The 142993-nt window shown below is 35.5% G+C and overlaps 4 protein-coding genes across 4 annotated transcripts; 1 reads left to right on the top strand and 3 right to left on the bottom strand.

The window, feature by feature from the left end:
* Nucleotides 1-300: 300 nt before the first annotated feature.
* On the bottom strand, nucleotides 301-19584 carry LOC123527397 (uncharacterized). The gene is made up of 11 exons (XM_045306816.2): nucleotides 19094-19584; nucleotides 10245-10452; nucleotides 8651-8742; nucleotides 7793-7995; nucleotides 7359-7527; nucleotides 6784-6952; nucleotides 6125-6222; nucleotides 5163-5307; nucleotides 2705-2787; nucleotides 1687-1852; nucleotides 301-990 (listed from the first exon to the last, which is right to left on the bottom strand). The coding sequence occupies exons 1-11, from the start codon at nucleotides 19385-19387 to the stop codon at nucleotides 866-868; spliced, it is 1752 nt and encodes a 583-aa protein (XP_045162751.2). The 5' UTR covers nucleotides 19388-19584; the 3' UTR covers nucleotides 301-865.
* A 1986-nt stretch (nucleotides 19585-21570) lies between these two features.
* LOC123545326 (uncharacterized) lies at nucleotides 21571-34187 on the bottom strand. Its single transcript, XM_053527645.1, has 12 exons — nucleotides 33887-34187; nucleotides 33319-33526; nucleotides 33040-33131; nucleotides 30211-30421; nucleotides 29612-29778; nucleotides 29040-29208; nucleotides 28690-28781; nucleotides 24070-24214; nucleotides 23981-23999; nucleotides 23699-23771; nucleotides 22396-22561; nucleotides 21571-22011 (listed from the first exon to the last, which is right to left on the bottom strand). Exons 1-12 carry the CDS (start codon nucleotides 34139-34141, stop codon nucleotides 21893-21895), a joined length of 1716 nt encoding a protein of 571 aa, XP_053383620.1. The 5' UTR covers nucleotides 34142-34187; the 3' UTR covers nucleotides 21571-21892.
* A 6383-nt stretch (nucleotides 34188-40570) lies between these two features.
* LOC123527392 (uncharacterized) lies at nucleotides 40571-74342 on the bottom strand. Its single transcript, XM_045306804.2, has 11 exons — nucleotides 73985-74342; nucleotides 60132-60339; nucleotides 59319-59410; nucleotides 58690-58892; nucleotides 54309-54477; nucleotides 53656-53824; nucleotides 51228-51325; nucleotides 49477-49621; nucleotides 43710-43792; nucleotides 42249-42414; nucleotides 40571-41967 (listed from the first exon to the last, which is right to left on the bottom strand). Exons 1-11 carry the CDS (start codon nucleotides 74234-74236, stop codon nucleotides 41843-41845), a joined length of 1710 nt encoding a protein of 569 aa, XP_045162739.2. The 5' UTR covers nucleotides 74237-74342; the 3' UTR covers nucleotides 40571-41842.
* A 48264-nt stretch (nucleotides 74343-122606) lies between these two features.
* Nucleotides 122607-137952, top strand: LOC123563795 (uncharacterized). Its single transcript, XM_053520007.1, has 11 exons — nucleotides 122607-123036; nucleotides 128410-128617; nucleotides 129431-129522; nucleotides 130019-130221; nucleotides 131497-131665; nucleotides 132412-132580; nucleotides 133068-133165; nucleotides 135333-135477; nucleotides 135714-135796; nucleotides 136769-136934; nucleotides 137571-137952. The coding sequence occupies exons 1-11, from the start codon at nucleotides 122785-122787 to the stop codon at nucleotides 137678-137680; spliced, it is 1695 nt and encodes a 564-aa protein (XP_053375982.1). The 5' UTR covers nucleotides 122607-122784; the 3' UTR covers nucleotides 137681-137952.
* The last annotated feature ends 5041 nt before the right edge of the window (nucleotides 137953-142993 follow it).

Genomic DNA, 142993 nt, shown 5'->3' on the forward strand with positions numbered 1-142993 from the left:
TCCAGACAAAAAGGAGTGAAAGGGCCAATATGTGTCCTCATTAGTAGGGTATTAGGGTCATTTAGGGCGGAAACAGGTAGACGTATAAGGCATTGATGGGGGTGATATTATTATTGCGGACCTGAATTGAATTAGTGACGGCCAGCTATCGAGTCAAGGAAATATTTTCCGAATTACTCAATGAGACAGGAATTTGTTCCTGTTATCCATAATATCTATAACTGGTTTAGAGTTTATAGGCGTAGTTTAAAGTAGCCTTTAAGATCTTCCTGAAAGCAAATCAAAGATAGAAAAGAATGATAAGCAAGGCAGAGACGTTTATTTTCTATGATCATACACACTTCATATCGTTCCTCTTTAAAAAACGAAAGAGGTAGTATAATTTTTCCTTTGTAAGCTATACCATTATGATTTTTCAGAAGATAAAGAAATTGTCATGTAAATAATTGAAGTCTGTTTTGAATCATTATAAAATGGTCAAATCGTATAATTTCAAAGCCTTGTTTTGTTTCGTCGATGCTCTATGCAATGATAGTTGGTATCCTCATAGTCTACCATTCCTCAGAGTTTGACGGTTCCTTTTCATTTTAGCCAACGGAGAGAAAGCATTCAGCAATCACACAACATTAAATAATCAAGCACCTTCATAATTGTACTTTATCGCATGTAAGTCGCATTTATTTTTTTTTGCACGAAAACGGTACATGTAAATATAGTTTTATATGATCAATGAAAAGGAAACTAGTCACGGTATCCAAGCATTCAATAATTCTCGCAAACATCCGTGAACACACTTCGATTCCAACTCATTCTTGTATGTGTAAACGTGTCAGTTTGTAAAATAACTATCTGACGAATACGTATATTATATTTGAGAACTTGGTAGTTGGTCTTTTAGCACCCTTCTCAGAATTTTGCCACTCGGAGATTTTGGAATCTCTTTCAAGAATTCTACACCACCTCTCAGTCTTTTGTAGTCTGAAACGTGACCTGAAAAAAAAGATGCATGTATTTAAGAAATACATGTATGTTTAAAAATAATAAAATAAAAGCTACTATAAACATTGATCATGGTTTAAACAGGCGAGTCGTCAGCAGACAATACCACCAGAATCTTTCACTGGTTGAAGGTGCGGATGGAAATATCTGGCTCGAGAGTACAAGTAATTGTTTAGGCGGCAACGAGGCTGTCAAGATACCGAAAAAAAGTAACGCGAAAATCGCTCCTATATCAAGTGATAGAGTCTTTTTATTGCATACCGTTTTCTTAAATTAATAGAAGAAATTAAATAAAACGAATGTTTTTTTTAGGCACTATTTTATTATATTAGCAGTGAGTATCGCATTTTCTTGAGAATTTTTTTACCTTTTTTCGTGCGTGCAGTTTCAGTAAAATGTACCTACAGTTGTGGAACAAACGTGAATACCGAAACACATTGACATTTCCTTCTAATCACATAAGATGATAGATATTTGCTTAAACCAAAACTTCAAAACGACCAAAATTCAAACGACCAATGAACGTGGATTTCAACGAGGATTTTAAGTGCAGAAGAAAGAACCGAACAAAAAAAAGTTGCAGAACAGTCGTTTAAATACTGAAAAGCTATGATCTAAAAATCTTATCTAATTTAGCCCTATATTTTGGGGGTAATTGGAAGAAAAATATTGCGATTATAAATATACCTTCCACATATTTCATTAAATCATGTGCATGAAGGTTTGCATTAGGTTTGAGCACCACGTAAGCGCGTGGTAGCTCTCCAGCCCGGTCGTCCGGCATGCCTATCACAGCTACATCTTGTACCGCCGGGTGCTTGTGTAGTAAATCTTCTAATTCTGCAGGGGCCACCTAGAATGACAGAACGAAATATATATATGTGCGTAGCAGTTTCTAGGATTCATTTCTGTAGGAAATTCAAGTCCGTACAGTTAACAATACGGATGCAATCGCTCGTCTGCAAATGCTGGACAGTATGTAAGAAAAGAGTTACAGTTAAGATTTTCTAAGTACAAAAAAAGCCATAATTCTGACAAAATGCAAGCTAGAGGTATGGTTCTTGGTCTACACAGTCATTTAATGATGATAAGTGCGCAAAGTTTCAAAGCTGTAGCTCCTATTGGTTTTGAGAAAAGGCGGACCTAAACAAAAAATTTAACTAAGAAACTCAAATTTTCTAAGTACAAAAAGGGCCACAGTTCTAACAAAATGCAAATCAGAGTTATGGTTCTTGGCCTACACAGTAAACTAATGATGATAAACAAGTGTGCAAAATGTTTCAGAGCTGTAGCTCTTGTAGTTTTTGAGAAAAGATGAACCTAAACAAAAATTTTATTTAATTTAATTTGTTGGATTTAACGTCGTACCGACACAATTATAGGTCATATGGTGACTTTCCAGGAAGACCTCAGGTGCCCCTCCGTGCATTATTTCATCATGAGCGGGCACCTTGGTAGAACCACCGACCTTCCGTAAGCCAGCTGGATGGCTTCCTCACATGAAGAATTCAACGCCCCGAGTGAGGCTCGAACCCACATCGATGAGGGGCAAATGATTTGAAGTCAGCGACCTTGAGGCCCCCAAAAATTTTGACCGACGCCGACGCCGGCGCCGACGATCAAGTGACGACAATACGTCGTAGATTTTTTTTTCAAAAATCAGACGAGCTAATAAAACTACAATATGGTAAAAAAATAAATGTACCTGTAGTCCCTTGTACTTGATAAGTTCTTTAAGTCGGTCAGATATCACCATACAGTCATTGTCTCCCATGTGTCCAACATCACCTGAAACACGTCACAATGCCACTTTGTACCGACACTAGAATTATCATGCACACTGTGTTTTCTGAAGCCGGGTTAATGATATTTTAACATCGTTAAGTGTACAACCTCTATTGTGACATGCTTATGAAAAACATGAATAATAACATTAAAGTTCTAATTGAACAGGAAATTTAGATGTAGCACGCATGTTGCTTGTTGCAGAAACGAGCTTCCAATGGTTATGTCTTTCCAGAGTTACCGAATTTAGCGAAAATGTGTTGAGATGCACGGAGTTTGTCATTGTGGCAACGTTAAATATCGCAATGCCGCTAAATGTCGCAACCACCGTTAAATGTCGCAAGGTTGACGTTAAATGTCGCAACCACCGCTAAATGTCGCAAAATCGTCTGCCGCTAAATGTCGCACCTTTAACGTTAAATGTCGCAACACCAACGCTAAATGTTGCACAGCAAAATAAGGTAAGGTAAACAGTCTTCAGAACTTAGAGATAATACTGGGTAATGCATGCTTGGTTTGGGAAGGGCTGAATTGACCTTTCACTCTAATCTGCACGTTTGCTCTTCAGTGGTTCCGCACCATACATACGTTATATATTTCATATCTTAAGGTTTGAGCACTAACGTGGTACTCGCCACAGTACTATATTTATTTCAAGTCTGAACTATATAATTCTATGGAGTCATGTTTAGTTCATGAGACATTAAGCTCGCGCTCCGTATTGTCGCGCGTTGTATCGCATGTCTTTAGTCGACCTGAATTTCGTTACACAGCAGGCCGGGGGCAAGAAATTGTTGATGGAGGATGGGAGTGGGGACGGGGGGTTGGGGGGGTGGGGGGCCACCAGTTTAAAACAAAAGCGTCACCGGCGACGTGCGGTAGGTACGGGGTTCCTCTGTCCGTATTTGTGGGAAAGTTTTTTATATACAGGTATAAAATGTTTGCCTGTGGTGCATTTTTGTCTATTTTTAGGTACGTACTAGAGGGGCACTCCCCCTTTTTTAGGTGGTTAGGGTCTTTTCCCATTTACAATTTTGAAATACAAGTATGGAATGCTGGACTTTATTGCATTTTTTTGTTCAAAATTTCGGTGTATGGGAGGGGTTATCCCTGTCATTTTCGAGGGTTCAGGGTCTCTCCCCGGAAATGTTTGAAAAACAGGTATAAAATGGTTGCCTCTGGTGCATATTTTTCTTAATTTTAAGGTACGCCCCCCCCCCCCCCCCACACCAACACACCCCCATTTTAAGGGGTCAGCGGTTCTTCCCCCTGGGAAATTTTGAAATATAACTATGAAATGTTCGCCTCTGGGGCGTTTTGGGTCATATTATTTCCAAAATAGTTGGGTGCAACTTTGATGAGTATAAGTCACTAGTAAGCCAACAAGGGTGGGGTCTGGGGTGGGGGAAATCGGCTCGGGCAACAATCCAGGCCTGTTACACAACAGGATGTTCAACTACGCGACACGAATGTTTTTTACCAGCTGTAGAAAACGAAGGTTTTCTATTAATCAGCCATGGCTTCTATTTCTTTGTTTGGAGGTTTACATTTAAAGTCATAAGGTAACTATCAAGCTTCAATAGCGGAGAAAGATCCTATGTGGCCATCTGTACATTCTTTCAGGTAAACCGGGACTTCCGATATTATTTTACTTTTAGTCTCTTAAAATTGTTTGGTTTAGTCTCATTCCCCTACTTCCACCCCCACCCCTCCCCCCCAACCGCACACACACACTTCAAAAATGTAAATATTTATATTTTCTATTAATTGTCTCGGTGCTGTGTGTTTGTGTCTTATATTTCTGTGTCGTTATTCACCCCGTTCCCCACCCATACCTAACCCCCACAAACATACAACACTATTACCAAATCGTATTTAGTTAGAAGAAACCTCAGAATATTTCTGTCCTAAAACACTGGCCCTATTACAAAATAATTTCACAAATATATTTCTTGCGTGACTGTTCAAGCAAGGTGTGGAACTCAGGTGAGCGATCTAGGGCCAACAAGGCCCTCTTGTTGCTATACGTAACATCACTTAAGATAATTATTTGTATAAGATAAACCTGTTCATTTTTCTTCCCTCAAAAAAGTAAATATACACAAGGAACTGATAATCATAGTGTCAAATAGGAAGTGCGACATTTAGTGTTGGTGTTGCGACATATAACGGTGGGCAAATTTTTGCGACATTTAACGTTAAAGGTGCGACATTTAGCGGCAGACGATTTTGCGACATTTAGCGGTGGTTGCGACATTTAACGTCAACCTTGCGACATTTAACGGTGGTTGCGACATTTAGCGGCGTTGCGACATTTAACGTTGCCACAGTCATATTACTATAGCTGTGTTCCAGATGAACCACGCGTGCATGCGTACCTGTGTGGAGCCAGCCATCTTCATCTATCATTTCTTTCGTGGCTTTTTCATTGTTTAGATAACCTTTCATATTCTGAGGCCCTCTTACACACAGTTCTCCCGTCTCGTTACGTCCTAGGCTCTTCCCGGTCTCTGGATCTATGAACTAAAGTCACAAACATATTTGCAATACGAAGAAATAGCCAATTCCAAAATAAAGAACAGCTTAAATGTGGCAAATTAAACAACATGACTTGCCTTGAATTTCACTTGCCCACTTAACTGAGACAAAACAGAAAGAAAACAGGAAGGCTTCATTAAAGGTAGTTCTGCACGTTTGGATAAGTTTTTCCTTGACTTTTCAGAAAATGAGGAAAATAAAAAAGATAGGGTCGTGTGCTAATTTTTTGCTAGATTGGTTTGAAAAAGTTGGACCCCACATTAGTTTTCATATGGGAATCTATGTAAAATTAACACTTTAGAAAAAAATTTTTTTCTACATTGTTGATTTTAATGAAACTTCTCACGATTTTAAACTAACATATGGGCTATGATGTGGTTAATTAAATAAAATGTATAGGCCCGTAAGCTTGTTTTTAAGATATTTGACATCATTAATGAGATCTGATTTTGAAACATTATTTGGAACTATTTTACGTGTCAAACATTTTAATATCATGTTTTATCTCTTGAAAGGTAGTAACGTTGCCGATTTTATAATTTTACTCACAGGTTGTCATTTATTCACAAACTGATTTCGGTTTCCGTCTTCATCCTACTTTATCCGGATGACGCTAAGCCATTACTTCCAGTAAATCAAACGTGCAGAACTAGCTTGACATACCCACAGATGCAGAAATGAAAGCAAGTTGATATCAACCACAAATTAAATAAACCCAAGCTGCAAATCTGACATTGCCTACTGACTGTTTTATTTTACGAAAAGCCACAACGTCTGTTCTCGACAAGACGTGGTGTCTAACCTTCGCTTCTGTGTTTGGACAAAGTTTTCCAATTGAACCAACAGTGACGTCTTCATCATCAAGCGCCACAACCGGTGACGTTTCTGTCAAACCATATCCTGCAATAACATTAGACCCTCAGTGTTATATCATTCATTCTAACATCCTATTAGGCCTAAACACAGAAGACTGAAACTATATTAGTATGATTAATTCACAATTATTGCGTCAAAGCGTCAAACGTCATAAAGGCAAAACGCAGGCCAATATCTTCAAAGATGTAGATAATAATCCTTGATATCGTGTTAGAATCGAAATAATAAATCTCAGTGGTTTGTCCTCGAATAAAGTCATTGCTTTGTTGTTCAGATGCGTATTATATCACTCAATCTGCGCCATAGTGATATAAGTCCTTCCTATCTGAACTCCAAACAATGATTTTATTCAACGAAAAAGAACTGTTTTGGTTGTATTATTTCTTAACTACACACAAATAAACTTGTACGAATGTTACTTGACCTCCACAGAGAAACTACGCTGACGATACATTAATCTTACTATTAGTTAGTATTGACTTTTCTCTCAAAGAAACATGCCACATTCAAGATAGGGAAACGGCAATACTAATGAATTTTATTTTTGAATAGGCGCCATGATAAAACGATTTGGGGTTGACCAACCTTGTCTGATATTTTTTTTCCTCCTGTCTATGAATTCATTTGTGAGGGCCTCTCCCAGCGGGGCAGCTGCGCAGATAATGTTACGTACACTGGAAAAATCAAACTTGTCAACAACCGGATGTCGCGCTAGAAACAACACTATAGGAGGCACAATATGAAGTTGACTTATCTGAAAATATAATACATTATTTTTAGGAAAAAGATGTAAAACATAATGGGAAGCCTTTAAATAATGTGTTTACACAACGATCGGCAGAAACACACACAAGCATGCTTGGTCGCACACACACGCAAAAGCGACGAATAGGGCTGGTATTGACGTCGTAATGCTTGACTGTGCATGGTCCTAGTCTTGAAACCAGAACCACTAAGTAAATAACTATAGGCATTTTGTGAGGATGAGAAAACATATATTATAGTTAGTAAAGTGTCTACGTAAATTCCTTGAAATAAATGTTGGCTACCATCCGAGCATGCGTTCTTTTAACAGCGCTTCAACATCCTGTACGATAGTTCACACAAATGGAACACTCGCCTGGTGCGTAGTAGAAAACACCGATGTTCTTATTTATTACCTTGTGTTTCACGATGGCTTTCAAGAACCCTTCAGGATCAAATCCAGGTGTTGTCACGAGTGTTCCGCCATCCTGCAAGGTACCCAGTAGAATTGGAGCCATACCATATATGTGGTAGAATGGCAGCACGGCAAAATTATTGTCATCTGGCGTTGTTATAGTGGAATACCTACAGAATAAAAATATAAGCAAAAATAGGCCTTATAGAAAACCTCTGCCAGTTCTATAAGCTATTTGATCAAAATCCAGATCAGCATAACAGGGAAACATTTTTGGTTCGAGTTCGATTCCCCTCTCGGACCTATTTAACCAAACTTCTTCCTCATTAAAGCAATTCATAAAATATCAAATAAATTGTAACGAGTATATAAAAACCTTTGTCAGACAATGCCGATTTTGATGAAGATGGAATTATCAAATGGGTCAACACTCACTTAAACTGTCTCAGATTGGCAACCACACTGAAGTGGTTCAGCATGACGCCTTTAGGAAGCCCTGTGGTACCACTGCTGTACGGCATGATGACGACATCTTCGTGCGGGTCGATTGTGATATCCGTCGGAAAATACTTGCCGTCATCGGCTAACATGTCGGAAAATGGCTGATAACCATCAACAGAGCCTATGACTGTAATATCCTGAAACAAAATGCTCATACGCTGCAGAAAACGTTTGTAAAGTCAAATCTTTGTAAAAGATCCACAAGTTATAATGGCATTTAAAAATATGTGCCTCGTTTCGGAGATTGTCGATAATAGATGACAATAAACACTTGCAAATTTTATTTTATCATGGAGTTTGAGAAAATATTTAATAATTCTATTATGATTATCTTACTGTATACAAAGGATGTCTACCAGTTCCCTGTATGGGACTGAAAACCTCAAATAGAAGCAACATACGAAACAAAAAGACTCGACATAGTTTCAACAGGCATTTCTCAATGCTTAGTACGTGAAAACTGTATGGGACCTCGACTTTAAATCATGACCGGAAGGCTGTTTGTCCAGCCTCCGCGGGAAGGAGTCGGGGTGGGTGTTGAACCTACGACATGCCGCTTAAGAAACATGTAACTAACCACTAATCGAGCTATAGAGGACTCTCTGTCTTATGAATATATTATACAATCATTATGTTTTTGGAAACAAAACTTTGAATGATTATATGCACGTATCTTGACTTAAATTTTAACATTTTGCATAATCTTATCCCAGTCTTTATATGTCCTAATATTAGGTTAAATACTAGTGATAGCAAACTGAGATATATTAAAGAAAATAAGGCTATACATACTTTAATTTCCGCTTCCTGTGCTTTAGGTATCAGCGGCGGCACAGTAACCAGCATCTTGGCCCCAGAATGTTCCATGTGTCTCTCCAACTCACCTGTAGTATGTATATGCATTTTTCGAGAAAGAAAAAAAAACATTTCTTAATAAACTCTAATTAACTGTATGGTACTTTACAATTGTAATCATTTTGATTAACATGCGATGTGAGACCCTATGAATAGCACTTGCCGGTGCTTACCTCACAGATTTATGCATACCTATCTTTCGCATAAGTTTCTCGGAGACATGTAAGACATGTACACTTTGGTTTTAGCTTACGCTTACGAAAAGCGTGATCAATATCATTTTAGGAAACTCATGCAAAGTGTCATCATCATGGTCGTCTTCGTCTCATCATCTTCTGATCACATTTTCTTCAACGTTTTCAACATCATCATTAATGCTATCAAACATAATGGTCACCTCATCTGGCTTGGCACTACTGAAAATGACCCACAAGGGATTATTGTTTACCTGAGTCAAATGCCTTGAAAATTAAACTAGCGTAAAGGTGAGCTTTATTTAAAGTCGCATATGATCAGCTATAAAGCTCCAGTGAGATAACCTAATTATCCAGTAATAGATACTTACATGCGCTTATTTTACATTCGTACACCCTTTAAATACAGAGTGCCAAGCAAGGGAGCTTACAGTACCATTTTTCACGCCTTTGGTATGACGTAAAGGTAAAAAAGGGTTAAGTTCCTTGTTTAACGTGGGTAGTCGACGAAATACATATTTACCTCCCCAGCATCCAGTCTAGGCCAATTCAGCTGGAAACAGTACCAATGTAAGTAAACCACCCAACACTGAACACTAGTCGGGATATCAGCCGCGGCCGGGAATCGAACCCGGACCGCTCGCGTTGTAGTCCAACCTGCTTACCACTGCGCCACTGACTCCCTGACGTGGCCAGAGATCGTACCCGACCTCCCGCACTCAAAGCGAACACTCTACCATTGAACTGTTGAGGCGTTCCACGGTGTCTATATTGAACTTGGGGCTAAATTTTCACTGGACACTTGACTCCTACACAGGTTCGAACCCATCCGGACATATCTTTAAATATTTCACTTACCGTTTTTGACCTGGTTCGCGCCTGTGTGACCGTTACATATAACCATACTGTATATTGACGTGTAGGTACAGATGATGAAGAAGTAGACGAAGTTTATTTTGATGATAATGACGATGATGATGATGATTTATATCTTGTTCTTATTCAAGCTGCGATTTAAGCTTGATCTTAAGCGACTTATTTTTTTGTCTTTTTCCCACTCTATATAAAGTTCCAGTGAAGCGTTTTCGGACGGGAGCGTTATGCGATGCAACGATCTACGTATACCTCGTGAAGCTTATTGGAAAGCGTTATTCGGACGGAGTTCTGAACGGTACCAATGCTGTCTGGAACATAAACTTTATAAAATAGTTGAAAAAGTTTCGTCCACAGCAGAAAAAACAAAACAAATGGACATAATGATTAGATCTATATAACAAAAAATCTCATAAATTATTAAGATTCACTTGTCTTTAAGAAAATGCGGTTAGAAAGATTACCAGACGTGTATGCAGGATTAGCTGTCGTCAGCACAACACCAACAGAAGCGCATCCAAGTAGCAGTAGACCAAATTCTGGGTTGTTGGTTCCATAGTAACATATGACGTCATTCTTTCGGAGCCCTGTCCTATACAAGTAACTTCCGATCCGTTTAGAAAGTTCCTCTAACTGAGAGTAAGTGTACACAGAGCCAGTTGCATCGTCAACCTGTAAGAAGGGACATTAAATTCTTTATTTTAGTACTATGAACTAGCATATCTAAACCTGCCTCATGATCATACCAACACGACACTATCAAGGAGTTCATTGAATACGCATACTATACGCGGGACAGGTATTTCAAAATCAAAAACCTTTTCTGGATGTTGTTGCTTGTACTTTCCTACGTTGTGTGCTCTTTTAGATATTTTAAACATCTATACCAGCCCATGATCTATCTAATTATTATTTCAAGAGAGTCATCACTTGTCGATATATTGGTATACGCATTACTTTCCGGGGCTTAAAATTTTCTCACTAGCGTATTCTTGTTGTTTAACCTAATAATGTGAGTTATGTTTTTATATTTATATACATTATTTACATTATTGTGGTGAAATTTCATGTTGTTTGTTGTTTTATTTACATGTTCCTTAGTTTTATTCTTATTGATGAATTTAAAGACGCGCCACAAAATAACTGTATTTTTTTTATTTCCATGATGGTTACTTAAACAACAGCACCGCCATGCGGATACAGACGCTCATCTGATTTTTTGTCTCTGTATAACAGAAATATTGTCCTACCCATGATTTTCTAAGTCGAAAAGGGGCCATAATTCTTGCAAAAAGTAATGTAGAGTTACGGTACTCCAAGTTTTAAAGCAATAGCTTTGACTGTTTAGGAGAAAAGTTGACCTAAACATAAAACTTAACCAAGAAATCTGATATTTTCTAAGTAAAAAAGGGGGCATAATTCTTGCAAAAAGCAGGATGGAGTTATGTTTCTTGCTGTACAGAGTCAGCTATTGATGGTGAACAAGTGTTGCAAGTTTTAAAGCAATAGCTTTGATAGTTTAGGAGAAAACCTGACCTAAACATAAAACTTAACCAGGCAACGCCGACGCCACGCCGACGCAGACGCCGACGCCGATCAAGTGATGACAATAACTCATCTTTTTTTTCTCAAAAAATCAGATGAGCTAAACAAGAGCTGTCAGTGGACAGCGCGCTCGACTATTCTCAGCGCTTGATAGTATAATATAAGCAATGAGTAAAACTTTAACATTACAATAAGCATATTCTAAGTCGAAAAGGGGCCATAATTCAGTCAAAATGCTTGATAGAGTTGCCTCCTCCTTTTACTGACTGGGGTCATGATGGTAAACAATTATGCAAAATATGAAAGCAATATCTCAATGGACTTTGAAAATATTTGGGGTGGTACGCAAACTTTAACATTTATTCTAAGTCCAAAAGGGGCCATAATTCAATCAAAATTCTTGATAGAGTTGCCTCCTCCTTTTTACAGATTGGGGTCATGATGGTAAACAAGTGTGCAAAATATGAAAGCAATATCGCAATGGACTTTGAAAATATTTGGGGTGGTACGCAAACTTTAACATTTATTCTAAGTCGAAAAGGGGCCATAATTCAGTCAAAATTCTTGATAGAGTTGCCTCCTCCTTTTTACAGACTTGGGTCATGATGGTAAACAAGTATGCAAAATATGAAAGCAATATCTCAATGGACTTTGAAAATATTTGGGGTGGTACGCAAACTTTAACATTTATTCTAAGTCGAAAAGGGGCCATAATTCAGTCAAAATTCTTAATAGAGTTGCCTCCTCCTTTTTACAGACTGGGGTCATGATGGTAAACAAGTATGCAAAATATGAAAGCAATATCTCAATGGACTTTGAAAATATTTGGGGTGGTACGCAAACTTTAACATTTGTGTGACGCTCACGCTCACGCTCACGCTCACGCCGTTGCCGGGGCGAGTAGGATAGCTCCCCTATTCGAAGTAGTCGAGCTAAAAATGAGAAATAGTTACAAATTGACAGTGACATATATAAGACCAAGACAATGTGTTTAATGTCTAAACATTTTATTAAATCAATATATAGCAGCATATACATGTAGTAATTGATATATTAATTGAATTCAGCTTAATGGTATACAGCAAGTAGTGAAAACACTATAAAATATGACATATCAACAAGGGCCAACAGCTCTGCTGAAAATTACTGAACCGGAACGTGCCAATGATATGTATAACTAGGATTGGCACTGATCACTCTTGTAAGGTTTGGTGAAAATCTACCCAATGATGTAAGAGACAACCCTGCTGAAAATCATTGAACCAGAACATACTGATAATATGCAATTAAGACTTGGCACTGATCACTTCTGTAAGCTTTGGAGAAAATCCGCCGACTAATACTAGAGGAATAGCTAACACATCATAAAAATTGATAAATCAAGGACCATAATGAATGGCCAACACATCATAAATTTTGATGAATCAAGGAGCGTAACTCCGCTGAAAATCACCGAACCAGAAAATGCTGACGATTTACACTGATAACTCTCTGAAGTTTGGTGTCATTCCACCAAAAGGTGTAGGAGAAGTTGCAGAACAAACTTTGTGACACGCAGACAGACAAACAGACAGACAGACAACACTAAATGAATATGTCTTCCCTATGTATGTCTCCCTCACTACATATTGGAGACAAAATGACCCAGATGGCAGATATGTTTGTTTTAAGGACCGTATAGAGAAAATGTTTGTCGCCGTAAATAACTGTAAGTTGAAAAAATATGTTTCACCATGTTAAATAAATATAATACCTTTAATTTATGCTAACTAATGAAATACTGTATTCTATCAGTTAAATATATAGAGGATAATTGTTGGTTTCGGTGTAATATCACGTTAAAATTTCACCGAGTGGGCACCAAAAGTGATATTTTCACGAGTGGCGCAGCCACGAGTGAAAATAACAACTTTTGGTGTTCACGAGTGAAATTACCGTGATATTATATCGATTCTAACAATTTTTCTGTTTATTTTATGTCTAAAACTCTACTTTTGTTGTGTTTATTTCAATAAAATGTCGAAATTTGCGGGAAATTTTATCAGGAAGCATCGCAAAGATGACGTCATTTTAACGACGTCATCGTCATATTGTTTCCGGCTTTCAGTACGCTCGGTAAACTTTTTGACGTTAATCCGGATATCAGATTTGATAATTTTCACTGAGTGGTCAGTGAGTTTATCAGGATATAATTCACCGTTACATTTCGATAAACCACCGAAAAACATAAAATAAATTCATATTTCATCACTCACACTGTGAAAATATGAAATCTATATTTTCACACTGTGAGAGATATAGCTCCGCCCCCTCATTACATTGTGTATGAATTTTAAATTATTTGCTCGTCTCAGGATGAAAATTGTAGCCGCACTTTGTTCTTTAGAGTATATTTCTCGATTCAAATTATTTTACTTAAAGAGAAATTCATACCGTTATGCAGCAAAAAAATAAAACAAAATGGAACTTTATGTTGCATGCGTACGCGTCTTTATAACGTCACAGCACGTCTGACGTCATGTCTGTTTACGCGCGTCTGTCTCCCGCGCTGAGATTAAAATAGTTGCAAAATGCACATCTCAACGTAATTGAGCATAAAATAAAAAGAAAATTTGTTTGTTTTTCGTGAATATATAATATATCTCACCTCGAAGTGAGAAAAATTTTCACATTTTCACTCGCGCTACGCGCTCGTGAAAATATTTGAAATTTTCTCACTTCAAAACAAACAAATATCCTCTATATATTTTGGTTGTTTCAATAAAATTTGTTTTAAAATATTTTGTAAGAGTAAAGTAACAACATATAAACATTGGTTTTGCTGGCAGTATAAAGGTATAATGATATCGATTTGGATCAATTACTCAATTCTGGAGTGGCATTCATAAACATGTAATGTCTGAAACTTTGGCAACCATTTCTGTTAGTTGATTTTATACTTTTTCCATTTAAGCTCGATGGCGATGAAAGTTTCAAGCTTGTTTTAACAACTCTCGAGTCCCCCACCCTGGGGAGAACAGGAATTCGGTGTTATATGAGAAGGTGCGGACGTGACCCCAGTGGGTCTCTAACTCACGACCTCTGGATTAAGAGTATTATATGCAGTCAAAGACCTCTAACAAGGTCTAAAATTCAAGTACGTACATTCATTGTACAAGAAGCACAAAAGCTAGACTGGTTACAGTCCTTACTCTTGTCAGTCATAGTCTTTTACTGATGTTAAATTACTTTCCTTCATAGTTATAAATGGTTAACCCCCTCTTACTGTCCAATGTAAACATTCAATTGCATGAAAGGTCGTTGACTGAACTTAAAATCACAACAGTAGCTAGTCTACACTATTAGTTTTAAGATTCGTTATTTTCATATCTAAAATGCATGTTACTCGATTGTGAAATTGCAGTATAAATGTGTGAAAACTGTCTTTCCTAGCCTCAAGCATTGTGCAGTTGCAGTTACACCATCCTTTTTAGGTGTACAATTAGATATCTTTAAATCTGAACACACATTAAAGCAACAGCTCCCGTATTCATTAGCTACAAGCAGGGTTAAAGTCCACCCAAGTTGTGCAGTGATAACATATTTACCGATATATGATATCATACGCTTAAGGCCAAAGTTAATTGGTGCTCATGTCATTTGTTCAATTCTAAAGGAAGTAACATGTATTTCTATTCGACTGTAATATTTCCTATGTTGTTGGATGGTCAAGATATAAGGGAGCCCCACACTCTCCCTCTTCACCATTTAGTGCAAATTTCTCGATATTTGTTATGACGTAAGTGCTGAAATTACATTGAAATAAGAGTCAAATCGTACCAAAACGGACTAACCATGATCACAAATGTTCATGTAAGTATAGGTTATAGATCATTTATTGACTTTCTAATGCAATTAAGTTTGCTGAAACGGAGCGCAGCAGTGACGGCAAAACTTAATGCATTGGAATGTCAATAAGCGTATCTATAACCGAGTTATAGTTAAAACGCCCCTTTTCATAAATCAACATCTCCGTCTCAAATAAACTAAATCACACAGGGAACCCTTCTTTGAAATTACATTAATTCAGTAGAAAGATTTTTTTTTGATTTGCACAAATGTGCAAATGTACATAGTGACTTTTTACAATATCTTATAGTTCAAACATTTTTTCATCCAATGACAAGCGAAGGATTTTCAAAAAAGTAACCATCTTATTTTCATATTATTTCTTAACTGAAAAAATTGGTCCACTTAATCACGAAGTAGTACAAAATTAATAAGCCTACTATGGATTTCACACATTCAGGGAGGCGGAGCAACTGCCGAAACAGGGACTGCATACAAGAAATAATGTGACCAAGTATATAAAAATCATAATGTGTTTTTTCTTCTTTTTAATGCAAGCTGTACTTTCATAGTTCAAGTTTTACCTTTCTACACCTTTCACTCTTTGTATTTTCTCCACGATTTTAATACAGCATTGACCGGGGAAGTGCACTAATTGTTGCTATTTATATATATCCAAATTTTCCTATTGTTTATTAAATTCAAATGTAAACCGGAGGTCAATTACCTCTTCTGGTCTAAAAATAAACCAGACTGTGCTTACTGTTTAGAATAGAACTATTAGATTATTAGAGTTAAACCTGCATATTAAATTTTCATTGAAATAAGAATGTAATATTGTGTTCTACAAACTACTCGATAAGTGAGTCGTCTACTAATATTAGGTTATTTAACATTGTTCTGTACAATACGGAGATATATTTGGACGAGTACCCAGCTGAGAAAACCATATTGGACGAGCGGCTCGTCCAATATTGTTTTCTCAGCTGGATACGAGTCCAAATATATCTCGTATTGTACAGTACAATGTTAAATAACGTTTTTATTCTATATCTATTTTATCTTACTATAATAATAGTTTAAATTAAAAATGTTTCACTGAATATTGTATTCCTGCCTTTTCTAGATTTTTCCCAGCTTGGTATGAGGGCAAATATATATTATACAGAACAATGTTAGGCCTTAAATAACCTTTTTATTCTATATTTATTTCACTTCATACGTAATATACGTAATTCATTGAATGTTTTTTTTTCTGCGTATCATTATTAAAAAAAGTATATGGTGCAACCTCCCTACAACAGCCATTTGGTGATTTGGGTGGTAATAACACTTGGCTGAGATATTATGCCCACAAACATTGTCAGCAAGTTTGGTGAAGATCGGATGAAAACTGTTCGACTTAAAAGAGCGGACAAGGCTAAATTCCCCGTTTTTCGAGTAATTCAAGAACTATAATCAAAAAGTGTCTGGTACAATTTCGCTGGTTATCGAAACTGGCCAAGATGTAATGCCCACAAACATTGTCAGCAAGTTTGGTGAAGATCCGACGAAAACTGAATTAGAGAGCAGACATGTTTTGGATAATGACCGCCCGTCTGCTGCCATTCATAATTATCTTCTCCATTTTTTTCTTAACCGTTAAAAAACTGCTGAGGTAGCTATTCAGACCGTCAAGGCTGATACCAATTTCTTTCGCGATTGGGTAGATAAAATAGATATAGAATAAGTATTTATAATTACATCTACAAACAATGTTGGCCACACTTCCCAGGGAAATTCAAATTCAAATCTTAAAAACATTTTTCTCAAAATCACCTTTGCAAAATAAAACAGAAACAGATTTTTAATAACATATTGTAAAAAGTCACTATGTACAAATGTGCAAATTAAAAATAAAATATCTTTCTAATGATTTAAGGTAATTTCAAAGAAGGGGTCCCTGTGTGGTTTAGTTTACTTGAAACGGAGATGGTGTTGATTGATGAAAAGGGGTATTTTAACTATAAGTCGGTTATAGATACACTTATTGACATTCTAATGTATAAAGTTTTGCCTTCACTACGCTGCGCTCCGTTTCGGCATACTTAATTGCATTAGAAAGGCAATAAATGATCTATAACCTATACTTATTAAAAAATCTGTTTCTGTTTTATTTTGCAAAGGTGACTTTGGGAGGTGTGGCCAACATTGTTTGTACACAAAATCATGTGGATGTAATTATAAATACATAGTAGACGGTTATAGACGACTCACTTATAGAGTAGTTTGTAGAACACAATATTACATTCTTTTTCAATGGAAATTATGAAAAGTAAGCGCACTCTGGTTTATTTTTAGACCAGTAGAGGTAACTGACCTCCGGTTTACATCTGAATTTTATGAACAATAGGAAAATTTTGATATATATAAACAACAACAATTAGTGCACTTCGATCCCGGTCAATTTTGTATTAAAATCAGTCAATGCTGTATTAAGATCGTGGAGATAATACAAAGAGTGAAAGGTGCAGAAAGGTAAAACTTGAACTATGAAAGTACAGCTTGCATTAAAAAGAAGAAAAACACAACTGATATTTATATACTTGGTCCGTATATTATATAGAAACATTATTTCTTGTATGCAGTCCCTGTTTTGGCAGTTGCTCCGCCTTCCTGAATGTGGAAAATCCATTGTAGGCGGAACAATGAATACTAATTAATTTTGTACTACTTCATGATTAAGTGGACCAATTTTTCAGTTATATAATAATATGAAAATAAGTTGGTTACTTTTTGAAAATCTTTCGCTTGTCATTGGATAAAAAAGATGTTTGAACTATAAAATGGCATATTACAACTTTAGAATAAGAAGTACTGTTTGTTTCACCTATTCCGTTAACAATCATGCTGAATAAAATCACAGGTCATGGCAAACCCTTTTACGGAAAATGTGACTCCCAACAGTCATGCAACTTTAATAGTGTGCTTGTCGGAGCGCTGCCTGTTCTGAGGAAGCACGTGCTTATCTCGGCGAGGAAGGAGAGGAGTTTTATTTTACTGCATCTAAGCAACTGTATTCCATTTGTGTTTAAATGATTAGATGTGTCCTCGAGGAATTTAAGTATCGCCATTAACTATGAATCAAAAACTGCCATTTACCCACCTCTGCTATGAAACGTATGATATATTTTAATAGACCGGACTGTGCGCGGACACCTCAACATTACATGCACTGCAGCCTAACATAAATACAGTACACCACCGCATTATCTATATAGAAAGTCGGTCGGGAACATTGAACGTCTGTGCAAAAAAAAAAAAAAAAAAGAGATTGTAAATTTGCGGGGAATTATTTAAAGAAGCGCGCCTCTCAATTTTTTTTTTTTTTTGGAAATTTAGAAAGTAGTTCCATAAATAAAATGTATAAAAAGATGATCATGTAAGTTCTAGACAGTTTTTACTTAAAACACACATTTTTCCTTGGTATAGAAGCTTTAATAACCTTTAAATTAAAATTAAATGAACTTTAACAGATACATGACTTAAATGATCGAATAAAATATTTTATCACATGTTTGACGTCGTGGGATTGAAATAAAGCCATTACACAAATATGTGTAGGAGACGTTGGTCAATTTACTTGGTCTATAAAAGGTAAAGAAAGGAGACATTTTAATGTTTCAGCAGGAAAAGCTTACATGTAATAAAAAGAATATTACATTTGTGTCTTTCCACATTGCAGAGCCTCGCATTGTATTATTTTATTCAACTCGTTTAATAAATTCAGTATAAAAAGACACTCATGTAATATCCTCTATAAAACTGGGGTCAACTGAAACCAGTAACAAAAGTTAACACTCTGAAACTGGTTAAAAAAACTTTTCGGACGTTCACCTTGCATGCATTTTGTTAATCAGTGTTAATATACGCGTGCATGGTTACATATTTTTATACTTACTAGAGCGTTTTTGCTGCCGAATTTTCCAAAACGAGAAAACATATAGTCACTTAAAGACATCATCGGCAGCTCCTCCGTCGGTCTCGGACTTTTAAACACCGTTTCTCCTGTTGCCGACGACGACATACAGCGCCGATTTTCTGAAACATTTTTGAGTTTGTGATGGTGTAAATTCCTTTGACTTCCTTCTGTCTGGCTACACTGTGCTGGTCCTTGAGCCGATAAGGAAACATAGCCTCTTGATAAACAACGACAATTTTCCGTTTTCAATAGACGTCGAAAAATATGACGCATTATTGCAGCGTGTTTTTTTTCCACACAAACAATTCACAGTGAAAAATGATAGTTTTTACTTCCACACAGTAAATATGCACTGATCTCTAGCTCAATAACCTATTGATCTACTTTTGATATTTTGTCTAGGTGTAGATAAATCATCACAACGTACTCAAACAACCGCAACGTTATAGAATCTAACCGTTCTATATCAAACACATGTTTATCCTTGACATAAATGATTTAAGTACAGATATACAACGGTAAAATGTTTAACCTGGGGCCAAGGAGAGTAAAATCTATTGCGATAAGACTGGTATATTGTTAACAATTGAGCCAATTACCTTAATACCCTAGCTTTTGTAATTTCGTTATGCATAATATTATACAAATGTCAAATTATCACCCTGTTGCTTGAGATGAATTCAGTTACGTGTCAATTTATATTCAAATTCGTAACAAAAGAAACGTCTCACAATGCACAAGTAATAATAAAAAGGCAAATTCGTTTTTGCTTGTATTTTGCAAAAAGTGCTCCACCTAGACTAGCTCCTAGACTGTGATATATCATTTTTTATTTTTTTCTATCAATATTGTAAATATAGCCAGTCTATATTCTAATTACAATCAGTATCTCTAGAATAGACTGGCATTTGTCACTATAAAGAAAAAATACAAAAGTTGAAATTTTGTGACCATTCCTTTATTATCAATCTAGTGTTCAGATATACGCCAAAGGGTGTGTGTGTGTGGGGGGGGGGGGGGGGGGGGGGCAAGGCGAAGCAGGGTGTGTGTGCGCGGGGCAAGGCGAAGCAGGGTGTGTGTGCGCGCGGTGGTGGTGTCCAAGAAACAAAGGTAATGTAGATTGTTGCAGTCTTCACATTGTGTCATCACCAAACGTCTATATTCCAAGTTACTAGTCAATAACTTTAATATTTGTAAAGTTATGTTCTGGACACGAAATATGATGGGCAGATTTGACCTTGACCTTAGACCTACCACCCTTGTGTATGTATCTGGACATCGTCTCATCACTACCTACCTACATGCAAAGTTTGAAGTCAATACATTGAATTGTTAATAAGTTATGTTCCGGACACGAAATAAAACGGACAAATTTGACGTTTGAGCTCAATTTTTGTCCTTGACCTTTGGCCTACAGACCCGGTTCATGTCTCGTCTCATCGCTACCTACCTATGTCAGTACATTGCATGGTTATTTAGTTAAGCACCGAACACAAAATATGATGGATAGTTATGACCTTTTAGCGCAATTTGTGACCTTGACCTTTGACAAACAGCCAGTTCAATCGCTCTGCACTACGTCTCATCGCCATCTACTTATATGCCAAGGTTTAAATCAATATCTTTAATGGTTATAAAGTTATGTTCCGGACACGAATTATGACAGACGGCAAACAGACGCACGCACCATCACATGATACGTCAGTTGTTTCAAAACTGGCGTATAAAAAGGCTTACGGAATATTTCCGAGAACTTGTAAAAACATGCATTGCACTATTTACACAGCGGGGAAACATACACCGGATATAATCAAATGCTGTCACGTTAGATTTCGATAATTCTTTTGTGTTTTATAATCATAAATTCATACAAATTCGAAGGGTAATAAAAAGCTTGATTATAAACAGTTGTATTATATCCATTCTGCAATACAGTAACCCCCCGTTTGGGGTGAAAGTTTCATGGTCGCTCAAGAATGGTCAGTACGGTGATATTTTTCCAACATTAAACAGATTTGATAGAAGGTAAAAAAGCATATTGCTTCAAGATACAATGTCAAACGTGAGTCTGGAATTATGTTTAAAATATCGTGACGTGTAGCTATACCATTTATGTAGTGAAAGATGTGTGACAATGTTGCTTTGCTTTGCTTGCACAGAAAATGTTCCCCGGTTCAGTGATTTTCAGCAGAATTGTGGCCCTTGTTGATATGTCATATATTACGGTGCTTACACTACTTGCTGTATATTATTAGGTTGGGTTTCAATAAACGTATATCAATAAAAAAAATGAAATGTCAAAGAAAATCTATACATATTTTTATAGAATAGGGATATATGACATGTTTACACAATCAAATGCTATTAGATCTGCAAAGAAATGTGTAGAAGGTTTTGTTTTACCCAAGGATTCATTAATTCAAACATGTTGGGGAAAAAATATAATGTGGCTGATCTGTGCCATTTCGTTAATTCATCCCATCGCAGCGACAGAACGACAAATGTCTGCAGAAGCCCTTGGGACATCTTTGTCATCTCGACCTTCAATCTCAGTCACAAACATTCTCGTGGGCTTCTACAGACGTACTTACACTGAAAACACGTATTTTATCTCTCCAAAATTTCAATTAGTTTGCATTTTCAAAAACAACACAATTAAAACAATTTGTAAAAAAATCACATCTTATTTTTATGATAGAAAAGAGAAGATAAATGTGCTCTTTATTTTTCATTCAACTATTGTCAGAACCGAATCTCTCTGATGCCACCACATGTCCGTCACAGTTGTGAACTTGACAAAAAGTCTTTGAGCAACCTTCGTAAAATTTTGCCACTCGGAGATTTTGGAATTTCTTTCACGACACCACCTCTCAGGCGCTTGTAATCTGAAACATTTTCTGAAACAAACGAAGTATTTTATTCAAAGTCTTTCACTTGTCTGTCAGCATGCTATTTTTGGCACTAAATGTAGGAAAAGGTCAGCCAGATCAACTAAATTCATTTATATCTAATCACATGTTTGTAACTATAGTAACGGGATCTTACAATGGTTCTTCCTTTTTCTTCTATGGGTAGATAGTTTACCGCAGTAGGTCTCTGATCATCAAACCAGATACTGTTAGATTTTTATTTAGAACTTCAGATCTTCTGTAAGACCTTTTGACAGCTTAAACCATGACGAGGCTCGGAGCTGAACTTCGATTCGAAATATGAGGTATAATCAACGAGCAGCTGTTGTATTAATGTGAGTTTGTGAAATTGAAAAAAAAAGATCAACCTACGTTCTACATATTTCACAACGTCATGTGCATGGAGTGAAGTACTGGGTATTAGCACCACATAAGCTCGCGGTAGCTCTCCAGCTCGATCATCTGGCATGCCAATCACTGCTACATCTTGCACTGCCGGGTGTTTATGTATCAAATCTTCTAATTCTGCAGGGGCAACCTGAAATTAATGTATATGATGTATCGAACTGGCTCCGAGATTATATAACTGAGAAGACCATGTATGAGTACACACTCGCCACTGGCTAATTGTAAGATCAGTCTCAGATGCAGACTGGCTATTGATCAATTTCAAGTTAGGTCTCAGAATCCAGACTCGCCATTGGGTAATTTCAAGATCATTCTCAGAATACAGACTCGGCATTGGCTAATTTCAAGGTCAGTCTCAGAATGCAGACTCGCCATTGGGTAATTTCAATATCAGGGTAATTTCAATATTGTTTTCGGTTAACTAGACGTCATTTAATAACTGTTCACTGGTCAAAAGTAAATGGAAAGAAACAATTGAAATGTACAAAAACCATCAAAAGTTACATGGTAAAAGTTTTGCAGTTTATAATAGATATATGGCTGTAGAAGCCTATATACTAGATCTAAGTATTGGTGGCTTTATTGTGTTTTCTTCGTACTCTTTAAACAGATATGACTTAAAAGAAGAATAGGAAAATTGGGTACAATGTTTTGGCAAGCAGAAGAAAGTAAGGACGGACGGTCGAAATGATAACAAGGCTTTCTGCTAAAATGTGAAGCTTTAAAGGGAAAGGCAATGATGTTCTTATGTTAAATCCATCTGCTAGGATTTCTTTAATCATTTAAAGAAGTGAAAGAATTTTCAAAATCGGCTTAAAAATGAAAAAGTTATGAGTCTTAAAATATTTGACCAAAATGGCGGCCATTTTGTTTCCATGATAACAAAAAACAAAATGCGGATTTATTACATTTCTAGATACATATTTAAACTGCATTTACTTATTTCTGTAAAATCATTTCTCTAATTTTTCCAGCTATAATGAAAGAAAAAACCATGTTTTACATCTTACACCCAAGAAACATATAAAAGTAATATATTTAAAAGGTTATTTGCTAAATAAAGAATTCACCAGTGTGTAAATGACGTCATAACCACACTAAAATGGCTGCCTCCATAATCAGCCATTTTCTTGAATTTCAAACTGTATATCTTTTTCAATAGTGGTCCGATTTTTAAAATTATGAGTTATGAACTGCATGAGGATGTCTTTCATATGAAATTAACGTACTGTCAGGCATTCCTTGCCCTTTAAGAATATACCAATACCTGAAATCCTTTATACTTGATCAGCTCTTTCAAACGATCCGTTATCACAATACAGTCGTTGTCTCCCATATGTCTATGTCACCTGAGAAATGTTAAATAAACTCTTAATTCACCTTGTATATCATAACACAATGTGATACCTTTTCATGACAGAATCCTTCTTAGATACAGGAATTCATAACGATATCGACTGATTTCATAATGATCGTAAAATATTAGCCCATTCAATGTCTTTTTGTTTTTAAATTGGACGATTCATATCGAATTCAATGATTCGCATGCCGCTTAAAATTGTGCTTAACTAAGACATGACAATCATTATGAACAATCTTCTAAGTTAGGTTCATTGTCAGAGGTCTTACACTACCAACCTGTGTGCAGCCAACCGTCCTCGTCTGTCATTTCTTTCGTGGCCTTTACATTGTTGAAGTAACCTTTCATATTCTGAGGCCCTCTAATACACAGTTCCCCCACCTCATTGTGTTCTAGAATCTTCCCAGTTGTTGGATCTACAAACTAAGTCAAATGTGAATAAAATAACGATTCGAAGTTATTGATATAACAAATGTGTGCCTTAAAAATCTTCCAACGCAACACTTTAACATTTTTTTTTGCTTCTGAACATACGTATTTAAGAATTAAATGTGTTGTCCGTAATAAAAACAAGAGGGCCCTGAAGGCCCTGTATCGCTCACCTGACCTAATTCTAACCCCTGATAAGTTAGAATCTAAGTTGGCCTTGATTTCATAGAGACAATCATTTTGACAGAGTCTTATAAAGATCAAGTAGAAAATGTGACATCTAGAGTTTTAGATGAGTGTTATTCTAGCGCTCAAACATTCTGACCAAGTTTCATTAAGATATGATCATAAATGTGGTCTCTAGAGTTTCCTTTGATTTGACCTAGTGACCTAGTTTTTGACCCCACATGACTCAGATTCCAACTTGACTTATAGATCATCAAGATTAACATTCTGACCAAGTTTCATGAAGATACAGTCATAAAAGTGACCTCTTTGGTAGGTCTCTAGAGTGTTAAGAAGCTTTACCTTTGATTTGACCTGGTGACCTAGTTTTTGACCCCACCTAAACCAGATTGGAACTTGACCTAAAGATTTTCAAGTTTAATATTCCGACCAAGTTTCATTTAAATATAGTTATAAATGTGGTCTCTAGAGTGTTTACTAGCTTTTCCTTTGATTTGACCTAGGTTTTGACCCTATCTGACCCAGATTTGAACTTGACCTAAAACGATCATCAATATTAAGATTCTGACCAAGTTTCATTAAGATACGGTCATGTGGCTTCTAGAGTGTTAACTAGCTTTTCCTTTGATTTGACCTAGTGACCTAGTCTTTGACCCCATAGACCCAGATTTGAACTTGCCCTAAAGATCATCAAGATTAACATTCTGACCAAGTTTCATAGAGATAATATAGAGTTTGAGATTTCAACATTCGCCTTCCCCTTCAATGTCTCTTGCGAAGTTAAAGAATGAAGTTGAAGTTCGATTAAAATTCCTTGAGATTTCAAACTTTAGAATGAACATTAATTCTTTTAATCCGCCCATTCAATTTATCCGTAATTATGATCGTTTTTTTCGTGCATTTTGATATCAATTGTCCGAATGGGCTGGACTTTTACAAGAGGTTTTAAAAAAGAAAATTAGATAAAAACATTTTAATTAATATAATCATCGCATGGATATTAGTGCGATTACGATAAAAAAAAGAAACAATGTGAACAATGTAAATACCCGTTGGTGTTGCTCCGAACATTTAGGTTTTATGTAAAATGATGTCAGTATACAATGCACGTTTGTAAAGCATACATGCGAGGAAATAAAAATGACAAGAGCTGTCTGTAAGACAACGCGCTCGATTTTTCTCAGTGCTTGACTGAATTAGAGCTTTGCCAATGAAAAAATCCAAGTTAGAAAGGGACATAACTCTGTCAAAATTCAAATCAGAGTTATGGGAATTGTGTCTCCTGGTGTAGACTTTGATAGTAAATAACTATTTTGAGTTTCAAGTCAAAAGCTTTCATAGAAACAGAGATATTTGACTTTATCAAAAAAAAAATAACAAAATATTCTAAGTTAAAAAGGGGCATAATTCTGTCAAAATTCAAATCAGAGTTATAGGGATTGTTTCTCCGGTGTAGACTTCGATAGTAAGTAACCATGTTAAGTTTCAAGTCAATAGCTTTGATAGTAACAGAGATATTTGACTTTATCAAAAACTTTAACCAACGCCGACGCCGACGCCGACGCCAACACCAAGGCGAGTGCAATAGCTCTACTTTTTCTTTGAAAAGTCGAGCTAATAATAATATCAACGTATTCTATTGTTGATGGTGTTCTTGATAGATAATACAGTTAATATTTTTTAAACAAAAACATGAGACACCAACTATTACAAATGCATTTCTCGATATACTTTGAAGTTAAGTTAATAATGAAGTTTTGTATGGCTAATGATTTTAACTAAATACATTGAATTGAACATGGAAGTATGAAGTTATCAACTGATTTTGAGAAACTTTGAGATTTTGTTCAAACTTTAACTTCTACGGCATATTTGTGTCCTCAGGCGGTATCGATTATACTAGATGGGCCTTTTTGACGTATGAAATGAAGTTTTGAACGTCCGAAGATGTGATATCACGAAAGTCAAAACTTCACTGTCTTCAGTCTTTTTACATCTACTCTGTCAACATACTCGGCATCAAAGACTGAAATCTGGATGGAGGCACATGGCATGACAGTCATTTTACTTGAAAGATGAATAATAACGCGCGATTATCATTTGGTGGAATATTTTATTTTCACTTCCAAATAAAATCAATCCGTTTCTGTCGGACACTTAATACGACAATTGCGTTTTAATTATAAACATAAAATGGTACTAGTAAGACGGAAAATTCTTCTGAAGTATCAGACAATTTCAGATCTATGATATCATGATGCGAGACGTTTCCTGTTAGCCGTATGGGATAACTCCACTCTTTACATGCACGGACCCAGAGCCTGGCAGCGGGGCACTGTGGGTCAAATCCCCCCTTTGATTCTTACATTTTACAAAAAAAAAATCGGTCTTGAAACTCGGTGTGACCCCCCCCCCCCCCCCCCCCCTCCACCACCACCACCTTTAAATGGGTGACCCCCTCTTTAAGTGTGGTGTCCCTCTAACCAAAATTCCTGGATCTGCACATGCTTTACTTATGAAATAGTATATTCAAACAAATACGTGTATATGCCCACATGTTTTTTGTGCAACCATTTTCGTCTCCGCCTGGGTATAGAAATTTATATCATTGCTCCAGTCTCCACCTAACATTTCTTGACTGTTTCGTTATACAATTGGTGACTTGGCACGATTATATTGTGCTGTCTGAGAGTTTGGCATCATACAGAGTCATAGAGTGTCATGATGCCAAAATGATATCACGAGCGTATCTTACATTTGTTTCAAATCGCTTGTTAAATGTATTCATAAATTGTGTATATTGGCTCATGTTATCAACATACTCTATTAAAAGGTTAGATTTTCATCAGGTACATTGTTTATGAAAGACTACAAGTAAAACGCGTCTTTTAAGGAATTCGATGTACAAAGTACCAATTCAAAGTGAAAAAAAAACCTTTAAGAAAAACTGTGAAGTACTAGTCACCAGCATGACGGATGAATCTGTCCTATATTTTATGGGAATGCCTTTTGTGTTTGCTTTATTGTATATATTCTTATACTTATTGACAGTGTTTCGCATCAAATTTAGTCTAATTACACATATGGATAATCGAATAACATAATAAGCAGAACTCCTGAAAGTAAGCTTTTTATTTCACATAGTAATAAAGAGAAGTCTTAGGCTTACTTGATATTACATGGAAAACTTAAGTAGCAACGTCTGATATAAATAAAATACACGCATATCGGTGACGTTTTACCCCAAATATATATGAGAGACGTTGAAGGCGAATCTCAAACTCTCTAATGTCATAAATGTGACATCTAGAGTGTTAACAAGATTTCCCTTTGATTTGACTTGGTAACCTAGTTTTTGACCCCAAATGATCCAATATCGAACTCGCCCAAGATCATATCGAGGGTAACATTCTGACAAAGTTTCATTATAACTGGACCAAAATTGTGACCTCTAGAGTGTTAACAGTCAAATTGTTGACGACAGACGAAGACGGACGACGGACACAGGGCGATCACAAAAGATCAAGAAATTGGGATAAAGTCAATACATGATTTTATACATTTTTTCGTCCATAACTCATTTTAAGTCACAAAAATACAAAAAAAAAAAAAAAAAAAAAAAAAAAAAAAAAAACATTGCGATTTCATTATTAATTAAGACAGAAACCCGCTTTACAAATTTTGCCATCATCCGGTCATAACTAATATAAATTATTGTTATATGAACAAGTGAAGCCTTTAAATAATTCTTTGATTCGATATAATAAATGCACTTAGGTAATAGATACAACGCATTTTTATATTTTTTTCGAAAGCTGGGTTGGAGTTGTTAAACGGATTGAAATACATGGTGAGATGATTCGATAATACTGAAATTTCATTAGTTATTATTCTAGACGAAAGTCAAATTATAATACTGTTCTGTAATTTAAATAAATTTGACAAAACTACGAAGTGTTTCTTAGAAAGTTTGCTAACAGTATAAGGTTTTCATCTTGTAATGTATATGCTTGAATGACTGCATTAAAAGTGTTGAAGAAATTATCAAATCATGCTATACTTATAGACCGAAAACAATTTTAAATATCGGGCGTTGAGTGGTGGGGGCGGGGCGAGTGGGGGGGGGGGGGGGTAGGGGGGGGGGTGTGAATCATTTCTACGCGAGTCAAATCAGGGCGATGTTTTCATGTTGAAAAGCAGAATGTTGCTGGATGGATTAAAAAAAACAGACAGTAAAGCAACAGACATTCTAAGGAATGTATAATTTAGAATACATATAATACCTTTACTTCAGTATTAGCTGTCAGTGGACCAACAGTCCCTGCTGTAACTGATTCTACAGACACCACAGGGGAAGTCTCTGTCAAACCGTAACCTTCAAAACAAAGTAAAATCTTAAATTTAGCATGACTTTTGCTGAGTATGCTTCGTCTTGGCTTTCATATAAAACTAGTCTGAAATGTTTGAGCTATACAGTTTATAACAGCTACAAAACGCCAATAGATAGTCTGTTTTGGCACATTTATAATGATTAAAGATGTCTCTCGCGGCTGCATACTTCAAGCCACAAACCGATCCGTATCTGAAATGTAAAACAGGACATATTTACATAAACAACTTGATATAAACTAACCTTGTCTCACAGTCTTATTCCGCTTTTTCATGAACTCTTCTGTAATGGTCATTCCGAGCGGAGCAGCACCGCAGAAAATGTTACGTATCCGTGAGAGATTAACCTCGTCAACAGTTGGATGGCGGGTGAGAAATAACAATAAGGGTGGCACAACGTGAAGCTGTGTTACCTGAAAAGGAACAAATGCGCATGAAACACATGCTTAGCTTGTTAAAAACGTTTGAATTGATGGATGAAATGATAAAACATTTGACAATAAAACGGTGGACTAAAACACCCTTAAGATATAATTAAGGCACCATAATAGTTAATTCTTACACTACGAGTTTGGTCTATATCATACGGAAATATGACCAAATAATGCCCTTTTGGGCTTAACTAACGCCACGTTTGGATATCTGGGAAGAACCACCGACCTTCTTCAAGGCAGCGCAATGATTTCCAAAGCTGGCAAGATTGGAAACTTCGCCCTATCACGACGTGAGATAAGTCAAAATACTGTACAGGTTCTGTTGGGATGTAACCTTATTGAGGGAAGACAAATGACTGTAATTTGTTTCTATTTCTAGCACCTTGTGTTTCACAATGGCTTTTAAAAATGCTTCGGGTTCGACTCCAGTAGTTGTAACCAGCAAACCTCCACACTGTAATGTGTCGCATAAAACAATAACCATTCCATAGATGTGATAAAATGGGAGAACAGCAAGGTTGATGTCATCTGTGCTCGAATCAGTAACAGCTCTGAAATATCCGAGAAGCAAATGGAAATGTTGTTTATGATAGAACTAGCAATGTCTGCTGATTTGTCGTAGAAATAGGTATCTACCATTAGTACGTTACAATTATTCAGTTAAATTTTATAATAGGCAGAAAAGCTGCAGTAATATTTACTTACTAAATAGTCCATGAATTCATGTAAGACGCTAACAACTAAAATGTTTCGATGCACTGGCTGTTTTTAAAATTTGAGTGAAAACAATGGTAGCCTGGTTAAATAAATGGTGATGGGGGGATGGTGTACTTTTTGAATGTCTATGAAAAAGACAATCTCTGCTTTTGTTACAAAAATGAAATTATTTTCGGGACACCTTTTTACATTTCTTAAACCTTAAAACTATAAATATCGCAGATTTGACTTATTTTTTTTTTCTGTTAAGAAAGGGGCACTAACTTGTATTGTACGAGATTGGATAAATATTATAATGACTAAGCATGGCGCCTTTAGGAAGTCCTGTAGTACCGCTGCTATACGGCATTATGACAACATCATTGTGTGGGTCAATATTTATATCCGTCGGAAAAGAATTACCGTCGCCATCTAATCTGTCTAATATGTCAAAAAACGATCGACATCTATCTGCGTTGCCATTAACTATAATGTCCTAAAATAGCAAAAAGTAGAAAGTATTAGTATAGTCATTATGATAGTAGATCTTCATGTTGACATAAAAACAATGAGGAACATTCACATATATAAAGACTTTGATTGCTTATATCCGTTTTTTGGTCGACTTCGGATCTATTCTACTCACCCTAGCGTCGGCGTCTGCGTCGGCGTCACACTTTGCTCAAAGTTTCGCATGCAAGTACGTATAGCTGTCATTTAAAGGCATATAGTTATGAAAATTATTATTTTCTTTTTCTAGGTCAATTACCAACCTCCCTGTGTCATGTTCCATAACTTTGATATGTATTTTGGCTAAGTTATGCCATCTTTTGGACTTAAAAAATCCTAGTTAAAGTTTTGCATGTAAGTTACTATCACCAAAAACTAATGCAGAAACTGATCTGAAACTTCACATGTGTCTTTGGGGATATAAAACTAGGTGATAGCATCAAGATTTATAACTCATGTTATTTATTTTGGCCAAATTATATCCCCAAATTATAGTCAGAGCTATTCTACTCACCCTAGCGCCGGCGTCGGCGTCACACCTTGGTTAAAGTTTCGCATGCAAGTACGTATAGCTATCATTTAAAGGCATATAGTTATGAAACGTATTTTTCTTTTACTAGGTCAATTACCAACCTCACCTCACTGAGTCATGTCCCATAACTCTTACATGTATTTTGGCTAAATTATATCCCCTTTGAAAATCCTGGTTAAAGTTCTGCATGCAAGTTCCTATCTAAATACTAATGCAAACATTGAATTAAACCTCACATGTTTCTTCGGGTTTATTAAACTCGGTCATAGCATTAAGTCCCATAACTGACATGTATTTCACAAAATCATGTCCCCTTTTAAACTAATAAACTTCTGGTTAAAGTTTTGCATGCAAGTTACTATCTCAAAAACTAATGCAAGTACTGGATTGAAACTCTATAGATATTTTAACATTTAGGGTAATATTCCTGCTTCTGGGACAACAATTTGAATAGTCGAGCATTGGCTGTCTTACGGACAGCTCTTGTTGATAACATCTGTGGCAGTTTATAGACATTTTGTCTAAATGTATTAATTGTTGATCAAAAAGTAAAGCGGCTTCAATCATTCTCCACTGATGCAGTGGTCAAATGGTAGTATACTGTCTGACTACGAAACAGGGGTAATTAGTTCGAGTCCCTACTCCTCTATCTAAAATTACCAATAATAGAATAAGAGTCCCGTGTATGAGTGCTTTACATCTCATAAGCAGTTTCTGGAATTAGAGCATCTTCTGTATCTTGCACTAACTGGAAGAGTCGCCCATATGGGTTATTCGTACTGACTATTAATAAACTTACAAACAAACAAAAATCCACCGTTGATAAGACTTGGAAAGATATAAAATTAACATACTGTATTTTGGCCGTTATATTGCACTACCTACAAAACTTTACCACTTCAGTAGGAGCCTCCGTGGCCGAGTGGTTAAGGTCGCTGTCTTCAAATCACTTGCCCCTCATCGATGTGGGTTCGAGCCTCACTCGGGGCATTGAATTCTTCATGTGAGGAAGCCATCCAGCTGGCTTACGGAATGTCGGTGGTTCTACCCAGGTGCCCGTTCGTGATGAAATAATGCACGGAGGGGCACCCGGGGTCTTCCTCCACCACCAAAGCTGGAAAGTCGCCATATATATGTGTACATACCTATAATTGTGTCGGTGCGACGTTAAACCCACAAAATAAATTACTACTTCAGTCATTTTCACCTGTTTATCAGTATATCGTTATGAACGTCGTACTTGATATATAGAAAGGAATGAACATTTAAATCATTATCATAATCGGTGGCGTAAAAACCAGCATATCATGCACGAACATACACAATTTACAACGCGCAGGTATTATTCAGTTCATTCAAGAGAACAGAAAATGTATTTCAACTTTCGATTAAAATTTAATATATTTATGGACATATCCGTCTTTGCAAGACCACAACTGTGTCGTGATTTTCTTTGGTGGTGTCTTAGACTGGCATCAGTCGTTAGAGACCTTTAAGATAAATATCTCTGCCACTAAATCCTCTCAAATAGCACTTTCTAAAAAAATTACAATATCTCTTATCTCTGACTCTAACTCTGTTGAGATGAGCCTAATGGGAAATTGGTTTCCTTAGAAATTATCAGGGTCGAAATCAATTTTATTACAGATTACTTGATCTCAACAGACGTTGCAAGTCTACATATGTCAGTGTACATTTTGCACGGTCCAAAAATAAACAAATTTGACAAATCGGTCGAACTACGTATCTATAAAGACCTTATTAGCAGGTCTATTCCACAACTTTACTTCATAGAATTAATGTTAATTATTTAATGATTCATTCTGCGCATGATCTGACTGGTTTTTGACTTTCATACAATAGGCCCCCTAATGCTTGCGCGATTTAGATTCTTTATAAAAGAGAATCCGTCATAGCGGTATCATACGTATCCGCCATCTTGGAGAAAGCTTGTGAGACATAGCAACAATATCCAAGTGTGAGTGGGGGGGGGGGGGGGGGGGAGTGTGTGGGGAAGGGTGCGTTCCTAATCGGAAAAATCGGATCTATGCATTAAGATCTGCTTTACTTACCTTGATTTCTGCTTCCTGTGCCTTTGATACAAGAGAAGGTACAGTGGCTAGTGTCATTGCCCCAGAATGCTCTATCTGTCTTTTCAGCTCTCCTGTATAATACGAATTTTAAGGTAAATTTTATCCTACTGAAAGCACTGGTTACATTGCATTGAAACACTGATTTCTGGAAATCTACATGATGTATGAAGATGTATGGAATTTCAAGGTATCGTGTTAGTATTGTTAAATAGTTTTGAAATATTTATGTTGGTAAAGAAATGACAAGTACTTGATTACCAGACGTGTACGCAGGGTTAGCCGTCGTCAAGACAACGCCAATAGAAGCGCATCCTAGCAACAGTAAAGCAAACTCTGGGTTATTGGTGCCATAGTAACATATGACATCATTCTTTCGGAAGCCTTTCCTATAAAAGAAACTGTCAACCTTTCTTGAGAGATTCTCCAGCTGTGAGTAAGTATACACAGTTCCCGTCTCATTGTCCACCTACAGGGCAAAAATTTGAACTATTGCCTTACCTTTGTACATGATTGTAAGAGGTCACTTATATGATCAGAACACTTGATTTTGCTGTTTCTTTGTGATTATTCCAAAACATATAAACAACACGTTATAAAGCATTAAACGCTGTGAAACCCGCAACTTAAACATTATTTTGAAATTTATTTTGCTAATGCCTAATACATGATGTAGATGGGAGAAATCCCCGAAGTTGTTTTTCTGAATGTGGGGTAATCGTTATTTTCTAAAACGTTCTTAAGCCGCCTCAGCGTGTTGTGTCTTATTTTACACAAATAGTTTAAACTAAATTCACTAACGTTAATGCGGATAAAAAGATATACTCACGAGAGCTTTTCTATTTCTAAACTCTGAAAATCGAGAAAACATATAGTCACTCAGAGAAATCTCAGGTATTTCCACGGATCGTCTTGGACTTTTAAACTCATTCTGCTGAGAAGCCGATGTTTGCAGGAAACGTCGATATGTCGTGTTGTGGCGCACAGTGTTATTCCTTTCTTTGCATTTGTTGTTATTTCTGATCCTTTGAATTGCGCAGTTGCCGTAACTCCTTGTCAGCAAACCACGAAACAAAAGTCGCATAGCTCTTCAATATCCAAACTTTCTCACTCTAAGGCTTTAAATACGACTCAGCTACCGACAATATATGCTTTTTACACTCATCATAGTTATGACTGCTAATATATTTATTATAATTTATCGGCTGCATGGTTGAATTCGCTTAACTTTCATTATGCGCAGTGAAGCATACACTATATTGGTTTGGAAACTAAAATTTAAGGTGTATCTACACTTGAAGAGATATGGTAATGACTAAACTGGGATCTGAACCCGAAAATTCCAGAAAACAGTACTAGTTTTGGTAATGGTATACACACCGCCTGCATTTATTATAAGAATGCCCTCCAGCCGTCGTCCTGCAATTACTCAAAAAGTATTCAAGATAGGTTCATAACACGAGGGCAATATGTAAATTATGCATGTAGGTTATAGTTCAAGGTACTGAAGGTCGAATAAAAAGATCTGCTCCATAATTTTGTATGCATTGATGTGTGTGTATATCAGTGCTACACACAAACATTCCACGTGATGAGAAATGTGTCAGCACATGATCTATGCTTGTCGGTTAAAGGTCCAGGTCACTTTTTAAGGTCAAGTAAAAATTTGTTTCCACTCCGTATCTTTTATATGCTTTGAAGGATTTTCATACCACTACAAGTTCAGTACAAGCAAATGTTCTTCACGGCCATAAGTCAATGTCACAATTGAAATTAAGGTAAAATTAGTTTTTGTTCTTTAACTTCTAAATGCCTTGAAACATTTTTGTATACACTCACACAGGTTTCACATAATCAGATGATGTGTTGCTTGTGTTGCTTGCATGACCCATGTCTATCAATCAGAGGTCAAAGTTACCATTGAATGTCAAGTACAACGCTTTCTGTTCCATAATTAATTGCTTTGAAGGAATTTTACTACAATACAGAAATGTTTCCCTCCCTATTTGACTCAGTTTGTTAACTATAAAGCAGTGCACGTTTAGTGCAGATTTGGTCGGTCCGTCCACAAATGCCCCAGATCCAATGCATACGATTCCAGTATTAGAACTGCTGCGACGAACACTAACAAAGTTTTCCACGCGTAGGAGATTTCTATCGGTGTGAAGTGAGCAGTTAGCAGTTGCAGCAGTTACAGCAGTTAACTGCTAGAACTGCTAGCAGTTACAGCAGTTAACTGCTACAACTGCTGGCAGTTGCAGCAGTTTACAGCTACTTGTATTACCGGTTGTAAATAATAGTCCATCAAAGGGAAATTAATCAGAAAGAATTCCTCGGAATTGCCTTCCCTTATAATTGTAACCGTTCCATCTGCTCAGACTTAAAATAGTGCCAACTTAAGCTGATTCTGTAGGATGCACTTAACTAGCAACTCTCAAGTTCACTCAATTTTCACTTAGCATGCAACTTTCCAGCCATGCGATAGCTCCAAAGTGCAGATATTTTAGCAGGGTGGTTACTACCCTAGGTTCGTACACTGGGTATATCAAGTTTACTCTAAAGTTAGACCAAGTAAAAACCAAGCTGAATAACAGTTTAAAATTTATTTACAAAACCCTTAAGAATAGCGAACAGCTAAGTTAATACATCATAAAATAAAATGTGACAAGTAAAATCATGAATACTAGGTACAGTTCATAGATGAGGCTTTGCTAAGAACTTGTGGGTTGTGACGGAAGAGGGCCGTCCATAACCGATAATGTACCATATACTATATAAGGGTTATGACAGAATTGGGCTGCCTGTACCCTTTTAGATATAGAAATTTATGTGACCAACTGGGTTATGACAGAAAATGGCTGCCCGTAACCCCACGGATTTGTGACAAACAAATATGCCAGACGTAGGGTCAGAGTTTCTGACCTGGTTGCTTTGATTTCATTAGTATTTATGTAAACTTTTAGTAACAGTTAAACTGGTATGAAATTAGCATATTAACATATACATAAGTAATAAATATTTTACTCATATCATAATCAGAATTCTTTTACATTTTAAAGAGAAATAAAATTTCTCTTAGAATAATTATTAATATGTAATTCTAACATTCTGTATATATGCTATGAAACAAATGTAATTAAATTTTCAGAATAAAAGGGAATTAATTCATGTGATATTACAGAAGTAAGTAAGAGTTACTAAACTTTATATTAGCATAAAGAAAGTCAAAACCATTACATAATTATCTTTCACTAAAACGAAAGTAGGGAATTCCAAATTTCAAAGTGGAAACTGAAAAGATTTTGATAGTTTCGCATCTGTCCCGGGAACTGAAAAGATTTTGATAGTTTCGCATCTGTCCCGGGCACTAAATTTATATATAACACGTATATGCATTTTACATGCATTTATATTCAAGTAGTTATTTATGATTATATTTGAACAAAGGAGAGGTAAAAAGAATAAACATAATGTATGACAATAAACCAAATGAGTGGGGGTGCTTCAAAGTCTGGGCAGAACGTAAAATGGCGAGTTTCGGTGTCGGGGTCCAGTCCCGCAACAGTAGAAGAAACTGGGGTGCCACCGGATGGTCGTTGTAGAGAGGGTGGACGCCCGACACGCCCGGGTGGTGGCCATCCTGGTTAAGGTCTGGTTTCCGAGCAAGGGTGGACTTTGGTGTTTGGCCGGGAACGCTCTCCCCTTTTTTGACTTGCTTATTTGCTTATTTGTAATGTTTCTCCAGTGGGTTAATCGTCGTGTAGTTTTGACTGAAGACACCATGTTTTCACTTCCAAGGACAAGTTTTCTCTCTAAATAGCATTCGCCTAGTAGGTTCATATAATACCCCCCCCCCCCCCCCCCCCCCCCCCCCCCCCCCCACACACACACACACACACACACACACTCACCACACACACACAAAATAATAATATAAAATAAAATGAGTCTAGGTAAATAGAATGATGACAGATGCGCTTTTCATCATTAAGGTATAATTTACTTTAGATATTGTAGTAGTGATTTCCTACTGGGTTTCACATGGTCTCCCGTTTTATCTATTTCTTTCACCCTAATTGTCATAAAGATTCACACTTATTCTGTCCACTTCCTTGAAAAAAAGTAAGATTAAGGTGTCGTCGCGACCCTATAAGAGCTTGAACCTACAACCCCAGGATCGAAAGGCACACACCTTGAGATTGACCCCGTTTAAAGATTTTTTAATCAATCACTAGCCAAAATTAACTCCATGTGATCTCCAGTCGGGACTATCTTTTAATGCCGGGCAAAAGACAAAACCACATTGGAACTACAACCAGTGAAATCGCAACCTTGACACATTAGTTCCGCGCACACGATACTAGGGGGGAAAAAGACAACATTGTTCCGACAAGATATTATACGTACTATAACAATGTAATATCATAACAGTTACATTAATGTAACTACAATTTAAATATACTGAGGTCTTTTTCTTTATAAAGGTATTAGACACAATAATTCTATTAATTCAGTACCAAAGACATGATGTTGGCGTTGTATGCTGAACTGACAGAAGTGGTTGATGTCGCAACAATTTAAAACTGTAACATTTTTTCAACATGAACCAACATGTTTCTGAAAAAAACAATGCTTTTTAATGCTGTATAATGACAAAGCACTAAATATGTGCACATTTTGTAATTAGGTATCTGGCATACTGACAATCCGTTGCTGAAGCAATACATGATAGTTTGATTCTGATATGAAAATTACATTTAACAGGTACGAATAAAGAGTGCTGTTATATATACATTTAATCTTCTATTTCACATGAAAGGCTTGTTACACTTAAAAGCTAATTTACGCACATTGTATAGATTACTAGGTAGGCAGGATAGAACTCACTCTACGCACTCCTACGTTTTTTCAGCGTTGTTAGCACAAATACACGTTGCACGGTGACGTGTCCACCTACAATATTTGGTGCCTTAAATGAGACGTGAACTAGTGCTTCCCCATTCTTCCATCTACGTTTTTACATAACAAAAACATATTACAATCGCTCGAAATAATAATCAGCGGAACCATGTTTTAATTATCCAAACAATACTAATCAGTTACACGCTGTGCGGATAATTCACTCGGACAAGACTCGTGGAATTCTTTCGCAGGTGTAGGCCCTATACTCTGCGTATTGTTTATATAATTTTATGTTAAAATATGTTTATGCTAGATCTTATTTCAAAAATAAACGTAGCTACATATGGTTCGCCCTCAAAATTGGGATTACAGTAGTAACATGGATTCTGTTAATTTAATGTTTGTTGTTACAACAGTAATAGAATAAAGAATGTTGTTACCGTAACTGCTATTAAAACCTAAAAGCAGCAAAACTGCAAGTACTACTCCAGTGCAAACTTCCGGTGATCCGTAAGTTTACGCTACTTCAAACTGTATACATTGTATAGATGTTACATTCTTACTATTTTTCAGCTTTGTAATTGACATTTCATACATTCGCTAAGTTTAACTGCTGTAGCTGCTGGCAGTTGTAGCAGTTAACTGCTGTAACTGCTGGCAGTTGTAGCAGTTAACTGTTGTAACTGCTGGCAGTTGTAGCAGTTAACTGCTGTAACTGCCAGCAGTTGTAGCAGTTAACTGCTGTAACTGCTGCAACTGCTAACTGCCAACTTCCTGCTGGTGAGATTTCTGTATTGTCATTTCAGTACTCAGGCACTTGTTATAGTTAGATATATGGCACGCGATCGCATGTCATTACTAATATAGATTGTATGGATATATCCCAGCTTTAGGGAAAAAAAACTCAAATAGTTATTCTTAGAAACCAAATTGCAAATAACCATTAGACTTGAATAAGCAACTAGTATTTATGAATGCACAAATAATTTGTTGCACATACATCCCATAATTAGAAGTCATGTACTTTCAGTATCGTGCAGTAGTTTTATGCTAGTATATCTGGTCACACATCTCATTGAATTCTTCTGATGGATTACTATAATTGCATTTGACATGTAATACTGTACATATACATGTTCATAATACTGTAAAGTTAATATGTATCCAATATATAACTGGGCCCAGGCTTAGAAAAGGACCTACTGACATAAACTTATTTTACAAGCGCTAATACTCTAAAAATGTCAAAAAAGAATAAAACCTTTTGGTGTTGTATTGACTGCAAAGGTATTTTCAAGTTAGCAAGGACAAATTATTTTATTTTCTTGTAAAATCACTTTTTTCTGGTAGTATTCTCTACTAACCTACTATTAGACCATTTATTTGGGAAAACATATGGGCATACTTTTAATGAAACTGTTTTAAATAATCAGTACTGTTCGTCTGTTACATCATGCTTTTGAGAATACATTTAAATCTAAGTACAACATAAATTTAAAGACAGTAAAAGGTCTGTTTTTGTTGGAAACCTATAAAAATATCTGACATTTTCAGACAGTAAAAGGTCTTTTTCTCTTGGAAGCCTATAAAAGTGTCTGACATATTCAGACAGTAAAAGGTCTATTTCTCTTCGAAGCCTATTTTTATCAAACAGTAAAAGGTCTATTTCTCTTGGAAGCCTACAAAAGTATCTGACATTTTCAGACTTTATCTAAGAAGCCTATAAAAGTATCTGACATTTTCAGACAGTAAAAGGCCTATTTCTCTTGGAAGCCTATTAAATTATCTGACATTTTCAGACAGTAATTGGTCTATTTCTCTTGGAAGCCTATGGAAGTATCTGACATTTTCTTGTTTACAAATGACGACAAACCGCGGTTAAACTCAGTCATGTTTCAAAATCTTATTATCTTTGTTAATCATTGAGGTGTCAAGGAAACATTCTTGAACATTCACTTTGCCAAATTCACAATTCATATAATATATGAAAATTTTATCCTAGCCTTCGATCAATATTTTATTATATGTTTTCTGGTATCACTTCACATTTTATTCTCAGTAAATTATATAATTCTATAATTCAAGTGAATTGTATGCGAGCAGGTATACTTTTGAAAAAAACAACAAAAAAACAACGACACGTATCTATATAATACCACTGAAAGATATTTGTTGACTTTATTACATTAAAATGACAATAGTTTTTCCTGTCGTCTCACCGGTTCTAATCAAATGCTTGTTAGAACTGTTCTTTGGGAACACAGAAGTAGAATATCTGTTATTCCTGTCCTACGCATACCCTTTTAGTTACAAGCTGTATGTGCATCGACAAATACCCGGAACTACAAATGGTGCAGAGTGTGTTGTACCTTTCGTTGCGGAAGGATATATATTATGGGTCTTATGTTTTGCCCCCCTCCCTCTTCCTATCATTACAGTGTATTACAGTGGGACCATAAAGATTTGAGTATTTTTGTGTTTTGGTGTCTAACTTTTATATTCATTCATTTTTAAACTGTGTTTCAGTATATCACACCTATTTGGGTGGAAGAATTGAACTCGGTTATTTTACGTTACTATGAAACAAAAACAACTATTGCTACAAATAACTGTATTTTATTTAAAGAAAAGAATTGACATCATGTACATAAATTATTGCTACGTTTTAAACATGGACCAAAATTTCATATCTAAATATAAAAAAACATATAAAGTTAATTGATTCATAAAAATAAGAACTTTATGTGTATTAACAATACTATGCATAATGTTTAAAATAGTACACACTTAATATATATATAAATTTTTAACAATCTATTGATATTGCACGGTATTTAGTTTTGAATGCAGCCGTCTAATACAAAAGTAATATATATATATTTAGTAAAACTGAATACAATTGATGAGTTTTTTTTCTTCTATTTGAAGTAAATATCTAAAGTAAAATAGTATACACACAAGTTCATTCCTTAAAGATCTTAAGAGGCAGTTGGAAAGTAAAAATATTTCCTTAATTGTAGACAAAATAAGCTTTTTGTTCGGTGCAAAAAGTACTCCTGAATACTTAACATCTCTATATATTAAAAAAATCATATTCTCAATCAAAAATCTTGGTAGATTATTATTAGTGAATAATACGAAACATTATCTACAACATGAATTCAATATTAATAAAGAGTTGTCAATAAGAAACCAAACTTCTAACATATTTGAGGCAAATTGGAAAATAATAAATAGCCTAATTAATTAGCTGTCACGGTTTTCATATTGTTGTTTTACAACCAGAGGAATCTTTTTATACTTCAAAAAATAATCAGTAAAAATTCCAGACTATCGGACATGAATATACAGAGCACAATCCTTTCACCCCTCACACACACTTTAAGGCTCATCTGATACTTTTACTTATTCAGCCTTATATGTCAAGCGTTATACAGTATTTCCACATCTGTATATACTTCATAATGATACCTTTTGCAAATGCAATGTTTCTAGATACATGTTATTTAACATTACAGTATTTTCATATCTGTATATTCATAATGATGACTATGCTATGAATCAGACTTGCATATATTCTGCACATACCTACATAATAATTTTGTAAGGTGTGGAGTACGGATGGTTCCCCGACATATACGCACCTATGACGGGGATAATAAAAGTATCAAATGTTAAAAAAATACAAAAAAGTACTGAAAGATGGGCACTAGGTATCTTTATATCAAACGAAATGTCTTCTAGATACACTACTAAATTTTAAATTCATTACTTATACGATCATATTTACAGATAATAATGATACATGCAATGATAAGAGAAATGTTCTCAGTGCATTTCCATCAAAGGTGTGAACTTTTCAAATGTTCTCAGGGCATGTCTGTCAAAGTTGTGAACTTTTCAATTGGTCTTTGAGCACTCGACGCAGAATTTTGCCGCTAGGAGATTTTGGAATTTCTTTCACAAACTCGACACCACCTCTCAGATGCTTGTAGTCTGAAACATTTTCTGAAACAAATAAAAAAGTTAATTTTTATATATACACGGTTAATTGGCATCATTAATTATATCGTGAGATATATATAATGATCTCTCTTACTCTACCACGTCGCCATAAAAGCAAGCTAAATAGCAAGGTAGTATTAGTGCACCCTCACACTCTGTAATAAGAGTTTGCTGTCTGTTTTTCGCTGTTTAGTATTCCTACAGATGAAACACCAATAGTAACTGTACACACAGCTTACATCAGAATTCTTACAGGAGTTTATTACGTTGAAAAAATAACATACGTTCAACATATTGCATAATGTCATGTGCATGGAGTGAAACTGCAGGTTTTAGAACCACATAAGCCCGTGGAAGCTCCCCAGCTCGGTCATCTGGCATACCAATCACTGCTACATCTTCTACTGCCGGATGCTTGTGTAATAAATCTTCTAATTCTGCAGGCGCCACCTTAAATAAATGCACATTTTCATTAGTATTAAGTCGGGGAAAGTGAATGCAAACCTTGTCATATTGTGCTTGGAATCTACCAATCACTTTCCTGAACTAAATTTTATGTCCCTTGACTAATCATTAAAATATTTCCTGCTCTACGGCTTTAAACGGGCGGTTGGCACCTTCTCATAAGACTATTGTTCTGGTTGTACCATGCATCAAACTTTGATGAACCATAAACTGATCTAAACTGAGCCATAAACTAGAATAAATCATTTGTGTACTATAAATCATTTGTGTACTTTCATTACCTTATGTAAAAAGCCCCAACGGAAGCGGGTGCATTTTATTATAGTTATTCTGGAACGATGCAATATAGATCTATAATTCTAGATAAAGAATCTCTTGGGGATGTGAAACCATATTGCTTAACACTTAAATGAAATAAATGTTTTTACAAATAGTAGAATTCTATCAACATTCAGACGAGACAAAAAGTCATACAGTTAGTAAAACGAACCTGTACTTTTGCAAACTAAATTTTATAACGGGTAAAGAAGTTATGGTCAAGAAAAGAAAGTGCCATATATATATTATCATCCTGACCTTGGAAATAGGATGAAAAAAATGTTCAGAATACCACAATATTGTGACAACAACAACAGCATAGTTTAAAACTTCACTATGCAATACTCTTTGGACACGGCCATTGTTGTGATAAATATGTACTGAAGCAAAATGTAATTAAATCGAAGGCCTCAATATTATAAAAAAATGTTAAATTATTCAGTACTTACAATGTTAAATAAAAATATCAAACTAAGGTAGCAGGGAAGCAGTTTCGAATTATGGTCTATCAATTACCTAGGAGTGAGCTATGTTTGCACTTCATCTCGTTGATGCTAGTATCTGAAGAACTGTACAATTTAAAGGGTCGTTACTCCTAAACCGGGCATGGTTGTTCAATGCCTGACGATATGCGCAATTTCTCTCCATAGTAATATATTTCTGTACGTTTTGGAAAAATCTCTTGAAAACTGTAGGAATTATTTGTACAAAGGTTTCACGACCAATAGACCGATAGACGTACCGAAGGACAAGGTGGCAAAGTCATGTCCCAATCCCATTCCGAAAGTTTTCAGGGAGCATAAAAATGATGTCTGTACAAAATATTTACTCTGAAATAAAGAGACGTATATTGTACACTGTACAACATTGACATGAACATGGAGAACGTACAAAAAGAGAAGTCTGATTGGTTTCAACAGGATTTCTACCAAAAGCTAGGTGTTAAGAATGTAAACATGTACCTGCTGTCCTTTATATTTGATCAGTTCCTTCAGTCGATCAGTTATCACTACACAATCGTTGTCTCCAATATGTCCTATGTCACCTGAGGGACAGATTTTAATGAGCTACTGATTATTTTCCAGAGTCATAGAATGTATCATATAGATAATAATAGACCGGTGTTTTTAACTTGAAATTATACAATATATATAGAAAAAATCAATTATTTAAATATGTCACGCAAATCGTTGCTTAAGGGGGAATGGTACTTTGTCAAAATTTAAGATTTGCTAATAGTCGTATATACCAAAATAAACTTGAAGATATTTCAAATTTGTATCATCATCTTTTAGAGCGATAAACATGCGTATGACGTTACCATGACGTCGCAGACATGACCCGTTTTCGCGCTTTTTACGTCCGTTAATGGTAGCACTAATATGGTATAAAACTCGATACTACAAGCGTATTGTTGGCGTCAATGCATTAGATTATATATCAAACGACAGAATAAAGCAATTTCTTAGTGATCATTAACATGAAAAGGTATTTTCTATCCGAATTTTCGGAGGAGGTTCGAAAACAGACATTTGGTTGTTTAAGAAAATTCAGGAAAAAAATCGCTTCTGATCCATTTTGCAAAAAATTGGCCCGTGGAATTTTTGCCATTTTTTTGTATGTAAAAATTCATTATGTTGTTAATGGCTGTGCCAAAATAGAAAAAAGTTCACCGAAGCGTTTTTCTAGTACAACCGTTTGAATTAGAGCATTGTGACGCAATAAACAACGTCGCTTAAGACATGACGTAAGCACGTGAATATTTACATTATTAGCCTTATTTTTACACCAGTGGCTGCAAAGATGGTGCTCTCCATACACATGTGGAACTATGCTTTCTAGCGCCTGTATTAATTCAGCTTCTCCTTTTTCTTCAAGATTTATTGAAACTCACTTTGCACTGGAAAACAAGCTTGCAATGGAAATTATTTTCTATTGTTAATTGTTCTTTTAAAAAAAAATATTCAGGACAATTAAAATGTAGAGTAAAAGTATGTTTGTACATCAGTCCAGAATTGCTTGCCTCTTTATGCAACTGAGCACGAATATCGGGCTCCATAGCTTTTACAGAATTGCTCCATTTCTTTGGCATCTGTGAAGTTGACCATATTTAATTGTTTTCGTGTAACTTTGATAAGTTTTCACACAGTTATTGTTACTTTCAAACATTACATATGTTGCAACAATACTTGTTACTTATTTATAAACTTGAACCCATATAATAAAACAGTTTTTGACTGTTAAGCCATCGGATATGATGTGATATTCAACGGAGGAGGACAATATTGACCTCTTCCAGTGAATACCATAGCATATCCAATGGCTCAAGGGTCAATAATAATATAATTTTCTAAACGAAATTAACATAAATAATTGACAAAAAACTCAATAAAAGTATTGCTTCTTTTCACTCTAACGTTTCGAAAATTATTAAACTTATATAGCAGTCATAGATAATTATCACTCACACGGATGTGTTAAATTTACATATATATTATTTTTGTATGTGTATTTATTTTATGTAATAAGATGCTTTGAAACAGACATAATATTTTGATGGCAAATTTATATTTATAGATAGATTTATTGATAATATTTCTTTAGTACTAATATTTACGAGAATATCCCATTTTTGTCTTCATGCAAAAATATAGCCAAGGGAGACAAACAGATACAGATTAAGTACGGCTGTTATATACATTCTTATTACAGAAACACAACCTAAAGTATAGATTTGTACCAACATCGTGTTGACTTGTCAGGAAATTATCAGTAGCGCGGTACGGTGACCTCGGAAAAGGGCGCATAACATGCGAGATTGTCGGCTTATATGGAAATTCCAAATGAATTCATATTATTGTTTGTTTTGATTGATAGAATCCTGTTTTACGGCCCTTTCAGTATTTCAGTTATGTCAGGCAGGTAGACAAGCTTACTGCCGCTCATTGGCTGTTTTTTTTATTAAAAATATAAGCATTCTTAATTTATTAAGACCTATTATACAGCCATTCTATTCAAACTTATTCTTTCTAAAATACGTGTTAAATAAAAGCTCAGTACATAATCCAGGATCGGGAACGGATTTAGCATCTTTTTGAGTGATCGTTCTCTAGTGTATACTGCTAGTTTCTATTTGGACCAACATTGCAAACTTTAATATATTTTCTATTGAATTTTAGGAAAGACAATATTGTGAAACAAGCCGCGACGGCATATGGACGAACATTCATCATTCTTATCGTTATGTCATCGTGTAAACGGAAGGGGCATGTCCGTGATGGCATGTTTAAAATTCATAATTTAGTCGTTTCTATTCAGGCTTTTTTCCCCGTCCTGTGCAACAAATAACAAATAACAGAAATATTTAAATGAAATGAGCCGCGCCTTGTGAAAACCAACATACGGTGGCTTTGCAGTCTGGTCAGGATCCATGCTGTTCGCTAACGGTTTCCTAAATTGCAATAGGCTTTAAAAGCGAACAACATAGATCCTGACAAGACTGCGCAAGCTGGTCTGGATCAAAGCTAGTCATAAAGCCACTATGTTGTTTTTTTCATGGCGCGGCTCAAATAACATATGTTAAAACAGGTAGAACGGTATCCAGTTATGCAAATGTTTTGACGTGTAATCTTTACAAACAGTACACGGCGGAATCTTAAAATTCATACGTAACATTCGAATTTTAAAATTCCGTTGTACTGCTTGCAAAAGAAAAATAACGTATATATATAAACTGTCAACTTTTAGGACTGCCTACGTGGTCTGATTCACTGAGATATCTCACTGATGGAGGACTGTAAGTTCAAGCCCCGTTACCGAACATGGCTCTTTATGTGAGAACACTTGGTAGTTTGTGTCGGAGGTTAGGGGTTTAGTACTGGTCGTTTCCAGGAACAATGTTTAAGGAAACTATCCGCCATACTGTTGAAACGAGCGTAAAAACTTGATTCAGAAAATTAATCAACTTTTTTAACAGTCTTATTACCGTTTCTATAAATCTGCCTTTAATTGTATCATTAATACAATTTAAACGAAATTCACATTCGGATAGAACTGTGCGGAAATGTTTGTATTTTAATTATCCCATGCTTACCTAATGCAGCTGCAACGTTTATTAAATAGGGGTTCCGTAAAATGCCGTAGCATTTTAGATTTTACATTTTAAAATGTAGTACACTATACAGACCATAATTAGTTTCGGAAAATAGGTTTTTTCCAGTAAAGTCTTTGTTTTGAGTTTAACGCCATTTTCTCAACAGTTTTTCAGTCATATAACGGCGGGCTGTTAACCTAACCAGTTTTCCTGGATTCTGTACCAGTACAAACCTGTTCTCCGCAAGTAACTGCTAACTTCCCCACATGAATCAGAGGTGGAGGACTAATGATATCAGACACAGTGTCGTTCATCAAATAGTCACGGAGAACATACGCCCCGTCCGAGGATCGAACTAGCGACCCCCGAGATCCGTAGACCAACGCTCTTACCTATTGAGCTAAGCGGGCGGGCTTCAGTAAAGTCTTTTTCCGCATATTTTGCAACCATTGTCAAATACATTACCAAAATATGCATAATCGACGATTCTTCTATTTTGCTTTTCTCCGTTTTATTATCACTCCCGACACTCCCTTTCTTCAAAAACTTAACTTTTTTAGCCTTCTGAACTGTCCGTATTTATCGCGACTTATTTTAGAAAGCAGCTGAGTTTGAAAAAGGTGCATGAAGTGGCTATTGAAATGAACATCAAGAACTTCTAGTAATTTAAAAGATACGCACTTTTCAATGAAAATATTTTGGAATACTGCATGTTATGAAATGTGTAATATTTTTACGATTAGATTGAAATATTTAATTCGTGTCTCATAACTGCTTGTTTATAGGTTTCCAGGTAGAATTATGACAAGCCATTTAAAATAAACACATGCAACGTTACATAACGATTACATGTCTTTTAACGACGCTGCAGTAGTCAAGTTCAAACGGTTTTACTACAAAAACGCTTCGGTGAACTTTTTTCTATTTTGGCATAGATATCAACAACATAATGAATTTTCACATACAAAAATTTGGCAAAAATTCCACGGGCCAATTTTTTGTAAATGGATCAGAATCGATTTTCTTCCTTAATTTTCTTAAACAACCAAATGTCTGTTTTCGAACCGCCTTCGAAAATTCAGATAGAAAATACCTGTTCATGTTAATAATCACTAAGAAATGCTTTATTCTGTCGTTTGATATATAATCTAATGCATTGACGCCAACAATACGCTTGTAGTATCGAGTTTTATACTATTTTAGTGCTACCATTAACGGACGTAAAAAGCGCGAAAACGGGTCATGTTTGCGACGTCATGGTAACGTCATACGCATGTTTATTGCTCTAAAAGATGATGATATCAATTGGAAATATCTTCAAGTTTATTTTGGTATATAAGACAATCAGCAAATCTTAAATTTTGACAAAGTACCATTCCCCCTTAATTCAATAATTAAGGTATTAATTCTTGTCGAAGCATCTAACATTCTTGTAGTCAAATGTTCATATTTCATCGCCCCTGCTGAATAGTCTTAATGTCAAATGTAACTTTGTGTTCTATTTTGTAGCATGTATATCATCAAAACTGTTCTATTTACGTTCTATACTTTAAGAACAAGAATGAGAAGACCACACAGTTTGGGCGAATTTATATAATCAGAACTGTGGGAAAACGTAACATGTTTTGTGAGGAAAAACTTTATTTTATTACCTACAATAAGAAAGTAAAAGTTTACTAGTTAGATGAATGATTTTATGTTCTTTGTTTAAAATAATGAAAATGAATGTTGCGACACATTTGCATGTTCTTGTATCAAATATTATACAATACACGAGTAACAAATAAAAAACACATTCGCCACACATAAAATGTAAGAAAATGAACATGAATTTAAAGACTGACAATAAGAAAGTGTAACATAGGCAACATGAAAAGAAATATTTTTAAATTACAAAAATGTTGATTTTAAGCAAGAAAAGTACGTACACAGTTTAGCATCGTATGGCTTGCCATACATTTAGATATCATCACGCATTTTTGAATATGGCTTGCACATTTTCTATTAAATTACTTATCAAACAATTATGATTGCAATTTTGTTTTTAAAAAGAAATTTACTGTCAATTTTGTTCTGAGCATATGTCCACTATATCGTTGCTAATATTGGGTAGTTCCATTCTGAAACTGGTCAAGTCCGAAATAAGAAAGAAGTAAAATAAACAAGACACACATGAGAATCCCTAGAATTTTTTTTGGTATGTTGAGGTCAATGTTTGCTTAAAAAATACACGTTATTCTACGTAGGCACGTGAATATATAGATACTAAGTACTGACATTTAGTTTCAGTGACATTCAAATTATTTGGTTAAATGAGATGTGTTCTTAACAGTGTTGAATTTGAATATCACTGAAACGAAATTCATTGCTTAACTTTTTCTTCAGTTTTTGATCTATTCTCAAGTCATATTGACACACAAAATGTGACATTCCTCCTTGTATAATCCGTATGAAGCTAAAATATGAAACCGAAGATTTCCACTTGACTTCAAAAGAATGTTTAAGCATTTATCAATTTGTTGTGCTATAAAATTATTCAGACAAACAACAGTTTTTATTACTCCGGACATCATAGCAAACACCAAGACTTAATTTTGAATTGGGTACATTGTTATCGCGCTGACAGTGTGTCTTACCTGTACATAGCCAACCATCCTCGTCTATCATTTCCTTCGTAGCCTTTTCATTGTGTATATAACCTTTCATATTTTGAGGACCTCTAACAAACAATTCTCCCGTCTCATTGCGCCCGAGACTCTTCCCTGTCTGTGGATCTACGAACTGAATCAAGAAAGACAGTAATATGTAAATACTGTTGAGCTAAAGTTCCAAACATCGCTTACATGTGTTTACATTAAAATAGATAAAAAAAAGTAGAACTATCGGCAATGGTTTGTTCACTTCAAATAATATAAAAAAATTATGACCACATATAAATGTTTCGCAGCTCAGATAGATAAAACATGTGGAACTATCGACCATGGTTTGTACACATTAAATACGTAAAAATATCTTTGTATAAATGTGCATGGCTGGAAGAATCAACTGTGCTTAATTGATATAACTTGAACATGTACAGTTCATCGTTATAAAACATATTATTAAAATAGTATGACATAATACAGTATAAAACAAGAAATGCGTATTGTCTTTCAGAGTAGTTTTGTTAATAAAAGAACGAAAACACTGTTATTTCTACTGGCATATATGAAAAAATATTCGGGGCAAATGTCCATTTCAATAATGAGCAATGCGGAACAAATGTTCCATTTCAGCAAATATCCAGCAGACCACTTTTTGAATGTGGGACAAATGTCATGAGATAGGATATTAACAGTTTTTCATTTCATTTCATTATTAACAAACGCCAGTAAAGAAATTTAAGCTATCTTGAAAAGAAAGAATTATGAGATATATTACTGTATCAAGTAAGTTGTCAGTTATATAAAGACATACATCTGTATTGTAACTTAAAACACTACTAATGCAAAAACGTATATTTCCATAGCTTAAAAATAAATCTATTATAAAAGAAATATCGTATACCAAATTGACGTCGCTTCCATGCGCATTGAAACAAATAACCAAAACAAACCTGATGCAAGACAACAGCTTTAGATTTGAATAATAAAGTTTTCAAAAAAAAAAAAATAAAAAAAAAAAAAATAACCAATGGTTTTGGTTTTGACGAATCTGAATAATTAAAAGAATCATTTGTTGGGGCACTCGAGACACATTTCTATGAATTTATGTCAAAATTGGACAAGCGGTATGAAAATTTCTCATGGAGATTGTTCCTAGTTCTAGATCTGGTGGTATCTATATGCAGCCAACAGAATAATTACGAACAACGCTGGCCAGCCTCTGAGATGTCGTTTGAAGAAAATGAGCACGGACATTTGTTCGACTGACGATCTTTAATACCCTTTTCTCCGGTGAGCTCAAAACTAATTGCATGCCAAATGACATCAAAAGAGAGCGTAAAGCTTTCATGGTCATATTGTTTACAATTCAATAAAGAATACCAAAAATTATAACTAATAGGAGTTGTAGGAAACTAATACATTAAATATAATCCTATTTTACACATACAAAGCCAGTACAAAGTTTTATCTACATAATTTTAGATGACCCTCCGTTGCTGTGTGGTTGGTAATACAGGTATCTCTTGAGAAAGAGGATACGCGTGTTCCCCGACAAGGAGAATCGCTTCATTTAAGGACTTTGCAGAGGTAAAATGATTTTATATATGAACTCTTCCTTCTATAAGTGTTGTGGCTTTAAATCACAACAAGATGTTTAAAGAATGACCTGAAAACCGGATAAATCGACATTCTTAGTAAATTGAAAATAAAAATAAACTGAAATTGAGTAAGAGTAAGAGTACCTTGGCGTCTGTGTTAGCAACCAGTGGCCCAACAGACCCAGCTGTAATTGATTCATAATCAGCACAAAGCAAAGGGGAGGCCTCTGTCAAACCGTAACCTTGAAAACAAATAGGATGTTATTTGAAATATCACTTGTAATACAAAGTCCCCTACTGGAATGCACCTAATTTTCTATGCTGTGGTATAACATACTGAACTGATTTCTGTCAATGATATATAAACAATATTGTACTATATATACAATATGTTATAACAAAACACTTGGATTAAAATTTGCATTTATAAAAACCTACAGTTGTTTTCGTAAGGAATATTTTTGGCCGATTTTTAAAAGAATACCCTATAAGTTATTTACAGTACCGACAAAAGGGAAATAAATCCTAAAATAATCTATATAATATAAGTCCACAAGAAACTTTTGACCAGGTTGAGATAGGTCAAATACACCTTAAACTGGATGTAACATGCATGTGGTACCCCAGAAAAGTGGTCTTGTTTTTTCCCTCCGGACAGTAATAAAGAAGTTACAATATAATATATTTATAGTAACAATAAAGGGGCGTAATTCTAAAACAAGGGTGTCTCATGGTGATGAACATTTGTGCCAAGGTACATCAAAATCTCTCCATGCAAGAAGAAGAAATACTCCGGACAAAGCCATTCTTGAATTTGACCTTTGACCTCTATGTGTGTCCTTGACCTTAGACCTAGGGACCTGGTTCTCGTGCAGGACAATCCGTCTCATGGTGGTGAACATTTGTGCCAAGTTGCATCAAAATCCCTCTATGCATGAAGAAGAAATGCTCCGGACAAAGTCATTCTTGTATCTGACCTTTGGCCTCTAAGTGTGACCTTGACCTTTGACATAGGGACCTGATTCTTGCTCACGACACTCTATCTCATGGTGGTGAACATTTTTGCCAAGTAACATTAAAATCCCTTTAAGGATTGTTGAGTTACTGACTGGACATGGAAAAAATCCCTTTTGACCTTTGACTTCCAAGTGTGACATTGACTTTGCAGCTAAGGGCCCGGGTTTTGCGCATGACAAGTTTTCTTATCTAGGGGAATATTTATGCAAACTGATATTTAAATTCTGTTTTGCATGACAAAGTTATAGACCGGACAGGAAAAAATTCCTATTGACCTTTGATCTCCAATTGTGACCTTGACCTTTAAGCTAGGGTTCTGGGTGTTGCGCACGACACGTTATCTCATCATGGGGAACATTTGTGCCAAGTAATATTGAATTCACTCGATGGATGACAGAGTTCTGGACCGGACGGAAAAAAACCCTATTGACATTTGACCTCCAATTGTGACCTTGACCTTTGAGCTCGGGGTTAGGCTTTTGCGCCTGACAAGTCGTCTCATCATGGGGAACATTTGTGCCAAGAGATATTAAAATCCCTTCGCTAATGACAGAGTTATGGACCGGACACGAAAAAGGCCCTGTCCATGCCATGTTAACATTTGACTGCCAAGTGTGACCTTGACCATTGAGCTAGGGGTCTGAAAGTAGTGTATGACACATTGTCTTATTATGAGGTACATTTGTACCAAGTAATATTAAAATCCCTTCATGGATGGCAGAGTTAGTTATGGACCGGACAGAAAAAAACCCTGTTGACCTTTGACCTCCAATTGTGACCTTGACCTTTGAGCTAGGGGTCTGAAAGTAGTGTATGACACATTGTCTTATTATGAAGTACATTTGTGCCAAGTAACATTAAAATCCCTTCATGGATGGCAGAGTTATGGACCGGACAGAAAAAAAACTCTGTTGACCTTTGACCTCCAATTGTGACCTTGACCTATGAGCTAGGACCCGGGTTTTGCGCATGACATGTCATCTCATCATTGGAAACATTTGTGCCAAGTAATATTAAAATCGCTTCATGGATGACAGAGTTATGGACCGGACACGAAATTGCGGACGGACGGACGGAATGACAGAATGACCAGTAGGGAACTAATAATCATGAATCAGTTGTTACGCAAGGATTGTTCCAAAAGAAATGCAACCGATCTTTACATTTTTCATCTTTTAAGTTAGATAAAGTATTCAACAAAATCGCAGACTGCCGTTTTAGTTTTATTCCAGACATATTTCACAAGAATAACATATTAATTAAATAACTTTGCCAAGTAAGTTTAATTCAGGTATTGTAACGTTTACTAGCGATAAAAGAGTTGTTTGATTTGAAAGCTGATCTGACACAGGCGCTTTGTTTTGATGGCCATATAATTAAAGCCGAGCTCCATAAATTTGCAATCAAAAGTGACATTATGCACAGACACTCGCGATCAGACCCCCTCCCAGTCGCCATATAATCTTAGATTTGCCGTTGCGACTTAAATCCCAACAAAACAAAACAAAAGACATAACGACATCATCTCATTTTGTTTGAATTGTTACAAACTGACCTTGTCTGACGATTTTATTTCTCTTGTCCATAAACTCGTTCGTTATCGCTTCTCCAAGTGGGGCAGCACCGCATATAATGGTGCGTATCCGTGAGAAATCAAACTTGTCCACAAGGGGATGGTGAGTCAGAAATAACAATAAAGGCGGCACAAGGTGAAGTTGTGTTACCTGAAAGGAATTAAAATGCGTTTGGTAACCAACAAGGTAAATATTTTGAATACATATTGTAGAATGAAATGATATCTTAGTCAATAATGAAATAGCAGACTCTGAGATAGCTTTTTAGCATAATTACTCTGTCTTTGAAATCGTATTATTTAAAAGGAACTTTATTCTTTTACGTCTGAGTTAAATTGTCTGAATATTGTAATATCATACACACAGCTGAGGATTAACAACAGCTTAAAGGTTTTCTCATTAGGCGAGACCCGTTACAAAAGTGGCAGTGGGCAAGTAATTTGAAATAAGCGACCTTATCACTTTGCCAGGAAAGTTCCAGGTAAGTTTGTTCTTTTGCATGGAAAACAATAGGACCGTCGATGAGATGATACTAATTTTGTAATTTATATTCTGTATTAAATTTGCAATTATAACTATTGAATGCAGTTTCACCTAAACGACTACTGACGGAACATTAATCCATTACGAGTACCTTTTGTTCTCTGATCGTCTTTAAAAATCCTTCCGGTTCGAATCCAGGAGTTATTGCTAGCGTACCACCGGACTGTAATGTGCCACACAAAAGAATAACAATTCCATAGATGTGAAAAAATGGGAGAACCGCAAAGTTGGTGTCATCATTGGTTGTTCTAATAGATTGTCTAAAAATTATAATAACAATTGAATGGAAAAGTTATTATCAATACAAGCACTTGGCAATTATGACAGATAATTAAGCGGGGAGCCGTTATGTGATGTTCTATGAACTTGAAGCCCGGCCCATTTGCTTTATTAGTGTCTGCATAGTCTTTATATACTTTGCAATTAATATTCAATGAAATATATTTCTCAGGAGAATATCCCAAATCTTGGGGCAAAAGGTTTAATACATGTAGTACCAATATTCAAAAGAAGAAAGAACAAAAGGGCCATGATGGCCCTAGGTCGCTCACCTGAGAAACACACCATACGTCCATAACAGTGTAAACATGTTTGACCTAGTGATTTCATGGAAACAAAATATTCTGGCCAATTTTCATTAGGATTGGACAATAAAATATGGTCTCTTGAGTTTAAACAAGTATTTTATTTGATATGACCTAGTGACTTATTTTTTAACCCCAGATGACCTTTATTCGAACTTGACCTAGATTTTATCAAGGCAATCATTCTGACTAAATTTCATGAAGATCAATTGAAAAATACAGCCTCTATCGCATACACAGTGTTTTTCTTTGATTTGATCTACTTTTTAACCCTAGATAATCCATATTCGAACTCTAAATAGATTTTATCAAGGCAATCATTCTGCGTAAATTTCATGAAGATCAATTGAAAAATACAGCTTCTATCGCATACACAATGATTTTATTTTATTTGACCTACTGACCTACTTTTTGACCCCAGATAACCCATATTCAAACCCGACCTAGATTTTATCAAGGAAATCATTCTGACTAAATTTCATGAAGATCAATGGAAAAATACAGCCTCTATTGCATATACAAGGTTTTTCTTTGATTTGACCTAGATACCTACTTTTTGACCCCAGATAACCCATTTTTTAAACTCGACCTAAATTTCATCAAGGCAATCATTCTGATCAAATTTCATGAAGATCAAATGAAAAATACAGCCTCTATCGTATACACAAGGTTTTTCTTTGATTTGACATAGTGGCCTAGTTTTTAACTCCAGATAACCTATATTCAAACTCTACCTAGATTTTATCAAAGCAATCATTCTGACCAAATTTTATGAAGATCAAATGAAAAATACAGCCTCTATCGCATACAAAAGGTTTTTCTTTGATTTGACCTAGTGACCTACTTTTTGAACCCAGATAATCGATAATCAAACTTTACTTAGATTTCATTAAGGCAATCATTCTGATCAAATTTCATGAAGATCAGTGGAAAAATACAGCCTTTATCGCATACACAAGGTTTTTCTTTGATTTGAACTAGTGACCTAGTTTTTGAACCCAGATAAATCATATTCGAACTTGGCCGAGATTTTATCAAGGCAATCATTCTGACCAAATTTCATGAAGACCAATTGAAAAATACAGCCTCTATCGCATACACAAGCTAAATGTTGACAGACAGACAGACAGACAGACAGACGACGGACGACGGGCGGAGCTAAAAACGAAGCAAAAAATAACAGGGGAATTACATTGATTAATATTATTGCAAAAATATATTCTCAAATTTTACTAAATCGATTAACTGACTGGTCAAAGAAGTATAATAAGATCAATGATAACCAATATGGTTTCCTAAAGGGCAAGTCAACTGCTGATTGTATATTTCTACTGCATTCTGTCATCGCTAAAACACTTTCACAAGGTAAAAAAGTGTACTCAGCATTCGTTAATTTTGAGAAATGTTTCGACAAATTAGATAGATCGTACATTTTTGTAAAAAATATTTCAAGAAAACGTACGTTCAAGGTTAGTAATAGCAATTCAAAAGCATGTATAGCTCTGTCCGATCAGCAGTTAAATATAGTAATTCGACAAGAGCCTTTTTCGATTTTGATATCGGCGCACATTAATGACAATTTGCTTACAATTGATGAAATAAAATTATTTGTACTTTTATTCTTAGCACACTCACCTGAAGCACTACAAACAATGCTCGATGATCTTTACCGATACTGTTCCGAATGGGGCATGAAAATTAATATCGAAAAGACTAAGATAATTTGATATTTGAACAAGGAAGACACTCCAGTTTTGATTTTAAACTAAGCAAATTAGAAACAATTACACAATTTAAATACTTAGGAATTACTTTACTTAAAAACGGAAACAGACATCGAAAACAAAAACATATCGCGCAACATTCACGACACGCACTTTTTAATCTTTTTATTGTTTTTAATCAGTTAGAATATTAAAACCTGAAGACAAATGTAAATTATTCGATAGCCTCGTTGGGTCAATTTTAAACTATGGTTCGGAAGTATTTGGATATGATGAGGCAAAAGATATTGAACTTGTACATTGTAAGTTCATGAGAAAAATGTTGAATGTAAGAAAGTCTACAAATTAACACGGTTTATACGGCGAACTAGGCAGACACCCTATGAAAACACAGCGGAAAATTATATTGATTACATACTGGTTTAATTAACGTCATTAATCTTGATGAAAATAGTCTACTAAAAATGTATAATATTCTTAAGGACGATGCTAATAATGATAATTCATATGGTTCAAAGAGTGAAATTGATATTAAATGAAATAGGAATGTCAAATATATGGTTAGATCAAAATGCAAGTTTTAGAAATCATTTCTATGTTATCAAAACCAGACTACTAGACATCCATAAACAGCATTGGTATTCAAATATTAATAATTCGAGCAGAATATCCTCATAATTTTAGTGTATATAAACATGAATTTAAACAAAAACGATAACTGAACTGCATAAATAAAAACAAATTTCGAATATCACTGACTAAACTTAGACTCTCTTCTAACAACCTTGCGATCGAGACAGGAAAACATCATAATTTAACTCTGGAAGAGAGGATTACGTTTTTACTTAATCATGTTAATAGCCCGAAGTACTATGACATAAGACGAAAATATCTCAAACCATACTACTGTAGATGGTCGACTAGGAAAACATTTGAAACATTAATGTAAAGCTAAAAAATAAACTTTCTAAATATTTATATTTTACATTTAACCTTAGAGAAGAAACTTAATTTTTCATGTTCCTATATTTTTCTTTACAAGAGGTTCGATCGAATAAATAATTTCCCAGTAAAAATTGTTTTGAAAATGTGATATTTTATTGTGTTCATCTTTTCCCATACTTAGTGCAATTGTATATTCTTGTTCTGGTTATAAATGTGCATATGCTATTTAATGCCAAATGAAATTTCTGTTTTGTTCTGTTCTGTTCTTTATATTTTTATGTAACTACTAAACGAGCAATAAAATATAATCAAACTAAATGACCTTTTATGTCCTATTGTTTCCCCAAAGGTTACTGAAGTATCACTCTGTATAGAAAACTCAACAACAGATATTGAATTGAATAAAGGGTATTTATTATTAAAATACCATAAAAGTAAAAGAGATTAAACATCAGTGATAGTTTTCTATATCCGGGCGACCAGAAACCGCCGACCCGTATGTAAAACACAGTATAATGAAAATTGTCATAAAGCCAGATTTAACAAATGTAAAAGGCTTCAAATTTCAAGCAAATAAGCAAATTAGAAAATGGAACATTACAACGTTTTTCGTTGTTGTTGTTTTTTTTTTTTTTTTTTTTTTTATATATAAAATGAAGAGCCAATGAGAATCTTTAAAAAACTATGGACTGATTGTCTTAACGAATCCCAATGTTCAAAAAAGTTATAAAAAGAGGTGGTTGGGGAGGAGGAGGTCTAAACGAAAATGAATCACCTCTAACAGATTCCGCAACTAAATAAAGACTGACTACTCAGCAAGCGATTGGTTCATATAACCATGTGACATAAAGGAATGGATCTCATTGGCTCCTTTTTACAATATGATTAACATAAGCCCCTTCGTTGAACCATGAGTCATGGTTAAAACATATATGCAGAACAGAATAAGAAACAAGTACATAAAACATTTTATGCATATATAAAATATATAAATACAAGAAATATAATTAAGCAATGTAAATTTCAGCTAAACGCAACTCTAGGTGATTGTTGTTGGCATGTAACACTTTTTGTTTTAAAGAAACACTATAACAGAAGTTAACTGGTTCAAACTATCGCATATGTAAGCGTTAAATAACGGAGAGTGTCATTTCTTGACATAATTATGGAAAGGACAAACTCATTTGTGTTATATTTCTATGTAAAAAAGAAATCTTACTGAAGTTGTATCATATTGGACACCACATTATAGTGGCTCAGCATGACGCCTTTAGGAAGCCCTGTGGTACCACTGCTATAAGGCAGAATAACAACATCTTCGTGTGGGTCAATTGTGATATCCGTCGGGAAATACTTGCCATCGTCGGCTAACAAGTCGGAAAATGGCTGACACCCGTCAGCATTACCTATCACTATAATGTCCTGTATGAAGAAAAAAATTAGCGAAAAAAGTGTGTAAAATATTAACATAAACTAAATTTCATACACAAGTATTTCGTGAACAAAGTAAAGCCTCTTTCAAGCGGTGTGGTTTTAATGCCCATTTCATAATTTTAACAATGAAACTATGATACTTGTTAGACGTCTTATTGTATTACAACACTCAGGACGTGTTATTAATGGAGCGAAATATTTCACAGCCGTCAGGCTTAGCGAGAAGAAACATATCAAATATCATACTACGACTTGTTTCAACTGAAATTGATAGGCAATTTATATAAAAGTTTTTTGCTACAATACTTTTAAGCCCAACTTCTACTAAAATCATAAATCAAAAGTATAGCCTCATTACATTACAGGTACTGTATTGCTGAAGCTTTACTATTTAAACAAAGTGACTTAACTTACACCGATTTCTGCTTCCCGTGCCTTTGGTACAAGGTGAGCTACAGTAACTAGTGTTTTGGCCCCAGAATGTTCCATATGTCGCTCCAGTTCTCCTATAAAATTGAACAGTAAATCATACTGAATAACTATAATTATAAGGGCTAAGTCCAAAACATTCTTTCTGAAAAGCTCTACATGGTTTTGTGTCACTGAAGTATACATGAAAATATGAGTTTGAATCTTATTTTCAGTTCATGAAATATATTAAACAAATGTGTGTCAGATAAAGAAACAATTTTTTTTTATCATAGTTCTAACGAAATCCCATCCATGCCGGTGGTTCCATCCAGGTGCCCGCTTGTGATGAAATAATTCACTAATTCCTCCACAATCAAATTTGGATAGTCGCCGTATGACCAGTAATTGTGTCGGTGCGACGTTAAACCCAACAAATAAATCTTACGAAATCGCATATTAACATGCATATGGGCCGCACCATGAGAAACCAACATAGTGCATTTGCGACCAGCATGGATCCATCTGCGCAGTCTGGTCAGGATCCATGCTATTCGCTAACGGTTTTTCTAATAGCAATATGCTTTGGAAACGAACAGCATAGATCCTGACAAGACTGCGCGGATGTGCAGGCAGTCTGGATCCCTGCTGGTCGCAAATGCACTATGTTGGTTTTCTCATGGTGCGGCTCATTATTATATGCAAATCAAAGGTACAATATTGCAGTAATTTACGGAAATCGATATAATGTATTAAATTCTAAGTTATCGCTTTATTTTTGCCATATACTTGCTGAAAAGAAAGCGCAATACAAAGTACCAGACGTGTATGCAGGATTAGCCATCGTCAAGACAACACCAACAGAAGCACATCCTAGTAAAAGAAGACAAAACTCTGCGTTGTTGGTACCATAGTAACAGATGACGTCATTCTTTCGGAGCCCTTTCCTGTACAAGAAACTGCCAACCTTTCTTGATAGATCCTCTAGCTGCGAGTAAGTGTATACAGTGCCAGTTGCATCGTCGACCTATAGAGTAAACTATGGAAGTTTGAGTATTTAATTACTTTGTACTTATCTGATACATTATTATTATTATTATTATTATTATTATTATTACCATAATAGTATTATTATGCCAGATTTATATATACATATATATATACATATTTGTAAAATTATACGATGTTTACTGAAGTATGATTTCAAATCCATGAAATCACACTGCAGTGCTGAGACGTTAATTGGGATGACTAAGGTAATATCCACCCAGACTTTAACGCATGTAGCTGGATGTCACTGTCATAATACCATATATATCTATATAATTGTTGATATACATTGTAGTACATTGTTAGGTATAGGGCTTTTGGGATTGGGCTGGCAATTAACGTCTCAGCACTGCAGTGTGATTTCATGGAATTGAAATCTTACGTCAGTAAACCTTGTATAATTTTACAATTCCACTTCACACTTTGCAGTATTGATCCGCTAATTGAGAGGACATCCAGTGAAATTAAATTGTTTGTATTGCACCACCATTTAATTAACATTAATGAAAGCTGTGACTAACTATTTACTGGAGCTAAGTAAGCATAAATAATTGTCTAACAGAACTATTTATCAATATATGTTATAACAACATCAATGATAGCACATGCAATGAGTAAAAATAATACTACAGGAACTATATGAAAGTCATTAAGTTGAATCCTTTGACCAACCAGCAGTTCTCATTATAGTACTCACAGGTACATGCTTCTTAAAAGCATGCAATGCAGAAGCGGGGCTTAAACTTAGGAGTGCCGATGCTTGCGTTTTCCAGTACTTTCTTAACCCATCTATCAATTGTGTTTTTTACACTGCTTTATGAGGTTTACTTAAACTAATAAACAGTGTCAGTGTTGCGTAAACTCGATGTTATTTCCATGTAACAATGTAAGCAGGTAACCACACACAAAATGTTTTCACACAATGTTTGAAAATATAACTCATTCAAATGATTTGGGCTAGACTGCTTTAACAATTCGGTTATTCTAATTTTTACACCATCTTTGGTAAGTTCTATATTTCCCGTTTTTAGAAGGTGAAGGGATTGTAATGTTTGTGCAGTCAACAAACCTAACAATCCTATTAATTCAAATGTTATAAGTTTCAAATCACTGCATGAATTTATCTGTTTCAGCTAATTAAGAACAATTTCAACATCCCAAGTAAACTGATATCTTGGCAGAGAAGGCCTGAGTAAAAACACACCTCTCATAAATCCCTTTATCAGACGACTGTTTCCCACGAAGTTAGTGTAACAAGACGTGGAGTTAATTTAATGAGTTAACAGCTGACTTAGCTAAGACGGTTCTTATAAAGGAATGCCAAAAAACTAAAATATCTTTTACATGTGTTGAAAAGGAATTAATATTTCGTTCATTGCAAAAACTGAACCATTTTTAGCTCGACTATTCAAAGAATAGGTAGAGCTATTGGACTCACCCATTCGTCGGCGTCTGCATCGGCGTCTGCGTCCGCGTCCCGATTTGGTTAAGTTTTTGTATGTAAGCTGGTATCTCAGTAACCTCTTGTGGAAATGGATTGAAACTTCACACACTTATTTACTGTGATAAACTGACTTACATTGCACAGGTTCTATAACTCTATTTTGCTTTTTTTTTTTACAAAAGTATGCCCTTTTTCCGTCTAAGAAATTTCTGGTTAAGGTTTTGTATGTAAGCTGGTATCTCAGTACCCACTAATTGGAATGGATTGCCACTTCATACACTTGTTCACTGTCATGATCTGACATGCACTACGTAGGTCCCATAACTCTACTTTGCATTTTTTTAAAATTATGCCCCTTTTTCTACTTAGCAGTTTTTGGTTAAGGTTTTGTATGTAAGCTGGTATCTCAGTATCCACTAATTGGAATAGATTGAAACTTCACACACTCATTCACTGTCATGATATGACGTCAGGTCATTAAATGATACCTTGTTGGAGCCAAACAACAGTGACTGTGTTATTTGATCTGGTCCTAATGTTTATCTGTTATATCTTTGCAAAAACACTGTAAACCAAACAGTACAGCTTTAAGTTCTAGATATTTGATATGACACATCCGTTCTCTGACATTCCAAAGCCAGCCTGTTGATTTATCATTCATTACTAACTCCAACCTGTCTGTGAACTATCTGTAAATATCACACCGTCTGGGCTGCTTTGATATATATATTCCAATTGAGATGACTAATCAGTGCTATTATGATAACCGCTCAGACAATTCGCGTGGTTTAGGTCTCCGGGAGAAATTCTTTTATGTACAATTTATAGTGTTAATGGGTAGTGAGACTGGCTGTGACATTTAATTACCATTAATTCATTGATTAAGCATTAATTCATTGATTAAGTAAAAAAACAACAAATTGGATTAAATATTAACAAGAGGGCCATGATGGCCCTATATATCGCTCACCAGAGTTGATCTGGCCTACTGACCTAGTTTTTTTACCTCACATGAGCCAGTTTCCAATTTAACCTAGAGAGCATCAAGACAAATATTCTGACCAAGTTTCATAAAGATTGAGTCACACCTGTAGCCTTTAGAGTGTTCACAAACTTTTTCTTTGATTTGACCATGTGACCTAGTTTTGACCCTAAATGACCTAGATTAAAACTTGACCTAGAGACCATCAAGACAAACATTCTGACCAAGTTCCATAAGACAGAGACACAACTGTGGCCTAAAGAGTGTTTACAAGCTTTTCCTTTGATCTGGCCTACTGACCTACTTTTTGACCCCGCATGACCCAGTTTCAAAATTGACCTGGAGATCATCAAAGCAAACATTCTGACAAAGTTTCATAAATATTGGGTCACAACTGTGACCTCTAGAGTGTTCACAAGCTTTTCCTTTGATCTATCCTACTGACCTAATTTTTGACCTTACATAATCCAATTTCAAATATGACCTAAAGGTCATTAAGACAAACATTCTGAATAAAGTTCATAAAGACTGAGTCAAAACATTGGCTTCTAGAGTGTTCACAAGCTTTTCCTTTGATCTAGCCTACTGACCTAGTTTTTAACCCAACTTGACCCAGATTCTAACTTGGCCTAGAGATCATCAGGACAAACATTCTGACCAAATTTCATAAAGATTAGATCATAACTATGGCCTTTAGAATGTTCACAAGCTTTTCCTTTGATTTGACCGGGTGACCTTGTTTTTTAACCCAACATGACCCAGATTCAAAATTGACCTAGAAATCATCAAGACTAACATTTTGACCAATGTTCATAAAGATTGGATCACAAATGTGTCCTCTAGCTTGTTCACAAGCTTTTCATTTGATCTGGCCTACTGACCTAGTTTTTAATCTCACATAACCTAGTTTCAAACTTGACCTAAAGATTATCAAGACAAATAATCTGACCAAGTTTCATAAAGATTGGGTCACAAATGTGGCCTCTAGAGTGTTCACAAGCTTTTCTTTTGATCTAGCCTACTGACCTAGTTTTTGACCAAACATAATCAAGTTTCAAACTTAACCTAGAGATTATCAAGACTAATACTCTAATCAAGTTTCATAAAGATTGGGTCACAAATGTGGCCTCTAGAGTGTTCGCAAGCTTTTCCTTTGATCTGGCCTACTGACTAGTTTTTGAACCCAGATGATCCAGTTTCAGACTTGACCTAGAGATCATCAAGACTAATATTCTGACCAAGGTTCATAAAGATTGGGTCATAAATGTGGCCTCTAGAGTGTTCACACGGCAAATGTTGACGGACGACGCACGACGGACGCCGACGGACGCCGGACAATGACCGGTCACAATAGCTCACCTTGAGCACTTTGTGCTCTGGTGAGCTAATAAAATTGAGCACTTTTTAATATAAATAAATAAACTCATAAAAAAATGCTATGTTAAAGAGAGATAGAGGACATTTTGATGCAAAAATCATTTTACTACGTGGCGTGAAAGCAGACATTACTTGGTGGATTAACAATTTCCAGACTTCATTATGTATGCTTATTCAGTTCCAGTAAATAGTTAGCCAGAGCTTTCATTAATTTTATTTAAATGGTGCAATACAAACCATTTAATTTCGCTGGATGTCCTCTAAAAATCACAATTAGCGGATCAGCACTGCAGAGTGTGAAGTGGAATCCCAAAAGCTCTATACCTAACAATGTACTACAATGTATATCAACATTGTATGGATATATATGGTATTGTCTGAGTTGATATTACCTTAGTCATCTCAATTAACGTCTCAGCACTTCAGTGTGATTTCATGGAACTGAAATCATACTTCAGTAAACCTCGTATAATTTTACAATTTCTTTGAAGTCTGCAAATTGTTAATCAACCAAGTAATGTCTGCTTTCACGACATTTAGTGAAATGATTTTTGCATCAAAATCTCCTCTATTCCTCTTTAACATAGCATTTTCATGAATTTCAATCCGTTTATATCAGAGGACTGCATGAGAAACGGCAGCACTGTATGCCACTAGTTTCTCCAAAACCTCCGACAAAAGTCGTAATGAAATATATGTTTCCTTTAAAACTGCAGTCCACTGTTTTATTATTTTCTCTGCTTTTTCTGTCGTAAGGCTTACTGACATATCCAATGAATTTAATAGGAAACCTAAAAATGCAATTATTTGTGTAGGTATAAACACTGATTTTACGGGGTGTACAGTAAAACTTAGAGAATAAAGCAACTGTACTGTTGCACGTAGATTACTCAAACACAAATCAAATTTATCTCCTTGCTGTAACGAGTCATCAATATACGCAGTATTTACATAGCCCTGTTTCCGTTAATGCGAGAATGCACACTTCAATAGTTTTGTGAAATAAAGAGTAGTAATCTTTAAGCCATTACATAGAACTTTGAAACGAAAACAAAGAAAATGCTTGTTTACACTCAAGATGCCACGTGTTTTGGTCTTACTGAAAATTGCTCATAATATTTGTCCCCATGTAATCACTAGGTAAAACATGTTTACACTGTTATGGTGTGTTACACAGCTGAGCGACCTAGGGCCATCTTGGCCCTCTTGTTTATTCATGCATTGGGTATTCAAACAACTTGTAACAAAAATTCACTATTACAAGATTGTAGGCCTATCCTTATTCACTGCCTTTAAGGTCTTAGAAGTAAAAAGGAAATTACATTATATTTCATGTGTGGCCTATGATTTTTATATGAATACCTGTATGTTCAAGTAACTAGGACCAAACATTCAGCATAACTGGACAATGTGTTGTGAGCATGATCTACTGGTTGACCTTAGCCTAAAAGGTCAAGATAACTCAAACCAGTCAAAGAATTTAAGTCTATTGGATGAATAATCTTACCAGTATAACGTAGCACAAACATACACCATTACTAGAGGATGTATTCAGTGTAAGACGAGACCCCTAGCTCAAAGGTCAAGGACACACTTAGAGGTCAAAGGGTTTACTTATTTGTTCTGGTTGGGTCTATGACTTTTTATGCACAAAGACGAATATTCAGATATCTTGCTAAGTAGCATAAACATTCACAATAATAATATGATGTTTCAAAATGTGAGACTTAAACCCCAAAATCAAAGGCAAAAATTGTACTTAGAGGTAAATTTTTTATATAATTTTTGTTGAGCCCGCTTGCGGAAACGAAGACATAGTCGTCCGAATGGCTGTTTGATTTTTGTGCGCGTGCCGTACGTGCGTCCATCCGGACTTATTTGTCCGGACCATAACAGCAATCTTGTTGGTATTTGGCATGAATGTTAATCTCAGTTGGATGTCAAAGGTCATGTTTGATCTTTGGTATGCATTGAAGAGTCTTGTTTATATTTGGCATGAATGTTTAACTCAGTGAGATGGAGTGTCATGTGCAAATCCCAGGTTTTTATCTCCATGTCAAGGTCACAGTTAGGGGTCAAAGGATGGGCTAGACATGTTGCCCGTGGGCATCTAGTTTGGCCTTTAACTTTTATATACAGATATGGATATTCAAATAAGTACAGACTTTCACCATTACCAGAATGTGCAAATAAGTTTAAAATATGTGTGCATATATTTCTTTTCCAGCCCATAGCTTAAGTATCCATGTGTTGTTAATGTGCCATTACTCACAGGACTCGCACTTTCATGTCTTAAAATCACATAGTGAGGCATGTTTCTCTTACAGGCACATTTCTAGTTTAGTTTTTTTTTTATAGTGTACAATGTTCTCTTAGACTGTATAAATTGCTTCAAATGACACTTGTTGGAAACATCGTTCATTTTCACTCTAGGCATTTATATGCGTCTGACATCTTTCTGTGAATGCAAGAATGCCACCTGCTTTACCTCTGTAAATCAGGCATAATAGTACTGGCAGACATTATTGTTTCCATCAGCCTTAAACTGCTATCCAATCACTACTTCAGCCAGCTTTTTAAACCAGTTAACACTCATAAATGCACACTTTCTACTCCTTAATCATCCCAGTGTCTATAACAGAGTTTGAAATGTCTTAATTTTGTTATCTCAGTTATAATAATCTACTTGGCTATATATAAATTTGTACATTTTGTTCCCTTAAAAGACATGATTGCAACACACAGAAAATATAGAAAAACAATTTGTTTCGCAAAAGACAGATAATAAGGCTGGAAGCATTTCATCTGACCACATTGTAAAATTAAACATTATTTCAGGAACAAACGAAACTATAGTCAAACCTGTGTTAAAGACCACCCCTGGACAAAAACCACCTGGCTCTAAAGACCACATGTTTTGTTTCCCATTTTAACATTTACAGTGTATTTTAACCTGTTAATAAAGACCACTTCCCAATAAAGACCACATTTTGGCTTTTTATGGACAGGTTTGACTGTATAATCAGAGCTTTTAATGTAGCTGTTTTTCTTTGACATATGAAAACTATCAGATAATATTGGATTAAAATCATAACAATATTGTTTAAGGTACTAAAAGGATAAATATGTACAAATGTTTTAAATTTTTTTTAGAAATTAATTCACATTTTATAACACAGGTAATTTTTTGTCTGTTTATCTAGGTGGAGAATCTGTTTTGTCTGGGCTCACTTCTGGGTGTTTTCCTCGCACTTAGAGGCTTCAGACTCCAGAGGAAGGGAACCCTGGACCATCTCATACCCAAAGGTGCTTGTAAAAGACTCTTCAATGTCTACCATCCTGCTGACCCAGTGGTAATGATTTTTATATTACAGTGACCAGAAACAGTTGAACGGTTTCCAGATGATAACTAAAGAACGCTTGGGCCTAGGATCACGAAAGTTAATAGGGAGGTTGGTCATGACCAGCAGACGCCTTCTATTGATTTTGAGGTCAGTAGGCCATAGGTCAAGGACACAGGGACCTCGAACAGTAAAATTGTTTCCAGATGATAACTTTAATAGGAAGGTTGACCATGACCAGTAAATGACCCTTATTGATTTTGAGGTCAGTAGGTCTAATGTCAAGGTCACAGTGGCTTGGAACAGTTTAATTTGTCCGGACGATAACTTGAGAATGCTTGGGTCTAGGATCATGAAACTTAATAGGGAGGTTTATCATTACCAGCAGATGAACCCAATTGATTTTGAGGTCAATAGGCCAAAGGTCACTTTGACCAAGAACAGTAGAATTTTTGTGCACAGTGACCAAAAAAATTCTATTCCGTGTTCTACGAGGTCTTGTTCACATTTTGTGCAGTCAAATAAGGGAGATATTCTGTCATAGGAGAAGACAAGTTTTGGCCCTTTTTAATGAATTAAGAGCCACACCAAAACACACCATAACAGTCGCTTTTCCAGCTTTTGATGGTGGAAGAAGACTGGGATGACTCACTTTGTGTCAAGTATTGATGGATACCTGTGTAGAACAGTCAACCTTGCATAAGACAGCTGGATGGTTTCCTCACATAAAGAATCCTAATCCCCAAAAGAGGTCAGGAAAATCTAAGTCAATACACTGAACCATTCGGTGAGGAAGGCCTTGAGACATTTGGTCAATGTCTAGCAAACAGTATTTGAATGTAATTCACATAAACTGAATGACTTCCTAACATAAAGAATCCTACACCTCGAGGAAGTTTTCAAACCAAAATCGATGTGGAGCGAGAGCATAAACCACTTCGTCAGGGAGGTCCCGAGAGGTTTTGTCAGTATCATGTAAACAGTAATTAAATGTAGTTCACTGAAGTTATTGAAATGAGCTCTATATAGGAGAAACAAGTAACTAGTTAGTTAGACAAATTCTAGGTGTTTACAAGTAACTTTTATTGAGCTGGTCTATAAATGTTAAGATTTTCAATGTATTCAGTTTTGCTTAGATTTCTTAAATTTGCTTTCTGACAGACTACGATTCTGCCTATCTCTAAATTTCAAGTGAGAAACTGGTAAGACAAGTATTCGTTTGATTCTTTTTCAGGCCTACATATTAGTACCACTCATTCTGAAGCATTATTCCACAGTGAAGCCCCTTGTGATCCATAGATATGATTCTTCAAATAAGACTCCATATACAAAAATGGAATCAACTGCCTTTGTTGCCTTCCAAGTATAGTAAATTCATGCATTATTAGAAAAAAAATTCAGATGCATGCTAATAGTGTCTATTAATGCATCAAGATAATAGTTCACAGATTTGCATATGATTGAGAGCCGTTGATTATATAAATGCCAAATTTAAATAGTAATATATTATCAAAGATTCTTTGCAACTTACTGTAAAATTGATAAAGTTTGTGGACACCAAATTTCATGACTTTGGCCAAAAAATTATTTTGTGGGGATAGGACATTTTGGATTTTGACCTTTGAACATAAAATGAATAAGAATTTTACTACTTCATTTGGGTTACATTTTGTAGATTAACTCCACCACAAAATCTACGAAAATTAGTTTCCTACAAAATTTTATGACTTAGTAGTATCTCAGTTGATTGTCATTGAAATTATTCAGAAATTTATACCTTATAATCTGCTTAAAGGTCCAATACTAAGGAAAGTGAACATTTTAATTTCTTTTAAAAAGCACAGAAACTATTTCATTTTATTGGAAAATGAAAGTTGGTATGTAGAAATTCGAAATAAATCGCAGTATATGTACAATTATTTTTCTATGAAGTATGAAGAAAGTTAAAAAGACCTGGGGGTCATTCTGTCGAAATTTCAACATAATACACATACATTTCTTTGAGTTCCAAAGACCTTCTGTAAATTTTGACCTGCCAATCTTCGTTATTTAGTGTCTTGCAGAAGTCTATGCACTGGCTATGAAAAAAATTGCCAACTCACTTTCCCTTAGTAATGGACCTTTAACCCACCCAGTTAGCTCAATGGATAGAGTACATTAACTCTATCTGTGAGGTGATGGGATGGGATCTTTGGTGAGGCGTATGTTCTCCATGGTGATCGACTGAAGACACACTCTAAAGCAATACAAACATTTGGAAAGTTTTGTACAAGCAATTTCTGCAGGAATGATACCATAAATAGTATTGAAGTATTATTTACTGGGCCGTTTTACATTTTACCAACTATGTACTAAATGCAGCATTGACTTATTGTATCAGGGATGAACAGAGGTGATAGATGAAAAGTGTGATGTTTCTGACAAAGACAGTGTAGACAGTCTACATCTTCCGCTTCCAAAGATGGATCTCCTGTCAGAGGAAAAATATCAATGACTAAAGGTAAGCGTTTTTGAATCCATTAAAAAAACATTAGACACTAAAGAAGACATATTTTTGATATTCAGTGGGAAATGAAAGAAGTCCATATGTTTCTTTATTTAGACTTCTTTCACTTTCACCTGTAGATATAGAAAGCAATATTTTGTCCATTTAAAACAAAGCAATGAAACTAAAGAAATAAGATTCAGTTAACTATATCTTATCTAACATTAACTGTGGGTTCAGCACATTTGAAATCATATAATTATATGAGGAATATATATATATACAAAAAAGTTAAAGATAATTATATTTGCAGTCTTTGTTTCATATGTCAATAAAGGGACTTTTGTTTTATGAAATTTGGTGAAAAATTATATTATTGCCATCTCTGTGATCAATTGTATTAGATTACTTAGTAACCAGTGAATTTAAGTTATGCAACAAGATAAGAAAAGATCTATTGTGCATTATTTAAGTTATTAGTCCCCTACTGGTTGAAAACCAGTTTCGGGGACTATAGGAATGCGCTTTTCCGTCATTCCGTCCGTCCGTCCGCAATTTCGTGTCCGGTCCATAACTCTGTCATCCATGAAGGGATTTTAATATTACTTGGCACAAATGTTCCCCATGATGAGACGACGTGTCATGCGTAAATCCCGGACCCCTAGCTCAAAGGTCAAGGTCACAGTTGTAGGTCAACAGGGCTTTTGTTCTGTCCGGTCCATAACTCTCCCATCCATGAAGGGATTTTGATATTACTTGGCACAAATGTTCCCCATGAGGAGACGACGTGTCCTGCGCAAAACCTGGACCACTAGCTTAAAGGTCAAGGTCACAATTGGAGATCAAAGGTCAACATGGCTTTTTTCCTGTCCGGTCCATAACTCTCCCATCCATGAAGGGATTTTGATATTACTTGGCACAAATGTTCCCCATGAGGAGACGACGTGTCATGCGCAAAACCTGGACCCCTAGCTTAAAGGTCAAGGTCACAATTGGAGATCAAAGGTCAACATGGCTTTTTTCCTGTCCGGTCCATTACTCTCCCATCCATGAAGGGATTTTAATATTACTTGGCACAAATGTACCTCATAATAAAACGATGTGCCATGCACAACTTTCAGACCTCTAGCTCAAAGGTCAAGGTCACACTTAGCAGTCAAATGTTAACATAGCATGAACAGGGTCTGTTTCGTGTCCGGTCCATAACTTTGACATTCATTAAGGGATTTTAATATCACTTGTCACAAGTGTTCCCCATGATGAGACGACGTGTCATGCCCAAATCCCGGACCCCTAGCTCAAAGGTCAAGGTCACAATTGGGGGTCAAAGGTCAACAGAGTTTTTTTCCTGTCCCGTCCATAAGTCTGCCATCCATGAAGGGATTATAATATTACTTGGCATAAATGTTCCCCATGATGAGACAACATGTCGTGCGCAAAGCCCAGACCCTTAGCTCAAAGGTCAAGGTCACAATTGGAGGTCAAAGGTCAATAAGGTTTTTTCCTGTCCGATCCAGAACTCTGTCATCCATCAAGGGATTACAATATTAATTGGCATAAATGTTCCCCATGATGAGACGACGTGTCATGTGCAACACCCAGTACCCTAGCTTAAAGGTCAAGGTCACACTTTGAGATCAAAGGTCAAGAGGATATTTTTCCTCTCCGGTCTATAACTTTGTCATGCAAAACAGGATTTAGATATCAGTTGGCACAAATATTCCACAGGATGAGACAACATGTAATGCGCAAAACCCAGGCCCAAGATCTAATGTCAAGGTCACACTTAGAGACCAAAGGTCAGACACAAGAATGACTTTGTCTGGAGCATTTCTTCTTCATGCATGGAGGGATTGTGATGTTCACCAATACAAGACGGATTATCATGCGCAAGAACGAGGTCCCTAAGTCTAAGGTCAAGTTCATATTTAGAGGTCAGAGGTCAAATTCAAGAATGACTTTGTACAGAGCATTTCTTCTTCATGCATGGAGGGATTTTGATGTAACTTGGACCAAATTTTCACCACCATGAGGCACCCTTGTTTTTAGAATTACGTCCCTTTCTTTTAATATAAATAGATTTTATTGTAACTTTTTTATTACTGGCGGTAGAAAAAAATCGAGACCACTTTTCTGTGGTACAACATGCATGTTACATCCAATTTTTGTGTATTTTGACCTATCTCTACCTGGTAAAGAGTTTCTTGTGGACTTATATTATATAGATTTTATTTTTTAAGATTAATTTCCCTTTGTTGTTATTATAAATAACTTATATGATAACTTTTTTATAATCAGCCAAAACAATTCAATATGAAAACAACTGTGGGTTTTTATATATGCACATTTTAATCCAAATGGGTTGTTATAACATATTGTATATATAATACAATAGTGTTTATACATCATTGACAGATATCAGTTCATTATGTTATACTGCAGTAGAGAAAATTAGGTGCCTTCCAGTAGGGGACTTTGTATTGCATGGCAATACTTCATTCACTTGTTTCTACTAACATGTATTAAGAAGTGTTTCTATAGATCTTGTACACGTCCTTAATGCATTTTAACTACATGTATTTACTTTAATTTTCATGTTAACGCTTTCTTTTATATCTGGGTGAAGGAATAGTCTTTCATAAGAATTACTAATCTCTTAGCTAGTTTTCACCTTTCTGTTTTTAGTGGTGCAGTTTTCATGTCTTTGTATTCTTGTTTAATGGTAGAAATGTTCATACAGGTTGCCAGAATGAAAACACAAGAGTAGTTTGTACTTCTCTCCCTTGTCAAAGTGAATAACACGGTTGGTGGTTGGTTTAGCACTTTAACCAAGAGCATGAGCATGGACAGTGATAGCATGACTGCTGAACTCAAAATGTTAAACAAACTTGAGAAGGAGGCTAAAATTTTGGAAAAGTCATCTCTTACAAACTGTACGCATCCATGGAAGATATCGATCATATAGGTCAATTAATTTATTTAACCAAATGCAAAAACATTTCCATTTTTGTAACAAAACATATTTCTTAATGACTTGAAGTGGTAAGTTAATATCAAATTCTGAATAAATGACATTTTAGCCCACCATCTGATGATGGTGGGCTATTCAAATCACTCTACGTCCGTGGTCCGTCGTCCTTCCGTCCGTGCGTCCTTCCGTCCGTTAACAGTTTCTCGTCATCGCATCTCCTTAGAAACTACTGGGGGGATTTTAACCAAACTCTGTCAGAATGATGTATTGGTACCCTAGTTGTGTCTCCCTGAAAATCAGACTGGTTCAACAATTTTTGAGTGAGTATTTCATATTTTACATAGATTTATATTGGGAAAAACTTTGAAAACATTTTTGTCCAAAACCACAGGGCCTATGGTTTGATATTTGGTATGTAGCATCATCTAGTAATCGTCTACCAAGTTTGTTAAAATTATTTACCTAGGGTCAAATATGGCCCAGCCCTGTGGGTCACATGGTTTACATAGATTTATACAGGGAAAACATTGGAAAATCTTCTTGTCCAAAAACACAGGGCCTAGGGCTTTGATATTTTTTATATAACATCATCTGGTGGTCCTCTACTAAGATTGTTCAAATTATTTTCCTATGGTTAAATGTGACCCCGCCCTGGGGGTCACATGGCTTAAATAGACTTATATAGGGAAAAACTTTAAAAATCATCTTGTCCATAACCTACAACATTTAAATTTGGACCACATGTATAGTGTTGAGTGGATAGATGAACCTTGACTAGTCTGTGTTCAGACCGTATGTTTTGTTCATAGGAGATAACTCCTGAGGCTATTCAAATTTTGTATAGCCAAGTGGAAATTAGCTTAAACCACAGGAGGCTGAAATTCTATCTAAAAAGCCACCAACAGTCTGTATATAAAAAAGACCCCACTCTGTATAAAAACTGGTATTAAAAATCCAGTGTGATGTATTCAAAATCAATAAAAAAAATAGAACACGATAAAGGGAGTGAAAAATAAACTCACCAGTGCTTTTTTATTTCCAAATGCTGAAAACCTGGAAAACATGTAGTTACTTAATGAAATCACGGGTAGTTCGACAGGTGGTCTCGGACTTTTAAACACATTCGTTTTAGAAGCAGACGATTGCAAAAAACGCCGACATGTCGGGTTATAGTTCACATTGTAATTCCTGTCTTTGCATTGGTTGTAGACTCTGGTCCGTCGGAATGAAGAAAAATCGTGACTCCTCGGCAAACAACGAAGCAAGAATCGCATTGTTCATCAATATCCAAACTGCCCTTACGCTAAAGCTTAAAAATCAACTTGTTTATGCATGAATCACACACCGTACTTCACGACAAGTAGACCTCGAACTCAAGCGAAGCATGCAGTCCGTGTATAGATTTCATAAACCTAGTTTTTAAACCAGCATAGTAATATTAATGTTTAATATAGCCTTAGAGTTATTTTACTTCCGTTTAGCAGAGAGAGAGAGAGAGAGAGAGAGAGAGGGGTCCGGGGGTTTATATTTTGCATTAGATTCTAATTAGTTTTTGTTTGGTTTTTTATTCATTGTTTTGTTCTTACTTTCGTAAAAAACCGGCAGTATCATTAAATGAATCAATACATAGATTATGACCGGGCACTTAAAAATGAATCAATACTGAAATTATGGCCGGGCAATGCTACTTAATTGTCATATAAATTACAATACTAACCCGTTGTGCTTTAAAATATCACAGGATAGCTTCAAGACTATTACATCATATGTAAGGCGGCGTTTGTTAACATAACTACGTGCGTTTATTTTCTGTTAATAATGATATATTTCAGTGAGTGGTATAGTTGAACTAAATTAACTAACATCAGTTTCTGAGCTGAATCTTACTGAAAAATAAGAAATTGAATAAAATTTTATGCGTAGTATTTCATCGAGTTTTTCGTTAAGTATAAATATAAAATATTCACATTCGTCCTATTCTTTTCCGTTGAAAGATCATTTCGTAAGAACAACAAAATTTACGTTAACGCTGCTTGTGATAACGGAACGCCGTTTTGACGACGTCCGCATATAGTCAGGGAGAACGTTCCTTAGATAACGTCGCAGTTGTTCCGTCTGGTGAACCGAATGGCCGTGAAGCTGATTATAATGTTGAATGTAACAAAATATGTGCAATTTAATATATAATATTTTTACAAACGAAAAAGATGTATAATGTAAATATAAGAAATGAAACTTTTTTAAGGATAGGTTAATCCAGCTAATGATTCATGTTTAATTTGCAGATCCTATTATGTCGTTCATTTCGCATGAACACCGAAAAAAAAAGGGGAAAAAATCATTTTCTTAAATAATATTATGCAAGATGCATGCTTATGTAGTATAAAATATATGTATGTTACATTATCTGCAAAATATGCGTGATTTTTAAAAAAAAATCTGATTCTTATCATAATTGCTTTAAAGGATTTTGTGGTAATAACTTTCATTATTATTATTATTATTATTATTATTATTATTATTACATTCGAATTGTTCTATATATGCCAGTCATAAACGTAAATCAACGAAGACAGTGTCACGTGACAAAAAATTAAATACGTCGAAAACAACAATGGCTGATTGACCGTGATAGGAATTTGTGTAACGACGGTGGATAAATGTAGAAATTTACAAATATTTTGCTTTTCTCTGACATTTCTACAAAAAATACATTTATGCTATCAAATTAAGCCTGTTGTAAGAGAATAGGTCTGCGATTGCTGGCTTTGCTTCGTGGGCTCTTTTACGATAGCGGTCCTCAAATCTTGTGGAACACTGCCAGTACCAAGTGAAGACATGTAAATTTTAGTCCCATTTTATAGAGGAGCAGTATTTAAGCTGTGGGCGGACATTGGTGTTGTAAGCTGTTTCTTTTACTTTCCTGGTGTTGTTCTTTTTACAATCCTTCTCATGAATCTAAGTGAATTATTTGCTTTTGATGTGATGTTATCAATATGTTTTGACCAACTGAGATCTTCACTTAGTGTGTCACATATTCTGTAAGAAATTGCCGACTTTTTTCAACTAAAGAGGCATGGTCGGCTTCGGGAATCGAACTTATGCCCTTCAATCAATGATGAGCGAATCCAACATCTCGAGTCAGTCACGTTTTATAATTATTGTGTAAACTAAACACGAGATACGTTATTTAAAAGAAAAGGCTGCAGCAAAAGTTACTGAAGAAGCCAGAAAAAAGGCCTGTAATGTATAAAAGGGTGTCTTATTTCACATCCACGCTACCTAAATGTAGGGTGCATTGTGACAAGATTCATTTAAATTTTAAATGAAGATTAGATTTATCTAGTATATCTGTTACAATCCGGTAAAACACCCATTCGAACAGTATCTCGGTCATGCAGCCAATGTAAACAAGTTCATTCAGTATTTTTACTCGTATCGGAAAGACGGAGTTACCTGTATAGACGAGTTCCAAAAACAGCTTCAGCATCGCTACTTTTGTGACGTAAAGGTACAAGTCTGTCGACTTAAGATAAGGCGAAAGGGCAATTTGATCTGCAAACAGTATATCAATTTACAAGTAAATTTATCCAGCCAATGTCTTCGTGAACGGAAGTGTTATGCGTTGCTGTAGAAAAATGACCTTCCTATTACATTCGCTACGGAATCTTATCTAGCCAGGATTATAACTTTAAGTAAAAAGTTTTACTTTTGAAAAAAAAAATCTCTTGCAAAATTCAGACAATTATTATAGAATTTCTGAAACAAATCATTTCAAGACTTACTAGATTCTAAAATATAAAGTGATGTTCTCTTACACCACAATGGATTGATATTCTAGTTTAATGTCCTATCCACTTGAAATAAAATAAAACGTGTTCATAATACACCAAAGTTTTTTCTCAGTTAAAGTTCACAGAACTAACAACTCATTGCTATTTTATATTGTAACTTTTTTTTTGTCATGAACAAAGAGATATATTTTACCGTTTTGCGTAATAAATTATAATCATTATAGTTAAGTTGATCTGCAGTTCGCAGTTCGCGTTTCGAATTGCGAACTGCAAACTGGTCTGCAGTTCGCAGTTCGCAGTTCGCGATTCGAATTGCGAACTGCAAACTGGTCTGCAGTTCGCGATTCGAATTGCGAACTGTAAACTGCTCTGCACTTTACGATTCAAATGTCAACGTGCAGTCTGATCCACAATGTCCAGCACATTGCAGACAAGAATGCATTTCACAGTTGGTCTGCAGTTCTCGTTTCGAATTGCGAACTGCAAACTGGTCTGCAGTTTGCGATTCGTGTTGCGAACTGCAAACTAGTCTGCAGTTTACGATTCAAATTTCAAAGTGTGCAGTCTGATCAGCACTGCCCGGCAAATTGTAGACAAGAATGCATTTCACATTTGGTCTGAAGTTAGCAGTTCGCGTTTCGAATTGCGAAATGCAAACTGGTCTGCAGTTCGCGATTCAAATTGCAAACTATAAACTGGTCTGCGCTTTACGATTCAAATGTCAACGTGCAGTCTGATCAACACTGTCCTGCGCATTGCAGACAAGAATGCATTTCACAGTTGGTCTGCAGTTCGCGTTTCGAATTGCGAACTGCAAACTGGTCTGCAATTCGCGATTCGAATTCGAACTGCAAACTGGTCTGCAATTTGAGATTCATATTGCGAACTGTAAACTGGGCTGCAGTTTACAATTCAAATTTCAAAGTGCAGTCTGATCAGTACTGTCCAGCGCATTGCGGACAAGAATGCATTTCATAATTAGTCTGCAGTTTGCATTTCGCGTTTCCAACTGCGAACTGCAAACTGGTCCGCAGTTCGCGTTCCGAATTGCAAACTGCAATCTTGTCTGCTGATTACAATAAAAATTTCAAAGTGCAGTCTGATCAGCACTTTCTTGCGCATTGCAGACAAGAATGCATTTCACAGTCGGTCTATAGTTCGCAGTTTGTGTTTCCAATTGCGAACTGCAAACTGGTCTGCAGTTCGCAGTTCGCAGTTCGCGTTTCGAATTGCGAACTGCAAACTGGTCTGTAGTTCGCGATTTGAATTCGAACTGCAAACTGGTCTGCAGTTCGGGATTCGTATTGCAATCTGTAAACTGGGCTACAATTTACGATTCAAATTTCAAAGTGCAGTTTGATCAGCTAACTAATACAGATGGATAACTCTATCTACCCTAAACGGTGTTATTTTATGCTAAAATCTTTAGATAACGTAGGTAGAATCACCTGGGCTACTCAGGTCAAACACTTGTTTTGTATGGTTTGGGTTATGTTTGGGTTTCACATGATGTTGGAAATATTGACTACTTCGTTAGTATTTTTCGTCAAAGACTCATAGATTGTTATAAACAAAACTGGAAAGAGTCTATCGAAGAATCAAGTAGATGTCACCATTATAAACATTTTAAAACTTTATAAAATACAGAACGTTACCTTACAATAAATTTGCCATTTAAATACAGACTAGCAATGTCAAAATTTCGTTGTTCAAGCCATAAGCTGCATGTTGAAACTGGTAGGCACAACAATACACCTTTTGAATCTCGTATCTTCGTATCTGCCAATTTTGTTATAATAGAAGTAACACTAGTATTGTTGAATGTGAATATCATGTTTTTTTTCAATGTGAGAAATTTAGTGAGATCCGTAATCAGTATCTTCTTAAATGGTATTCATCTGACAGAAGTATACAAAGTTTTTATAACATACTTAGCTCTGATAATGAAAAGGTGTTATATCTAACAGCATTGTATCTTGAGAAAGTCTTAAATAATGTTTGACCTGTTAAATATGATACTCAGCAGCCTATGTTTACTAGTCGACTGTGTGCTGAACCTATGAATATGTATTTCAATTTATCCGATTGTATATGTATACATTTTGTGGGATCACAACTGTTTATATATTTACTTACTATATATTATGTAGTGTATTTTGGGCCGGAGGCCTTTGTTACATTTCATAAACTTTTGACTTGAATTGACTTGACTGTCCAGCGAATTGCGGACAAGAATGCATTTCATAATTAATCTGCAGTTCGCATTTCGCGTTTCCAACTGCGAACTGCAAACTGGTCCGCAGTTCGCGTTCCGAATTGCAAACTGCAACCTTGTCGGCTGATTACAATAAAAATTTCAAAGTGCAGTTTGATCAGCACTTTCTTGCGCATTTCACAGCTGGTCTATAGTTCGCAGTTTGTGTTTCGAATTGCGAACTGCAAACTGGTCTGCAGTTCGCAGTTCGCGTTTCGAATTGCGAACTGCAAACTGGTCTGCAGTTCGCAGTTCGCAGTTCACGATTAGAATTGCGAACTGCAAACTGGTCTGCAGTTCGCGATTCGAATTCGAACTGCAAACTGGTCTGCAGTTCGGGATTCGTATTGCAAACTGTAAACTGGGCTACAATTTACGATTCAAATTTCAAAGTGCAGTCTGATCAGCACTGTCCAGCGCATTGCGGACAAGAATGCTTTTCATAATTAGTCTGCAGTTCGCATTTCGCGTTTCCAACTGCGAACTGCAAACTGGTCCGCAGTTCGCGTTCCGAATTGCAAACTGCAATCTTGTCTGCTGATTACAATAAAAATTTCAAAGTGCAGTCTGATGCGCATTGCAGACAAGAATGCATTTCACAGCTGGTCTATAGTTTGCAGTTTGTGTTTCAAATTGCGAACTGCAAACTGGTCTGCATTCGCGTCGATTGCACTGAACTGGTCTGCATTCGCAGTTCGCATTCGTGATCGAATTGCACTGCAAACTGGTCTGCGGTTCAAGATTCAAAATAAAAATATATTTGAACGTTACTCTTATACTTTTAAGTAATAGGTCAGTATTTGCTAAATATAAAATTTTGAGCCGTGCCATGAGAAAATCAACATAGTGGGTTTGCGACCAGCATGGATCCAGACCAGCTTGCGCATCCGCTCAGTCTGGTCAGGACCCTTGCTGTTCGCTAATGGTTTCTCTAATTGCAGTAGGCTTTAAAAGTGAACAGCATGGATCCTGACCAGACTGCGCGGATGCGCAAGCTGGTCTGGATCCATGCTGGTCGCAAACCTACTATGTTGATTTTCTCATGGCACGGCTCATTAATGTTAATGGTCTGCACTTCCTCCCTCTTCAGTAGAACTGCAAAGTGCCGGCAAGTCTGCGGCTCCTAGTTTTCGATTCGAACTACGAACTGCAAACTGGTCTGCAGTTCTCAGTTCGCAGTTCGCAATTCGTAGTTCATAATTCGAATTGCGAACTGCAAACTGGTCTGCAGTTCGCAGTTCACGATTCGAATTGCGAACTGCAAACTGGTCTGCAGTTCAAGATTCAAAATGATTATGAATTTGAAGGTTACTCTTATACTTTAAAGTAATAGGCAAGTGTTTGCTAAACATAAATGTGAAAAGTCTTCCATTAGAACTGCAGACAAGAATGCATTTCACAGCTGGTCTACAGTTCGCAGTTTGTGTTTCGAATTGTGAACTGCAAACTGGTCCGCAGTTCGCCTTTCGAATTGCGAACTGCAAACTAGCCTGCAGTTCGCAGCTCGCGATTCGAATTGCGAACTGCAAACTGGCCTGCAGTTCGCAGTTCGCGATTCGAATTGCGAACTGCAAAATGGTCTGCAGTTCGCGATTCAAATTCGAACTGAAAACTGGTCTGCAGTTCGAGATTCGTATTGAGAACTGTACACTGTGCTGCAGTTTACGATTCAAATTTCAAAGTGCAGTCTGATCAGCACTGTCCAGCAAAATGTAGACAAGAATGCATTTCACAGTTGGTCTGCAGTTTGCAGTTCTCAGTTCACGTTTTCAAATGTGATCTGCAAACTGAAAAAGTAAAGAAGAAGTGAAAAATCTTGAAATGGAGCTTCTCTATCTTGCAGGATTTTTTCCAATGAATTTATTAACATTTTTATGGAGGAGCCGCCCATATCAATTACCGGTGACGAATATAGATAAGCTTAAATATAAACAATGAAAACATGTAGAAGTTATAGCATGTTTGTCACGGGATGTGACATTTCATGTTCTTTAAACTTAATAGTGACGTGCGCCGCGCATAGCGGGGAAACTAATACTTTTCCCTGGCGGTATCGTCTGCTGTTTAATTGAATTGGATATCCTCGGCAATGAACGTGTTATTACGAATATTAACGGAGATGTCCGAGGCAATTCATCCTTGCCCGTACAGTCTTTGTGAATTCTTGTCATGTAGGTTACATTCTACCAATTCAGTTCCTTATTTATTTCATATTAATAACAAAACATTCAGACCTCATTTTCAGCACTTTAGAGCATTTCAATGATATGAAACCCATATATGGTCATTTAGTATAACATGTCTTCTTATCAAAAATAGAAAAATATTGACATGTTATGTTGTATATAAGAAAAATAATCTGTTTCTGAGAAACATCATCCTCTAAAAATGCCCCCATGAAAACAGCCGTTTAGCAATTACGCGTAGGTAGACATTTTTCGCAAAGAATAAAACTTACTCCAGGAAATTTACATTGAAAATGGTCTAGATCTATTCTCAATACAATAAGCAATAAACATAAGCCAAAAATTTAACTGTCACCTCCTCATGTCACTCATTATACCAGACTTCATCCATAGCATGGAACTACATTTTGGACTACTAACACTGAGTAGTCACTTCCGGTTTGGTGTAATCCGTCCTGTATGACCAATCTTCTTGGTTTGTTTTATGAGTATAAAGGAGAGCTAGAATGAGAGAAAGAAATTCACTGGTGTTCTCTTAGTACCTTTTACTGCCAAATTCCTTCTACGCTCAGAGTAGTTAATGTACTCTTACGAGCAATACAGTAAAATTCATAGAAAACTGAATTAAAATCATTTAGAATTCTTATGATTACTTCAATTAATTCACCAGTCGGTGTGGAAAGGAATATTTTGAAATATCTTTAATATTGTAGTTTGTATTTCTTTACAGAGCGCGTGAATTTTTTTTTTTTTTTATTTTTTGTGTGAAAACTTTGTATTATTTTATCTTTATTTTATCAGTTGATATATATTGTGACATGTTTCAATTAAAGACATTTACACCCATTATAAGGATCGTCTACAGCCAGGTATGGCCTAATGTAACTCTTGAATGGCTTAAAGCCCAACCCGTTTACTGTCATGATGTTATAACATTTTTTCTTATGGAATGTTTTTAACTCAAATACATTTCTATTGTATTTAGGACTTATTAAAAGGTCATAAAACACATGAACTGACATATAAAAAATAAAATAAAAAAATCTTGTGCAGCTTTTGCAGTAGTGCGTTGTTCCTGTAAAATAATTCAGCTTTACATTGTGTGATTTCTATTGCAGTACATGTGTGTATATCATTTCAATTTTAAACAAAAATTATATTGCCCTTTGTAAATAAAATCAACGAAAGATCAATTGTAAGATTAATCAAAGAACTGTTTCATTTGACGGAATTTGCCCGGATATTGAAGTAACTAGCCGGAATGTTCAAGTCACTGTCAGCCCACTCAAGAATGTTCATCTCACGTCTGACTATAGCTCACCTGACTTTGGATTATTTCTGACATATAAAATATTCAGTTTGTAACCTGCTTGACATATCTGTGTCGAAGCCTGTATTGATTGTCCAGTCACAGAGAGAGTCTAATTTTGCGATGAACTGCACCTGAGACGGGCTAATTTTGCCATGAACTTTACCTATTTCTAACTTTCTGAAACAGAACAATTTGATAAATAGTAACGAATATTAACGAAAGTAGTCCACACACAAGCAAAGTACGCAGTCGTATTTTGACAGTGTTTAAAGCGAAATATACTGGACTTATTGTACAAAATATTCATAGATAGTGTCATATAAAGAAGAAAGTCCGTATAATCTTGTCCCTGGCAAAACCAGCATATTACATACATCTGCTAATAAAATACCAACATTTAACACCATTCTTGCCGCCGCCTTCGGATACGTCCAAAGGTAGCACTGGAATGGCTCATCGACAGACCCGTTTTATTGTCTTGGTATTATAATGAAATATGACATAAGAAATCTGCAAACGGTCAGTACTAGAGCCTGGGCTTTGATCTTGGCTTAGAAACATTACTTTATAAATCTTGTTTGGTTTAATGTAAGTGGGGCTTTGATATGTGCAGGTGTCTAATACTTTTAGAGATTTTATCTATTTGTGCCATTGATAAGTAATTTGAATTAAATTGTCCATAACTAATTGGAACGACGACATTTTTTGTCGCAGTCGCAATTATGCACTCGGCACTAAGACCTGCATGATTGGTCAACATACCTTAAATGGGCGTAAGAAGAGAGTTGTGTTGTTTGTCTGTGCAAAATGTAACCAATCAAAGTGTTTAAATGATCCAATGGAGCTAAAGTGATTGAATATATGTCTCGCAATTTTCTTAACAAATATATGGACCGTGATTAAACAATAAATGTCAAATAATTTAGTTGTCTCCTTTATTTGTTTTAATGTCATTTTTTACCAGTTCCAAATGATCGCTAATCAAAGTTCAATGCATTATTCACAATTTTAATTGTAAACTGCATATACATTATGACAGAGAGAATGTTTAATGTCCAGTGATTAATCCTTTTTTGTATTGTATTAAAAACCGCTAACTTCAGGCCGTCTTTACGTATCTTTAGAGAACATCAATTTTTCCTACAACTACTTTTCAGAAAAGCTCTGTTACAAATGATAATAACAAGAAAATGGGGGTTGGATATTCCTATTAAAATGCCTGCCAGTTGTGGTCTGCTACCCTTAAAATAGCGCATATTTGCTCTAGTCCGCACAATAAACATTTACTTCCAGTTTCGATCTGCAAAACTTGCCATGTGGGGTGTATGAAAATGTAAACTGTCTCATTCCATGTAGAATGTATTCCAGTAGTGCAAAAGTGTGATTTATTAAAGCACTCGTTCTACACGAATGTGCCCAAATAAAATGGGTAAATTAGGTACCATTTATTATGGACTGATTTCGAATATACCACGAACATTTTTTTTACCAATTTACTGACCCTATTCCGAAAGGACAAAACATATAATGTATATGACTCTGATTAGAGTAATTTGAAATTATTATTATTATACCATGTTTATATATAGTCCTTTTTATGATAAGCCCGTTTAAAGGCGTTTTACATAGCACAAACGCAGCCACTCTGGTCGCGAAAGTAATCTGACACCGAACGATCTCACCAGATGAAGAGCGAGATCCCTCAGAGCAGATGGAGAGAAATCGTGTATTTAGATACAGACTCTTTGTGGAAAGACAGACTGGTGCTTTGATATACCTTGTGCATGACACTTTAGAAGCCTTCTTTTAGGAGAAGAACCGGTACAGGACGCTTAGTCAGACTAGCTTACAGTTTACAATTTGGATTCGGATAAAGTGACTGCAGCTGAGGGACCATAACCTCTTTTAAGCAAAAACTTACTAAGTACGAAATTCTAGGCCTAAGAGTAATGTTCCAATATACTTTCATTTTAAATATTGAACTGCAGACCAGTTTGCAGTTCGCAATTCGAATCGTGAACTGCGAACTGCAGACCAGTTTGCAGTTCGCAATTCGAATTATGAACTACATTTTATGCCCCCACTCGGGGGAGGGGGGCATATAGATTTGCCCTTGTCCGTCCGTCCGTCCTTCCGTTTGACCATTAGCCCCAGATACCATCACTTGACACAGAAATCAGAGCATTCCGCAACTTTAAAAGGGATTCTATTGCTAGACGCTGTATCTTGGTGTATACATTTTTTTCAGGAAAATAACAATTCACAATACGTTCACAAAATACACCAGTGTCAATAATCCCTGCAAACTTTGGTATGAAGTAATTCTTCAGAAGAAAACTGCACAAGAAACTGCTAGCATAGAACTTAGTATTAATAGAAGTTGCAATACTTAGCAGTGGCAGTAAAGTACGGTAGCGGCAACAATAGAAAGTAGTAGTAGTAGTAGTAGTAGTAGTAGTGGCAGTGGCAGCGGCAGCAGCAGCAGCAGCAGCAGAGGAATAAGTGACAGCAACAACAGCAGCAGGAGAAGAAGAGGTAGATGTACAAGACGTATTAGTGGAAGCAGGTATAGTAGTATCAGTAGTAGCAGTTGTAGTAGTAGGTAGTAGTAGTAGAAGTAGTAGTAGTAGTAGTAGTAGTAGTAGAAGAAGAAGTGCATGTAGTAATAGCAATAGAAGTAGCGGCACCAGTAGTAGTAGTACAATCAAAATGTTAACTTTTGGCAATGGAGGGTATTAGAGTTGTAGATCTAGTAAAATTGTCCGTTAGGTTTGGTGGGGATCACTTTTTAATAGATATTATCGTCGAATGTCTTTTTAGGAGCCGGTGTTTTACACGGAAAGAGTAACTTTTTTAAATAGAATAATGTCAGGGAATCGATATTGTACGAGAGTTCGAATGTAGTAATTTCGGCAGTGACTATTATACATGGAAGTAGTCACTTTTTCTATAGAATAATAACCGGGGTCGTTATTCTATGAGATTCGAAGGGAGTCATCTTTAGGGAGTCAGTATTTTACTTGGAGGGGTCAGTTTTTCTATAGAATAATGACCGGGGGTTGTTATTCTATAGAGTTTTCAAAAGGAGTCAGTTTTTTATAAGGGGAGTCAATATTTTACAGGAAAGGAGTCACATTTTCTATAGAATAATGACCGGGGGGTCATTATTCTATGGGGGTCGAAATACTTCATTACACCGGCACTTTGCAGGTTCTAATGAAGAGGGAGGAAGTGCAGACCATTAACATTAATGAGCCGTGCCATGAGAAAACCAACATAGTGGGTGTGCGACCAGCATGGATCCAGACCAGCCTGCGCATCCGCGCAGTCTGGTCAGGATCCATGCTGTTCGCTTTTAAAGCCTACTGCAATTAGAGAAACCATTAGCGAACAGCATGGATCCTGACCTGATTGCGCGGATGCGCAAGCTGGTCTGGATCCATGCTGGTCGCAAACCCACTATGTTGATTTTTCATGGCACGGCTCAAAATTTTATATTTAGCAAACACTGACCTATTACTTTAAAATATAAGAGTAACCTTCAAATTCACTTTCATTTTGAATCTTGAACTGCAGACCAGTTTCAGTTCGAATTCGAATCGCGAACTGCAGACCAGTTTGCAGTTCGCAATTCGAATCGCGAACAGCGAACTGCGAACTGCAGACCAGTTTGCAGTTCGCAATTCGAAACGCGAACTGCGAACTGCAGACCAGTTTGCAGTTCGCAATTCGAAACACAAACTGCGAACTATAGACCAACTGTAAAATGCGCAAGAAAGTGCTGATCAGACTGCACTTTAAAATTTTTATTGTAATCAGCCGACAAGATTGCAGTTTGCAATTCGGAACGCAAACTGCGGACCAGTTTGCAGTTCGCAGTTGGAAACGCGAAATGCGAAGTGCAGACTAATTATGAAATGCATTCTTGCCCGCAATGCGCTGGACAGTGCTGATCAGACTGCTCTTTGAAATTTGATTCGTCAATTGTAGCCCAGTTTACAGTTCGCAATACGAATCCCGAACTGCAGACCAGTTTGCAGTTCGCAATTCGAAACGCGAACTGCGAACTGCAGACCAGTTTGCAGATCGCAATAAGAAACACAAACTGCGAACTATAGACCAACTGTGAAATGCATTCTTGTCTGCAATGCGCAAGAAAGTGCTGATCAGACTGCACTTTGAAATTTTTATTGTAATCAGCAGACAAGATTGCAGTTTGCAATTTGGAACGCAAACTGCGGACCAGTTTGCAGTTCGCAGTTTGAAACACGAAATGCGAACTGCAGACTAATTAAGAAAAGCATTCTTGTCCGCAATGCACTGGACAGTGCTGATCAGACTGCACTTTGAAATTTGAATCGTAAATTGTAGCACAGTTTACAGTTTGCAATACGAATCCAGAACTGCAGACCAGTTTGCAGTTCGAATTCAAATCGCGAACTGCAGACCAGTTTGCAGTTCGCACTTCGAATCGCGAACTGCGAACTGCGAACTGCAGACCAGTTTGCAGTTCGCAATTCGAAACGCGAACTGCGAACTGCAGACCAGTTTGCAGTTCGCAGTTGGAAACACAAACGGCGAACTATAGACCAACTGTGAAATGCATTCTTGTCTGCAATGCGCAAGAAAGTGCTGATCAGACTGCACTTTGAAATTTTTATAGTAATCAGCAGACAAGATTGCAGTTTGCAATTTGAAATGCGAACTGTGGACCAGTTTGCAGTTCGCAGTTGGAAACGCGAAATGCGAACTACAGACTAATTATGAAAAGCATTCTTGTCTGCAATGCGCTGGACAGTGCTGATCAGACTGCACTTTGAAATTTGAATCGTAAATTGTGTCCCAGTTTACAGTTCGAAATACGAATCCCGAACTGCAGACCAGTTTGCAGCTCGCAATTCGAATCGCGAACTGCAGACCAGTATGCAGTTCGCAATTCAGATCGCGAACTGCGAACTGCGAACTGCAGACCAGTTTGCAGTTCGCAATTCGAAACGCGAACTGCGAACTACAGACCAGTTTGCAGTTCACAATTGGAAACACAAACTGCGAACTATAGACCAACTGTGAAATACATTCTTGTCTGCAATGCGCAAGAAAGTGCTGATCTGACTGCACTTTGAAATTTTTATTGTAATCAGCAGACAAGATTGCAGTTTGCAATTCAGAACGCGAACCGCGGACCAGTTCGCAGTTGGAAACGCGAAATGAGAACTGCAGACTAATTATTAAATGCATTCTGGTCCGCAATGCGCTGAACAGTGCTGATCAGACTGCACTTTGAAATTTGAATCGTAAACTGCAGATTAGTTTGCAGTTCGCAACACGAATCGCGAACTGCAGACCAGTTTGCAGTTCGCAATTCGAAACGCGAACTGCAGACCAACTGTGAAATGCATTTTTGTCTGCAATGCGCAGGACAGTGTTGATCAGACTGCACATTGAAATTTGAATCGTAAACTGCAGACTAGTTTGCAGTTCGCAACACGAATCGCGAACTGCAGACCAGTTTGCAGTTCGCAATTCGAAACGCGAACTGCAGACCAACCGTGAAATGCATTCTAGTCTGCAATGCGCAGGACAGTGTAGATCAGACTGCACGTTGACATTTGAATCGTAAAGTGCAGACCAGTTTACAGTTCGCAATTCGAATCGCGAACTGCAGACCAGTTTGCAGTTCGCAATTCGAATCGCGAACTGCGAACTACAGACCAGTTTGCAGTTCGCAATTCGAAACGCGAACTGCGAACTGCGAACTGCAGACCAACTTAACTGATATGGTATTAACCACATTTTTATCAAAACAAATGTGTGTTTGTTTGTTTTGTGTTTAACGCCGTTTTTCAACAGTACTCAGTTATGTAAAGGCTGGATTCTATACCAGTACAAACCTGTTCTCCGCAAGTAACTGTCACTGTCTTTTATCAAATCGTCACGGAGAACATACGCCCCGCCCGGGGATCGAACGCATGACCCCGCGATCCGTTGATTTGCGCTCTCCCTATTGAGCGGGTTAAAACGAATATGTGAACAATAATGAAAACTGAATAGTTAATAAAAGACACATCTTTATACCTATATACGTACCAATAAAAAGTGGTGAATTAAATTGATCATAAATGATTGGAATATAATATTTTGGGGCAGAATAAAATGATTGCTTTTGAACCTTCGCATTTGCCTATAATACCGCTGTGCGGCTTTTTAAAAAGCCGTAACACATGTTGTAATTGGGAACATCATGATTATATCAGGTGGAAAAAAGCTTAGAATTTAATTGTTAAAACAGCTTAACACTTATGTGCGTAAAAACACGTGATCTTAATTGTCAATGTTAAGAGGAGACAAAACTTTGACAAATACAGCAGTTGTTGTTTTTTTTTGGTCTGGACCATAACTTTGGTCTCCTCATCCACCGTTGTAAAGAGTGCTCTTGCTTGGTTCACCTTTCCCTCATCTTTATTTTAAAGATGTATTATCACCACCCTGCTCAATGTCATAAGCGGTCAAATATGTTTTTGATGATTAACTTTTTGTACGAGCCATACCTTTAACACATTTTTTTTCTACTGCTATAGGCTTCCAGATCATTTAAGTTGAGCAACAGTATGAGGAATACTAAGTAACAAAATATGATATGTACGAGGGTCATTCTAAAAATAATGACAATCGCACGCTTGCGTAGAAGCTTGACATTCAAAAACACCCGTGTTTTACAAGAATGATACCATGCGGATATATTGCGGATATATATGTCCAAATAATAGTACATTCACATTGCCAACGGATTTTAAGATTGCCGATGGCATGTCCAAAAAGGCCTCAACACGAAATTGGAACATGTTTTGGTGCTTATATACTGCTGTATTCTTCGTCGCAACGATGCACTTGAGCCAAGATTTTGTCACCTTAAGTCATCGTTGGAGTTTTTATGATATCCAAAATGAAATGTGTTGAAAAATGTAATTTTTGTCTTTTTTTTTCATGTGTCCGAAAATAGGCTCGAATCCTTGTTAATGCTGTAATTCACAGCGTCCAAGAGGTTTTGAGGATAAATAAAACCCTTGTATGTATTTCCAAAAAATAGTACGTATTACATTGCCGACGGATTTTCAGGATGCCGACGGCATACGTCCAAAAAAGACCTCGTCACGAAATTGGAGCATGTTTTGGTGCTTAGATACTGCTGTATTCTGCGCTGAAACGATGGACTTGAGCCACGCTTTAATCTCCTTAGGTCATCGTTTGAGTGTTAAAAATAAACAAAAGAAATTAGTTATAGCAGTTTAAGAATTATATGCTTGCGAAGAATTATTAAATCTGTTGAAAATCTTAATTTTAAGCATTTTTCAGGTGTCCGAAAATGGACTCGAATCCTTGTTACTGCTGCAGTTCACAGCGTCCAGGACGTTTTGAAGATGAATTAAACCATGTGGATATATTTCTGGTATGTAGGTCCAAATAAGGCCACACCAAATTAATTTCTTGGTCATCGGAATTTTTCCAAAAAATTTAGGAGCGAGCGAGCGAAATAAAAATATTTGTTTTTGGATGTCACCTACTTTTGGAGCGGGCGAGGAGCGATTCGAAGAAAAAAAAAATAAAAAACCTTGTCACAAAAGTCAACAAGCACTGCAAAAACATATCAAAATGACTTTATTACATAAAAGAACCAAAGATCTTTAAATGTTGAAGGTTTAATTACAAACTGTTCCCAAAATACATTACAAACATTTAGACATTTAAACAAACTGGAGGGACAACAGGCGGATACGAGAAAATCTTGTAATTTGACTGTATTTCTAGTGTATAAAACTAATGTGTTTGTTAAGTTTTATCCTAGGCAAGCCGGTACCCTGGTCACATTAAGGGTTTTGCCTTAGATTCTATGTCACTACATAAGAATAAGAAAGCTGTTACTTTCATACAGTGTATAACAGAAATCATTATATATATGGAAAATACTGTAATCACCACACCAGTACATTAGGTATACTCATGACCTATATATCATAGTGTCTGTCAACTTCCAATGCAATTTCACAAGATACCAGGAAATGCATCATCCACTGATGGCCAAATTCACTTGTAAATTCAATGACAAAGTTTGCACTTTCTGTTGATCTTTGATTTCACATTTAACTTTGGCAAATAAGGAAAGACTTACTTTTGATGATGCAAGTCTTAACAATAAATGCATTATCATCTTCAGTTTCTTTTTGATAAATAGATCTGATGGTACCCATTAAACAAATCTGAAAAAGGATCTATAAACAGTTATATAATATTCTTGTATTTCAACTCTACTTGAAAAATAAAAAAGTAAGCCTTTAATCCCTGTTTTCCTGGTTTGTGAGTTTGTAAGCTCTTTAGGATTCCTTTGCCCTAATAAAGTTCCATGTGCGTGCCCCTTCTCTGCAAGAAAATTGTGTTCATTTTACATAGCTGATAGAAGCAATGTTCCAGGCCTTAAAATAGAAAAAGTGGAAACTCCACAGGTCGCTCAACACAACAAAAATGAAAATGTTGCAGGCTCGGTTTGATTGAGCCTGTTCATGGACGGTAGTTAATCAAAGTTATTTCAACAATACATTATTTATGATTAACACTGTATGTGAAGTCCAAACTGAATTATACCGCCTGTTCATCATTTAAGTACTACCAAATTACTGCTGATATATGTATATAATTCTAAGGATTGCAGCAAAACGTTGTTTTAATCACCAGCAATTATTAAAATGACACTGTTTTAATTGATGAGAAATTGATGTTCATCTTGAGAAAAATAATGTTTTGCGGAAACTCTTTCTAATGATCTTTCAAGGATTTATTTACACAATCTTACTGTCATTTCGGCTGTCAGTTTTGCAAACTGGGGCAACACAGAGCCTCAAACATGTTCTTCTGGTGTTTTAATGGGCAATTATGATAAAAAGTATTAAACTTTAGGAATTACTGTCGCTTCACAGTGATAATAAGGCCCCTAAACAGTGAAAAAACGCCCGCTCTGAAATTTTGAAATCGGTCTGCAAAAACTGAAGCGAGCGAAGCTGATTTTCAAAAAAAAAATATTTGTTTTTGATTTTGGAAAAATATGAAGCGGGAAATCCGTTGACCAAGTAATCAATTTGGTGTGGCCTAATAGTACATATTACATTGCCGGTGTAACATTAAATTTTGATCCCGTTGAAAATTGACCCCATGGGTCATTTTTCAACGGATTAATGATCAATTTTGAACGTTGAAAATTGATCCTTCCCGTTATTTAATGACCCACCCACGCGTAAAAATTTGACCCTCGTTTAAAACTGATCCAACTATAGGCAGCTCATATTTCAACGTATTTCAACGTTGAAAACTGATCCCAATAATCTTACGCAATATGCCTATTACCATACGGATGAAAGATAAATATTTCTGTATTTTTTCAGAACTTTAAGTAATAAACGTTTAGTTATACATTCCACTACGCGCCACGAGCTAATAATACATAATTCATCGGCAATAACTCTGACTCTGCAGATACTGGTCAGAAATAGAAGTTGAAACCCAGCTACACATCTTTGGATGCTTATTAACGAACTGATCAACTACAGCCGGGTCATATTTTAATGTTAAATTCAAAAGCTCTCATCGATTTGGGACCGTTGGTTTGAGTGACAGTACTGACCTGGTTGTTTATTACACATAATTGTATTACTTGTGTATCAGACAAAAAAGTATTTGTTTTCGTATTTAACGAGAGAAATTCCTAGTGTAAGATAAGACACTATTTCAGTTTTTGGTGAGCAATTTGGCAAAATATTTGGAAAACATTTCTTTAGTTAGGTCAAACGAAACATAAAAAGCCTTCTCAGAATTTTTCAGATTTTGAAGAAATTATCCGATCGGGCTCCATGCTTTCAGCGGAAAGTAGGACACTTTATGACTTTAAGCGTTTTGTGACATAAGCGATCTCGGATAACCGGATAAGAGGGATAATATTACCGATAACCTAATTGTTGATTATGATGTAGAAAGTTTGGCTGTACGATTTCCGCATAAAGTTTCGGAATGTGCGCAATACTATCTCATTTCACAGAGTGGTTTGACATGACCCCCCCCCCCCACGTCATAATATATTAGGCATTCATATCATTTTCGTATTTCGGTCATGTAAAGGTGTTGTAAGTTATATCTAGACCCCGTCGGTAATTTACATAGGGGTCATTTTACTACGTTGAAAATTGACCTCCTGGGTCATTTCAACACTACACCGCCATTACATGACATACCCGTATTGAAAAAAGAATGCCATATCCAACTGGGCACTGTTACAATCTGTTATATTAATCAGAGGGACCTCCATGGCCGAGCGGTTAAGATCGCTGACTTCAAATCACTTGCCCTTCATCGATGTTGATTCGAGCTTCATTCGGGACGTTAAATTCTTCCAGCTGGCTTACGGAAGGTAGGGAACTATGGTGGCATACAGCGCACTGTCCGGGACTCCAGGTATATGAAAGAGGCCACCATAAGAAAGTTAAGTAGTGTTGATGTACAGTACAAAGCCAGACGACGTCAGGAAGAAGGTAAAGTACAACGAAATAGGTAATCAAAACACCGCGAAATTAACGCGTTACGTACACAAAAAACGCGCGGAGTGCATTCATCATTTAATCTTACAACCTGAAACTTTCAACACCGCTAGAAAATAAACATAAATCGAACTCTACAGCAATTTTGATATGATAATAGCAGAATGTTAAGCAAAAATATATAGAAACAACCGATTTGTTTTATAAAATTACCTGTAATATTTCATACAGCGCGATCGTAAATAGCTATTTCGTTTTTATCGTTTCCGAGGCTAAAATGGCGGACATGGTGTTTAAGTTTTGCAGCGAGCAAAATTGTACGATTATGTAGTCGTAGCCGATCTTTGAGGGATGAAAATTTATTGGAGTCTTTGCTAATATGTGCCTCTTTGGAATATGATGTGACTTCGAAATTTTGGATTGTGTATTGGACATATAAATAAGCTGATACATTATGTATAGTTGGAATGTTACGGCTCGTGAACTTCGTTCAGTGTCAAGATTGAGGACAGGTAATAACTCTGTGCAAATTCAAACTTTTTCATTATAATCAGAGCGTTATGAGTGTCAGTGTATCTACACCAGAACCATCTGCAAGCAAAAAGAGAGACTTATCTTCTCCTGAGGATTTATTAGTTCCAAAGAAGAACAAATTAGTTAATCAATCGCCAAAAAACATTGATTCTCAAGTGACCACTCCGCCAGTTATGGATACTTCAGTATCGCCTCCAACTACCCTTAGTCTTGATGATGCTGCAATTCAAGCTATTGCTTTAACGTTGAAGACTTCTATTCAGGACGAATTAAATACTATGTTATCAGCCACAGTTGAGTCTGTTGTTAAAAATGTACTAAGTGGTCTAAAAGCTCAAATTACTTCTCTGCAATCTGAAAATGAAGCTCTCCGTCATGAGAACATGGATCTATCGTACAGGGTCGATATGCTCGAGTTCCAGGCTGACGCGGCTAAGCAGTACAGCAGACGCGATAACGTTAGGATAACAGGTATTGCCGAGTCTGACAAAGAAGACACTGATCAGCATGTTCTTAACATCAGTTCCGCTGTTGGTGTTCAGTTAACGCTCCAGGATATAGCTGTGTCGCACCGAGTTGGTAAACCAAAAGCTTCTGGCAAGCCACGGGATATACTAGTGAAATTTGTGTCCCGTCGATCACGTAATGCGTTCTATCAAAAGAGGGTATCGCTAAAATCTAACGGCTACAAAGGTACCTTCATCAATGAAGATCTGACTAAATACAGGTCATAACTTCTATTCGAAGCCAGACAAATGGTTAAATCCAAGAAAATTATCGGCGCTTGGTCGTCTGATGGAGTTGTGCTTATAAAAGCTTGTAAAAATAGGAAAACCAGCGTCCATAGAATTTTTTGTAAACGTGACCTTGGAGCCTTTATTTCGTATAGTGCTGATGAGTCTAACGCCACCTCTGGTGTTGATTGACTTCGAATTGTTCGTGCCTTCTGTGTTCCATGTGCGTCTTGATACATCCCCTGAAATATAAACAAACTTTGTTTCAAGGGGGATGATTTGAGTATTTTGTCTTGGAATATTAATGGTCTTAGTGATGTGAAAAAAGGGAGTAGAGATTTTGTTAATACTATAACGCAGTATGATATTGTGTTCTTATATGAAACGTGGGCCAATAAAAGTAGCAAAATCGATATCGATGGGTATGAGTCCTATAATTTTTATAGAAAATTTCAGCACCGGAGTTCAAAAAGATGTAGTGGAGGTGTTGCTGTCTATTTTAAAAATATACTTAGAAATGGTATTGAAATTGTGCGTAATCACTTGGATACTGTTATATGGCTGAAGCTGTGTAAGGATTTTTTCCATTTTGAAAAAGATGTGTTTCTTTGTGGGGTCTATCTCTGGTGTGAAGATTCGCCTGCATATAATGTTTGTAATGTAGACTTATTCGATGTGATACAAAATGACATATTTGATTTTGAAGATGACGGTGCTGTGTACTTAGTTGGGGACTGGAACAGTCGTGTCGGAACTAGAAATGATTTCATTGTGTGTGATGTTTATAATGAACATTTGGATCATGATTTGTATTTTCCGGATATACCCATTGCACGGGCCTCCGCCGATAAAATTTGTAACAGTTTCGGTTGTAGACTACTTGATCTATGTAAATCTACTGGATTGCGCCTAGTTAACGGTCGTCTTGGTCATGATCATGATAACGGTGCATTCACGTTTTATTCAAGAAAAGGGTGCTCTGTAATAGACTATTTATTGACAAAGGAATGTTTCTTTTCAAGCCTCGGTGATTTCAAGGTGCACGAACTAACGGAGTGGAGTGACCATTGTCCTATTTCTTTTAACTTATATTGTAATAAGTTTACAAATGGATATTCGGGCACAGAAAATGAAACATTTACTAAATATAAATGGTCAGGGGATTTAAAAAATGATTTTCGTTCAGGGCTTATAGGAAAATTGAGTGATTTTAATTCTTTGCTAAATGGTGTAAACTTAAATGACAGGACATCGATTGATAGCTTAATACTAGATTTTACGACTATAATACAGGGCGTAGCTAATCCATTGTTTTGTAAATCTGTTGAAAAGAAGAATACATGTTCCTTTTCAGATAACCGGTTAACAAATAGAAATAAGGAATGGTTTGATTACGAGTGCATTCAAGCAAGGCAACGTTATACTGATGCACTACATGTTTTTAATAGATGTAAAACTGAAGTAAACAGAGAAGAGTTATTTTTGTTAAAAGGTCGATATAAGAGTATTATTAAGAAAAAACGAAGAAGTTTTGAATTGAAAAAAATGTCGCGCATAGAGAAACTTAGATTTACAAACCCTAGAGAATTCTGGAAATATTTCAAAGATCAGAATAAAACCACCAATAATATATCAGTTGAGACATTTTTCAAGTATTTTTCTGAGTTAGAAAAAGATATTTCTACCACAATAAACCAGGAAGCTGAGAATTTTGAAGCTAATAATGATTTTAATTCGTTTGAAAATGCGGATGAAATTTTAGACCGACCTATTATTGTTGATGAAATTTTGAATGCCGTAAAATCTTTAAAAACAAATAAATCTCCGGGAAACGATTTTTTGTTAAATGAGTATTTTATAGAATCTGTAGATATTTTAGCTTCACACCTTTGTGATATATTTAATTATATTCTTGATAGTGGATTTTTTCCTGAACAGTGGACTCAAGGTGTTATTATACCATTACATAAAAAGGGTAATAAAGATACTGTTAATAATTATAGGGGAATTACATTAGTGAGTTGTATGTCAAAATTATTTACAACTGTTTTAAATAAAAGAATTATGGATTATTGTGAGGAAAATAATTTACTGTCAGACGCGCAATTTGGTTTCAGAAAAGGAAAATCAACCATTGACGCATTGTTCACTTTGTTAACTGTAGTTCAGAAATATATAAATGAAAACAAGCGTTTATACTGTGTTTTTGTTGACCTGAAAAAGGCTTTTGATTCTATTTATAGAAACGCCCTATGGCTGAAATTATATAGATGTGGTATAAGAGGTAAATTATTGCGGATTATTAGGGATATGTATGGAAAAGTGAAATCATGTGTAAAGTCATGTAATAGTTATTCTGATTTTTTTGAATGTGCTATAGGGTTGCGTCAAGGGGAGGTAATTTCACCTGTTTTATTTTCCCTTTTTATTGATGACTTAGAGCTGTTTTTGGAACAGGATGTAAACTGTGGTCTTAAAATCAACGATATTGTTTTAATACTGTTACTTTTTGCAGATGATATGGTTATCCTTGGAAATTCAGTTAAAGAAATTAACGAAAGTTTAAAATTGTTGAATGTATATTGTAAAAAATGGAGTTTAGAAGTTAATGTAGAAAAGACTAAAGTAATGGTGTTTCGAAAACGAGGTGGAATATTACATAATGAGGAATTTTTGTATAATGGTAGTAAACTTGAAGTTGTAAATGATTTCAATTACCTTGGTACGGTTTTTAACTATACAGGAAACTTTGCATTAAATCAAGAACATTTAGTTGGCAAGGCCTTGAAAGCATTAAATACTTTATTATATCATTGTTTTAAGTATAAACTTAAACCAAAACTACTTTGTCAGCTGTTTGATTCCTTTGTAGGGTCTATCTTAAATTATGCATCAGAAATTTGGGGTTGTAGTAAATCTAAAGAAATAGAAAGAATTCATCTTAAATTTTGCAAGAAAATACTTAACGTCAGAATGAATACCTCTAATGCAGCTGTTTATGGCGAACTTGCTCGTTACCCTTTGTACATTTCGAGATATGTTAATATTATGAAATATTGGTTTAAAATATTGAATACTGACAATATTATTCTAAATGAAGTGTATAAAATAGCATATATTGATTGTATTAATGGAAAACGTAACTGGGTGACAGATGTAAAAAAACTTTTATTTGATTATGGATTCAATTATGTCTGGGAATATCCTCAAAGTGTTTCTTGTGACATGTTTATAATGTTATTTAAACAACGTCTGGTTGACAGTTTCATTCAAAGATGGCATGCTGATAAGCAAAATAGTTCTGTGTTAAATCTTTACAATAATATAAAACCAGTATTTAAATGTGAAACGTATCTAGATATTTTACCATGCAACTTAAGACATTTCCTTAGTAGAATCCGAGTGTCTTCACACTCACTACGAATACATACTGGCAGATATGGTATAAACAGAATAGAAAGAAATGAGCGTTATTGTACTTATTGCAACACACGTGATATTGAAGATGAATTTCATTTTATAATTAAGTGTCCATGTTATTCTGATATAAGAAAAAAATACATTAAAAGTTATTATTATACAAGACCGAGTATGCAAAAATTTATTGATATGTTAATGTCTGATAATAGATCAATATTACTTAACTTGGCGAAATATATTAAACTAGCTCTTACTCATAGAATATCATTGTTACACAATTAATTACATTTCATCCTCTGTATTGCTTTCTTTTCATCTTTTGTTATTTAGATGCAGCAACTGTTAATATTTGATACTGTATTACTTTCATAGTCATAGTGACATAGGAATTGGCTGTAAATTTAAATTTGTATGTATTTATGATGATGTACATTGTACAAGTCGAAATAAAAGATTCTTCTTCTTAAAAGAATCTGACATAGTGACCTACATATTATATTGACATGTTTGCTCACGCGGTATAGACCTGTATTGTGCCCGGAGACACTCAAATTAACGATTTATTGTTATTTTGTTTTTCACGTGCAACCTGTCAAACAGGTTCACGCTTTCCACTGGCGACCTGGAGCTTGGTTCATCCGTGCAATCATTACATTGCTATATTTCCCCGGAGTGTTAGATTTCTTTTTTTCTAACACGGAGCTTTCTCATTTAAATACGAAATTATATAAAAGACTATATTTCATTCTCTTAATATAATTAATACAAACACAAAATATCCAGGTAACCATCTCACTTTTTTATTGAAGCTTTTATGGAAATAAAGTTTCAACATCGACAGTTAATGCATATGTTGAACTGGCACTTGAAACTATTTTTAATCTGTACATGCACCGTACTTATTATTTATTGTTAAATAATAAATGTATATATGTATATGTATTTGTGTAAGCTTATACGGTGTAACGCGTTTGTAACAATGTCACTGTCGATTCAATTTGTAAAATCGTAATTAGCCTATTCTAGTAAAATTTACTTACTGATATTGCGTATTATCAAGCACCACGACATACTAAATGTTTGTATGTTTTGATTCTCAGTTGTTGTTGTTGTTTCTGCGTGTCAGCTTTTGTAAAAGTCCTCATTACTCAAGTAGCATACACCTATATGATTTCGGTTTTAAAACTATATATGTTGGCCTACTAGAGCTTATATTCTCTTGTTACTTAATAAACTAATAAATCTTACGTATGCATGATATTACAAAGGCTAAACACATATATAGATATGTTTGCTAGATTTTTACTGTGCAACTCATGGTTTTTTGTTTCTCAAATAAATGTTTATTCTAGCATTTATCTTACTAAAACTGATTAATCTTACTTGTAAGATAGAGAATGTAATTTCGTATTTGTTCACTGTTTAAACTTTCCTAGAATGTAATTTCGTATTGTTCATTGTTAAACACGTCGAATATTGTTCTGTATTTTTGTCTAAAACGTTGTTCAAGCGCTCGCTGAATCATGATTATTGATTGGCTATGGATAAATGTACGCGCATCCAAGCCGAACTGAAATATCAGCGGTCAAAGTTTACACTCGCCAGGCATACAAGTAAACAATTATCAAAATTCTTTTAACTGATCTATTTGGTACTTGTGTTGTGTGACTTTTTCTCTTTTTTCTCTAAGTAGTATTTTACTCATAATCCATATATCTTTTCTAATTGTGATTTCTTTACTAAATAGAACTACACAGTTTGAAATATGTACTATGCGTAAAACTCTTGATATTCGGTGCTTTTTTTAGAACGTGAAAACCAAACTGGAAATACCCAGAGGTCAGATTAGTAGGCGTATCGAATTTATACTATTTAAACTGATAAGTTGTTTCATATTTTCATAAGGATTCAGTTGTTTGGTTTCATTTTCTCTTAAGTAGTACTTCACTTTTGCGTGTAATAGAATTTGATTTACTAAATTCCATATACACGATTTAGTGATACCCAGTTATTTTTCCTATACATTGCAGTCAATGCAGCTATTTCCACGATCATTAGTGACGAAATTCCAGCAAAATTCTAGTGTCGCTTTACAATTCAAATTATTTACGTAATGTACATTTAAAAGACTGTCTGGTCAAATTTAGACCTCCTTTTTGCTAAACTACTTATAGTTAGATAATTGCACGTAATGACTTTGTTTTTCTGTTTCTTCCACATTCAGTCTTGACAAGTAATGTATGTATAGTTTTAATGTTCTTGTTTTCATAAGTCCTGCTTTTAAATGAAGTCATTATATTAATATTATAATTGAACTTTTAAACACTCCAAAACAATTTATACAAAATTATAAACAAAAAACCTAATAATGAACATTGCGTACAAGTTTGTCTTTTAACTATGCTATACACTAATTTGTTACCATTAGGAATATTGACAAATTCTAAATTATATGTTTCCTTTAACTAGCTTATATGATAGCAAATGTTGATTGTTAGTTAACGTCTTTCTTTACATGAATAAGAATGTTTTCAAGACTGTACGTGGATGTAAATATGTTCACTTCTTTGATTTGTGCGAACTTTATTTGTACGTTATATATGTTATTTCATAAATTGTCCATAGAATTCTTCTCAATCTTAACGTATTGCCGAAACGGCATTCCCTTTAACAATAACATTGCGACCAGATAATAAGTCTGAATAAAATTGTTCTTACCATTTTACCAAAACGACAAATGACGTTTTCAAGGAGGCCTGCTTTCAATACTAGAGTTTTCCCTCACTGATAACATTTCATCTACTACTTCTTCATAAATATGCTTCTATTTTTCTGTACACTTTTTCTTACTTGCCTCAGGTACATAACTCCTGTCCCATGCTTCCTTATCCTTTATGTCTCTTTCGGGGTTGTAATCTATAAAAGTTGTCCTGATTTCATCCACATTTCTATGACGGCTTTTCTTGAATTCATACTATCCACCCTTTCAATCACATGACCACGAAATCATTGCCAAAACACGCCGTCACGTACACGTATCGATACCACGGTTTCCTACCAGTTTTATCCCACTTCCTTCTATTCGTAAGTATTTATAGTTGTCCGGAGTACGTCCTGTCACTGCACAACTCTTTGCTAGCGAATGCTTTCATCTGCAACGATATAAAATATCCTCGAAGAACCATGCAGCCGAACATGAACAGACTACTTGATAATCGCTTGTTTATTATGCGTATTTTAAGTTCCTTATTTGTTGTCACATTCTCATTATGGCTTACATGCCTCCTACTTACCGCTGGAGATGTCCACAGGAATCCAGGTCCAGAATCAACTTCTTCTGTATCATCTCAGTCAAATACACAACCGTATGCACAAGCGATATCAAACCATCTTTCTTTCATACATTTAAACGTTCAGAGTATACAACACAAACTCGATATCTTATACGCAGAACTCTCTGAATTTGATATCCTAGCCTTTTCTGAGACTTGGTTAAATCGTTCAGTTACTTCTGAAGACTTAGTGCTGCACTCTTATCATAAACCTGAACGAAAAGATCGTGATGGCGATTCTCATGGAGGAGTTATTTTGTATGTTAGAGAGAATATGCATTACTTGCGTAGATCAGATCTTGAGATCAATCGTCTCGAATGTCTATGGGTAGAAATAGTTCTTTGTAATAATAAACATATACTTTTTGGAGTCTTCTACCGACCTCCTAGTTCTGACACCATATACAATAACCTGATTGAGGATTCTATTGGTCTTGCAATTGATACAAACATCTCGGATATAATAATAACTGGAGATTTCAACTATAATGCTCTGTGTCCAACTCCACACAGAAACATTTTTTCCATCACGCAACAGTTTAATCTAGAACAGCTTATTGAAGAACCAACTCATTTCACTGAACACTCGGCATCCATTTTAGACCTTATTTTCGTGACAAACAGAAATAACATTCTTCTTTCAGGTGTTGGGGAACACTTTCTTGAACAAGATCAACGGTACCACGTTCCAATCTTCGGGTTTCTTAAATTTAATAAACTGAAACAAAAATGCTTTAACAGACTGATATGGGAATATGATCGGGGTGACTATGACAGCCTAAGAGCAGAAATCGACAATTTTAATTGGAATAGCTGTATCGATCCAGACATCAATATATACGCCTCCAATATAACCAATCAAATCACAGTCATTTCAAAACATAACATTCCTAATAAAAATGTCACAATTAGACCCTCAGACGTCCCTTGGATGAACAATAATATAAGGAAGAACATACGAAAGCGTAAGCGTATCTACAGAAAAGCTAAGAGAACAAACTCACCTCATCACTGGCAAAAGTTTCGACAAGTCCGAAATGAAGCTGTTTTGCTCATTCGTGAAGCTAAATCACAATACTTCATCAAACTTTCAGACAAACTTAAAAACGGATCACTCTCTTCAAAAGATTGGTGGACTACCTTAAAATCTTTCATATCTAGAACGAACAACAATGTTATTCCTCCACTATATAACTCTAACACTCGACAAACTACGTCTTCTGATTTTGAAAAGGCTAACCTTTTAAATGATTACTTCCAAGAGCAGACATACATTGATGACGAATATATAGAGATACCTAATCTTGGTCCAACGAATTCTACCACTATTTTAAATGAAATTCATCTTTCTCCGGCAGAAACTGAAGATGTCTTGAATTCTCTACCAGTTCACAAAGCCGCAGGTCCTGATGGTATAAGTAACAGAATTCTGCTTGAGGCTTCTCATGAACTATCCTTTCCTCTTTGTGACCTTTTCAATGCTTCACTTCAATCTTCTACTGTTCCAGTCACATGGAAAGAAGCCCATGTTAGCGCAATCTTCAAGAAGGATGATGCCACTTTTCCAAATAACTATCGTCCAATATCACTCTTAAATACTATTGAAAAAGTTCTTGAACGCCTTATTTTCAAGCATGTTTATAACCATCTTCATGATTGTCGCTTTCTAACTCCTGTACAGTCTGGTTTCATACCGGGTGACTCCACAGTTAATCAACTTGTTTTCATATACGATACTCTCTGTAAAGCTCTGGATAACGGTCTAGAGGTTCGTGCGGTATTTTTTGACATAAGTAAGGCCTTTGACAAAGTCTGGCACAAAGGATTACTATGTAAATTAAAATACGCAGGAATCTCAGGTTCTCTTCATATGTGGTTTCAGGATTATCTCTTACATAGACGTCAACGTGTTGTACTGCCAGGTGTCAAATCGAACTGGGCTTTTCTAAAAGCTGGAGTTCCACAGGGTTCAATTCTCGGGCCTCTTCTTTTCCTAATCTTTATCAATGACATCGTTGATGAAATCAGATCATGTATCAACCTGTTTGCTGATGATACAAGTCTTTACATTATAGTTCAGCAACCGGTCATTGCGGCAAATCTTCTCCAGTCTGATATCCAAACAATTTCATCTTGGGCAGATAAATGGCTTGTCAAATTTAATCCCTCCAAATCAGAAGCGCTTTTAATTTCAAGAAAACGAAATTTTCAACTACATCCTCCTCTTCGAATGTTTAACCAGATTATTCCAGAGGTACTCGAACATAAACATCTTGGTGTATTCCTGTCAAATGATTGTTGCTGGCATTCTCATATCAACTACATTGTAGCAAAGGCTTGGAAGAGGGTTAATATAATGCGTAAATTGAAATTCTCACTTGACCGTCGATCTCTTGAAACCATTTATATTTCCTTCATAAGGCCATTACTCGAATATGCAGACGTGGTGTGGGGTAACTGTACTAAGTATGAAATGGATCAACTCGACAAAATTCAAAATGAATGTGCGCGAATAGTCTCCGGAGCTACCAAACTTGTTTCCTTGGAAAACCTAAGGAGAGAAGTACCCTGGGAACCACTTTCCGATAGACGTTACAAACATCGGCTTCTTATGTTCTTTAAAATGAAATCTAACCAGACTTCAGCATATCTATCCTCTCTAGTTCCTGACTCAGGTGATACTCGCTACAACCTAAGAAACTCTGAAAATATCCATGGTGTACCTGCAAGAACATCTTTATATTTCAATTCTATTTTACGTGATTGGAATTTATTGAGACCAGATATCCGTAATTCTGAAACACTTTCATCATTCAAAAGTATTCTAAATAAAAACAAGCAGCGTACTCCAGCCTATTACTACACCGGAATCAGAAAATTTCAGGTGCTCCATACACGGCTAAGAACTAAGTGCAGTGCATTGAATCAACATCTTTACCTAAAAAGTATTTCTCCCACACCATTATGCCAGTGTGGACAGATGGAAACTAATTTCCATTTCTTTTTTGAATGCAGAAATTTTGATCTTTGTCGCAACGATCTTCTTAGTAATCTGCGGAATTTCGAAATTGACTTGGATACTATTCTGTTTGGAAACCCAGCCCTATCTGAACAGGACAACATGACTATATTTACTCATGTACAGGCATATATTTCCGAAAGTAAGAGATTTGGTTAGCAACCCTGAGACATTCTCATTTCTTCCAACTTTCTATCTTCTATTCTACCTTTTACTTGCTCTAATCTCTACATTTATGTGAATACTTTCCTTCTACCATATACATTGTCCCCTTTCCACTTTTTACATTCACAGCGATTTATTATTTCTTTTTTTTCATATCTTTTTTTCATATCTTTAGACCATATTTCTAGCCCCATTACAGATTAAAGCTCGATATGCCCATACAGTTATATTTTGTCCGCAAAGGAGAAGAATTCTATAAGACATGTCTTTCATTCTTATCCTTTCCTGTTTTGTCTTCACTACAGTATGTCATATGTATAAATACATGTACTTTATTATTGGGAATAAATATGTTTAAACTAATAAATGTGAAATACTAAGGGCATAAAATTCAGACTTTCAGAGGATATCAAAAACAGAACAGAAAAATCTTTAATAACTAAAATATGGCAGCATTTTAAAAACATAAACAGTGTTGTCAAACAAAATTAATTTCTGTTAAATTACTTGTAGCTGCTTATCGAACGAAGCGTTTAAAGTTTACAATTTTTTAATAAATCTTTGTTCTTAATTTTATTACGTTGTTTTTAGTAAATAAAAAGTAGACTATAGACAGTCCGTGGACGTGGCAGTTGTTCCCTTGGATGTTTTGAGTGTAAGTCAAGAAAGGAAACCGCGGGAATCCTTGTGGATGAATACGTAAAATAATAATTTCAGTAAACAGCATTAACATCTATTTAACATTTTTATGACATGTTAAAAATTTGGAGCTTTAGACAAATTTGATCGGAAAGCAACACTTAAAACATTGCAACAGTGCATTCATCATTTAATCTTACAACCTGAAACTTTCAACACCGCTAGAAAATAAACATAAATCGAACTCTACAGCAATTTTGATATGATAATGGCAGAATGTTAAGCAAAAATATATAGAAACAACCGATTTGTTTTATAAAATTACCTGTAATATTTCATACAGCGCGATCGTAAATAGCTATTTCGTTTTTATCGTTAATAAATGTGAAATACTACGGGCATAAAATTCAGACTTTCAGAGGATATCAAAAACAGAACAGAAAAATCTTTAATAACTAAAATATGGCAGCATTTTAAAAACATAAACAGTGTTGTCAAACAAAATTAATTTCTGTTAAATTACTTGTAGCTGCTTATCGAACGAAGCGTTTAAAGTTTACAATTTTTTAATAAATCTTTGTTCTTAATTTTATTACGTTGTTTTTAGTAAATAAAAAGTAGACTATAGACAGTCCGTGGACGTGGCAGTTGTTCCCTTGGATGTTTTGAGTGTAAGTCAAGAAAGGAAACCGCGGGAATCCTTGTGGATGAATACGTAAAATAATAATTTCAGTAAACAGTATTAACATCTATTTAACATTTTTATGACATGTTAAAAATTTGGAGCTTTAGACAAATTTGATGGGAAAGCAACACTTAAAACATTGCAAAAACAAAGTAATTATACCACCACCAATACGCAGACATGTTCTAAAACTAACAACCGGGCTTTGAATTAAGGCCCCTTTAATCATATAAAGTACACTAATTACGATTTGGAACATATCCAGTCTAGATCTAGGATAAAGATGTAAAAGCATGCTAACATAAAGAATTCAACGCTCTGAGTGAGGCTCGAACCAACATCGGTGTATGGCAAGTGATTTGAAGTCTGTGACCTTAATCACTCGGCCACGGAGGCCCCTTGTATTTGTGTTGGACAGTGCGCACGCACATATACTGCAATTGTGCGTATGACACGTATACATAAGGGAGCCTATATCGGAAACATCCATCTTATGTAAGAATGCTATAAAATTAACTCTTTTTGTCATTTCATTATATTCAGCAATAGAAAAAAAACCAACAAAATTTGAATTAATTTAAATCAGGCATGTCATTTTGCGCAGTCTCGAAAAGATTACGTTAGTGGTCTTGTTTGAAAATATCAGGGACATAAATAGATACATTATTCCTGAAGATATACAGCAGAGAAATTGAGAAAAACACTGTTGGAAATATCTGTGAACATTCTATAACATTCCGTTAAAAATGTGGGGTGGCGCATTCTGCCATAAACGAGAAAAACATCATACGCTTATTACACATATATTTGTTATCGATTATATGTTATTTGTTAAGACATTGACTAGACATCAGTGACTGATTCTTGCAACTTTGTGTCACATACGTAGGGAAACATGTTTTATGAGGACTGTGAATACTTTATTTAAGTTATTTTCGTGTGAATGAGATGACCCCCTGTTTACATCGTTGGCAAGGCAGGAGAAATTCGTCTGATAAAACTTTTTCGTAACACATAAAATGTGAAATAAAATACTGTAGTAAAAATATCAATTTTGAAAAAAAAAATCACTTCCTGGATTTGTTTTCATGTCTGACCAATCAGAACGCACAGACGTTACCTTATTCTCAGGTATACACTTACCTCATACTAAGTAAGTTTTTTGAATTGGTAGTCTCTGACCTAATTCGCGGGAACGTCAACGTTGTCTGATGGCGCTATCATCATTTTCTTTCAAATATTTGTTTCAAATTCATCCATTCTATGGCTGTAGTTTCTTGTGTGAACCTTATTCAACAACGCAAAGTGAGCTAACGAAGTTAAGTTAATAAACCATGCATTCTTTTGTAAAATAGACCTATATGTTAGTTTATATACTTGACATTCTGTCGGTGGAAGTATAACATCTGGATGTTTTGCGCAGCGGAAGTGTGTCCGGTATAGTCGGAAAAGACCTGATGTCGATATCATGCACAGAAGCTCACACGAAAACCAATTTGTGCTCCCGTTGCTCATATATATTACATTTTAAAGTCAGTGCAATTTTGTTACTATATTCAGTAACATATGCAATAGAAATGTTTTCAAAACACGTTACTGTCCACGACAGGCTCAATCAAACCGAGTCTGCAAAATTTTCGTTTATGTCGTGTTGGGCGACCTGTGTTATTCCAATATCATTCTGCCAAGACATGCACCGCATAATATATTCAACGTTAGTGTTATTGAATTGCTTGAAATTGAAGAACGCATCATGACATACATGTACTTTTTTAAACTCAAGATGCTCTTGACTGAAAATAATACTTTCACAATTGTATTATGTTGAAACAGTGATATATACATTATCTACAATAACCCCATCTCGTTCATTATCAAGATCGACATGTGTTCTGAATTTGTCGTATAACAAGAGCTAGTTTATACGTATTTTGGCGGGAAAGTTGCACGTGCTTTCCTTGATGTGCCTTCGGTAGATTAGACTGCGTATGTATACATAATGTTAAATGTTGACTTTATATTTTAGTTTAAATAAAAATGTTGAATATGATTAGAAACAAACACATAAAGTAAAACACGTACACAACTAATTTCTTATTGGCCTACAAAACCAACTGTGACATATATATTGCGGCAATATCAAACTATCGGTGTTTTTGTTTGAAGTTGTTCAAATTGAAACGCGGGTAAAGCATCAAACGGGAAAGATCTTCCTAACGGGTACAGGTCGATTTGTAGTAATTTATACACACCATATAAAACCATTAAAACATGTGGTCATTCTAAACAGATTTATAAGAGACTATATCTAAAAGCCATATCTGTACATTCTATAAATGAATTAAAACAGTAGATTATACAAATTCGTAAAATGACATCCTAATTATGAGATAAAAATATTTCGAACCTGGCATTAGGACGCATAAAGACATTATCTTTACAACGTAAACATATCTCTATGTGTTACAGAGGTATCATTAAAATTCACAGACATATCCCTTATAAATATCTTGTTATGATCGGAAAAGGTGCTCCCTGTGAGGAAGTCTCGATGTGCCCACACCCACCCACCTGTCGATAATCATTGTGTTAGAACAGTTCCCTGTCCAACATATAGATGATCTCGCCTACCTCGGCAAAGTTGTCAGTTTGAGCCCGGGCTTGGCCTTGTGAAATTATTTTTATAGAAGCTATCCAGCAAGCCTGCGATAGTTCTGGTTCTTTCCAGTGTGTTTGTCTACTACAAACAAACGATCTCCGGCGTTTAACTTAAATTTAACTAACCGTTAAGAAATGACCCAATAACTGATCAAAATTTAACGACTGATCAGGTCTCAACGACTTTTTGATCAAACTTTAATGTTGAAATGTTGGCAGGATCAATTCTCAACGTTAAAAAATAACCCAAGTGGTCAATTTTCAACGGGGTCAAAATTTAATGTTACACCGGCGGATTTTCAGAAAATTGGGGCATGTTTTTGTGCTTAGATACTGCTGTATTCTGCGCCACAACGATACTATTATATACAAACATTCGGCTGGCAATATGCTATTATAAAAACCTCCCCACGAATGGAAAGCGTTGCATAAAATGGAATTTTTTCGATATTCAGTAAATTTTGATTAAAGTATTAAGCAGTTACTGCTGTGAAAATGTTATTTTCAGTAACATCAAAGGTCGATATTGAAGTCAGAAGTAAATACTTAATTCAAAGTTTATATATGCAGTTTCTAAAAATAGTACACGTCACCTACACGATGGCACTGAAACATACACGCCAGAACCTTTGCGGCATATAAACACGTAAACACGTGAGTCTGGAAGATTGGAATATGAATTATAATTTATTTATTGTCAAAGTAGAATCTAGTTGACATTTGTGGTGATTGTAAACTACGCGCACGACCAGATATAGATGCACCAATGTTGAAGTTGAAACGTACCGGGCTGAAACATTTTCTTACGGTAAAAACATAGACTCTAAACAAATGAATTCATCAGTTAGAAATTGTTTGTTTCAGAAAATTTGATGTACTTTTTATTACTACTACTTTGCAGTGAAGAAGTCAAGTATTTAGTCGGCATATAACTGAAGCAGAGAAGAATCTCACAGTCATGTTACAATCGTAGGGTGGAATGGAACAGTTATATTTTATTGTAGATTCATGCATAGGCGTTTAGCAACTGCTGCGGGTCGTGTTAGAATATATTATACAAACTTATATAAACTATTCTCTAAAGTCGAACGCGTTAATTAGAAATCTTGAGAGTGAAAAACTACATTTCCGACTCATTCTTCTTATAAGCAAAGTTTTGTTCGTTGGTTTTCGAAGTTAAGCATTCTTGTTTAAATGTCTTTATCGCAATATGCTGTGTACGAGGAGTGTTCGAAAAGTATTGTGTATTGTGGTGACACGCCAATTCCACGAGAAATTTCACGTCGATGTTTATACAGCTGATTACCTATATACATGTATCCATTCAATAACCGTTTTACCCAGTTGTCGCTATTTTAATTTGGACACTTGTTGACCACAGTAGCAAAAATGGTTAGAAAGTGAATAACAAATACTGAAGAAATTCGGTCACATATAAAAGTTCACAGTAAATGCGGTTGAGTTGTTCTTTGAAAGAGCTTTTTTGCCGAAATAACCCGTGTTTATGGGTCTAGTAAGGTGTCTTATGAGATTGTTCGCAGCTGGAAAAAGAAATTTGATTGTAGTGTAGAGTCTGTTGAAAATGCCCAAAAATCAGTTCGGCCAAAGACAGCAACGTGTGACCAAAATGTTTTGAAAATCACAGAAATTCTTCCAAATGATGCTCGATATACTGTACGCGGTATTGCAAGCATTGCTGGGATTTTAATATCAACAGTTCAATTTATTTTAAAGAAAATCTTAAAAGTTAGAAAGATTTCTGCTAGGTGGGTACCCCATCTTCTGACTGACGACCAAAAGAAGGCTACGTGTTAAAACTGCCAAAAGATTGCTAAAATGTTCCCAAAATAAATGTTCCCAAAATACGACAAAACCTTTTTTCAAATGTTGTTACAGGTGATGAAACCTGGGTGCATTATTTTGAACCTGACAAAAAGGTTGGGAACAAAATATGGGCCACCAAACATGGCCAAAGACCAATAATTGCAAAACGCACTTCGAGTGCAAAAGAAGTTTTGTATGTCATATTCTTCTCCAGCGAAGGTATAGCAGTACAGATTCCAGTAAAAAAGGGGAAGAAGTGTGACTGGTAGGTACTACCGTGACGTCATCTTGAAAAAAAATAAAGAAGTTCTACAACAAACGTCGCCCAGTCGCAGGTTTCAAACATATTCGACTGTTGCGTGACAATGCACCAGCGCACACCTCTAGTACAGTAACACAGTTTTCGAAGTCGAAGAGAGTTACTCTGCTACCACATCCACCTTATTCCCCAGTTCTGGTGCCATGCGACTTCTTTCTGTTTCCAAAACTAAAAAACTTCCTGGTCGTAGATATCGATCGCGACCAGCTCTCGGTTCTGCAGTCCATCAGTACCTTCGTAGTATACCAAAATCATCCTACCATGACGCTTTCCGGATATGGATCTATAGACCAAAATTATGCATTTCTCACCACGGGGATTATTTTGAGGGTATGAAATGACAATCTGCTTCAAGGTTTCTGACCACAATACACATTACTTTTCTAACACTCCTCGTAAATTGTTTGTTTGTGTTGGGTTTAACGCCCTTTACAACAGTATTTCAGTCATGTAACGGCGGGCAGTTAACCTGACCACTGTACCTGGATTCTGTACCAGTACAAACCTGTTCTCCGCAAGTAACTGCCAACTTCCCCACATGAATCAGAGGTGGAGGATGAATGATTTCAGACACAATGTCGTTTATCAAATCGTCACGGAGAACATCCGCCCCTCCCGAAGATCGAACTCACGAGCCCGGGATCCGTAGGCCAACGCTCTACCTGCTGAACTAAGCGGGCGGGTCAACACTCCTGGTAATAAACAAACTTTTTATTATTCTCATTACAGTGTGGACACAATCTATATTCTCTGTCAATACTTAAGTGTCTCCCCTCTTCTGTTATAAATGCATGTCTACAACATCGGAAATTTGATAACATGCGTTTTTGAATATAAAGTTAAACTTGTTTGAGAGACCACGTTTATTAAGAGACCACTTGTATTAAGAGATCACTTTTTCAGACCCCTTTTGTGTTGTTACAGAACAAATTACGTTGTATTAAGATACCATTTGTATTAAAAGTCCACTTTGTGCCCTTCCCTTGGGTGGTCTCTTTGTAACACAATGATAATTCGCAGGTCAGTGTTTAGTTAATTAATCAGTGTGTTTATTTTATCTGTTACTGAAATCTACTACCGTAATCTACCATGAAATTACCATAATACACGGTTAGTAAATTACAATAAACGAACTGTAAATAACAGGGTGTTGACCCCGCCACATGATGTGAGTAGAAAATTCTGAAAACTACGCTGCCCCTAAAGTGACATGTTACGCACTTTTTTTCCACTTAGATAATGTGAGACTTTTTTTATTTTGTTTAAACGAAATAACTAATTCGTTTAAACGAAGTCATTTCGTTTAAACGAAATAGTTATTTCATTTAAACGAAATGATTTCGTTTAAACGAAATAACTAATTCGTTTAAATGAAATGATTTCGTTTAAACGAAATGATTTCGTTTAAACGAAATAACTGATTCGTTTAACCGAAATGATTTCATTTAAACGAATTAGTTATTTCGTTTAAACGAAATGATTTCGTTTTTACGAAATGTTATTTCATTTAAACGAAATCATTTCGTTTAAACGAATTAGTTATTTCGTTTAAACGAAATCATTTCGTTTAAACGAATTAGTTATTTCGTTTAAACGAAATGATTTCGTTTTTACGAAATGTTATTTCATTTAAACGAAATCATTTCGTTTAAACGAATTAGTTATTTCGTTTAAACGAAATGATTTCGTTTAAACGAAATAGTTATTTCGTTTAAACGAAATAAAATAAGTCTCACATTCCCTAAGTGGAAAAAAAGTGCGTAACATGTCACTTTAGGGGCACCGTAGAAAACTCTTATTAATACTACTCATTTTGTTTATATGTTTTGATAATTGTGGATATTTACTACTCTAACAAATTGCTTAACATCTGAATGTTTTAGCGATTAAGTTTTGGCCTAAATGATTACCATTATAACTGGTCGGACATTGCGAAGTTCTCAACAGATATTGATTAGATTGACCTTAATAACTTTGTTATTGTTTTCGGTGGAACTGTAATTAATTGCTCAGAAATGTTATCTTCTTTATTTATCTGGTCAGCTTACTGCTTTTGCTTACAAATTCAGCGAAGTTGAATCACAGCCGAATTTATTGTCCATTAAATCATAGCCGAATGTATTGTCTGTAAGGTCTATTAGATCTGACCTTAATTGTTTTGTTTATTTCAGCACCAGTCATTCATTTCGAAAATACTAAATAGTGATTGATTCTACATCTGTTTTTTATTATTATTATTATTACTATTATTATACCAGATTTATATAGCCCCCTTTTCATGATAAACACTTTCAAAGGCGCTTTATATATAGCAACTGCAGCCACACAGGGCGCAAAATCATCCTCTACTAGTACAGGCACAGATCTGACCAGAGGGACAGAGTGAGATAAAGCCCCCAGAACAGACAGAGAGAACTTTTCAGATACAGGCGTGTCCGGCTAATTTAGCCTAGCCCTTTTTCGAATAGACAGTCTGGTTCTTTAACGTGCTCGGTGTATAGCACTGATACACGCGAAGCCGTCTTTCCTGGGAAGAACCAGTACAGGCCTCTAGTTAGGTGGGAGACAATCAAGAGCATCTCAGAAATTTCCAGTGCCTGGACCGGAATTCGAACCCCGGACTTCTGGATTGACAGTCAAGCATGTTACCACTAGACCACCGGCCCACCTATAAACGGTTTACGGTTATTTGAGTACATAACGTTTTGATTTCTGACATGTTTTTGAAATTGCTATTAATATTTTGAAATACTTGTGAACATGTCGTTGTGCTGCAGTGCGTGAAAAAGGTATAGATACTCAGTAAAAATGCTTTCAAAAGCACTGAATGAAGAGGAAAGGACTGAATCAGAGGTCAAATTGAAGGAAGACTGAATCAAAAAGTATGGAATCAAAAGGGAAAGGATCACAGGAAAGGAAAATGTTTTACAAAAATGGAGTTGGATAATTGAACATAACGAAATCGGGTTAGAGAGTAGGTTAAGGAATATGGAAGATTTGGAAAGGATTGCCGTTGTTAGTTTAATGTAACATTAAAACTTTTCGACTAAGAAGCATATAATTATTTACAGGTTGGCGTGGGACTAAAACTGTTTAAGAAGCCAATATATTTATACCTGAATCTATTCTTATATAGTTCATCTTGTAACTAAACCCGTATGTGTTAACAAATGCTGACTTTCTTAATATATGCAACCTACAAAGGGGCAAGTGGTGTTACACCTTAAAGCGGCATGCCTCGACAACAAAAACAAATATTTTTTTTTAGATATCTTGAAATAAATGCTATATTTCTTAAGAAGGCTTTAAAACTAATTACTGACAAACTTTATGTTACGGAAACAAATGAGAATTTGCTACTTTTTTACGATGAAAATCGAAAAGCGTTTGTCACGTTTTTACTCCAGGTAAACTGTCTCGATTATAAATATCTATATTTTGAAGTCATTATTTACTACTTCAGCTATAGCGCTATTGGTTACGACGACGGAAAAATGTCTTTATTGCCGCGGCGGTCCGGGGTTCGATTCCCGACGCGGTCATCCTTTTTTCTTGATTTGGAACTTTTAAAACATTTTAGAAACAAAAATTCATATTCTAATGTTCATAATATGACCAAACTTCAATTTGAAAGAAAGATTAGTTTTTTAGCCAAATCTGGAGGCATACTGCTTTGATGCCAGTTGTACGGTATTTCGTATGTAGGGGTCGTTTGGTCTCATATGATGTAAAACACCTTTGTAAAGATCTTAAGTCAAGGACTTGTGAGATTATTGATTCTGAGCACAAAGCTTGATAAACGTATTCTCTTAAAGGGAAAGGCAATGTTGTTTTGATGTTAATTAAGTCTGCTAGAATTTCTTTAATCATTTAAAGAAGTTAAAGAATTTTTAAAATCGACTTAAAAATGAGAGAGTTATGAGCATTTAAATATTTGATTATAATGGTGGCCATTTTGTTTCCATGGCAACAAAAATCAAAATGGCCGATATATTAAATTTCTAGACACATATTTGGACTGTATTTACTCATTTCTGTAAAATCATTTCTCTATTTTTTCTAGCCATAATGAAAGAAATTACCATGTTTTACATCTTACACGCAAGAAACATATAAAATTAATCTATTTAAAAGGTTATTTGCTAAATAAAGAATTCAGCAGTGTGTAAATGACGTCATAAACACACAAAATGGCTGCCTCCATGACAAACAATTTTCTTAAATTTCAGACTGCCATATCTCTTTCAATTTTGGTCCGATTTTGAAAATTATTTCAGCGTTATAAGGATAGCTTTCATATGAAATTAACTTATTTTCAGGCTTTCCTTGTCCTTTAAGTCTCTGTGTGATGAAACTTTCTAGAAAAACAAAAGTCATCAACGTCGTTTGCAATCATATCCGTATCCATACTGAAGTAAACGTTTTAATTACATTGCTCAAGTAACGCGGCCAGCTTCATCGAATCATTAAATTATAAAATAACACAGTTTGGGTACCTTTCCGTTGGCATATGTATTAGTTTGGTCCAGTATTTAATACATCTTGACATGTATGTAACTGATTTATGTAACGGATATTTACCACATTCACTTAGATGAAAATTATTTGCAACATTTTTGTTCATTCTAGTCATTTGCAAAACGGATCTGTACTTGTTCGGCAATTGTGCATTTCTAGAATTCCCATACTCTCGCTGAATAACCTAATATTAGCAATAGAGTCAAAAGTTTAAATTCTTCTTTATGGTTTATGTCGTGTTGGGCGACCTGTGGTTTTCCATTTTGTTTTATTTTTTAATAACCAAAGTATTTTGATATCTAAATATTTAGTTAACAATATGGAATATGGAGTGAAAATTTACAATAACGGGTACATTGACAGACGAACAGGTTGACTGACAGCGTAACTACAGAGGGATCCTAATAATACACACATACCTGTTGGCACTTATACTTGATCAACTCTTTTAGCCGAACTGTTATCACAATACATTCGTTATCTCCCATACAACCTATATCTCCTACATAAGTTTTATCATGGCTTATGAACACAGTTAACGTTCAAAGAAAGCAAGAATACACATCTTAATTCATGATATGCATGCACAAATAAAACGTGGACTACTTCCATTAAGAAATTATTTGTATAGACGTTTATATGATCTTGGAGGTTACCCGGTCGTTCCAAAACAGTACAAGGAAATTCATTGATGCAAGCATCAAAGACGCCGCCAAGTGTTGTGTCTGAAGTATATTTATTGCAATATGAGAAATCACCTAATCATTACTTTATTAGTCTGACTGGCTACAAGTTATCAACATTAGCACATAAAACAATATATGTTATAAACTGTTTAAAACATGAAGAATAAGCATGATAGAAAAGTTTTACCATGCAATACAAATCATCTACCTGCAATGACATTAACTTTGCGAGTAGGTGGTCTCTTTACGGACAAAATTAAAGTAATTATTTCACTAACTAAGGTCAGCACCTGTGAAAAGTTCTTATACGCAGGAGCGTGTGTATGAAGTTTCATAGAAATGCAGTTTGTTGGAAAATGAGGAAATGTTGAAAGATAATTAGTTCAAAGTTGTGGTTCACAGAAATCATTATTTTTATTATCATGTAATGTAATGAGTGTTTCCTATTTACTGATGAAGTTTCATAGACCTTAGTCACCTACATGATAGATTTCAGAATGCAGATTATACACAGCATTTTACTGTTTCCGTTGCCAAAACAACCAAACATTTTGTCCAAGAAAAGAATGATATAACATGAATAATCTCTATATTGCCCCTATTCACAAAGCATGAATCTTTCTTATATACTTTTGGAATATCATAGAATTCATTTGTTTTTTTCGGACGAACGAAAAACTTTAAGTCCTCGTTGAAACGTAAGGTTACTAGGAATATGTCAGTGTCTAGATTCAAATCTAATGTTACAAGAAATTTAGCAAGCATAATAACCCACTGCCAAAGTGTAGAAAATATTTCAATGAAAATGCTTTTTTTGTCAGGAATGGACAGATACAAAAACTATCTATTAAAGTAAAAAAAAAGAAAAAGCAAGTAACAAGATATAATACAACCAGAGCAACTGACTAGTTATATAAGATCAATGAACATATGAATTCAACAAGGAATTCTATTTTAAGTAGTAAGAAGTATTAACTTGTCATTGACAAATTCAGCCAAATGCTCTTTAGCCTATTACACACCTTAGTTGACAGTGTATATCTGTAAACAATGAGTATAGGTCTATGACACAAAAGCAAAAAAAGAAACAAAAACAAGCAAACAAACAAACAAGCAAAAAAACAAATAGAAGTAGGAATTTGCAAAAGTGTGCGCATTCTGAAATTACATCACTGTACCTATCAACAAAGAAATAAGACAAAAGGTTAAAAATAAGTTAACAGCGGCACTTCAGTCGTTCATTTCAACATATCTATGCTTATTGATTCCTTTATTTAGTTTGTAAATACGTTTCAAACAAACAAACAAAAAACAAATAGAAGTAGGAATTTGCATAAGTGTGCGCATTCTGAAATTACATCACTGTACCTATCAACAAAGAAATAAGACAAAAGGTTAAAAATAAGTTAACAGCGGCACTTCCTTCGTTCATTTCAACATATCTATGCTTATTGATTCCTTTATTTAGTTTGTAAATACGTTTTTTTCAAGGAATTTTTATGCAGGCAAATTTATAATTTTCCGTATTTTTATTTTTTTTAATATTCTCTTCGAAGTTTACTGCAAGGTTATTGTAAAATACATGAACGCTCCCTTGTCCAGGCGATTCACGCGTTGCGGTATGGTATATCTGCGGTGTGTTCTATTTATAGAAAATGAGATAGGTAAGTAGGTCATGCTAAGAATAGAAATAGAAAACTTGACTTACAGAGTAACCTCCCTTATCAATAAATCGGATCAACATTTTGACGAAATTGTAAATGAAAAAAATATGTTCTGCTCTACAAATAAGGAGAGAAAAGACAGATAACATTGTTTTAAATCACATAATAAGTTGCATTACATACATTTTTTATGTTTTCTTTTTGCCATTTTTTTGTTTATTCACTAAAATCTATTGTGCAATATCGTTGATCCTTTTACAAACTATTCACTGTGTTCAGTTTATCACTCCGAAACTATTCATTACCATCTTTACAGGGTCCGAAATAAAAGTGTATCCCATATACTCGACGCCGCCTTCTGTGCGGCGTCGAATCAAAGGGCTGACTATTTTGTTAGCTAACTAATTATGCAGACAAAACAATGGAAAAAGCCAGCCACAAGCTGTCTGGCTGATTTCGCTAACATAACAACCAGTCCTTTTTATAGTACATGTACCAGTATATGAGACAGAGGCGTTAACACTTAGCTTTACATTTTAAGAAAACATATCAAACGACACCAAATCACAGAAAGAAAGAGTTATTTCACTCGAAAATAGAATAGCATATAAAACATGTATGTTACTCTGCACAACAATTGTCAGTTTACTGATATATGCATTGATTTCCGGAAAAGACACACTTTCGGACAGTTCAGCGCCTTTAAAATCTCACAATTTTCAAAGCATCTGCAATAATGTCCCTATGCTGAAATTCAGTATAACTAGGTGGAACGTAGTGTTCAGAAATTGTTTATTACTATTTCATTACAAATGACATTCATTTTTGAGAATATCTTTAGTATTCATTTTACTGGACGGCACGGTAGACTATATCATGGGCAGGTAGATTTTTGGTACAGATCTTTTTCGTTTATGAAATATTTCTTTTTGTTTTGTTTGCTGATATACTCCTAAACCTTATATGTGCACATTAATTTTGCCAGAAAGTCTAAACGTCTAACCTGTATCTAGCAACCCATCCTCGTCTTCTATAGTCTATAGTCTATAGATATGATTTCGTGGCCTTTTCATTTTTAGGTAACCTTTTTATTATTTAAGGACCTCTTACGCACAGCTCTCCCGTCTCGTTACGTTCCAGGCTTTTCCCAGTCTCTGGGTCTATAAACTGAATAAATACAGAAACTAAAATGCTTATACAGGTATGTTCAAATTCCTTCTTTTAATGTGTTGCATTCAGTAAATGTTATAACTCAAAATATAGGGGTTACAAATGGTAAGTGTAACAGAACTAAAATATATATATATTATTATTATTATTATTATTATTATTATCATTATTATACCAGATTTATATAGCGCCCTTTTCATGATCAATTTCACGTTCAAAGGCGCTTTACATAGCTCAAATGCTGCCACACAGGGCGCATAATTCATCCTATACTAGTACAGACATAGAGCGATCTGACCAGAGGGACAGAGTGAGACAAAGCCCCCACGACAGAGAGAACAGAAATCAGATACAGGCTAACTTAGCCTAGCTCGTTGCGAATAGACAGCCTGGATTTTTAACGTGCCCAGTGTATAGCACTGATACACGCAAGGATTGCCTGGGTTCCTGACCAGTACACCTCTAATTGGGTGGGAAACACTGAAAAGCGTTTCTGCCGGGGATCGAACCCCCGACCTCAGGATTGTGCAAACCACTGAGCTATCCGTCCCACTTAATGTTATAGGGATTTCAGGTCTTACAGGCTAATAGAAATACAAGGTGATGTCAGTATTATATAAGTATAAATGTCACTAACAAATCTCTTTCATGCTTACATGTTGGTATAATTACCCTACCCACTATATTTTGTATAAAAATGTATTTAGATCTATAAAATTCTGACATTAAGATTTTCAAAATATTTTGCACCTTTAATGACACACAAACATGCTTCAAAATGGAAAGAAAAAAAAATGAGGTCACCATGCATCTAAGAGATTTCTTAAGAATAAACTGTTAAAAACTGGTGAATTTTGATAACTTTTGTTCTTTTTGATTCAATTTATATTTTCTAGACAATATAAAGTGGTATCTTGAAAACTTTTATTTTCAATTATAGCTTAATATCATTATATGTATCAGTCAGGAAAATATCAAAACCAAACCTGATCTACTTTAATAGATATTTGAAATTACCTACCCCAACCCCATTGTAAATCTTACGTGAATTTTAGGCAAATGCCAGTATAAGGGTGAATTTTGAGCCGCGCCATGAGAAAGCCAACATAGTGGGTTTGCGACCAGCATGGATCCGGACCAGCCTGCGTATCCGCGCAGTCTGGTCAGGGTCCATGCTGTTCGCTAACAGTTTCTCCAATTCCAACAGGCTTTAAAAGCGAACAGCATGGATTCTAACCAGACTGCGCGAATGCGCAGGCTGTTCCGGATCCATGCTGGTCGCAAACCCACTATGTTGGTTTTCTCATGGCGCGGCTCATTTACTTTTCGCAAAAAGTAAAATCTATTTGGTTAATGGTACATAATTAGCCAAATTTTAATTATTTAGCATTAATTTTTGGCAAAGCTTTTGTTAGAAAGCAATATTCGAAGAAACATTTTTCAAAATGGCAGATATCCTGAAAAAAAAACGCTCGTACATCCTTAAAGTGCGTTAATTAAAAATTCTCAAAGTCTGAGAAGTGAAGAAGCATATTGTATTCTTATAGTACAAAGTGGATAATTGCGTGAAGTTTCAATCCATTCCCATCAGTGGGTACTGAGATACCAGATTACATATAATAAAATTAACAAAACTGCTAAGTCGAAAAAGGGACATAAATTGTAAATATGCAAAATAGACTTATGGAGCCTGTGCGTTACATGTCAGATCATGACAGTGAACAAGTGTGTGATGTTTCAATCCATTCCCATTAGTAGGTACTGAGATACCAGCATACATACAAAATCTTAACCAAAAACTGCTAAGTCGAAAAAAAGGGATTAATTTTGTAAAAATGCAAAGTAGATTTACGGAACCTGTGCAATGCATGTCAAATTATGACAACGAACAAATGTGTGATGTTTTAATTTATTCCCATAAGCGGTTCTTAAGATACCAGCTTACAAATAAAACCTTAACCTTAATTTTCAAAGTCGAAAAAGGAGCATAATTTTGTAAAAAAAGATAATAGAGTTATGGAACGTATGCAGTGTAAGTCAGTTTATCACAGTTAATAAGTGTGCGAAGTTTCAATCCATTCCCATAAGTGGTTATAGAGATACCAGCTTACATTCAAAACTTTATCAAATCGGAACGCCAGCGCAGACGCAGACGCCGAAGCCCACGTATGAGTGAGTCCAACAGCTCTACCTATTCTTTGAATAGCCGAGCTAAAAATTTACCTGAATCGTAAAGTAATCACATATGAAAACAATACAATAGTTGTCGTGTCATGTTTTTTATGAAAGAATAGCGACAGTACACGTTTGTTTTATGTATTAATGTCTGCGGAAGCCCTTGGGATATGTTTGTGACGTCGGCCTTCGGTCTCGGATACAAACATTCCCGCGAGCATCTGCAGTGATCCTACATAAATGACCAAAATAAAATTAAAGAATGCATTTACTTTTTATATAAGTCCAAACCTTCACTGAAAATAACAACTGCAATAACTAATAATATTTCATGCTGTCAGATGCCCTTAAATGGCCATGACTTTACCAATAAAACTTGAAACTTGGTTAGTACATATTTCGCATTAAGCTCCATACACTGTACTCATTGAGTTAATGAATATAAGTTTTGTATTATAGTCAAACAGAATTTGTTGGTCTATTTCACCAAAGTTGTCATTGTCTTGGACAAGAAATTGAATCTGTATGCGTGTTTCCGCTAACATACGAGAAAAATATGTATTTATTCTGCTCAGTTTGACAGGTTACTTTGATTTTCATCTTTTCTTTCTATTTTTAGCTCCACTATTCGGAGAAAAGGGGTTCTACATACTTACCCCGGCTTCGGCGTTGGCTTTCTTGGTTAAAGTTTTTCGGCAACATTTGTTTTCCTGTCACATCTTTGTTACTTTTGCTTATATCTTACTGTAACTTCACATAAACATTGTGCAGCATACAAAAACAGCTTTTTATGCAGGGGCTGTTCTTATACCAAAGGTAAAGGTAAACTAAGGAGTTATACTTAGTGTTTGAAATTATCATAGTCACAAAGTTTTGGTGGTGATATGTTTATACTATGTCTAAACGCTTTCTATAAACACACGGCCAGTACCGTATCTGTAGATGACTTGAGGAAGCTGTTTAATTCTGTGACCTACATATTCGACAATACTATCGTAGTGTCGTGCCAACAGGTCCGCCTTTTAATGCGCGATATTTTGCATTGAAGCGTCGCATTGTTGTCTTTTGTGTCGCATTGTCACGATGACGTGTCGCATTCTTGCGATGTCGTGTCGCATTGTCGTGTGTCGCGTTCTGCCCTTTTCTCTGCTTGCGACGCGTGACACGACACACGACAACGCGACGCGACGCTTTGCAATGCGAAGCGACATTTCGCATTGTCGTCTTGAAATGTCCTGCGTCGTGACTGTGCACGACAATGCGAAACGATAACATGAAGCGACACGCGACATTGACCTGATATAAAAAAAGCAGAAAATCAGGCAAGTGGTATCAGGCACTTTGCGTAGTAGTTGCATGATAAATGTATAGAAATGACTTGTGCCGTAAGTAGAGCAGTCTGGTTTTTGATAGATACAAAATAATTACGGATCCCACAATGCATTTTTGTCACTCACCAAGTTCATTTTAGCAAGTTAAATTCAATAAAGCATTTGCTTCAGTTTTCAAACTTTTTAATTTACGAGGAGTTTTATCTATTTCTGTATTGTTTTTCAATCCGTACGTCTCTTCAGTGCGAAATGCATAGACACATTTTCCTTATTTCTTTTCAATCGCCACTATATGTGTACGTAATCAAAGACACTGAGCTGACCATGTGACTTTTTTTTGGTAATTGTTCTGTCATTTGTACACTTTTCTTGAGGACTTCGCTATTCGCACGAAAACGAAAGCTTATTTGTTAAAAAAAGAATCTCTGAGACGTGATCGAACCAAACACCGACATACCTTCCTTCTTCAGCATACTTATGTTTGAGCTACAAAACGCTTCTATCAGAGTATGCAGTTTTAACGATTGCGTTTATTATATTATCCACGTGTGATTGCATCTATTAAAGCAGAAAAAACACCCTTTAAATTTTAACAGGAATAGTCGATATCACAAAGTGCAGTCACGGCACAATCTATAATGAGCCACGCGATACATGCTACATGCATTTAACCTTCATTGTACATTCAACCGTATATAACATAACTAAATTCAACCGCATTTATAAGCGAACACATGACATAATTGTTGAGTGTATCTTCTTATGGGACATCATATAAGATTAAAGTTATATTTGAAGTGTTTCGGATACTTGGATATCAGTTAAAATGCAGTTTCTGCTTCGCTGCATGCTTAAGAGGAGTTACAGCTACCCTGCAAATATACAGATCAGAAACTACCGTCAGTTCAAAGAAACATATCGCCACGTGCACCAGATAGAAAACCGTCGTTTCTTGCAGTCGCTGGAATCTTCAGAGAAAATATTTAGAAGCCCGAGGCCGTCATTAGAACTACCAGAGATTTCCTTAAGTGAATACATGTTTTCTCGATTCTCAAAGTTTGGAAATGGAAAAGCTCTTGTGAGTTTATTTTTCTCCGTTTAGCGTTAGGTAATGTGTGTATGTAAATTGACACGGGTACATACATGGTAATTTAATATTAAGTGTGTAAGCGTGTATACAGCGAATACGACCATGTTCCCTTTTAGGAAAGAAGATACGACTGCACTAGAGTGTGAGCATTGTGGTAAACTGGGTAACAGAATTTGATAAATGGGCTTAATGCGGCGTGCAAATTTAGCTGTAACTCGGCTCTGTAGAATAGACAGACAAAGGTTAGAAGAGACATTGGTATAGATCGAAGTAGATGTTTTTCAGAATGAATTTAAGTATGAGCATCAGTTTGGTGATTCCATGCAATACACTGTAATACAACAAATCTTAACCTACCTTTATAAAATATTCGACTCAAGACTAGCCTCGTCTCCTGAAATAGATGTAGCAATCCGTTCGCGATATTTACACGTTGCTAAATTGATCACATTTATACCAGTAAAGTTAGAGTTTTCACATAATGATAGAAAATGTCAGAGTTCCGGCTTCTTCTCAAAACTGATCATAGATCTTTAAAAGCCTAAAAAGATAAAGGGTAGCAAAGGGAATACTATGAGTTAGTCTTACAAAAATTGATTTTTGAACACGGTATATAATACCCAAAACTTTCACAGAAAAACAAATTTTTAAATAAAGGATTTGTTTCAGTTTTAATACGTTTTAATGACTTATACATTGTAACCACTATCAACGTACATGTTAGGGCATGACATTAATTTCAAGACTATATCAAAAATAACTGTAATGTAGAAAAATCTTTTAGATATTTTGGATATATAGAAGATATTTGTTTGTTTTGAGTAAATATGGTATATATCACAATGAGAAGTGAGAAAAATTCAAATATTTTCTCACTTCGAGGTGAGATCAGGCGCGTAAACAGACATGACGTCAGACGTGTTGTGGCGTTAGAAAGACGCACACAACATAAAGTTCCATTTTATTTTACTTTTTTGCTATTAGTATACCTAGAATTTTCAAAATTGTGACTTGCGTAGGCATTCTCTGAAGATGGATGACTACCATGTTAAACGTTATCTACTAGGTGCCACAAGAAAGACTTGGCCGGTAGTCACGTTTGAGAGGCCCTTAATAATGAAATAAACGAGGTCTAAGGTCATTCGGTGCATATTTTCATGTGTGTCTCATAAAATAGCTTGTATCTTGGTCATTTTTTGGTGTAGAATAACAACAATGGTATCAAAATGAAGCTATGGCTTTGAACATTTTTTTACAAACACTTAATTAAAAATTTTCTCATTTACATACTTATGAATATTCATGAAAACTTAAAAAATGGGCAGATAATTCATTAAAAATGTTATTTTTAAAAATACAAAGATCAAGTCTTCACTATTTGTCTTTATAAATGGACAACAATAAGCAATATTACATTTGAAACATTACTTTATATAAATATATATCTGTTTGTAGCATTATTGATTGTTTGCAAGAGTAAATACTGTCAAAAGTGGGTGGGGTATATTAATCATTAAAAAAAACAAATATTAAAAAAACTGACAATATTTACATTTCTCAAATATAAACCATATTTTGATTTTGGAATGATGTTCTTCATAAATATTAATTAAGAGTTTTTTCAGCTCATTTGCACACTCATGAATATTAATTGAATTGTATCAAATATGCATTTAAAACATTCATTTAGTACACATATCTGTTCTTAACCATAAGATAAGAATCCTATCAGTTTTATAAATATCCAAGTAAAGCTTGTAAATATTCCATGCATTAAGAATATTATAATTAGTATTTAACACTTATACAAATACAGCACAACGTAATTTACACGGTTCAATCTTGCTCATAGTCTCTTTTCTATACACAATACCGTAGGACATTGTTATAAAAATGCTACAACTTTATTGTACTTGTTGCCTAGCTTGTACATTTCTACAGTTGGTATATAAATAGCCTCGCATGCACATTCAAACATTCAAACCTGGTTGGATCGTAAGCATTTGTACATTGAACTGCTACATTCCGTCTTGCAGTCGACATTAGTATATGACACTATACTTTGGGCATTATTGGAATACAGTCATACATGTCACCCGTTGTATCCTTTGTATGCATGCAAACTTAGATCCATTATTTTACGCGATCGATGCAAAGTTGCCAAGCGTAATTAGTATATGTATAACTGGCATATATGTAAAGCTATAATGGTCTGTCTGTATACACCGGATATACATGTTGTCAGTCTGTATAACCCAGATACCCAAAATGTCCTGCATCTATACCTAAGCACCTGTCTATACCCTGTCTACCTTGGATACATTGCCGTCTTTCTGTTATCAAGGATATCCGTATTGGCATACATATATAGTCCAGACGGCCTGTATACAATGGATGCCACGAGAGGCCTGTTTGTACACCTAGGATACCCATAGTTTTCTGTATATATAACCAGGAAGACCTATATACCCAGTATACCCAGAGCGGTCTTTATGTATAACAATTTACAGATAGCGGTATGGTACCCAGGATCCAGTGGTTGCCTGTATTTATAGTCAAGAAGACCTGACAGTATACCAAGGATACCCAGATAGAACTGCCTTTATACCTAGGGTACATCGTTGGCATGTATTTATACCCAGGATATTCATAGTGGTGAACGGTCAGGATTTTTTGTATACCCAGAATACTCAAGGTGGCCTACCTAGGATGCACTCATGTGACCTGTCTATATATCAAGCATACTCAACGCATATACAAGCCTAGTGTATAGCAACGTTGGGCTGCCTGTTTACACAGTTTTTTTATCCAGAAAGGCTTATTATGTAAAACCGGGATATCCATCATGGCCAGTATATATGGCCACGATGACATATTTGTATATCCAGGCTACACAGAGTGGTATGGCTTTATACCGTGGATACATAAGTAATCGGTCTGTATACCAATGCCATCCAAAGTTACATCTACTTGAATGTATAGCCGTGATGGCATTTCTATATACCCATGATACCCAGAATGGTGTATATGTAAATCGAAGATACCCTTAGTAGCCTTTATATACAACTGTAAAGCCAGGATGCCATGCCTGTATACCCAGAATATCCAGAGTTGCAAGGAAACTCGGTTGGCCCTTCTGTATGTCCAGAATACCCAGAAGCTGTCTGTGTATTTAGTATACCAGTATTTGTCAGTATGTACACATGTGTAGCCAATATGACCTGTCTGTATGCACAGGATACCGAGATAGGCATTTCTGTATACACATGACCTGTATTTGTAGCCAAGGTATCCAAGGTGGACTGTATGTATAGCCAGGGTGGCTATTCATGTATGCACAAAACACACAGAGTGTGAATGATTGTATAAATAAGATACCAATAGTGGAATGTGCATGTATGTATACCCAGGATAATTTACCTGTATAACTAGGATACCCATTTTACCTGTCTCTGTATAAAGGCTACCTATATTTTGTCTATATGTATACCCAGGTTTTCCCTAATCTATGTCTGTATGTTTGGCAAGTAGGGTCAATCTGTATACACTGGCATGTCTGTTTACTCTCGATACCGACAGTGGCATCAATATTAGGCTCGGATGGCGTGTCTGTAAACAAATGATACCAGAAAATGGCCTGACTATATATCACTTATACACAGTTTGCCTGTCTGTATCCTAAGAATATCCATAGTGGCATGTATGAAAAGTCAAGTTTGCCTGCCGATATGCCAAAGATATAAAGATATACACATTTGCCTTCTCTATACCACTTGATACATTTAGTGCCCAGTCGTTATACCAGGTATACTATTGATATCAATTTAGGCTTTCCTGTCTGTAAACCCAATGCATGTTTTAAATAGTACATTGTTTAATTATCCGTCAAAATACTGCAAAACCTTACATAAAACCTTCTGTACACTCTCCAGTATATTAGAAAAACTGAACATACTGACTTCTTGACGGCCATTGTGAAAAGTGGCTGTCTTATTGGTTGGCTGAGACGGTGTCAACCTGATTTAAAATAGTTATGTTTTTCAATCACAATACTGTGCTAAACTACATAAAACAAATATGTAAACTCTATAATGTATGCAAAGAAACCTTAACACATTGACATTTGGCAGCCATTTTGAAAAGATGAGCGCCATTTTGTTGATCTGAGTTTGCCTACATGGTCTTATTATCAATTGTTTTTATCAATCTTAATATTGCAATAAATTACATTAAAGCCTATGTAAACGCTCATATATATGCATACTTTTGAACATACCTACCTTTGGTGGTTGTTTTGGTCGCCATTTTGAAAAAAATGGCAGCCATATTGGCTGTGTGACATAGGTTTCACAGGTTCACAGTTGGAAATAGCTGGTAGATATGTACCTAATACAAATGAATTGCCTTGCTTTTGTGAAAACAACTATACAATTGTTCTAAAAAAGCTGTTGGTCAGAAGTCAACTCAACCCACCCTCTTCTAGCAGTATTCACACATAAAACACATATGATGGTAATAAAAAACAGTTGCGTTTATCAAGACATGTTTGTCCCACATATCATTCGCTACCTTTCTGTTTTTAAATCATGAAAATTAAATAAAAAACAATAAATATTATACAGTTGTACATACTTGCCAATTTTTATCGTAATTTTGTACGATTTTGTCGCTTTCATTAATAATAGTTAATATGCAAATGAGCTAATTTGCACATAGTGATTTTATTTAATAGCTGAATACATTGGCTTCAATCAAATACCATTTTTTTCACTTATTTCATCAAAATGGCGAAGATATGATGCCGTATAAATGAAATAAATAAAAACCACACTTAATGACCTTTGACCAAATTTCTTGACCTTAATTTGACCTTAGAATTGTGACTACCGGCATCAATGAACTACTTATACCATATACTTCACATATAACATATAAACCTTTCATCTTCACGAAATGCCTACGTGGGTGTTTTCCAGCCACATATATGAAAATAATTGGTAAACTATATATAACGTTATGAAATTCTCATTAAGTAAAATAACTTGAATCGAGAAATATACTAATATATAATGAACAAAGTGCGACTACAATTTTTATCCTGTTTTAAGCAAATAATTTAAAATGCATACACAATATATAAGTAGATCGGAGCTATATCTCTCACAGTGTGAAAATATAGATTTCATATTTTCACAGTGTGAGTGATGAGATATAAAAATATTTAACTGATAGAATACAGTATTTCATTAGTTAGCATAAAATAAAATTCTATGTATTAGTCAGAATTTGCTTCCTTTCCGGTAGTCTGGGTTTTCACTGTTGTGTAGTGTTTTCAACTCAGTCAAGCAGTTTACCTTTCAGGTGGACGATGCAACTGGCACTGTATACACTTACTCGCAGCTAGAGGATCTCTCAAGAAAGGTTGGCAGTTTCTTGTACAGGAAAGGGCTCCGGAAGAATGACGTCATCTGTTACTATGGCACCAACAACGCAGAGTTTTGTCTTCTGTTGCTAGGATGCGCTTCTGTTGGTGTTGTCTTGACAACGGCTAATCCTGCATACACGTCTGGTAATATTGAAATTGCCATTCTCTTTATATCTTCTTGCACATGATGTTTAAATGCGAGCGACATTTTACGTGTTACCTAGCTTTCCAATGTCAATTTATTTCTTTGCTTTTCACTTTATACAATTTTTTTATTTAGATTTATACTACAAAGCACATCACTTGACTTACCTAGCTAATTAACTAAAACTTGGACTCACGAATTGATTAAGAATCCATTTTGTCCATATTTTTTGTCCAGTTCAATTTAAATTATGTTCATTTGACCGCCATTAGCTCAAGTTTATTTATATATAACTGATAAACCAGATACTCATTCTTTCTTTTTTATATAAGATACATAATAATCAAATCATTTGTGATTGCGCATATGAGATGTAGATATTTTATTTCTCCTGACCAAGTCTGTATTTGTTCTGTCTAACATTCCGGACACTTCTGTGCTACTGGGAGCTTAGCTGCTCTTTACCGGGGTTTAATTTGGTGTTAGATATCCTCTGCTGGCTGATGAAGTTTTATCGACATGAATTTTATAGAAACACGTGTAAAACCGAAGCATTGTAGACGTAAGAAAGAGAAAGAGTTTCAAATTAGCACGGGTTCTTACTTTTTCTAGTTGCGTTGTGTGCTTCTACAGCATGTGCTTTACTATTAAACTGCTACGTGACGGCTGTAGAATGTGTCCCGCGTATCTGGACTCAGTTCTGTTACAATTTCTGGTTCTTTGGGATCATGGTGTCTAATCAATGTAAAATTATGTAAAAAATGTTTAACTAGTCATACTTCAGTTATCCATTTGGAATCTTTCTTTCACAGGAGAACTGAAGAGACAAATGGAACATTCGGGCACGAGGACGCTGGTAACAATTCCACCGCTTGTAACAAAAGCACAGCAAGCAGATATCAGCGTTAGTTATGTTCCTTACACTGTTGACGCATAATACTTAGCCTGAATACATATGGAAGTTAGATAAATGTGCTGATATGGCGATTATAAATACAATTCGATGAATTATAGCAATTTCCATGTTATGCAGTACATATCATAGTCTTAAATAAAAAGGAGATATCTTTAGTCTCATGAAAGGTGAACAAAATATTTTACATAGTAGATTGTACGGGTAATCAAACGCTAACGAAATCGGGACCAGGACATATGCATTTGCTCTAGAAATATCTTAAGATGGAAACGTTCTTTTTTACAACAAATGCTTCGATCAATGTTGTTCAATGCTTATAATATAGAATAAAATCAAGAAGGTTATAGAAGGGATTTATTTCTAAGGTAATTTATATTCCAGTTTCAATTCATTAAGAAAAATTGTAAAACGCGGGTTATGTTACTTATGAACTTACTTACTTATTTCATCATTTTCAAGTATAAATCTGTTTACCTTCATTTAGGATATTATAGTTATAGGCAATGTCGATAACTGCCAACCATTTTCCGACATGTTAGCCGACGACGGCAGGTGTTTCCCGACAGATATCACAATCGATCCGCACGAAGATATCGTCATAATGCCGTATAGCAGTGGTACCACAGGGCTTCCTAAAGGCGTCATGCTGAGCCACTATAATGTGGTATCAAATCTTAAACAGCACCAGTAAGAAGTTTTATTATTATTTTTTTTCTTTTTTGTTAATAATGTAATTGCGAAAATATTCTCAGATGAAATATGAGGACTCTATAATTAATGGAAAAGCATGCCTTGAACTGCCTAGTATTTATACTTGTTAAAAAATAATGTTAATACACATACATACAGTAATTATTTTTAAAAAAACTAGTACAAATGGGTATCAATAAAAAAAAAAAGCAATGGCTATTGACTTTCATGTCACCTCGTTATATGGTATTACTAAGATATATTGATAATTTTATCTTGTCTGTTTATTTGCCTTATTGTCACAAACTATTTGGAGTGATTATTCCTCAGAAACAACAGCTTGTGGATTTCAACAATACTTTAAATTGCTTATTCTGCAATTTGTTAATACCTTCCGATCGAATGGCTTTTTCTCTGTTATTTTCCCTTATAAAGGTCTAAGTAGACAAAACGGCCCGTTAATTCTGATTTGAATGAAATTCCATATGACTCATCAATATCAAGCTAATAAGTATCTTTGCATTTTGTAAATCTTGACTTTAGGATGTCTGTGACTTGTCCGGCCTACATCTCTGTTTTTTTGTTGTTGTTGTTTTTTGTTGTTGTTGTTGTTGTTGTTTTTTTTTGCCAAGTTATAGGCTTTGAAAAAAAACGGGTGAAAAATTAAACACATAACAAGACTCAGATAATTGTGTGTATGAACTACGTTCTTTTACTTATCATTGTTTCGTAAAATATATTTCTTCTCAATAAAGCTTCATGACTAATTTTAAGTGACCCTAAATTTATCAGAATTGAAAGACCCTGATATCAAAGTCGTAAAGCCTTCCTCTGTTTTTCAAAACGTAACTTTCTTTTACTGGGACTTTGTCCATTCGTAATTTAGTCATTTTAATAACTTGAGACAGCATAGATGGTGATTTTAAACTGAATAAGACATTACTGTGGAAAAAACATCGCATCTACATGACCCCATACCTCAAAGGTCATCAGGTGAATGGCGGAGGGTTGGGGAGGGGCGGGTGAGTGAGGACCTTGTCGGCGTGGTACCACTGTACTTTAAATGGCATAAGAATCAATTTCATGTCAGATTTTAATGAATTTGCATTTCTGCAGTATATGTATATTTTTCAAACTAATAAAGCCTTTATGAAACATTTTAGATATTATCAAGAATAATATGGTTCTCAAGTGAGCATTAAAAGATAGGATGTCTAATCATTTCTTTAATTTTTTCATAGTCATTGTATTCATGTTTGTTTGTTTTTTAAGACAAGCGTTTAGTACCACTACAGATGACACAAACTATGCGGTGCTTCCATTTTACCACATTTATGGAATGGTTATTTCGATGTGTGGTACTTTACAAGACGGTGGTTTATTGGTTATAACCCCTGGGTTCCATCCAGAAGGATTCTTAAAGGCCATTGTGAACTATAAGGTAATAAGTGATAGTCTAGTTTTTCATATTTTTTTTCCAGTTTTTACAATATAAATACAGATATAGACATTTTATCAACTCCTACTCTAAGGCCAATGCAAGTTTACACGCCTTTTACGTAAACTTCCAAGTAACTGTTTGGTCGTATGTAAAGGTCGCTGAAAGCACTTTCAGCATCCGACCTCGTTCGAATTCCTTCATGCGAAGAAGGATGCTACCAAGGCTTGTCTCTACAATAAAACTGTTTCACTTTGACAAATGTTAGATAAGAAGAAATTAATCAACAATTCCATTGTTTAATATAGGCTGCTTTCGTTTATTTATGATTAATATTTCAAAGCAAAGATTGGTTTAAAATCTCCGAGGAATGTGAGAAATATTGGACTCAACATAATGTTTCAATATTATTTACTATTATTTGGGTTTTATGACGCACCAACACAGTATAGGTTATATGGCGCCAAACAGGACTACAAATTTTGGTTTCACATCTCATTTACATAAAAATAAAAACATGAGGTATGGAATCAAAATTTGCATACCTGATGGAATCACAGAGTTACAGCAAAACCAAGTGTTAAGACCGTATTAGTCGCCTCTTACGATCATGCAAGGGTAAGGCAGTGGTTCAAATTCTTTTCATACACAGATTGTCCCAGAACCACATGGGGCTAATGTTTCAAATATCATATATTTTCCATCTTAACATTTAAAGTGTTAAACGTGTTTTCGTACTTATTTTTCAGGTAACACAGCTTCAGATTGTACCACCGATATTATTATTTCTCACGCACCATCCTGCGGTGGACAAGTATGACCTCTCTCCTATAAGCAACATAGTATGTGGTGCGGCCCCGCTAGGAGAGGCGATTACGACTGAGTTCATGAACAAGAGGAATAAAATCGTAAAACAAGGTCAGTTTGTAACAGGTTCGGACAACGCATTTCAGTTAAAATGTCAAAATGTCACGAAAGTATACGTGACAAACCATACTACGGCATTAAGATAATACATACTTGCGAAATTAAGCACGTTCACAGACACATGTAGGTGCTGTCTTGCATGCATGTTCTTAAATAGTTTTTCTCTAGCACCTATGATATGCCCTTATACATTGTCACGTACATGGTAGATCATGTTGCTATAAATGTTTAAGTAAGTAAGTAAGTAGCTTTCATTATAGTGGCATTGTGTTATGTATAATACAAATATGCGTTGGACCTAAAGGTCACTTTAAATTTGATATGTTTTTAATACAAATGTTTAACTTCATGACTTACCTGTAAGATGAAGAGTAGTGTTTTTACTTGTGTATTATATAAAAGGCGATCCTTTATTATTCACAATCAATCGCCAGTTAACTAAAACATAATCAGCAAAGGTCTAGTTTTATTTTTGAAGATTATGGTATGACAGAGGCCTCTCCAATGGTTGCTTTAGATTATGATTCAATAACTGTTGGGTCTGCTGGACCATTGCTTGCAGACACAGAAGTAAAGGTACTTTAATTTCTCAATTTATTTGTATTTTTTTGCTTTCCTTTGAAACATTAGCTTGCTAAACTAGCGAAACTAGATTTGACCAGTTCTTTCAAAGTGTACATTCAGCATTTTTCTAATGATATTGTTACGCTATGGCAGATGTATGTCTTTAGGGAAATATTATGTGGTTTGAAATACCCTCCTATGGTCCTAACGAATCTGTAGAAAGCAAATGGCGTATACTGGTATCATTTCAATAGTGTTATTCTATGGCCAATCTAAACCTTTGATGAATCTTCTATACTTTCATTACTATGTTTAATATACAGGAGGTAATTAAGGCTGGAAAGTTGTACTCAACTACAGAAGTCATCAACTCCTTTAGCAGTTAAACTATAGTTTATTAAAATCAGAATTTCCACAAAGCAGTTAATGATCAGCAACAAGCATCATTCAAAAATAGGCACAATAAATCGGTAAACATTTCACAGTACACAAGAATAATATGATGATAAGGTACGTCTACCTGTTAGGACGATTTTTTATCAATAACAACAATTAAATCCAGCCTCCAGTAAACTTTGACAACTGTCGGTGATCTTCTATAATACACGAAAGAGTAACAGTTAAATTATGTCCGATGAAAAAATAGTAGTTTCATTCTGTTGTAAGTTTAAAATGCTTATCAAAAAGTTATAATACAGCAGCTATAAAGAACACCAAGTGAAATAATAATTATTTGTACAAAATGTGTCCAGTTTCTAAAATTTCTTTATAATCATAAAGTATAGCAGCAACCCAAGGTCAGAAACTTAAGATTGTGAACCCTGAAGACAGGAAAATTGGAGTATTTATATCTTCCAGATTTCACATAAATAACTGTTGAAGCGGGCACCCAAACATATGATATGTGAAAGACAAATATATAGATGTGAACCCAGCTTAAGCACAAACTATTGTGGAGCTGTGAACTTTAGACTATTTGGAAACAAAAGCCAACATTTCTATTCAAACATAAAAGTTCAGTAATAAATGTGTGTATTAAAAGAAAGAATCAAAGCCTTGAAATGTCTGATGGTTGCGGGTTTTTGGTAGATTTATTTTCTGTTTAAATGCCAGTCTATGAATATACATGAATGAGAAACAAATACAAATTTAATGTGCCTCATATCTAAGATGAACTCTGCCTGACCTAGCTTGTGGTGTAACCGTGGGCTGGAATACCTTATCATTGACAGATCTTATATAATCTAAATGGTCAGTGTGAGTGGATACAGGTTGAATAAGAACTGCTTGTTAATTGATAATTCATCCGCATTGTTCATGAATGGGGACTATTTTGTGTAGCACATGAACATCCTTTGAATGTGATTCGGAATAAAATAAAGATGCTATATGATTGTCAGAAATACACTTGTAACTTTGGTAGCGGGAAAACCCGCAACCAAAAATGAATGCTTTAATGATTAAAACCTCACATTTCCTTTTAATGGAGTTTCTTGGAAGTATATTTGTTTTAAAATTAAATGATATTTCTGCATACAACATTGTAAACAAAGTTTCAGCAGTAATTGCTAAGCAACTGCACACAGTTCATTGCTAGAACAACAACAGCTGTTTCTATTAACTTAACATGAACTACCGCTTATATAAATTGTGACTGGGCTAAATGAAAAGTTTAAAGATCAAACTAGATCAATAGCCTTTAACCTTATAATTACCGTCCCATTCAGTAAAGTATGTCACTGTACTCTGAAATATTACAATACTGACGTTTACTGTGTTTAAAGTCACGACGGCAACTTAGTTATTTAGTGTCTAAGATCACTGACGTCTTTACACATTAGCGAGCAAGTAGGATCCAAATGAAGAACTTCTGGCATCATTCATGGATATGTGAATAGTATCCGTTATTGCACGACAGTCATGGGTATTCAAATAAAACGCGCTGCTAAGGAGGGGCAAGTTGATTTGACGTCAGCAACCGTTACAACATAGCCGCGAATGGATATCCTCTATATGTGCGCAGAACATTGTATTGATTTTAGGCTTTTTTCAATCAGCCGAATCCCTCATAAATTTTATTTATTTACCTAAAAGGACTTCCTGCACTCCTGTTTAGTGACTGCTATTAAGGGAATTATTTATTTCGTTATAATTACATGTAGTCACTTGTTTGATTCAGTTTATAGATCTAGAGACCGGAAAGAGTCTAGGACGTAACGAGACCGGAGAAGTGTGTGTTAGAGGTCCTCAAGTAATGAAAGGTTACCGCAACAATGCAACGGCCACAAAAGAAATGATAGACGCTGGCGGCTGGTTACACACAGGTAAATAGTCAAGACTTTTCAGGATTTTATCCGTGCACTAAGTAGTTAGATAGTATTCCTTCGTAATGAAATGACAACCGTCTTCGGTTACGTGTAATACATAAAATTGACTCTGTAATGGAAACATTATATACCTGTATTATTGCTTATTAATGTATGTGTATCAAGAGGTAAGAGTTCTTTCTAATTTTTATGTCTTTTCAATGTTACATGAAGTTCTGCTAAACCTTTTTCAGGTGATATTGGATATATGAGGGACAACGAATGTATTGTGATAGCTGATCGTTTGAAAGAGTTAATCAAGTTTAAAGGACAACAAGTAAGCATATATTATAAATGTGTCTCTGTAATTACTTTGTCAATCCAAATGGTCGTCTGTCCGTGTTTCAGCTATTTCGCCTGAACCAAACATAACAGGTACCCCATATTCTTAAACTGATATACACCACATCTTTTATTCGGAATCCATGTCAACAGGATCTTAGATATTATACTAAAGATATTATACTAATACTTAACCTGGCCATCACTTTATTACCTCTTCAAAACTTTGTCTGAACTTGTCAACAATTAGATTTATCATTCGCATCGTTATCCATCTTACTATCTTCTAAGGCAGTGTGAAGTATGGTCAAAATGATTTTTACAATTATTTATTTTCATTTCTTGGGAATATTATCTTTTCCCCATACTTCAATTTTATTCAAACTTTACCTGATTGTATCACACCATTACGGTATGATGAGCATACTAAAGCCCAGTGTCAGGGAACAACAATAATTGTATTTCCTGCTCTAGCCATAGGTTTTTCCTAATATTAGTACTTGTTTAATAGCAAGAATATTGCTTTGTAATGTACTCGATAGTGTATATAGTGATATATGTTTCAACAAGCCACTATCTTGAACTGACTGTTGAATTACTGTCGATTTTCAAGAACTCCTATTGTTTCAGCCACCTGACACTAATTGGGATCATTTACTGCGGAGCAATTATACAAAACAGATCCCTTTTTTCATACAGATATTAAGGATTTATCTAATAAGCACATAAATTTGTAATAAGATTTTAATATCTTTCGTAACTATATTGTTGAAATATCTCAGCCGTGATGCGTGTTCTTACACGTTTTCTTTTTAATTTCTTGGACTCGGTGTTGAGACAGATGGTGTGTTTGTTTGCTTTAAGGTTAGTTCCTTTTTTATCTGTATTTCAAAATCTTGAACTGATCTCCAGAATCAGGTATATATTACCTTTGAGTCTGTTTGATGATAAAATTAAAATATTTCAGGTCGCGCCTGCAGAACTAGAAGACTTGTTGCACAAACATCCCGCTGTACAAGATGTAGTAGTGATTGGCATGCCAGATGACCGAGCTGGAGAGCTTCCACGGGCATATGTTGTGTTAAAACCCGAAATTTCAGTTCATGCGCATGATCTTATGAAATATGTGGAACGTATGTCATGTTTTAACATTACAAAATGTTTACATTTACAGTGGAAATAAATTTATTTAGGTAAAACAATATCCAACTGTTCTAAAATCCACGAAGTCAATTGGCCCAAAAGGTAAAACCAATCAGAGGTCACAAAACTCGATGGCTACGATTGCTGCTTAAGTCACGACAATATACAGGATGAGTGCATTTAACCGGACGTTGCCCATGGAAAAGCGTATCGCCGATAGTTCACGACTTTGTCATTTCAAAGATCTCTCAATTTTAAAGTGTGCAATATATGCAATACAACGTGAAACAAAGAGAAAACAGAACTGTATATATATATAACATAAAACATGCGGTTAAGTAAATTCCGTTAGGGTATGAAATAAACAGATGTGTTTTGCTTTTGGCAGCCACACAACTTTATCACGCCCATATCTTAACTACTTTACCGCGATGTGTTTCTTAAATGGTGTCAGATGTGTGTGTAATATCTGTTCATAGTGACTTTTGGTTGCTGTCCTTGCATACAAAAATAGTTTTCAAGCAATATTTCAGTTGGTATCCAACACTGTGTATTGCTAAATACAACCATTTAGAATATATAATTATTGGTTCACAATTATAAAAACACTCTTTCGTTTATTTCAGAAAATGTTTCAGACTACAAGCGTCTGAGAGGTGGTATCGAGTTTGTTAAAGAAATTCCAAAATCTCCGAGCGGAAAAAGTCTGCGTAGAGTGTTCAAGGATCAGCTGTGACGTTAACAAGTTTAAAGGATGTTTTAATGCATTTGACGTTATCAATAACTTATTGTCTAATCAATATGAAATTAGCTAGTATATTGTTGAACCTCCTGGTTTAATCTATTGACAACCATTCACGACAAAAGAAGTGTATTAATGGCCCAGCTCAAGTGCAGTTCTATACTCGTAATCTGAATTCACAACGTACATTTAGAAAGAATTTGTTATAATGATATAGCTTGTACATGTGTTTCTTGCATGATAGACAGGATTTTCACGTGTTTTTGTCGGGTTGGGGGTGGGGGTGGGGGGGGGGGGGGGGGGGGGGGTGTAAGATGACTGAAATTTATGAATGAGTGCGTAAATTCATACGCTACTATAATGAAATAGTGCTTAAAAGAAAAACTTTTTTTAAATTTTATTTCTTCTATTAATTGAAAAATACGGAATGACGGAATAACTAGAGCTATCACTGAAGGTGACGAATGTACCCCCACCCCTCCACATCATGCACTGACAAAGTCCTATAACTCTGCATAATATTTTTCTGAAAGAACCTAACATGCACCATACCCAAGTAAGGTGAGTACTGATTACTTGTGTGAAGTTTCACTAAAATATGTGCAATGGTTCCAGAGATTAGGCATGCACAAGATTGCATATGCAGACTCTACGTATATAGCATAGTAACAAAACACAAAGTCCCATAACTCTGCAAAATATTTATCTAAAACAACGTAACATGAACCATGCACAGCTACGGTTGGTACTGATCACTTGTGTGAAGTTGTATTCAATTATGTGCATGGGTTCAGGAGATTAAGATTGCATATGCAGACTCTATGTATATAGTAAAGTAACAAAAACAAAGTCCCATAACTCTACTTTTTTTTTCAGAAAGAACCTAACATGCCCCATGCAAACTAGGGTTAGTACCACGGGAGGGGATCCAACATATGTATTCCCAAATGGGCACCGCTTAAATCATATGTTGTAATTCCGGTAGTACATATGTGGTAAACATTTCGCAGAAAAATACGTGAAATTTTTATTTATGATTGAATATTGTGAAAATGACATTGTTTTGCCAAAAAATCGCGATGCAGTGCAACCGAGTAAACATTACCTAGCATGTAAGTGCATTTACCTTACCTGTATTTGTAGAAATGACGGAGAAAAACGTATCCACCGTGAAGCGGTATGACTGAAAAATAGCAAAATTTTTATCACAGGTGGAAATATGTTGTTTTGTTGCCCTGCGCCTGTTTAATTTTGCCCTCGCAACCTTCCGTATGCTAAACCCCATCCTGACGAAAAAAAAATTGGCGATCACTTTGCTAGAAATATATTTTTGGGCGAAAAACCGAATGGGATACATATGTTGTATATGGGTTACATATGTGGTGCATTAGATTCTTTTAGAACTCCACAGATCTTGAGCTTAAATGGTACCTGGATAAAGAAACGAACAGGAAATACGTGCCAAGTATATGTCACATCAGTCCAAAAATTATATACATTTGTATGAAAGTGATAACTTATAAACGAGCACAGCTTTAAGCTTATATTAGATGTTGCAGAACATTTCCACTCAGGAGTCAACGCATCTCTCCTAAATCCGCAGGCGTTAATATGGTGCTTATGCGTGTTGACCTGTGAATGTCGGAAATATGCATGAATTGTATAGTTTCACACATAAACCCCTTCGGATTTAGGAGAGATGCGTTGACTCCTAAGTGGAAATGTTCTACAGCATCAGGGCAAAATTAAACAGGCGCAGGGCAACAAAACAACATGTTTCAACCTGTTGATAAAAATGTTGCTATTTTTTTCAGTTCTACCGCTTCACGAAGGATACGTTTTTCTCCGTCATTTCTACAAATACAGGTAAGGTAAATGCACTTACATGCTATGTAATGTATACTCGGTTGCACTGCATCGCGATTTTTTGGCAAAGCAATGTCATTTTCACAATATTCAATCACAAATAAAAATTTCACGTATTTTTCTGCGAAATGTTTACCACATATGTACTACCGGAAGCACAACATATGATTTTAAGCGGTGCCCATTTGGGAATACATATGTTGGATCCCCTCCCGTGATCATGACCCTCTTGTTGATTGTACCTCCCGATAAACGAAGCTGTAAGATTTCGTCTCCTCATCCCCTTACACAATTTAATGAAACTTTACATAAGTGATCAGTAACCACAGGAGATGTGCATGGTGCATGTTAGGTTCTCTCAGAAAAAAAATGCAGAGATGCGGGAATTTGTTTTTTGTTACAGTACTAAAACATAGAGTCTGCATATACAATCTTGTGCGCGCCTTATCTCCTGAACCCATGCACACAATTTAATGAAACTTAACACAAGTAATCAGTACTAACCTTAGTTATGCATGGTGCATGTTAGATTCTTTCAAAACAAATCTGCACAGTCATGGGACTTTTATTGTGGTAATATACTATATACATACCGTCTGCATCTATGCAAACTTGTGCGCGCCTAATCTCCCGAACCTTTGCACACAATTAATGCAACTTCACACAAGTGATCTGTATCAACACTTGTTGTGCATGGTGCATGTTACATTCGTTTCGATAAATCCACATAATTATGCAGTGGTGTGCGCTTTCAATTGCTATGTACTGTGCGTGCGGTGGGGGGGGGGGGGGGGGGGGTGCGTGTACATTCACCACCTTCAGTGATAACTCTTATTTAAGATATGTTATATATCAACCTTGTGTTGAAGCTGATGAATAAAATGAAAGTGAAAGTAGGTATTTCCTGATGTCAACTTACGCAATATTAGCATTTCCATCACTTGTGTTAGTCACAAGACCGTGGTTTCATTCCATTTTAGTACACTAAATATTTTCTGGTGCCTAAAGACGGAACTTCAAGGTAAGGTACATTGCCTCGGTAGCCTAATGGAAGGACGCCCGCTTCGAGCGCGAGAAATCGTGGGGCCGATCCCTGACCGCGCCATATTAAGCACGTAAAAAATGTTATTAGAAGATTCTTTGCTTGGTACTCAGCATTAAGTAGACAGTGGTAGGGCTGGTCAGCTCGTTATCATTATAATGTGACTGGGTTGGATATCATGTCTACGGTGGCTCAGAGGTGACATCCGCAACACCTTATTTATATTGTGGCCACAATTTACTAAGGTGTGGCCACAACTTAGTAAATTACTGTAAAATCTGGTAAATAAGCGTATACGCTTATAATAATTTTAGTGACACTTTTATGCGCTTGTTTTTGATATGCGCTTATACTTAAGCCAAAACTATACGCTTATATTTGATATGCGCTTATAGACAAGCCGTGTGCGCCTATTTTTGATATATTAGGAATATTGACAGTGCTTACCTTGGTTGAGAAAACGAAAGTAAAACATGGCCATGGACGTGCGCAGTGTACTACTTCCTTTTATTGCATAGGTCTACAGTATTTATACATAATGAAAGCATAATGAACTACATAATTTGCAAATTATATTCAATCTCTCGGACCATTCAGTAATTGTTTAACACTAAGATTATAGCATTTTATCCATATTCTTTTCACAGATTTACGAAAGAATGACAAACTGTTATGACAACGCAAACAACTTTTCTGGTATTCAAACTTTTACCTTCATTTACTGAAAACATTTTCTATTCAAAAAGCATGATTATTGTAAACAACAACAACAACAACATTTATTCAGCAATTAAGCATTTTTATAAATGCTTCTAGCCTGAACAGAGTTGACATGTAGCGAGACATATTTAACATTTAATATAATAATACAGTTACTGAGAGAAGCTTTTCATGATTATCATTATTACATCCAGAACATTCTAATATACGATAACTATGTTAAATGGAAAAATGGTGTTGCTTCAAAAATGAAACTAACTTTCAATATCTTGTCTTAGTTTATTCGCAAAATAAATAAATTTTGAGAGATTCAGTAATTCCTCTCTATTTTCCGTAGACATCAAATTATCAAATTTATTTAGAGTGGGCCATCTACAATAATATTGTTTTAAATGTTTTCTTCGTAATTCTTTATATAACGGACATACAAGAAGAAAGAGATATTCATTTTCTAAAGAGTTAAGATTACAAAATTTACATTTTCTATCATTTCGATCCGTGTTGTTATATCTACCGCTTTCTATTTCCAAATTATGTGATGATAACCTAAATCTACTAAGAGCAATTCGAAACTTTTTATCTTCAATTATATTTCAAGATTAAATGAATGTTTAAATCTACTATAAGAGAGTAATCGTTGAGAGTTGTTAATGTAAGCATACCAAGTTTGATAATAAATGTCTAATATTCTCTGTTTTATAGTAGAAAAAGAAATACTGTTACTATCTTGACTTATCCATTCCGACAATCCCAGGTTTTCTAACAATATCTTTATTTGAAACGCCCAGTTTGAATTATTATATGTAATATTATTATTCGCATCGTTACGCAGCATATAATAAATTATTTTTTGTAATGAATTTTCATTCGAATTCAGTAAACGAAACCAGTAGCGTACCATATTTATCTTTCTACATATTACCATGGGAACTCTCCCTAGTTCTCCATACAGACCAATCAAGTTGGTTGATTTATTAACGCACAGACGTTTACGACAAAACTTGGTGTGAATAATTTCAATGTCTTTCCCATCATTCATACCCCAAATTTCAGAGCAGTAGTTAAGAACAGTAGCAACTAATGAATCAAACAATATACATTTTTCGTTCATTGAAAATTTGTAACTATTAAAAGTTGTAAACAATTTATGCATAGCCTTAGACGCATGCTCTGCTATGCATTTTTGTGTTCTATGCCAACTTCCATTTTTAAAGAAGTATACCCCCAAATAATTTAAATGACGTTACAATCTCTAATTTTGTATTATACAAAGAAAAGTCATCATGAGTGTGTCTAGTACTTTTTTCAAAAATCATAACCTTAGTCTTCGTAGTATTGATCTTTAATCCCCATGTATTACAATATATTTCAACGTCATGTAACATCGATTGTAAAGTTTCTGGTGAAGTAGCAAAGAGCACTTGGTCGTCCGCATACAAGATGAGAAATAATATCAAGTCTTCGTATGAAAATATTCCATCTAAATCAGAGTTTATAGTATCAACAATATCATTCACGAACATCATAAACATCAAAGAAGAGCTAGGATGCCCCTGTTTTACGCCAAAATTTGAAACAATAGGTTCAGATATTTGATTTTTGTATTTAATATATGAACGCACAATATTATACATATATTTTATTGCTTTGACCATTCTAGAGCTTACTCTTTCTGTTGT

The sequence above is a fragment of the Mercenaria mercenaria genome, chromosome 1 (genome assembly GCF_021730395.1).
Source record: "Mercenaria mercenaria strain notata chromosome 1, MADL_Memer_1, whole genome shotgun sequence".
Taxonomy (NCBI): domain Eukaryota; kingdom Metazoa; phylum Mollusca; class Bivalvia; order Venerida; family Veneridae; genus Mercenaria; species Mercenaria mercenaria.

Bases quoted from the DNA above. Each gene is read 5' to 3' on its own strand.
- LOC123527397 (XM_045306816.2), bottom strand. From the start codon at position 19,387: ATGCGTCATATTTTTCGACGTCTATTGAAAACGGAAAATTGTCGTTGT. The intron at 10,453-19,093 runs GTAAGTATAAAA...CCCTTCTTACAG, and splicing joins TCGGCAGCAAAAACGCTCTA to GTTGACGATGCAACTGGCTC. The intron at 7,528-7,792 runs GTGAGTGTTGAC...TTTATTCTGTAG, and splicing joins GCCAATCTGAGACAGTTTAA to GTATTCCACTATAACAACGC.
- LOC123545326 (XM_053527645.1), bottom strand. From the start codon at position 34,141: ATGCGACTTTTGTTTCGTGGTTTGCTGACAAGGAGTTACGGCAACTGC. The intron at 29,209-29,611 runs GTGCTAGAAATA...GTTCCTTTTCAG, and splicing joins AAGCCATTGTGAAACACAAG to GTAACACAGCTTCACGTTGT. The intron at 22,012-22,395 runs GTAGGTTGATCT...CGTTTGTTTCAG, and splicing joins CGTTGTGAAATATGTAGAAC to AAAATGTTTCAGATTACAAG.
- LOC123527392 (XM_045306804.2), bottom strand. From the start codon at position 74,236: ATGCGATTCTTGCTTCGTTGTTTGCCGAGGAGTCACGATTTTTCTTCA. The intron at 54,478-58,689 runs GTAAGATTTCTT...TATAATTTTTAG, and splicing joins TCCAATATGATACAACTTCA to ACAATCTATTAGAACAACCA. The intron at 41,968-42,248 runs GTATGTTATTTT...TATTTGTTTCAG, and splicing joins CATTATGCAATATGTTGAAC to AAAATGTTTCAGACTACAAG.
- LOC123563795 (XM_053520007.1), top strand. From the start codon at position 122,785: ATGCAGTTTCTGCTTCGCTGCATGCTTAAGAGGAGTTACAGCTACCCT. The intron at 128,618-129,430 runs GTAATATTGAAA...TTTCTTTCACAG, and splicing joins TAATCCTGCATACACGTCTG to GAGAACTGAAGAGACAAATG. The intron at 132,581-133,067 runs GTCAGTTTGTAA...TTATTTTTGAAG, and splicing joins GAATAAAATCGTAAAACAAG to ATTATGGTATGACAGAGGCC.